Genomic DNA, 144,179 nt, shown 5'->3' with positions numbered 1-144,179 from the left:
GAAGTCAGGTCCTACACATCTGGGACGAATTCGCATGATACCACTTTCCATCGACCGCCTCTTAGTCTCAAGATAAAAGATTTCAGCCATGTTTCATTTCCCGTCACAGTTCTTATCCTCAATATTCTCGTACAGTGGAAATAGTTTGCTACACGGGCTCTTATTTCTTTATCTCATGCAGACCTAAAAGTAATATTATATAAATTTCACTTCCTCTTTGATTTTTTTTCTAGTCGTTTTACGTCGCACCGACACAGATAGGTCTTACGGCGACGATGGGACAGGAAAGGGCTAGGAGTGGGAAGGAAGCGGCCGTGGCCTTAATTAAGGTACAGCCCCAGCATTTGCCTGGTGTGAAAATGGGAAACCACGGAAAACCATTTTCAGGGCTGCCGACAGTGGGGTTCGAACCTACTATCTCCCGAATACTGGATACTGACCGCACTTAAGCGACTGCAGCTATCGAGCTCGGTCCTCTTTGTTTCCATTACATTGTAATCATATTTCGTAGACCAAACTTTCATTAAAAGAATTGAAATTTTTAGAACGTAAGGGTTCTGACATAGTTGAAGACTGAAATATACGTACTATCATCATTATGTGCCAGGATATTCAACAAATCGTAAATTGTAAATAATCTAAAAGAATTCGTCCTGGAAACGACGCACCAACATTTACGCAATAAAGTTAGGTAAAATACACTGACTGACAGAGCAAATGCAACACCAAGAAGGAGTGGTCAGAACTTTATGCCAATTGCAGGGTAGACTGACGTCACTGAGGTATCCTCATGATGTGAAATGCGTCGCTGTGCTGCGCACGTAGCGAACGATAAATGGGACACGGCGTTGGCGAATGGCCCACTTCGTACCGTGATTTCTCAGCCGACAGTCATTGTAGAACGTGTTGTCGTGTGCCACAGGACACGTGTATAGCTGAGTATGCCAGGCCGCCGTCAACGGAGGCATTTCCAGCAGACAGACGACTTTACGAGGGGTATGGTGATCGGGCTGAGAAGGGCAGGTTGGTCGCTTCGTCAAATCGCAGCCGATACCCATAGGGATGTGTCCACGGTGCAGCACCTGTGGCGAAGATGGTTGGCGCAGGGACATGTGGCACGTGCGAGGGGTCCAGGCGCAGCCCGAGTGACGTCAGCACGCGAGGATCGGCGCATCCGCCGCCAAGCGGTGGCAGCCCGCACGCCACGTCAACCGCCATTCTTCAGCATGTGCAAGACACCCTGGCTGTTCCAATATCGACCAGAACAATTTCCCGTCGATTGGTTGAAGGAGGCCTACACTCCCGGTGTCCGCTCAGAAGACTACCATTGACTCCACAGCATAGACGTGCACGCCTGGCATGGTGCCGGGCTAGAGCGACTTGGATGAGGGAATGGCGGAACGTCGTGTTCTCCGATGAGTCACGCTTCTGTTCTGTCAGTGATAGTCACCGCAGACGAGTGTGGCGTCGGCGTGGAGAAAGGTCAAATCCGGCAGTAACTGTGGAGCGCCCTACCGCTAGACAACGCGGCATCATGGTTTGGGGCGCTATTGCGTATGATTCCACGTCACCTCTAGTGCGTATTCAAGGCACGTTAAATGCCCACCGCTACGAGCAGCATGTGCTGCGGCCGGTGGCACTCCCGTACCTTCAGGGGCTGCCCAATGCTCTGTTTCAGCAGGATAATGCCCGCCCACACACTGCTCGCATCTCCGTGGCCAGCGTACTCTCCGGATCTCTCACCAATCGAACACGTGTGGGATCTCATTGGACGCCGTTTGCAAACTCTGCCCCAGCCTCGTACGGACGACCAACTGTGGCAAATGGTTGACAGAGAATGGAGAACCATCCCTCAGGACACCATCCGCACTCTTATTGACTCGGTACCTCGACGTGTTTCTGCGTGCATCGCCGCTCGCGGTGGTCCTACATCCTACTGAGTCGATGCCGTGCGCATTGTGTAACCTGCATATCGGTTTGAAATAAACATCAATTATTCGTCCGTGCCGTCTCTGTTTTTTCCCCAACTTTCATCCCTTTCGAACCACTCCTTCTTGGTGTTGCACTTGCTCTGTCAGTCAGTGTATTAAGGGCCAACACCTTGTCCTCAGTTTATCCAATACATTAGTAACAGCTAACTGACGGTAAATTTTTGAAGACATTGTCTTTTATTTCGATTCTAAACACCCTGAATTTTCTTAAGGCAAGCATAGGTTTCTTGTCACTATCTGCATTGCAGAGAACATTCAAAAAATCCCTCTGGGACGTGAGTATTGGGTCCGAAAGAGATATGAGCAGTTGTCGTAATTCTCGAAACTCACCCGGAGCAAACCCTTTTCAGCCATACTCTTTCAGTATTCTGCACAAACTTGTTTCCCGTACTTCCAGTTGGTGTGACATTACACTCAAATTCACAAGATTGTTGACCATTATCGTGGTTTAACGCGCTGTATATTACCAGGCATTTGTGCAGTGTGCGGTCTCCCACTGCGAAGAGAATCTTCAATTTTGATGTGCTTATAGCCACCCAATAGTCTCTGTGCTTAAGGACCGAGAAAGAATGCAAAGATTTTGGGCTGCAAAGAAGGCTTCCAGTAATGTATGGTTGTTGCTTAACGTGGTCTCAAATGGCCGTAAACGTGTATAATAATAATAATAATAATAATAATAATAATAATAATAATAATAATAATAATAATAATAATAATAATAATAATAATTTTTCATTGTAGTTTACCCTCCTGGTTCTGCCGACGTAGGCTACTCGAATTCAGCCACAGTCCGGCAATGTCCCATAGCTTGTTACACGCTGAACCTAGCTACAACTAGGAAGAAGGACTGGATCGCTCAGATCTACTACCGGTACTGTGTATTGAAGGCGGGACCTCCTTCATGGATGATAATTAGAACGATGATGGGATTTAGACTGAAGCGGCCGTGGCCTTTAGTTATTTATCATTCTGGTATTTGCCTGGAGCTGAATTGGAAAACCACGGAGGAACACTCTTAGGGAAATCAAGGATTGTGATCATGTTATAAGCTTTACGTCCCACTAACTACTTTTACGGTTATCGGAGACGCCGAGGTGCCGAAATTTAGTCCCGCAGGAGTTCTCTTACGTGCCAGTAAATCTACCGACACGAGGCTGACCTTCAAATACCACCAGACTGAGCAAGGATCGAACCTGCCAAGCTGGGGTGAGAAGTCCAGTGCCTCTACCGTCTGAGCCACACACGCCGGCGTCAAGGATTGGGATTTCAAACTACTTGTATTACGTTGATCTTACGAGGCGAGTGTACAGCTTTTTTTAAATCCGATTTGTAATCAGTTACACAGCCGAGAATCAAACTTTGGGCCTTTAGGATTGCAGTTTCAATACGAACTCTTGGATCAAAAAGATATTACTACTACTACTACTACTACTACTACTACTACTACTACTACTACTACTACTACTACTACTACAACTACTACTACTACTCAGTGTGTAGAGATGGGGATTTTATGCGTTTTGAAATCAGATATTTAGCATTTAGATTTGTACATTCATCATTTTGTAGTGTTGATACATTCGTAATTTAGTGTTTTGAAAACATCATGATAATAATGTTATTGGCTTTACATTTCACTATCTGCTTTTACGGTTTTCGGAGACGCCGTGGTGCCGGAAGTTAGTCCCACAGGAGTTCTTTTACGTACCATAAATCTACCGACACAAGGTTGACGTATCTGAGCACCTTCAAATACTACCGGACTGAGCCAGGATCGAACCTGCCAAGTTGGGGTCAGAAGGCCAGCGTCTCAACCGTCCGAGTCACTCAGCTCTGCTTTAGAAAACAGAATTTGGATTAATTCTCATAAATAGGAAATATATTTTGATACTTCTTCTACCGTTTTTCCCACACGTATAGTGTCGCGGGTGTGAACTGCGTCACACATGTGGATTTGGCCCTATTTTTGACCGGATGCCCTTCCATGTGGATTTGGCCCTATTTTTGACCGAATGCCCTTCCTGACGCCAGCCCTATATGGAGAAATGTAAGCACTATTGCGTGTTTCTGTGGTGGTTGATAGTGTAGTGTGTAGTCTAAATATGAAGAGAAAAGTGTTGGGACAAACTCAAACACCCAGTTCCCGAGCTAGAAGAATTAGTCAGATTTGATTAACATCCCCAAACCGGCTGGGAATCAAACCCTGAACATTGAAGCGAAGGCCTCAATGCTGACCATTCAGCCAAGGATTCGGATGTATTTTGTTACTATAAATGTGAAATTAAAACGCATTTGAATAAATTTCATCTATCTTTCTATCTGTCTATCTAACCCCAATTCTGCCTGTCTTTCACAGCGATGTTGAGGGAATGACAGCGTTTCAGCAGCTGAAATTCGCACCAGATATATGTTGTTACCTCTCCTTTACACGAAAAACACAACGAACCTCTCTGGTCCACGATGCTTGTACTTTTGAAAGAAAATACGTTTCTTTCAAAGAATTGATAGCGGCATATTCGCCAGGTTGACGAGTACAGTTCCATATATCGACATGCATTCACAATATGTCCTACTGTGAGTTCTGAGGGATTTTGAGAAATTATTGGTTGCTGAAGAACAGAATAAGCCGGCCCCGCGGTGTAGGAGTAGCATGCCTGCCTGTTACCCGGAGACCCCGGGTTCGATTCCCGGCCAGGTCAGGGATTTTTACCTGTACCTGAGGGCTGGTTGGAGGTCCACTCAGCCTACGTGATTAGAATTGAGGAGCTATCTGACGGTGAGATAGCGACGCCGGTCTATAAAGCTAAGAATAACGGCCGAGAGGATTCGTCGTGCTGACCACACGACACCTCGCAATCTGCAGGCCTTCGGGCTGAGTAGCGGTCGCTTGGGAGGCCAAGGCCGTTCAAGGGCTGTAGTGCCATGGGGTTTGGGGGGGGGGGAGGGAAGAAAATACATCTGGTTTCGAAACATGTATGATGTTAGGGTGTTGAAAACATCCTTGGGATATGAGCTACGAATTTTAGGCAAATAAAGTATGAGAATGTATACTTTAGTTGTTCCTAAAAATTGCCAGTATCCAGTATTCGGGAGATAGTAGGTTCGAACCTCACTGTCGGCAGCCCTGAAAATGGTTTTCCGTGGTTTCCCCATTTTCACACTAGGCAAATGCTGAGACTGTACCTTAATTAAGGCCACGGCCGCTTCCTTCCCTTTCCTAGCCCTTTCCCATCCCATCGTCGCCATAAGATCTATCTGTGTCGGTGCGACGTAAAGCAACTAGCAAAAAAAAAAAAAAAAAAAAAAAGTTCCTAAAAATTACAATCTTTTTCTTAATCATCGTTATGCGGTCGATTAGATGAGCAGTTTGCCTTTTTCTACCATTACGAGCGCTAATGTGAGTCAATGCAGAGTTTCACTTAAGTTCTTGTAACTACATTCGGTGTAGACATTTTTCAAAAAATGTAAAACCACCTGAGGGTAATGAACCAAGGACCTCATTACAAAAATAATTATGTAAAAAAATTGATGAATAAAGCTCAACATTTATAATGTTGGTAGGACTCCGAATAAATGGCAGGGCTTCATGGGCAGATTCAGGATATTTGAACTTGACAGCCAGTGGCATTTGTAGGCAGCCCAAGGGTGCACATTACTCCTCGGTAGAGGCATGGTGTTTACGCATTAACGTTAAAAGCGACAAAAACTAATTTGAAGCAATTTTGAAATATCTTAACGAATCATATGAATCTGGTTAAGAAAACTGTGATTTCGTTTTTAAGAAGTGCAGCTAATTAAAGCGATAAGGCCAGTTTAAAACGAAATTACTTATTTTGCGATATGTGCGAAAATGCAGTGAAATTCGAGAAATGAGCTTGAAATTGTGTTCCAATATTATGCGTATGAAGGGAAACGGAAGACAAAATAAGGATTTCTCAGTTCGACGTTCGATTTAATATACTAGGGAATCTTTTAATAGTAATTTCGTGTGGCTATTGCTAGCCTGGTGCAGCCCTTGTAAGGCACACCCTCCGATGAGGTTGGATGGCACCTGCCGTGTGTAGGAAACTGCGTCTAGTTGGGGTAAAATATAGTGTCGTGTATGGTTTATGAGTTGCAGGGATGTTGGGGACGGCAAAAACATCCATTCCCCGAGCCTGGAGAATTAACCATTTAAGGTTCAAATCACGGACCCGACCGAGAATCGAATCGGGACTCTCTGACCAGAACGCTACTACGCTGATCATTCAGTTTAGGGTCGGATAATAGCCATATAGGGTGAAAGCCATGGTCGTATGGGATGAAAGCGTAGTTTATTATGTAATCTTGATAAGCCTATACTAGAGCGAAACAACGCAAAAAATGGTTTCCTTTTCAAGAAAACGTATATATATTAATGCGAAGAAGTCATGCCACTACTCCTCGGGTTAAGTTTTTCAGAGGAAATAATCAATCGTTCATATTTATATCGCATTTTAATATCAATTTTGGACACATTACGCATTTCATGTCATTTTCAAAGTATAGTACTGACCTTTGCAAGCATTTCGCGTAATATTGCTATTGAGAAAAATGACCATCCCTATTAATATGCCACTAAATATACTGTTAAAATTCTCAAATATCTCTGCATCCTTAAATTGCAACCGACTGCGCTAGGATTCGATTCTGTATCTGTGAGCACAGAGAGCGAGAGACTACTTACCTGCACGGTTTGAGCCACGTAGCTATCAGCTTGCATTCGGGAGATAATGGGTTCAACCCCCCTCCCACCGTTGGCTGTGTCCGTGGTTTCTCATTTTCACACAAGGCAAATGCTGGGGCTGCACCTTAATTAGAGTCACTGTCATTTCTTTCGCACTCCTAGACGTTTTCTATCCTATCGTCGTAATAAGATCTATCTGTGACGGCGTGATGTAAAGCAAATTGTAGAAAGCCGGGCTGAGTGGCTCAGACGGTTGAGGCGCTGGCCTTCTGACCCCAACATGGCAGGTTCGATCCTGGCTCAGTCCGGTGGTATTTGAAGGTGCTCAAAAACGACAGCCTCGTGTCGGCAGATTTACTGGCACGTAAAAGAACTCCTGCGGGACTAAATTCCGGCACCTCGGCGTCTCCGAAAACCGTAAAAGTAGTTAGTGGGATGTAAAGCAAATAACATTATTATTAAAATTGCAAAAAAAAAAAAATAAAATAAAAGAACTGCTGTATTTACTTGGTCTTTCCAAGTCGTAAAAGTACGTTTACGGCAACATTTTAATCGAGATGGCTGCTTGGTACCGGCCACGTAGCTGTAAAATTGCATTCAGGAGATTCAGGAGATAATGGGTTCGAACTGAACCATCCGCGGCCCTGAAGATGGTTTTCCGTGGTTTCCCATTCTCACACCAGACAAACGCTGGGACTGTATCTTTATTAAGGCCATGGGCTCTTTCTTCACAGACTTAGCCCTTTCCTATCCCATCGTCGCTAAACTCGCGTCTCAGTTAGTGCGATGTTAAACCATTAGGAAAGAAACTACACTAATTATCAGTCCTGAAATAATTGTCATCATTCAGTGATCACCTGCCCACGAAGGCGTGCAAGTTGCCTCTTCTCTCTTCCGACCTATTATTGTTTTATTATTTCATCGGTTTAGCGTCCAGGATTTGTTTTTCTCTCGGACTCAGCGAGGGATCCCACCTCTACCGCCTCAAGGGCAGTGTGCTGGAGCACGAGACTTTTGGTCGTGGATAAAACTGGAGAGGAGGACCGATACCTCGGCCTGGCAACCTCACCTGCTATGCTGAACAGGGGCCTTGTTGGGATAGGAAGATTGGAAGGGGGCAGGCAAGGAAGAGGGAAGGAAACGGCCATGACCTTAAGTTAGGTACCATCCCGGCATTTGCCTGGAGAAGAAGTGTGAAACGACGGAAAACCACTTTGAGTATGGCTGAGGCGGGAATCGAACGCGCCCCCCTCCCTTCTCAGTTAATCTCCCGAGACTGAGTGGGCTCCGTTCCAGTTCTCATGCCACTATTCAAATTTTTTTGCAGAGCCGAGAATCGTTCCCGGTCCTCCAGGCGTGGCAGCTAATCACACTGACTACTACACCACAGAGTCGGGCTCGATCTAGTATTAACTTTTTTCTAACCTCCGTGACTGGTTTAGGTGGTTTTCCAGTTTTTCTTGTCATCGCAACCTTGGTTTTACCAAGAGGATGCGATTTTTGTGGTATTCCTTCCATCACAGCTTGGGCATTGCCTTTCTGTGCTTCCTTGCCAGAAAATCAGCCCATAGCTTGCGTCTGCTTCTCGAGGGGTGTGATCCAGTATCCTCCTTCACGAATGTAGATATCGTTTCGTTTGTTCTCTGGTCGAGTGGTATAATAATTGGCTTCTTACCAACACTGCTGTGATTCCTATCTCTAGCAACACACATGGGATTTTAGAAATTAGAAGTCATATCCCTGGAGTTCGGATTCGAGGCAACTCTGGGGTCCTGCGGCTATATTCACGATATCAAAAAGAATAGAGTAGGCTATATCGGTAGACGGCCGTAGGATTTTTTTTAACGTGAACGCATTGTGAGAATGGAGGGAGGTCAGATAGTACTCGTAGTTTATTCAAATATGTATACTTTCAATATTACTATACTATACTATACTATACTATACTATACTATACTATACTATAAATCAGCTCACGCAAAGAAAGTCGACATTGCCTTGAATGAAACCTGCAGGCTAATCACAGGCTGTTTAAAACGAACACCCACACAGAAGTTGTATTCACTTGCAGGTAGAGCCCCACCTGATATTAGACGTGAGGTGGCCGCTAATATAGAGAGACAAAAGGTTTGCAGCATCTCAGCCCATCCCCTTCATGAACATCAGCCACCACCAACTCTCCTGAAGTCCAGGAAGAGTTTTCTACAGTCTTCTGCTCCACTTGATTCTGACCCAAAAAAGGCCAGGGTTAAGCTATGGAAACAAAGGGGTACCTAGATCATCCGGAACGTGTTGAAATTGAAGAAATGTTGCCACCTGGTCACGAAGAGTTAAGGTCGATTCACACATCTCCGGGACGTGACGGCGCTCTCCGTTTCCGTATCCGTCCTTTCCGACATGAATATTTCACGTCTGTTCTCACACTTCAGTTCCGTGCAGTTGTAAGTCGGCAATCAAGTGTTCCATGATGAGTTTTCTTAGTGATGATGAACTGTTAATGATAGCTATAATCTTGGATGAAGAGGAGAAAGAGAGGAAGAAACAAGTGATTCCACAAACCAAGAGTTTGTCAATCCACAGCCCCAAAACTTACCCCCTCGTGGTGGGAATTTGACCAGAGAGGCTTTCTGCATAAGGGATAAGTTAAAAGATTATTTCTGCTCAGAAGCTGGTTCAGTACCGTGGCAAGAACACGTATGAAAGATGTCGATAACGTCACTTAGTGACTGGCTGAAGACCTTTCCGATATGCTAGTATATTAAGTTCTGAGAATGTCAATTTTTAGTAACATAATTAGTATATTATGATTATTATATTATTTTATATAGGCCTACTGTATATGATTATACTCGTATAATTGTTTATAATGTTATGTTTATAACTGTATTAAATTTGGATTAATATTCACATTGTCGCAGGTACATAGGCGTCGACTTGTTAAACATTTAGAAGGTGGGGGAGGGGGTTGTGCAATAAAGTGAGGTATTAGTAAATTATTTACTACAACTACTAGAGAAGAAGGTATTAATGGTATTAGTACACTACATTTGCTTTTAATTACTTGAAAAATTAAATAAATGAAATTGTTGATTAATTTTTAATGCCTCTGACTTTGTAGGTTGGGGGCAGAAAGTGCTTTGTCGCGGTAAAGTTGGTGCCTATGTACAGACAGACTGATTTTCTTAATCTTAAAAGCAGAAAAAATTGGTTACCTACCTTCAGCTTCCATTTTCTCGCCAATTTCCTCCCATACACGCTTCTTCAAACCACTATCCATATATTTCGAATCAGCTAAATTATATAGAAAAGAGTGTGCCTTCACTAATTCAATCAGCAGTTCGTCCTTCATTTTGGGAGATAAAGTTCAAACATACACAGATAACCTCAGTACTCTACGAAAGCAGAGAAGCAGGAAGGCGCGATGAGAGAAATCACGTCCGTGAAAGCAAGAAAATATCGTTGGCGAGCGAATACGTATTGCCGGCACGGATCACGGAGAAGCACTGAAGGTCACGGCGAATGACGTCAACGGAAGTGTATAAACTCATCCCTTCGTTTACATGGCGACGATATTTTATTTTCACGGAAGATGCCGTCACGTCACGGAAAGCGCCGTCACGTCCCGGAGATGTGTGAATCGACCTTTATGGTGTATATGGAAGTCGTTAAACAGACTGCGGACCGGCGTTGCAAGATCTAAGGACAATCTTATGAAATGGGGCATCGTGCATGGTGGGGACTCATTATACTAATGTGGAGAGGAACAGACTTCTACTACCTCTTGCAGTGTCGTCTATGCCCAGATTCATGTACAGGGTTGGAATTGGCACTGACTGGAAACAATGCCATCAATGTAGCCAAATACTGGTCACAACTTCTGTAAATAATGTATATATAGTGTAGATATTTCCATGTAATACTTCCTTTCTCCTTTTATTTTTTAATTTTACAATTAATTTGTTCATATGTCTTTCATTTTGAGTGATTAACATACTTCATATTTTTATTATTTAATTTTTGAATTGAATTTTGTATATATTGGTACCTCTGACACGAATAAATAAATAAATAAATAAATAAATAAATAAATAAATAAATAAATAAATAAATAAATAAATAAATAAATAAATAAATAAATAAATAATATTACTATAATGTTTTCCAGTTTTCATTTTGTATTTATTTATTTATTTATTCATTTATTGAGGTTTTTATTTATTTATTTATTTATTTATTTAACCAGCCTGGTGGTCATGATCGTTAAGAGGTCAATTCTGTCGATATTTTGATCATAGTCAGGCGAGCTCTATCTTTCAATGGAACCTGAATCACATGGGTGTGTTTGTTCATCTCAAGAACCGCACATGAATGAAACGTGTTTCGAACTTCGGCCACCTTGGTGAGAAAGCCGTGGTGATACCTGTACAGCTATCACTCTCCAATCATGATATCAACAGTCACGCAAAACTACAAGGTTGCTTGCTTTTGTTGTCTACTTTTGCTCCTACCCACCTTTGGCAGTCCCAACGATTCACATCATCACTCTCCGTTGGAAGTCATCGAGCTTTTCTTGGTTGGTCTTCCTGGATGTCCATTGTAAGGGCCCCCCGTTGTCCCTCTCACACTTCCACACACAATATATTTTTGACGTAGAATACGTCTTTCGTTTCGTTCGTGTACTCTGCCCACGTAGAATTTCAAGCGGCACATGGGAATGCATAGTAAATTCGGCTTCATAACTTTGCAACTGCAAATTATATCTAAATGTTCAATATATGGTTTAAAAAAGTGAAGGATGAAAATGTATTTTGATATTAGTGTCAATAATCACTGACGTCATGGCGACTGGCATGTCCACCATTTTTTGTTGAAATGGAGATTGTGCGTCACAGCACTGCCTTCGTGATGTACAGGCCGTACTGTACCTCCGATGACGTCACACAAAGAGGCGAACTGTTTCCTCCGTCCGACCCGTGTAATGCAAGGACGTGATGCGTCTGTACGTTTTGTAATTATGAAATATTTACAAATGTTGTATTAATATTACAGGTGAGATCACTAAAACCTATAATCGCATCGTAAGTCGTAAGTTAGGTCTATGTAATTTTAGGAGAAGTAGGTTTGAAGTGCGATCGACGCGGTCAAAGCTTCAGTGTTTTACTCGTCAATGTACCCAACAAATAATTATTATGCATTAATACAAATATGGAGACAACAAATATGCAATAATAAATTGTACTTCTATACCTCTAGATGGCCATAAATACAGTAGCTTTCTTGCCTTTTTTTTTTTTTTGAAATTGTGAACACTTCTATCAGTATCCTTCGAATACTTCCTTGAGGCCCTTTATTCAATACAAATATTTGTATCACTCTTTGTTTAGGAATAGCCCATGTTTTCCCAAATATTAATGCGCTGATCATCCAGATCTATTAGTTACTTCCCACATTCACGGAAACTGCCGAGGAATGGTTCTTACTCGCATTAATTTTGGGAAGAAGAGGCAGCGCGTACTCAACATTACGAACCCAAGAAATAACCGTATGAAGGTTCCATTGGTTACTGTCCACTTTTATACTTGTTCTGTACCGACAATAAAAAGCTCTGCTGTAAATCTGTGAAACAAGAAAGTCAAAAGCAGAACTCATCATCAGCTCTGGAAAATGAGTGAAACATACACCTTTATTCTTCGTAATAGGTATTTTCTCGGTTGAGATTTTCGTTTTTCATAAAGGTTACCTGCGTCCATACGAAGAAAATGAAAAATGTTATTGTCTATTTACTTGTATAGTTGTATTTTCGTCGTGGTACGCACAAGTTCTCAGCGTTGTGGCAAATGCGAACTTTCGCACACTGTATTTAAATTTGTACCAATTTATTTTACCACAAAAACGTGTTATACGATAACAATTACATGAATAAATGACACGAGAATTATTACGTCCCTTAAATTTACATTATCTACCACGTGAAGATACCATGCCTAACCTAAACTATGAGGACTTATTATCTTAATAACAGCTGTTTACGTAAATCCTGATGGGATTTAAAGATAAAAACATGCAATATAGTTAAATATAAATTTGTCTCTCTCAGCGGTCATAATTATCCTAAGAATGCCCCCAATCCTTATGGATTACATTCACAAGTACAACTTGTAACATTCACTTAGCTCGCCTCAATCGATCAGCTGATGGGCTTGGCGCGCTTTCTACAGTACGGCCTGTATATTACGAAGGCAGTGGTCACAGTAACATTAGTACAGCTCGTGACTCCGTGGTGCTAAAGTGTTGTAAGTGGTCTCGTTGCAGAACTCTACTATGCTAGCTACCATTGGATTGGTCAGTGTACCTTCCAATAACGTCGTGACTATGTAAATTGAAATGTTGAAAAGTATAAATATCTTCGACTTAAATGGACCAGAAGCTACCGTAAACTCGTTCAAGGTGATAAGAGGGAAATCTATAGAATCTGCAGCAGGACGTGCCAGAGCGGCCGACAACGCAAGAAAGTGGAGGCGTCCGCGTATCGGGACGTACAGCCCAGCACTTCCAGCGCGACAGTGGAGCCTGCTTCATTTCTGCCCAATAAACCTTACGGACATGCCTCCGAAACAGCCTGTCCGTGCTTTATTGTTTTTCATTCAAGCGCTTACTTACGAACGAACAAGAGTGTTTTTTGCGGCAGCAAGAACAAGGACACCAGCAGCAGCAACAGCGACGAAGATGATTTGAACTCATTTCTGCTATTGGAACAAAAATTCTCGGCCTAGCCAACCTGTCGGATAACCTTGTCCATATACAGGGTGGTCGGAAACAATGTAAACCGGGTATATGAGCATTAGAAGGTTGCTCATACTGACAAATAATTTGAAAGAAATAATTCGATATCTCACACAGTTGTCATTTTATCAACTGCTGGAGTTAGCCAATCAGATCGCTTCGCGGGCGAATTCAAATGGGCTTTGCGCGGCGATGTTGCACATGGCTTAACACGGGCTTGAGGGCCATGCCGAGAAATGAGCATCAAGCATGAACACACCGTTGAAATGAAATGTCGTATGGCTTTTAGTGCCGGGATATCCCAGGACGGGTTCGGCTCGCCAGGTGCAGGTCTTTCTATTTGACACCCGTAGGTGACCTGCGCATCGTGATGAGGATGAAATGATGATGAAGACAACACATACACCCAGCCCCCTTGCCATTGGAATTAACCAATTAAGGTTAAAATCCCCGTCCCGGCCGGGAATCGAACCCGGGACCCTCTGAACCGAAGGCCAGTACGCTGACCGTTCAGCCAACGAGTCGGACAACACACCGTTGATTTCAGCCAGTGTCACCGTAGCGTGCTTGCTTCGGCGCGATGCTGTCATCTCGGAGCTCTGTATTCAAACCCCTCCCTTGGCGAAGTTTTATTCTTCGACTGGTGCTGCCATGTTATCCGCGATGCACCCTGTAATTCTGTCGTAATTTCACATTCTTCTTTCTTCGTTTAGGTCCACCTAAGAACCACGCAAAGTATCTTAATGATCTGACTATTCCTTCCACTACGATGATGGTTGCCCAGCTGCACTTCTTAAAACAATAATTTCCACCACCCTCGACTTCTCCTTCTCCTTTTGCCAGTACTGGGACATTTTCTGTCCAGTAGCCTCCCTGCTTTCACCTGAGCAGTTCTTCTTTTCCTGGAAACATATAAAACTGACCATTGATTCCTTAAATAAGTCTCTGTTTATTACTGTGTCCTGATGTGTGTTCATTATATGAATGAAAACCTACAGCCTTTTGACCGGCTCAGGAGTGGAATAAATGAAGCCCCCATCTAGCGGCGAGGATATGAATTGTGCCGGCTGCCGGAGTCTGTCGCACTCCTTTGGGGCAATGATTGATGACTGACAGATGAAGTGAAATGATATCGGAGAGTGTTGCTGGAATGAAAGATGACAGGGAAAACCGGAGTACCCGGAGAAAAACCTTTCCCGTCTCCGCTTTGTCCTCCCCCTGTGGGTGGGGGTGGTAGAATAACACCCACGGTATCCTTTGTCTGTCGTCAGAGGCGACTAAAAGGGGCTCCAAGGGCTATCAACTTGGGAGAGTGGGTTAGCGACCACGGGGCCCTGAGCTGAGTCCTGGTATTGCTTCCACTTATTGTGCTAGGCTCCTTACTTTCACTTATCCTATTCGACCTCCCTTGGTAAACTCTTGTTCTTTTCTGACCCCGACGCTGTTAGAGTATTCAAGGGTTAGGGAGTCTATCATTTTCACTCCCTTTGTGGCCCTTCTCTTTCTTTGGCCGATATCTTCATTTTGGATATGTCGGAACCCTTCCAATTTTTCTCTCTGATTTGTGTTATATAGAGGATAGTTGCCTACTAGTACTTCCTCTTAAAACAATAATCACCACCACCACCTTCGCTTTGTCCAGCACAAATCTCACATAGCACCTGAACTACGGAGGCTCTGTTTTGTTCATTATATACAGTATAGTCCGCCTCTGTGGTGTAGTGGTTAGCGTGATTAGCTGCCACCCCCGGAGGCTCGGGTTCGATTCTCGGCTCTGCCACGAAATTTGAAAAATGGTACGAGGGCTGGAACGGGGTCCACTCAGCCTTGGGAGGTCAACTGAGTAGAGGTGGGTTCGATTCCCACTTCAGCCATCCTGGAAGTGGTTTTCCGTGGTTTCACACTTCTCCTCCAGGCAAATGCCGGGATGGTATCTAACTTAAGATCACGGCCGCTTCCTTCCCTCTTCCTTGCCTGTCCCTTCCAATCTTCCCATCCCCCCACCAACCCCCTGTTCAGCATAGCAGGTGAGGCCGCCTGGCCGAGGTAATGGTCATTTTCCCCAGTTGTACCCTCCGACCCAGAGTCTGAAGCTCCAGGACACTGCCCTTGAGGCGGTAGAGGTGGGATCCCTCACTTAGTCCGAGAAAAAAACCAACCCTCGAGGATAAACAGATTAATATAAGTAAGTAAGTAAGTATATATAGTATATCGTCATTAATACATAACTTCCATTGCCAAGTTTAATTCATCCATTAAAAACCATGTATTTGTCGCAGATATTTTAAGATTTTCTCGCTCCTAGCACCTTCCAGCGTGAGCGCTGGTACGGCTTCCCCTTCGTTTCCCTCCCCCGAGCCACCTACGCTTTCAGAGCCATAGAGTACAATGGGTAATGGTTTATCAGATTACACTCTTGTACATTTCAGTAGAGGGAAACGGCTAAATACAGGGAAACGCTACGGTTTCCAGGTTTAAAGACAGCTGTGATTACAACGGGGACCAGAATAAAGTTCATGTTCGTGACGACGTGGATCTCAAAATCGTTCGAGTCCAAAGTGCAGGATAATTGGTACTTGTAAGTCTAATTGGAGCTTGACTGTGTTGGAATCGCAGAAGTAAATGGATAGTCCATAGTTTAGCTGTCGGCATACCTAGCATTGAAAGGCACAGCTTTTAACAGCTGGCCAGATTGTACGTAATTAATATCCCATTTGCAGTTTGAGAGTACATTTGTTTCCGCGAAAAGTGAGATAATCACTCTTATTAGTGGCTTTCTGGACTCTAGCAGCACACCTACTTATCGTGAAGATCCGACTATATATTTATCAATCATGTACATATTTAATATAATGGTTGTAATTTTAATGTCTTAATATTGCTCTACTAATAGCGCTGTCGTAGCGATATCTTCATATCGGATGCTATGTAGTTCCTAAAGATGAGCGGTGGTGAGCGTTGACAGGTCATGAATAGATGGCTAAATGATTGATTTACTTTTACACGTGGTTTAACGTCGCACTAACTTCTTTTTTTTTTTTTTTTTTTTTGCAAGTTGCTTTACGTCGCACCGACACAGGTAGGTCTTATGGCGACGATGGGAGAGGAAAGTGCTGGGAGTGGGAAGAAAGCGGCCGTGGCCTTAATTAAGGTACAGCCCCAGCATTTGCCTGGTGTGAAAATGGGAAACCACGGAAAACCATCTTCAGGGCTACCGACAGTGGGGTTCGAACTTACTATTTCCCGATTACCGGATACTGGCCGCACTTAAGCGACTGCGGCTATCGATAGGATAGGATAGGATAGGATAGGATAGGATAGGATAGGATAGGATAGGATAGGATAGGATAGGATAGGTGTGGAGTAGAATTAAAATACAGCCCCAATATTTGCTTGTGAAAATGGGAACCCACTGAAAAGTATCTTCAGGGTTGCCGATGGTATGGTTCGAGCCCACCACCTCCCGAATGCGGCTTACAGCTACACGGTGTTACTGTTTGTTATACTGCAATATGATACGTAGTTATTTACTAGCACTGATGTATTGGCACTATTTACATGCTTAGCACATTCTTAACAGCATTACACTATCGTTATTTACATAGAGTATATTTCCATGGTTACTTGAACTCTCTCACCTAACGGTGATGGCATTAATCAGGTATTCCTCAACACGCGGCTCGTACCACGCAGCCAACTTGCTCGGTACCATCAGAATCATTTCCTTGCTTTCTATCAGGGAAACTTACTTAGCCTGTCTGGAGACGTGTAACGATCACTTTACACAAGCTGAGTCCAGCAGCTGTCTTATTCTACTTTCCTGTTCGGTACGGATCCATGGATGAATGGTCAGCGTCTTGGCCTTCGAACCTCGGGGCCCTTGATTAGATTTCCGGCTGTGTCGAGAGATTTTAATCTTGAATGGTTAATTCCCTTGGCTCAGAGACTGGGTATTTTTGCTGTCCCCAACATTCCTGCAGCTCATACAGAACACTATCCTCCACCACACAACCACGTAGGTTCCTGAACACGGCAGACGTCGCCTACCTAGATTCGATGCACCAGACAGCAATAATCACATGAAATTATTATAATACTATAGGATGGAGCTAATCATAGAATCTGCGCTGAATTCCTTCATAAGTGGGGTGAAATTACATCTCCCCAGTGCGAATGCAGTGCAGCCGTACAGATTATTCAGCACAATCTGTTCGAATGCATTTCAAGGAGATGTAAAGGGGACGTATAACTTTTTCTATAGGCAATACTTGCAGACTTAGAGAGACAATCATTTCCTTAGATCTGAGGCTATAAGCCCTCCTTGTCATTCGGCAATGCAAATATTTGTAAATCATACGTACAATTTACGTCCGTCTCCATGGCTGAATTGGCCAGCGAAGTGGCCTTCTGTTCATAAGACCCGGGCTCGATTCCCACCCGGGCGGGAGATTTTGGCCAAGATTGGTTAATTCCCCTACCTTGGAAGCTGGGTGCTCATGGATATCTTAATACACATCTTCATTAACATACAACACATCACACTGTCAACCATCACAGAAACACGCAATATTTAATACATCTCTCCACTTAGGGTTGGTGGCATACAGTCATTTAGCGGCTTGATTTGCTAATCAGGCCAACTAGATGGCCTGCAGATACTATAGCGCACGTGGTCAGCATACAATACCCTCAATGGTATAAAAGTACAACATCCCTTTTTCATTCCATATTTCTCTAAACTTCGTAGACATGAATAGATCATCTTACTAGCAGTGTGGGTCCGGAAGAACAGAGGTAATGAAATGTGAGAACCTTCTTTTATTATAATTCAATTTCTCAGAGAAGCTCTCAGACCCATTGTATTACGTACGATATTTGAATTCAACACTAAATTTCTGAGCAAAATTCTTCATGAAATGCAAAGCTGGTTTCTATAACAATATACAGGCCTGGAAGAAGTCAGATTTTCTCACATGATTGCAGTAATACTGCGGTAATTGTTACCTCTGACAAGAAGATAAAACGAAGCTGGAAACCCACCTTTCACTGCGTCCGGTTTCATTCCCATCCATCGTTGATAATGACCGGAAAGGGATCTCCACTTCACTTAATATACGTGAGCGAACCTCACAGATAATAAATACTATTCCTATAGGTTTGACATCATAATGGCACGGTACGAAGAATGTGATATATAAATTGCTTGCTGTGGCGAGTAACTTGAAACTCACTACCGCTATATCACATACACCTAACAAAAAGATTTAAGCATGTGTGTGTAAAACATGAAGAAAGAAAAGTTGCGGAGATGTCAACGGGAATCTCGACGAAACTTTGAGCTTACAACGACGATGGTTCCAGGCCAGTGTGGTTAAGGTATTAAGTTTCGCAACTGCCCGTAGCTCCTGATGTAGCGATAGAAAACTGGGGTAGGAGTAGGGCTATAATATATAAGATATATATAGACTATTTATATTGACAGTACCGATATACCTATGTCAGAGAACTCGAATATGACTTGTGTACACAAAAAATGCACACAATATAAAACCTGACCACTCGCGCGTGGCTGAACCAAGGCAGACCGACTGGCTGGCTGTCTGTCTGGCCCCACACCGGCGGTCCACCTGGCTGTCAGGCTCGCTTCCTGTCCTTCACTTCCAATAAAAATTACTACGCAAATTAGCATATCAAGTTCGGGTTTCAGTAATTTTTGTATACACGGCAACAACAATTTTTAAAACTTAAACCTTACAAACGCACACGTGTTCATAATTTAAAACCAACTGATCCCTCAGCACGCGTGTGTTATTGCGAGTGGTTTCTGTCACAAGTGACTGAAGGTTCAATCGACTCTCACCGTGTATTTTTTACAGACGAGGCGTCGTTCCACATAAATGGGCATATCAACATACGCTATTGGTGTTCTGAAAAGCCACATTGTATAGAGAAAATTCATCTTTATGATAGGAAAATCGGAGTTTCTTGTGCGATTAGTGCAACACGCATACGCGGTCTGATTTTTACGAAGGTATAGTAAATGGATAGCGGTACCGAAATGCCATTCTCACCCCGTTTTTTAAATCAGCTAACAACAAGATTCCGTAACTGCTTATACAGCAGAGGAGTCCATGGATACAATTACGAAAGTGTTTGAAGATAGAGTGATTAGTGCTTGCTCATGGCCCTCCCGTTGCCCACATCTAACAGTCTGTGATTTTTATTTGTTGGATACCCTTAACATAAAAGTGTACCAAAACAATCCATGCACATTGGAGAAACTTAGGGGAAAAATACTAACTGAAATAAGAAACATTACAGTTGCCGACCTAAACCGTGTCAATTTGTATGTGTTTACCCGGTAAAATGCCTTTTAAGCTGCGGAAGGAATACATTTCCAGCATTTGCTGTGAGGCAAGAGTTTAGTATGCAGATGCTGTATATGCAGATTTACAGATTTAAGAAGGGAATATAGAGTACAGGCTTGCTTTGGCCGGGAAGGCCGCGGGTGTAGGAGAAGACAGCCGGCCGGCTGGCCGCGTGCTAGCGGTCAGGTTTTATAAAGAAAACCCTGTAGCTATTAGTTTGTGTCCCTCTGATTTTTTCTGTCTCATGAAACGGAGAACCGGATAACGTGGTAACAGAAATAACAGACGAAATGAAAAAAAAATGGAAATGCTTCTTTAAAGATTTGCCAATTAATGTACATCTCTCTCTCTCTCTCTGTGTGCGTGTGTGTGTGCGCGTGTGTGAACAATAACTGTCGAAGACTAACATTACAGTTTCTACAGCGTTCCTAGAGGTTGGCTCTATCCGCGATGCGCAATTTGCAAACATGTTTGCGAAACGTAATATTTTGCACATGTTGCTTTGGACCGGTCACCGTCTGTCTTATACTGTCGGTTTTCTCGAGATTTGGCAACTTTCCCTTGCAAACATATTCTACATGCAGGAGATGTATAATGTAAATTTATCAAATCATCATTAACTAGCAGCATGTTCCCATCGCTGCTTAGTTATATTGCTTCTCTTTGAATGTAAAATGTAACTTACTGAATTTAAAATGAATTTTTTATCAACCAAACTCAAAAAAAGGTTTAACTTTCTAGCTGCTCGCATTAACATAATCTGTTAGAGTATCGGTATGCATAATGATGTCACTGTAAATCATTCCTTCTGAGTCGAAGTTGGGGAGTTCGATGTCAGCTCAGTCCGGTGGTATTTGAAAGTACTCAAATATACCAGGCTCATGTCGGGAGATTTACCAGGACAGATACGAACTTCTGCTGGGCAAATTCTGGCACCTCGGCCACTCTGAAGACCGTGAACGTAGTTCGTGTGACGTTAAACTAATTAGATTATTATTATTATTATTATTATTATTATTATTATTATTATTATTATTATTATTATTATTATTATTATTATTATTATTATTATTATTATTATTATTATTATTATTATAGTCCAATAAATATTAGCCTAAACTTATAGTATTAAGGTAATGGGAGATTTCCAGCGAGTTTCTGGAGCCTTAAAATAATATGCGAATATGGAATTCTTCTGTTGCTGTTTGCACTTAAGAAGCTTATTACTTTCATGTTGTCAGGCACTAAGAGATACAGTTGTTTTATGCATGCTTTAGCAATTACACGTTTTAATAGACCTCAGAGGTCATACCTATTGCTGTGAACAGGTTGCTCCCAAGAACAGGACCACCGTGAGGACAAGGTTATGATAATGAGACACAAGAACTGCGTACTATGCTAGGTACAGCATTCTAATTAATGTGTTCTTTGGACCTATGGATAATGTGATCATCAGCACCATGTATTTAGTGTCTTCAATTTAGTTAAGGGATTATTCTGGATTCCACTTACGCTGTAGGCTACGTACACTGCCTATCGGTAATATGGCTTTCAATTATAATGCATACAATAGCTTTCCAACAGACACATATGACGTAAAGTCTCCCAAAAGGAGAATGAGCGCACGAGACTGTATGTTCCTCACATTTATTATTTTGTCGGATTTAATTGTTATCAAAATATAATTCACCTCGTATGTAGATAAAATTTCTGTGGATATCCAAAACAGACATTATATTGTCTAAAAGTTCTATTTTTCTGAGTAAAGTTTTCATGTGAGGAACTTCTACAATCTCATGCATTCATTTTCTTGAACGACTGCACATTATCTACATTACATTACTTGAGCTCAAAAGAATGTCCGGCTTCATGGCTAAATGGTAACATGCTGAACTTTGGTCTCGGGGGATCCGGTTTCGATTCCCGTCCGGATCGGGGATTTTAATTTTTAATGGTTAATTTCGATGGCTCGAGGTGTGTATGCCGTATTCATCATTAGAATTCACCATAGGTAGTGTCCTATTCTCATAGGCGTGATACGGCATCAACTCGAAAGACCTGCACCAGGCCTCGCCGGAGGCCACACGCCATTAATAATAATTAAACTCAAAAGAATGACACCAAATTACAATACATTAAGCGGAGCAAAGTCGTCGCAAATCCCGCATGGCGCAACAGCCCCGAAGGACCATGACCTACCAAGCGACCACAGCTCAGCCTGAAGGCCTCCAGATTATGAAGTGTCGTGTGGTCAGCACAACGAATCCTCTCGGTCGTTATTCTTGGCTTTCTAGACGGGACCCGCCATCTCACCGTCAGATAGCTCCTCAATTGTAATCACGTAGGCTGAGTGAACTTGAACCAGCCCTCAGATCCAGGTAAAAATCTCTGATATGGCCGGGAATCGAACCCGGGGCCTCCGGGTGAGAGGCAGGCACGCTACCCCTCCAACGCAGGGCCGGCTAAAAGTTTTTGCAAAACATAAATAATTTCTGCTCTTCATTCTTTGACACATCAACATTTCAAATTGTTATCATATATATATATATACTAGCTGATGTACCTATGCTTCGCTACGGAATTCTACATTGTATACGGAATTCTAGTGTACACATTGTGAGCAAGATTGTATTCAATTTCATAGCTCTTAACGTTACCCTAGAAACGCGACAGGGAAGTCACCAAACATCTTTTCTCATATGAAGACTGAGTTAGGGAATTTTCACTGTAATGTTAGACCCGCTTGCATACCATCAGTCACAATCAGGTTGGGAAGTTTTCATTATAATGGTAGACACTCACTCTCCACTTGCCTATTTACATCCTCAGAAAGACTGTCTTACTGGTTTTCCCAACTGAAATGACCATACATTACAATGACGTCAGTAGGAATGGCGCGATTAAAAGCAATGCTTTCATGTGAAATACTCGATCGAATGAAACACCACATATTCCCTCACTTTTAACGGACAGGAATACACTGCCGATCCCACAGTCCAAAGTTCCAGAGCTGGAATGACCAAACCGCAGACAGACGTGATTCGTGAACACTCTTCGTCTTTTTTCGGCGGGGAGACGGTCGAATAGTGGAGACTCCCAGGGCAAAAATTATGCCATTTTACTAATCTGTTTCCTACGAGTACCTGATGAGTCAGAAAATATCAATTCACTACACTGGCGGCGAAAAAAATATATCTGACATGGAGGCAAATTTTTCCTCCAAACCAGAGTAGAAACCCCCTCTTCACCGATAATTTGGAATAAAATGAATATAGAATTTACTAAAAGTGAAGAGAAAGAAACTTTTCTTAAGAAATGGCTCTTTTCAGGGTTAAGTTTTGAGTTATTTAGTGAATTGTCGTGCTCTAATTTGGAATAGGCCTAAATTGATATTCTAGACCAGGCCATACTACTACTACTACTACTACTACTACTAAGTCAGCCTCTGCCTTAAGTATGCACACTACTCATTCAAACAGCGCGTCAGAGTGGGGATTGAATAACTGAAATACTATGAAGAATCAGTGTGTTACGTACCAGCTGTATCAGAAAATTTATGAACCAGAGGAATGGCATGCTAAAGAAGAAAGTTTTCTAACTCCCCGGCTATTTTCCGCTAATATTCAGTCAGGCTATTATACTCGGTACGCAGCAGTAATCCCATCTATCGGAGTTGAGAGGCAGGCAGGCAGCATAAGAGACAATTAACACAACAAACAATAGTCAATGTAATGTTATTGTTGACAGATGCGCTTTCGATATTGTAGGCCTTCACATTTAGTTTTCTTCCGACTCTGAAATACCACTCTCAATATAGTCGGTACGGTAAAACTGAACAAAACATAAACGATCGGAAATTGTACTCTCTGAACTTTTGTTATGTAGTACTTTTCGATAGGACCAAAAATATAGGTATGTAAAAATTAAATTTTAGGCGCCTTCCCCTAAACTGCAATTACACCTAGGGCGAATAAAATTGTTTATAGCTTAGACTGTAGTTTCGTATTCCCCGATTGTATATACCGATTTTCATTAAATTCGGTTAACCCATTTTCTCGTGGCTCGGCGGCGATATGGGCTTAGCAACAAAAATATAAATTCATGAATATCTGTGTTATCATAGCCGGTACAGTAAAAATGTATAAGACATACATGGTCGGAAATTTAATTCTATATAACTTTGGTTATGTAGTATTTATCGGCACGACCACTAATAATATAAATATTCGAGAATTAAATTTCAGGTCGTCCCCTAAACTACCATTTAATTCAGTGTGAATAAAATGATTTACAGGCTAGATTGTAGTGGCTCATTCTCCGACTTTGCATACCAGTTTAACATGTGATAGGACCACTAATGACGTAAATAATTAAGAATTAAATGTTCTGCCTTCCCCTTAACTACCATTTCACTCAGCGTGAATAAGAATATTTATAGCCCAGATTGTAACGACTTATTTCCCTACTTTGCATACCAATTTTTATTAAGATAGGACCGCTAATAACATAAATATTTGAAAATTAAATTTTAGGCCTTCCCCTAAACTACCATTTCTGTCAGCTGAATAAAATTATTTATGGCTTAAATTGTAGCAACTTGTTCCCCGACTTTGCATTCGATTTTCATTAAATTATCTTTAGCCGTTTTCTAGTGATGCGTGGACAGACAGACAGACAGACAGACAGACAGACAGACAGACAGACAGACAGACAGACAGACAGAAATTACGGAAAAGTAAAAAGTACATTTCCTTGTTACTGTGGACATGACCGATACAGAAATACAATTCTTTTCAAATTCTGAGCAACGTACAGACAAAACTCTTATTTTATATATATATATAGATATAGGCCTATAAATTATATTGCATGTGTTACACACCGTTAGATACCTTACTAACTAAATATCCAACTAATTAATTGCGCGGTTCGGGTCGGATAGCTGTGAGCTTGCAATCGGGATAATACCTCTGTCGGCAGCTCTGAATGTGGTTTTCCACGATTTTACATTTTCACTCCATTCAAATGCTGGGCCTGGACCCTAATTCTTTAAGTCACGACCGCTTCTTTCCCGTTACTAATCCTGTCCAATTCAACCCTCGCCATAAAACCTACCTGAGTCGGTGCGACGCAAAACAAGTAGCAAACAACAACTAGTTCTATACACAACTTATCACTGCGTACAATATTTTATATCATACTAATAAAGAATAGGCCTAATAATAATCGTATGGCCTCAGCTACCGTGAGCAGACATTTCAATATGACGCCATCTGGCTGCCTGCTCGTCAATTTCGACGTTCCGTTTTACTCTAGGTCCACTAGATGGCAGATTGAGTAAACACCAAATGTGTCACCAGAGACCTTTTACATGCCGACATTGTACGACATGAAGTGTCGAATGGAATTTTTTTCGCCCTTCAACAATCTGACTGCCTCTGCCGGGTTTGAACCCGCTATCTTGGGATCCGAAGGCCGACATTCTACCACTGATCCACAGATCATACTATGGTGAATTTACGTATAAATTGATTTAATTATAAATATTTTTATTTTTCGCAGTGCAAATCGTCCATGTTTGATCCATGCATTAGGGCTGCCTGGTCGAGGCGGTAAAGGCGTGCCCGGTTCATCCGGAAGTACGTGGGTTCGATTCCCCGTCAAGAAGTGGAAAAACTTCAGAAACGAGATTTCCACTTCCGAAGGTGCACATGACCCTGAAATTTACTCGGACCACACCAAAAATGAGTACCAGATTAATTCCTGGAAGCAAAGGCGGTTGGGCGTAGAGCTAACCACTCTACCCCAATAAGTGCCGAGGTTACGGATAATGGAAGCCTTTACCTTCCACCCCTCCAAGGGCCTTCATGACCTGTACGGAGTTGACTTCGCTTTTCTTGCTTGATCCATGCATTGACGTTTTTTGTTTGTTTTGTTGTTCGTGCCTTGCTATAAAAGATGTAAGACGTGTGTACATGGGGTTATGCTATAGTAAAATATAAAAATTAATGTTATTTGAGGCAGCGAACAGTCCACTAAGCCAGGCGTCATCCAGTAGTTGCTCTAGGGAGCAGGCGCTACTTGCTGCACTCGGGACGGCTGGCTGCCGCGTGAGAAGACAGCAGATTGCAGCAAGCTCACAGCTGCGCAACCCTAACCGTATAGCCAACTCGCTCGGTGTTGTGTGTAGTGAGTGTCATCCTAATGTTGGAGTATTGCTGGTTATTAATGTTGTTGTTATTTAGTGATATGTTTTGAACAGTCACGTTGGCTGTGAGTTCAGTGAGTTGACTGTGTTGAATGTGTGAATTACTGGCCTCATCTGGAGTCGAGCCAAGGAACAATCGTCGTGCAAAGTGATTGCTGGCAGACTTTGTTTTCATATCTGTGTGCGTGCAGCTACTGTGTGAAGTGACAAAGCATGCGGGATCAAGTGAATGGTGAACTGTCAATCAGGATTATCGCCGTTTCAGGTAATACCAGCGAGCCGAATTATCTGCTGTGTGAGGACTAGTGACTTTGTAAATAGCCACTAATTAGGAAAATTTTGTCATCATCAATTCTTGAATATAATTGTGTGTGTAGGATATTTGTGTGTGTACTAATTAGGCCACCCTAGAATAAATTACACCGATAAAACAGAGATTTATTCCCACTGTTACTACTACTAGCCGGTCCCGTGGTGTAGGGGTAGAGTGCCTGCCTCGCCCGGAGGCTCCGGGTTCGATTCCCGACCAGGTCAGGGATTTTTCTCTTGACCTGAGGGCTGGTTCGAGGTCCAATCAGCCTACGTAATTAGAATTGAGGAGCTATCTGACGGCGAGATAGCGGCCCCGGTCTCGAAAGCCCAGAATAACGGCCGAGAGGATGCGTCGTGCTGACCACACGGCCCCTCCTAATCTGCAGGCCTTCGGGCTGAGCAGCGGTCGCTGGGCTGGCCAGAGGCCTTTCAAGGGCGTTAAGTGCCGTGGGTTTTTTGCTACTACTACTACTACTACTACAATTTTCTTTACATCGCATCTACACAGTTAGGTCTTATGATGATGATGGGATAGGAAAGGGCTAGGAGTGGGAAGGAAGCGACCGTGATCTTAATTAAGATACAGCGCCAACTTTGTCTGGTGTGAAAACGGGAAACCACGGGAAACCACGGGAAACCTTCTTCAGGGCTGCCGACAGTGGGGCTCGAACCCATTATCTCTCAAATACAAGCTGACAGCTGCGTGACCCAAATAACACAGCCATTCGCTCGGTTGTTTTATTCGTAAAAGAGCTATAGTGAACCAGAGAATAAAGGAGGAAAATTAGGGGTTGTAGTGAGGATGAAAAGGAAAGTGTGTATAAGTCACTGGTAAGACCCCGATTAGAGTATGTTTTCAATGTATGGGATTCTCACCAGAAGTACTTCGTTCGAGAAATAGAAAAGATCCAAAGGAAAGCAATGCGATTTCTTCTGGATGATTTCCGACAACAGAGTAGTGTTACGAAAATGATGCAAACATTCGGCTGGGAAGACTTGGATGTAAAGCAACGAGCTAGAATAACATAAGAGGGGCTGTATGCCTGATAGCAGCGCTCCTTGCGGAGGCAAGTTCATAAAGGGCAGTCATGTTTTGAGTTGTCAAAACAAAGCGAGTTGGCGCGAGAACATATTATCAGGTGACAAGGAGATTGTGCGTGGCAATTGAACATCGTACATTTTAAGAAATGAAAAGCTAGATTCTCGCCTTCATGAATGCCATCCGTATGCTTAGTGTACGGCTGGACTAATAGGAGTATGGTGATTGATAATGTTCCCGTTTTTCCGACTTCTGATAAGTGATGATTTAACAAAATATAGTGGTACTTACGGGGATATTTTGCCCTTGACAATTCATTTTTTGCAGCCATCTGTTATTGGTGGGGTATAACTCACTGAAGTCTGATATTCAGATTCTTTTTCTTTGTCTTCTATAATGGTTCCGAAGGTTATGTGTCACACTCTGTGCCTTGTGCTTGGGCATTGGTTTGATGTAGGCCTATTTCAGTCAGACGTACACTAAGCATGGTAAATACAGTTTTTTCTTGCTGTTTGTGAAATTTATGAAGAGTTTATTGTAGATGTGAGTTGCATTAATATTTAAAATTAGGCTACATTTTATAATGGACAACTTTCAAGGTTTTTAAAATTTATTTTTAAATGCTAATTGTTCGGTGCGTCGACCTATAAAGATCTTTTGGCCCTACTTGTCGTATGATATGAACCTGCGTGTAATTGGAACCGCGGAATTGTAGAGTGTTGAATGTGAGGAAGAACTTTAAAGACGACACAAACACCCAGTCCCCAGGTCAGGGATATTAATCATTTACAATTAACAACCGCTGACCCGGCCGGGAATCGAACCCGGGGCCGCCGGGTGACAGGCGGACACGTTGCTCCCTACACCGCGGGGCCGGACAACTTTCAAGGTTACCTTTCAGATAGTAATTCCACTATGTTATACGGTATTAGAAAAAAAATATATGTCTCCCTCCCTACATTAAAAAAATATAGTGGTACTCATGGGGATAGCCCACCTGGTAGCCATGTTTGTTAAGGCATGAAGTATACATTATGACACCGTGGTTAGCCGGTTCGAGTCCCGTTGGTCGAAAAAAATGTTCACCATCAGAATATTGGCCGGCAGGGTAGGACAGGTGGTGATCTACAATTTATAATCACTAGATTGTGTACCAAAACCCTGGATTAAATTCCAAACCTCTCCGGTGTTCTCATGTGGAGTGATGGCATATGGCACTGTTGATGGTGATTCATCCGTCGGATGGAGACGTAAATCCTCGAGCAGACCCCATAGTGCTATTCGACAGGCTATGTGCCGGTACCGGGTTTCAATCTTCCTCTTATCATATATATATATATATATATCACGCCAGTCATCTCATCAACTCCTCGGATGAGGTTGACGTCAGGAAGAGCATCCGGTCGTAAAACCTTGCTACGAAGATTCATCTCACATCATACCCAACCCCATACAGCAACATGACAGGGGTTGGACTTACACGTACTCGTGTGGACGCAATATGTTTAACAACATGATCAGAAAGAGGTTGTTACCTGTCGTAGGTCCCTTTCGTTTCCAAGATTTCCGTCATAAATACTCATTTTTGTCCACGGTTTTCTTTGTAATTTATGCTTAAACCACAACAGCCAAACAGTTTAATGCTCTTATTCTGATTTCGTGGCCTGTTCGAATGTCACTGTATGACGATTCTCCTTATAGAGTTTCCAAACTACTTGATCCTTTTCCAATATCAGCACAGATATTCAAGAAAAGAATAAACAGCAACAGAGAAAAGAAATGAAATGTTGGATGGCATTCGACCTGTGCAGGTTATTGTAAATAAATAATTTTTGTGAATAAATTAATTTTATCTCCTGGTCTATGGAGACTGGAGGGCCGAAGTAGGGGACTGCCTGTAGGGGTGAAGTGCAGTGGGGACTTGGAGGGCCCTGGGACCGCTACCATAGCTCTGAAGGCCCTTGAGCAACTCTGAAAAGCGGGGGCAAAAGGGGCTCTGCTTAAGACACAGAAGATCGTTGTGCTTGTTAGGTTCCAAAATGGGTAAGAAAATAAAATTAAATGCAATGTAAATTTTATTATTATAGCAGTTGTATAGTATGAAGTAATTCCACATACTGTATATCGTCCCCTTCAAATTTGGCATAAAAACAATATTTTAATATCTATATGTGTAAGAATATTATTTCATCAGCAAGGGCGGAAATTTTCCCCAACTCCGTGTCACCGAGAGATGAGCTCGCTCGAAACCGGAATTTCCAAGCGAGGGGAGAACAGTGGATTTTTTTGTGTGTCAGACTGCCAGCTGCTTGCCACGTGACCTACAGGGAGACTCCAAGGCCGGCCGATCGATAGGACCAAGGTCGTTCTACACCTTACAGTATTCCAATAAAAATGCATCAGCCTATCAGGTGCAAGTCTTTGACCAATCACAGACGATTACGGCGACACACCCTCATCTTAAGACAATTATATAGCGGTGTTTCCCGAAGGAACTGCTTCTTTTTGATTTGAGCTTTTCTTTGGTCTGCACCTCCTTTTTCGATTTGAGCTATTTTTGACTGTCTTGAAAATTCAACGCCGACGTTCACATTGCAGACATTCTTGGGTTCGATCATTCGGCATTACAGACTCATTACATGTTCTAGATCTACGAATTTAGCAGATTGATGGAAGAAGATACGTATTATTCAGAAATACCATTCATCGTGTGTGTGTACTGGGCACATCTTAAAACTAATTTGTCAGTTTCAGCTCCTTCTGCTTGGGAAGAAAGAAGAGGAAGACTACGTGCGGATCGAGGCAAATTCAAGATGCCAATACAACAACAAGAGGAAGTCTACTACTATTCCACGTTCGTCCTCGCAACTGCAATGGTATTCTAAAATGTGAGGCAATTTCCGACATGGAGGTGACGGCGATCGACGGTGGGTGACCTACCCCATGTCAAGGGTCATCAGCCGAAATCCAGTTTCATCAATCACTTAAGTATAATATTATAATTTATATCTGTTCATCTTTGTAAACACAATGTAGACATAACGCTTCCTTATTCATTTGGCATAATTTTCTTCTGGTCTTACAGTAGTTTGCTATTTCATTTCTTCTTTCCACGGTGCAAGGTAGTTAGTTACTGTGTGTGAATGATTATTGGTTTCTATTAGTTAGTGTTGAGTGTCTTCGATATTTATTCTGACTGTCCCAATTCAACAGTATAGGAATGATTTAAAATAATTGACCTCTCCGATAATAATGATTTAATTTTGAAATAATTAGTAAATTTATTTGGAAGTCATGTGGGACAGATTATCGGCACGTTTCATTATGTCGAATTTCCCTAGACGTTATTACGATCTTTATGTGGATTTCAAGCGTGTTAGTGTCATCTGGTAACTTTATCGAACTTTAGCTTACGCGGATTTGTGATCTCGCACATTTAATAATAATAATTATTATTAAACTCCATCACGGGTTAAATATGGAAATAAGGATCAGGAGTGTAAACATTGTTTGTTCTTGTGTGAAATATTAATACGTGCTGTAATATAGTAAATGTGAGCCTGGAAGACGGCCGAATCTTAACGGATCATTTATTATATTTAATGTATTTATGGACTCGGGAATGGATCAGTTATGATGTGTTTGACTTGTGAATCCATTTACTGAGTTTCATGTGAAGAGAATATGTTGTTGAACATAATTTCTTCGAGTGGAGCACGTGTTAGTTGATAGCCATGATGATAATAATAATAATAGTGTCGTAACTCATGAACCGTAAACGCGCATTTTTATATTTGACCTGCGTTATGTGCGGTTCTGTATGCTAATTTTCCGATGATATCTATCACTGATATATTCATGAACATCGTTACTGAACCTAGTTTCTTTAATTTAGTGTTAATTTTATTGTCGCTAGTCCTTATATCTATCCCTGCCCTTAAAAATTTTGCAAAGCCAGAAAACGAACATTCTGCGACTGAGACTCTCGTTCTCCGGCTGAGTAGCCAGGTAAGAAGGGGGCAATATGAGTTTATTACGTTTGTAAGTACAGAAGATATGAGTAGAATTTTGTAAATAATATAAATTTATTACAGATGAGTTGTGAGTTTAATACAAAAATTGTTAGTATAAAATGTATAATACTGTATTTCAGAAAAAATGTCTTCTTACCTTGTTAATTGAAAATTTAGTGCTTGATAATAATGTATTTTTGTGTACCATTTCCCACCGAGGTCATTTGCAAATAAAGTAATTTTGGTTTATTTTGATGCGTATTTTCAACATTTTTCATCATTCGAGAGTTACGCCCCGTTGCTTATATGGCCACTGAAATCATGGCGGACGTTCGTTCAATTAGCTTCTGCCAGACAGCGTTCCCCCCTCTCTATCTTGTTTTAGCTCGTTGGAGTAAAGAGACGAACAGCTCCTACAAGCAGAGTGTTCTGAGCTGTCTGTAAAGAGATGTTGGTGGTGGTGGTGATTATTGTTTTAAGAGGAAGTACGACTAGGCAACCATCCACTATATAACACTAATCAGAGAGAAAAAATTGAAGGGATCCGACACTTCGAAAAAAGAAGGTATCGGCCAAAGAAAGGCAAGGGCCACGAAGGACATGAAAATGAAAGACTCCCTAGGCCTCGAGTGCTCTAATACCGTCAGGGTGTGAAAAGAACAAGAGTTGATCAAGAGAAGTCGGATAGGATAGATGAAAGTGACGAGCCTGGCACAAATAAGTGTAAACAATGCCAGGACTCAGTTAAGGACCCCATGGTCGCCAACCCACGCTCCCAAGTTGAGATCCCCTGGGGACCCTTTTAGTAGCCTCTTACCACAGACAAGGGATATCGTGTGTATTATTCTACCGACCCCCCCACAGGGGGACAGTAAAGAGATGGCATGGAATGATATTACTTTACGAATAAGCCCGAGATAAACTTTTAAAAGTAATAAAGATCACGCACCTCTGTGGTGTAGTGGTTTGTGTGATTAGCTGCCACCCCCGGAGCCCCGGGGCCACAACATTTGAAAGGTGGTACGAGGGCTTGAACGCAGTCCACTCAGCCTCGTGAGATCAACTGAGTAGGGGGGGTTCGATTCCCATCTCAGCCATCCTCGAAGTGGTTTTCCGTGATATCTAACTTAAGGTCACGGCCGCTTCGTTCCCTCTTCCTTGTCTATCCCTTCCGATCTTTCCGTCGCCTGTTCAGCATAGCAGGTGAAACCGCCTGGGCGAGGTACTGGTCCTACTTCCCAGTTACATCCACGATCCAAAGTCTCACGTTCCAGGACACTGCCCTTGAGGCGGTAGAGGTGGGATCCCTCGCTGAGTATGAGGAAAAAACCAAGCCTCCTAACAATATTTTAGAATTTTCAACAAAAGCAAATTTGAATAGTTCAAATAAAATGCAAGTTTTATATGTAGATGGCACTTTTAAAAAGTTCACCCAGATTGTTCCACCAGTAATTCACATTGCGTTGAGTGCATCAAAATTGCTACGTTTCTTATTTTTCTTCTTCCTTTCAAATAAATGTGCTCACACTTATACCGAAGCGTTTACACGGATGTGAATTACAGTTACTGTGCTCAGGTATATAGGCCTATATGGATTTTGCACTTACACTTCCGAACATAAGCATAAAGGGTTGTCGATTTCATCTCTGGCGGAGTTGGTACTGCAAATTTCAAACTTTAGGACTAAGTCGTGTGTACCAAAAAGGAGAGGATGGAAAATCTCTTAAATTATTTTTCGGCCTTCGTTTTCTGAAACCTGAAGTCATCGGAGAATCTTTATTAGAAATGATGGCATTGCAGCTTGACAATGCAGCCATAAGAGACTTCACTGTCTACAATCTGGATTATTATATTTTGGAGGACGCAATCCTTTCTACAGTGACGTGGGTTGAACATTCATCGTCAGTCGCTCCACAAACAATTGTGAATCGTTCCACAGGAAATTAAACAGCCATTTTAATGCCAGTCATCCCAATATTTACGATGTTCTTAAAGTTTTAAAACAATCACAGCGATACGTCTGTATCTCGAAGAACTCAAGGAAAAAGATATAAGGCTGGTTTGGACAAAGAACTGTTTTTAACAAATCAAATGCTTGCCCTTAGAGCCTCCGTGACCAAGCGACAGCGCGCCGGCTCTCCCCGCTGGGCTCCGTGGTTCAAATCGCAGTCACTCTGTGTGAGATTTGTGCTGGACAAAGCGGAAGCGGGACATGTTTTTCTTCGGGTACTCCGGTATTTTTCATTTAATCTGTCAGTCATTAATAATTGCCCCAGAGGAGTGCGACAGGCTTCGTCAGCCGGCACAGTTCCTATCCTCGCCACTAGATGGGGCCTTCAATTATTCCATTCCTGACCCGGTCGAATGGCTGAAAACAGGCTGTGGATTTTCATTTTTCAAATGCTTGCCCTCGAAAAACGGATTTCACTCCTTCAGTTTCTTTGAGTTTGAATATTGAATAGTATGACGTTTTTCACCGAATATAATTATTGAATCAATCAACATTTTTAACCATATCAGGAATATTTATATAGCATTTATATTCCTGACAGTCCTAAGTCTGCAAATGGAAAGGAAAATGTTGGTTAAAAATAATAATAGTAAGTAAACTTATGAATCGGAGGCGGATGCACGATGGCAACGAACGTTTTAAATCACTCGGAGGCAATATTTACGTAGGCCTACACCGAACGTGAATCCTGGGAGACATTTTACTGCAGCTGAACCAAGGGAGGATGGATAGGAAAGATGATGGTGAGGAGCCTGACGCGATTAAGTGGAAGATGAAATCCCCTGGGCAGGAGATACCGTGGATGTATTCTACCACCCCCCCCACCTACAGGGGATTGGGGGGAAGCGATGTGATAACTTTCTGAGAGCTCGTTTTCTTCTTTCAGATTACTGTTGACCTCAACTTAAGCTTACTGCATTGGCTTCGATTCGATTTCTGGTGAAGCGGAGTTTCTGCAATTTGCCTTGTCATCCGCGGCTTAAAAGAGCAAAAGGTATCATATTTGTTATTCTGGGCTGTGAAAGCACTAACCTAAACATTATTATTATTATTATTATTATTATTATTATTATTATTATTATTATTATTATTATTATTATTATTATATGATACATTAGTCCTAAAATCACACCAGATGACAAGTGCCAGGATGTAATATGAACTTAGGACAGAAGAAAAATTCAACAAAACCAAAACGAAGTAAATTCTCTCAGAGTTGCACTCGGTAATTACCTGCTAGATTTATAGTTCTGTATATGGGAGGAGCTGTCAGTAAACAACTTCTAATGTTTTGATACTCAGACCTTTAAGGAAAGGGATAACTACATAATTTTAATGCCATTGGTGTGTGACTGTAATGAACGTTAATAGACAGCAATCAAAGGATGATAGTGATTGATAGGTAGATCTGAATAATTATGACCTGTATCTGAAGTGATTTGAATTCAGTGACGTTCAGTGATTCAATAGTTCATGGTGACTAAGAATGACGTCCGGTTTCTAAAAATCTGTGTTAAATTTGACTTAAATGTTAATTGAAAACCTACAACCTGTTTTCCAGTCATTGACCGGGTCAGGGATGTAATGAATGAACCATATATAGGCTATTAGTACAATGGGGTCGCCACTTCCAAAGTGATATATTAATGACTGATAGATGCTATGAAATGAGAATGGAGAGTGTTGCTGGAATGAAAGATGACAGGGAAAACCGGAGTACCCGGAGAAAAACCTGTCCCGCCTCCGCTTTGTCCAGCACAAATCTCACATGGAGTGACCGGGATTTGAACCACGGTATCCATCCGTGAGAGGCCGACGCGCTGCCGTCTGAGCCACGGAGGCTCCTTAAATATTAATTAAGAATTGATATTAATTTAACACTTTGATTGACAGTTTCACGAATAAATTTCGAATTTTTTTTTTGCATACCAATTGTTGAAGACAGTGGCGTAGCCAGGTGGGGGTTACTGGGGGTTAGACACCCCATGGAATTTTTATAAAAAGAAAATAAACAGAAACTGACAATAAACTAAATAACTAAATAAACATTTAGAAACATAATTACTGTAGAACCAACAAATGTGTAGTTCACCTATGTCAGTGTCCTTATAATGACAAGTCCCAATGGCCATACGTGAGCTAAATTCTATGGTTTTAGCTGTCACATATGTATTGGAAAAGTAATGATCTGTTCGAAAACTCTGTCCAAAATTTGCCCTATTCAACGTTACTAACTCCATCTAACCCATAGAGGAGATACGAGAAAATGTCATGGGATCAGCCACTTAGACGCTAAATGTGACGTGCAATGTGCAATATTGTAAACTGCATATACTTTCGTATGTCGATCTATATATATTTTTGAAGTCTATTGTAGAGATCAAGAAAGGGGTTTTCTGCCATTATAATTAATACTTTACAAATCGATAGTGACTGTCAGTAGTAGGGGTCTGTTTTTGTAATCAATATTCCCAACATCGCCTTTGACTGGCAGTAGGAATGCGGCCCTTCTCCAACTCCTGTGCAACTGGCATTAGTAAGGAGGGTCTACCATTGTAATGAATAATTTCCTTCTACATATGACTGGCAGAAGGCAAGGGAGCATGCAATTTTGTTTAAAACTCCCCTACCCGATTGTGTCTGGCAGCAGGAAAGTGTGCCCACCAGTAACAAAGTGAAAAAAGAATAAAAAAAAGTACCGATCTAAAATTTGATTGGCATTTGGCAAAGTGCCTGCTATTATAATCGAAACTCACCAACTCGAGTGTGACTGCCAGTAAGCTGACTGTCATTAGGAAAATTGGGCCTGTCATTATAGTGGAAACTCCCCAACTCGATTGTGAATGACAGTAGACAAGTGAGCTTCACGTTATCATCACAACTCCGCAACTCGCACTTTACATTGGAAACAACGTCTCTCTGCTGTCTCTCGGATAACACTAAGCCACATGCAATTTAAAAATCTTATTCACTGCGTGTACAATAATTTACTTCGATATTCGTACACAATGTACAGTAGATTAATGTAGCGAAGCATGGGCACATTTGCTAGTAAATTATAAAGTGTAAATAATAATTTTCCAGTTGCAACGGTTACTCTTGGCTGCACTCATTATATAACCAAGAAAGGTTATGAAAGCATTGACATACTGTACATGTCTGCTTAACGTCATTCGTTGATTTCGCTCTTATGTTCACATTATTTATATTTCTTGTTATCGTACTTTGCCAACGGCCGTAGCCACGTTGAAACACCGGATCCCGTGAGATCTCCTAAGTTAAGCAACATTGGGCGTGGTCAGGAGTTGGTTGGGTTGCCACGCGCTGTTGGTGGGGGGTAAGGAAATGGAGGAGCGGAAAGGAACTGGCCACCATACGGCACGTAAACTCCGGCTCAGGCATACCTCTTCGGAGGTTCGGACCTGCTTTCGGGCAGAATAACCCTTACCTTACGTTATCGTACTTTCGTACAAGTTTCATGTTCTTCCCGCACATTGCTTGTAATTTGGTTTGAATAACCGTAATTTACGAAGCCTCGGACTTTTCTTTCCGAGACCTGTTAAACAGGATCGAATGTTTCCGTAAAATGTTTGCGAACGTTGTTGATGGGATATTTCCCATTGGTGGGAAGGATTGGAAGTGGGACCTCAGGAGTTGACGTTAAGTTGAAATATGAAATGTAAATTGACAATCGCGCACAAAACGAGCATCTACTCAATTCCAAACGATCCACATGGCGGTGCGCTTCAGTATCGACTACTGTAGGTCTAATAGGAAACTTTTTAGTCCTAAGAAAATGAGTAACTAATCTTTGATCTGAGAACATGCTTCTACTAGGAACTCATACTCATATTCTTGAGAGTAAGTACTTCAGTTTTATTCCCCCCTCCGTTAGAAAAGTGGCAAGCTTCGTTTAAGGTAATTTGTGTTGAATGTTACCATTTAATCTTGTTGTAAAAGTATAGCAGCATTGTGATGATCTTCCAGAAGGATTTAGTGTGACTAGAATGCTGCTACTTATGAACATTCCATTAACATGAATTTTTCTCACGGCTTTAGACTGCTATTTTCAGATAAATGCTACCAATATGGCAAGAGGCTAGTAATTTTTTACAATTCAAATAATGAACATATCACCTCTGGTGAATAAAATAGTTTTATTCTGCACTCACTTACAATGTTTATCTCGGTCTCAGAGTCCAGGGGTAGCAAGTCTGCCTTTACCGGAGGGCGCCGAGTTCTCGGCAGATCTGAGCTTTCACCTGGATCTGCTTTTTTTCTATTTGTTTTACGTCGCACCGACACAGATAGGTCTTATGGCGACGATGGGACAGGAAAGGCCTAGGAGTGGGAAGAAAGCGGCCGTGTCCTTAATCAAGGTGCAGCCCCAGCATTTGCCTGGTGTGAAAATGGGAAACCACGGAAAACCATATTCAGGGCTGCCGACAGTGGGGTTCGAACCAACTATCTCCCGAATGCGAGCTCACCTGGATCTGAGGGCTGGTTCGAGTTCCACTCAGTCTACATGAGAACAATTAAGGAGCTGCAGAGCTACAGGATTCTGAGACAGAGACTCCGGTCTAGAAAACCAACAGCGGTCGCCTGTGGGCCAAGGTTCGTCACGGCTGTTGCACCATAGGTTTGGTTTATAATTTCTTTATCATTTTAAATTTACTCGTTGTAATTATGAGTGTATTTTCCTCTCATCATGGGCCAAAATGTGTGACTTAAGTTATTAGATTGGTAAAGATCATTACCAGTAGAATATAGGACCTAGCGCATTTTTCTTTCCTATTTTCCTACTTTTCAATGTTCTTTAAGGCGCCTAGAACATACGTTTAAACTGTCTAGTTACAGAAAGTAATGAAGCTTCAGTGGTGAATGACATGAAGAGTTTTAATGCGCTTGTTACAGAAAATAATGAAACTTCATTGGTACAATTTCTTCGGGTATGAGAAAACTAGTTAATAATTCAGAGTCTGAATGATTACTTCATCTGTTTGGAATGTTTGCTTTACCAATCAGCAGTTCATAAACACTATTGGTAACTTGATTCTTATCTCCGACAGTTACATTTCACAATATTTACTGCAGATGAACCAATTAAAATGGTGCGCAGTTGGACAATAAATAACAGTAGAATTAGAAGTGACTGGTGTTTCTGCTACTCATTATCCAAGGAATAACAAGCGCATTAATACCCTTCAAGTCCTTCACGAATGAAACTTTCTATTTTCGCTAGAAGAGAAGAAAATCCTCTATGTTACCTTATTTAGTACTTGAAAATAGCTGACTTTTAATTATTCGACGCTATTCACAAATTTATTGTTTTGGCTGTTAGGTGCTTAATTAACTCTACTTACTAATAGAAGGTACAATAAATATAACTTTATTATTTCTCATTCTTTTGTACTCATGAAAATGCTACGTAGCTTGGCCTACGTATACAAATGCTTGCTATTAATGTTCCAGGTTGAGGAACCCCGGTACTTTCGATTGGTATTGAAGAATTCCTCAATGTGAGGGACGTGTGTCAGTAGGCCTACGATAAAGAACCTTACTTAAAGTTAAACACTTCTTCTTCTTCTTCTTCTTCTTCTTCTGGTTTTTTCCCACTTCCCTAGGGTCGGCACTTTGTATGTATTTAGCTCCAGTTTTACGTCGGAGCCCTTCTTAATGGCATGCCTATGTGGAGGGATGTATTCACATTTTTGCGTTTTTCTGTGGTGATTTGTAATGTGTTGTACGTAATAACTAAGACGAACATAAATACCGAACACGGAGCGAGTTAACTACGCGGTTTGGATCACGTAGCTGTGAGCCTGGATTCTGGAGATAGTGGGTTCAAATCGCACTGTCTGTAGCCTTGAAGATGGTTTCCTGTGGTTTCTTATTTTAACACCATACTGCACCTTAATTAAGGCCATGGTTGTTTCTTTCTATTCATAGCTCTGTCCTACCCCATCATCGCCATAAGACCTATCTGTGTCGCAAAGATGTAAAACAATGGCCTATAGAAAAATACCCAATCCCTGAGCTACAAGAATTTAACCAGACGCGGTTTAAATCCATAGCCCGGCCAGGAATCAAACCCATGGTCCTCTGAATCATAGGCCAGCATGGTGGAAATTCAGCAAAAGAGCCATACTTTTTTTTTGCTAGTTGCTTTACGTCGCACCGACACAGATAGGTCTTACGGCAACGATGGGACAGGGAAGGGCTAGGAGTGGTAAGGAAGCGGCCGTGGCCTTAATTAAGGTACAGCCCCAGCATTTGCCTGGTGTGAAGATGGGAAACCACGGAAAACCATCTTCACGGCTGCCGACAGTGGGGTTCGAACCTACTATCTCCCGAATACTGGATACTGGCCGCACTTAAGCGACTACAGCTATCGAGAAAGAGCCATACTAATATTTAGTATAAAATGTTAGGATTGTCGAACGATCATAACAATCTCGAAGGAGGCCAACACCATATGTATTGAGACAATGACTATCAAACAACTACTTCAATGAGCCGGGCATGTCATGCGCATACCTACCACACGCCTTCTAAAGCAAGCGATGTATTCTCAATTGAAGAGTACGCAACGCTAATAGGGAGAGCAGCAAAAGTTACAAAGACGTCCTCTTAAGCGGCCAATCCGGAGAATAATGTTGCTTCCAGTTTCCCACGATCGCGGTCGTGGAATATGTTGAACAGCAAAGTGAATAGTATGCTTTCGACGTTATGTTTTGAGGAAATGGGTTTCAGAAATAATTTACCGCCTTCAAAAATTCATTGAACATTGAGCACTAAAAGAAAAAGAAAAAGGCAAGCAAAACAAAAAAAAACAAACAAACCTTAGAGTTTACTTTAAGTAAATTCAGTATAGTTTTTAATACTATAGTTTAATGATATATACTAACTTCTTTCAAAAGGTTACTGTAATTAAAATATCATTGGATTGTGAAGTGAAAAATATACTTGATGGATCTATATTTCGTATCATGGCAGACAATCACGATAGTATATATTTTTCTTTGTATGAATAATTTTAATCATCATCATCATCATCATCTGTTTACCCTCCAGGTTCGGTTTTTCCCTCGGACTTAGCGAGGGATCCCACCTCTACCACCTCAAGAGCAGTGTCCTGGAGCTTCAGACTCTTGGTCGGGGGATACAACTGGGGAGTATGACCAGTACCTCGCCCAGGCGGCCGCACCTGCTATGCTGAACAGGGGCCTTGTGGAGGAATGGGAAGATTGGAAAGGATAGGCAAGGAAGAGGGAAGGAAGCGGCCGTGGCCTTAAGTTAGGTACCATCCCGGCATTCGCCTGGAGGAGAAGTGGGAAACCACGGAAAACCACTTCCAGGATGGCTGAGGTGGGAATCGAACCCACCTCTACTCAGTTGACCTCCCGAGGCTGAGTGGACCCCGTTCCAGCCCTCGTACCACTTTTCAAATTTCGTGGCAGAGCCGGGAATCGAACCCGGACCTCCGGGGGTGGCAGCTAATCACGCTAACCACTACACCACAGAGGCGGCTATGAATAATTTTAATACAGTAGATAACTGTAATATACCGTAACGATTTTTATGTTTCAAAGTATTTTTCTAAACACGATGAAATATCTTAAATTAAAGTACACGTTTGTCACAACAGATCTAAGTTGCTGGATAAACCCTTTATTTTAATATGGCTGATTTAACCAAGCATTTCGTTACCCGGCCCAGGGTTCGGCCACAAGAAGTTCCAAATTGATATGGACAACTGATAAAGTATAACAGGGGGTAGGCTACGGTGGTGACATATTGTCCACGAAGTTCCACTACATTTTGAAGAACAGCGAAGAAGGTACGAGTCCGATAAAAGAGATTGTACAAGAGAAACGACAAAAAAATCCACCAGGTTCTAAAGCAAGGAGCTTTCGTAGATTTGAAATGAGGCAGAGGTTGTTGTTCTAGAAGTTCTAGGACTGGTCTCTTCAAACAGCTAAGGGCATATCATGGGCAGAAAAGAATCAGTGACTGAATGCCTAAGATGGCTATCTGTTGGCAATAAAAATATATGTATGGTACAGCTGTCAAGCCGGCCCCGCGGTGTAGGGTGCCTGCCTCTTACTCGGAGGCCCCGGCTTCGATTCCCGGCCAGGTCAAGGATTTTTACCTGTATCTGAGGGCTGGTTCGATGTCCACTCAGCCTACGTGATTACAATTGAGGAGCCATCTGACGGTGAGATGGCGGTCGCGGTCTAGAAAGCCGAGAATAACGGCCGAGAGGACTCGTCGTGCTGACCACACGACACCTCATAATCTACAGGCCCTCGGGCTGAGCAGCGATCGCTTGGTAAGCCATGGCCCTTCGGGGCTCTTCTGTCATGTGGTTTGGTTTGGTTTACAGCTGTCAACGTCTGTCAACGTCCTGTTACTGTACATAAGGACACAAGGATATGATTTCCGTTTTTCTTTACGTCGCATGCGTGGCAAATGTTGGTAAATATTACGTACCCACTGTACATAGGTTAGCTTCAGACAAACAACCACGGCACTGGTGTACGTGTCCATGACACAAATCTAGTGTTTGTAAACATCAAGTGTGCTTCTTGTGATTCACTCTACTACTCAGACCTTCGTCCAGGTGTGTTGTATTTGTCACAACAGATCGCTTGCCCTTACAAATGAAGTGACTAACAGCATACTAAAGCAAGCCACTGTGCTGTGGCACGTCTTCTTACCTACTGTATTACCTTACGTAAAAGTATTGCTTATCACAAAATGTCATCACCGTACCTACAGTATGTCTAAAAACATGTACCTTGGAAATATCATTCTCTGCTATGCGGTGTGATCGCGGTATAACATTCCCTTTCATGCTCTATATGTGCATATCTTACTAACCGTACCAATATAATAAGATTGTACTGCAATGCCTAGCCGTAACGTTTGTTTTTGTCGCTGTTTGAAAGAGTTGACAGCGAACACTATGCTGAGACGATATCCGTCATTTTCAAAGATTTGTCTGTCTCTCATTCGGTTTGGATTGAATAAACGCCGTCAATGCTCATTTTTAGTTGCTAATAACAAAGTAGAGATATCCAGAATTTGCCTGCATTGGTTTTACCTAATTCTGTTAAATATGAACTGAGAAAATAACATTTTTGCCCTCGAGAATACTGAGGAAGAAACGAACAATGAGTAGCGACTTACCTTGTGAACCACCGATGATACGCCCAGATCCACAGTTGGGTTCTTGCTTGATATAGCGGATTTCTTACGTACTTTCTTGCCTTCTGCTCCCTGCGTAAAATCCAAAACCGTCTAAATTAGCTTTATCTGTTGTTTTGTGACTTCACTTTTAGTCGTGTACCATTTGGAGGCACTAGTACTACAGTTTATTCCCGATTGCGGTGTTTAAACCCTAATTCAAACTATTTTATATGGGTTGATACTTTTTCTAAACTTCTACTCTCTTATTTCTTGCTGGGCTGAGTTGCTCGGAAGGTAGATCACTGGCCTTTTGGCAGGGTCGATCCCGGCTCAGTCCTGTCGTAACCGAGCTCGATAGCTGCAGTCGCTTAAGTGCGGCCAATATCCAGTATTCGGGAGATAGTAGGTTCGAACCCCAGCATGGTGGAAATTCAGCAAAAGAGCCATACTTTTTTTTTGCTAGTTGCTTTACGTCGCACCGACACAGATAGGTCTTATGGTGACGATGGGATAGGAAAGGCCTAGGAGTTGGAAGGAAGCGGCCGTGGCCTTAATTAAGGTACAGCCCTGGTGTGAAAATGGGAAACAACGGAAAACCATCTTCAGGGCTGCCGACAGTGGGATTCGAACCCACTATCTCCCGGATGCAAGCGCACCTTTAACCGCACGGCCAACTCGCCAGGTTTTTAATTAAATAAAAAATATTAGTAGTAAGGGGGAATACTGAAGTTAAGCAGTTTTCAGCACTGTGCAGGAGGGGAATATATTCCTCTTGGGAACTATTTGTTATATTTGTAGAATAAGAAATATTTTGTCATTCTCTTACTCCTGAATTTAAATGGAGTATTGTGTTCTGAAGCGTAGTCGGAAATATAGATTCTTACCACGTCCTACGATCAATTAAATATTAATTTTGATGAAGTTAATCTGATGTAATCTTGTGTAAATATTTGCGAATCACGTAATTGGCAACACATTTGAATAACAAATTAATGCAAATATACATTTCTGTTCCAAGTGCCTAAGTAAAACATACACAAGAGGTTCATTACACCCGAGTTCTGTCCAGCTGTGATAATAACTATTTATGAATAAGTAATTTCGAGAAAATTAGCGTTAAACGGAAGAATTTATAAAATAAAAACTGTACATGTTTCTACTTGTGGCTTTCTAATACATCTTGTACTTCTCATATTCAATGCCGTGTAGCACTGATTGATGAAGACGATCATTGCCGCAGGTTGTAATAAAAACTAAGGTGATTATACGGTAAATAAAACATTATTATTTGTTTTCAATGAAGATTGATCTGTCAAGTAATTTTCCTAATGCAAACCTGTTTCACAGTATAAACGAGATTCTTAGTGTGATGATAACAGGAGATGTACTGCTAAAGAACGGCAAAAACTTCTGAGTAACTACAGGCTATGATCTTCTCGTGTGTCGACAGCATATTCAGTTTTATGTTTCTTTGCAGTGTGATCCTAAAGATTTTAAAAATAATTTTCTCTGGAACATCTACACTCCAGTAAATGACATCACCATACGTACAATACAGTACACTATATTTTCGTCATATCTAGATTTGTTTAAAACCACTGCTAAACCTTGGCATGACATATTTATTACGCGAAGACGTTATTGCTACCAAATGATCCATTCCTTCGTAGAAATTCTGTTGGATCCCATTAAAAAAATATATATATATTTAGCCTATGATGCAAATGCAACTGACGAAACAGGATATAGAGGAAGTAAGGTTAACTAAGAACTAACGACTGTATAAACGGGACAATATTAACAACTAATTTCTCTCTCTAATCATTTTCACAATACTGAGGATTGTGATCGCCATTGAGATTATTGTGTACTGTATATTGATCTACCGTTTCCAGTCCTGAGCCAGACGCTAGAGCTCTTTACTTGCCATACTTGATTGAAGAATATTATATCCCCTCCCTCCTCCCCCGGAAAAAGGGACGAAGATAGATGTGATCCAATTAGCTGGCCGTTTTCCACTGTTCGAAATTTTAGTGATGTGCGCGAATGACGCCAGGAATAGCGAGAATCGGTTCCTACGACTCCGAGGCCGAACTCAATGTCGCATGCGAACGTGCAATATTTACTATTTCTTTTGTATACAGTATAATATGATATAACACCGATTTAAATTAAATGTCTTATTGGTTGTTATGAATGGATTATGCCATGTAATGATGAAATAACAGTTTATCCTGGTAGTCTGGAAATAACATGACACTTTTCGACAACAGATATAGTAATCGACGTTGTTATTTATGCTTATACTGAGTTTGCTTCCGATGTGGTTTTCAAATATCGCTAGTATAAACGTATGCAGTCTTTGGAATTAACTCACGCTGAAAAGTACCGGGAAAGGAAAGGGAAGGGACGTTAAGGGCTTGATAATGAAAGACTCCTTCGCTCTCACAATCCTAATTCCGTCGGGTTTGGAAGAAACTATTTGTTGTCCAAGGGAAGTCGGATAAAAATCTGTAGCTCATACAACCCATGTTTGGGCCTCGGCCAGTCAAGGTGACTGTTGCCCAGCCAGATGACTTTCCGATCTTGAAGTTCCACGGGGTCAGCGTGACGACACCTTGAAAAGTCTATTGCTTTGCTTTCCTGACCAGGTCCACTGACTCTCATATCAGCCAGCGCCTCAGTTAACCTCACGAGGCTGAGTGAACCCCGTTCCACTCCTAAGTCTAGAATTAAAATCCTGAAACTAGCCAGAAATCGAACCCATGACCTCCAATTAAGAGGCATGTACGCTATCCCTATACCAAGAGAGTGGCTGTGAAGTAGAATTGGAAAGTTGAGAATGAGGAGCCTGTCAAAGTAGAAGTGATGAAAGATTCAGCTATGTCACTGCACTCTCTGTTGTCCGTCTCGGTCAGCACTATCAGGTGCGTAGTCTCGCAGGGTTCTATTCCCGGTGCTACCAGATATTTTAGGGGCTGCCTGGCCGAGGCGGTAAAGGCGTGCTCGGTTCGCCCGGAAAGACGTGGGTTCGAATCCCTGTCAGGAAGTCGTAAAATTTAAGAAACGAGATTTCCACTTCCGGAGGTGCATATGGCCGTGAGGTTCACTCAGCCTACACCAAAAATGAGTACCAGGTTAATTCCTGGGGGCAAAGGCGGCCGGGCGTAGAGCTACCCACTCTACCCCATCACGTGCCGCGGTTAACAATGGTGGAAGCCTTTACCTTCCACTCCTCCAAGGGCCTTTGTGACTTTGCTTTGCCAGATATTTTATTTTAAATTTATTTTATAGGTTGTTTTACGTCGCATGGACGCAGATAGGTCTTATGGCACAGGTAGAAGCTTTCCTTTTTCTTCAACTAAAGCCTAGCTTTTGTAAGCGACAAATGCAAGATGGATTCTTCAATTTTAAACAAATTCTTTATAGTTTTCAAACAAGCACTCATGCGGGAACTTAGCTGCCTGTTCAGAAAACATCCTCATGTTTTTCACACAAAATATCACTGTTGTGTAGAATAGAATAGAGTACTCCCAACCCCTAGTCCCGGATCGCCTAAAACTAGGGAAAGAGCAATCTTTTATTGTAATTCATTAAATTTCGATACATGCATTACATCTTCCCCTTATCATTATATGACTATTGCTACACTAAATATAATTTATTTTGTTCTGGACGTTGACAATGGTATATTGTCTGGGACAATATGTATCTTCCCTTTCCTTAGCTGATTGAATGCTTACCTTTGTGTGACAAGTCTTTTGGAGTATCCTACCATTAACAACACGCCTTTTTTTAATGGCTGAATTATGAATAGAAGATAAAAACACGACAATACAATAATTTATATATTATTACATTTGTTATTATATATACTGTAATAAACTTCTTCTTCTTCTTCTTCTTCTTCTTCTTCTTGCTTTCATCATGGTGCCTCTAAATATTAGTTCCTAATTAGCGTCGACCTCTAAGATCTTTTGCTACCATGTTTACCCTTCATTCCCACCTAGATATACCTGCTCCCCTCACAAAGCTGCAGGTTGTTCTTATTGGGTCTTCTTGGATTTTTTCTTTCTCTTCACCTGGTAGTCCTAGATGGAGAGTCTGATTCTACCCAGCGCCTCACATTCGAAAAGTATGCGTTCAGCTGATTCCTCTGCTTCATTGCATTTCCTACATGTGTTGTCTCTTAATACTCCAATTCTATGTAGGTGTTTTTTCAGATGGCAGTGTCCTGTCAACAGTCCTACTACCCATCTTATATTTTCTCTGCTGAGTTTCAACAGTTCTTTAGTAAGTTATTCTTCTTGTTTAGTCCTTTTATCAGTTCCTTTGCTAGCCTGCATCCTGGAGTATTTTCCAGTTTTCCATTTGTTTCTTTTGTACCCATTTTCCTATGTAGTATCGGGCTTGTCCATACGAAATCCCGCATACAGATTCTGGGCCTACAAAATGTGTTTCTGCCCCTTTCCTGGTCAGTTTATCTGCCTTTTCACTTCTTTCTATACCTGTATGCAGTGGTACCCATATCATTTTGACAATGTTGTACTTTGAGAGCTTCAGAAGAAGTGAGTGACAATACCAGACAGTTCTGGATATTATCCGGATTGCCTCCAGTTCCTTAATGGCCGCTTGGCTCTCCGTAAAAATGAAAATGTTCTTATTCCTATAGTTCATTTTCAGATTTTCTTAAAGACATGTTGTGATAGCTATCATTTCAGCTTGAAAGACTGTAGTGTGTCTGCCCAGGCTCATCTGGATTGATCTCTCAGGTCTTCCCCCGTTGATCCCTGCTCCTGTGCCATCACCAGTCTTTGAGCCATCAGTCCACCACACTATATCTTCTTTTTCAGTGTTCCATTTGCTGATATCCCAGTCTTCTTTTTTTATTATTATCTGGGTCTCAAATGGTTTTTCAAAGTTGTACTTTGGTATCATAGGATCAGAAGGCATGTGTAGAACTTCCTCTGTTATTACTCTGTTAATTTTACAGTGTCCTAGATTGGGTCTTTGTGCATTCCAGTACTCTGACTGTGCAAATCTATATGAACTCATTCCGGCCTGTCCACTGTAATAGGAATTATATTCATTATTCTAGGACACGCAGGCCTCTTATCCGTCTTATCCTTATCCTTCATTATTCCCGTTTTTATTTGTTTCGATTTCTTAATTTCCCTTTTCCAAATACTTTTTAAAATACAAAAACAAAAGAAAATTGTTATTCTTCCCGGTGTAAAAAAGCGAAGTCGTCTCCGTACAGGCCGTGAAGGCACTTGGAGGGGTGGAAGGTAAAGGCTTCCACTATCCGTAACCTCGGCACTTGATCGGGTAGAGTGGTTAGCTCTACGCCATGCCGCCTTTACCCCCAGGAATTGACCTGGTACTCATTTTTGGTGTAGGCTGAGATAACCTCAGGGCCATGTGCACCTCCGGAAGTGTCCTCCCGGTGTAATTCACTCCTTACATAATAGTTTAGCAATTGTGTAGAATTATCTCTTTCTATTTTTATTTTATATTCACTTCCCAGATATTTTACTCTCAGTGTTTCGATTGCCCTACAGACTCTTAATAGATGCGCTTTTTCCATTTCTTCTCCACAGAGCAGACACCGATTTTCATTATTACTCTCTCTCACTGAACTTTAATTTTATGAACTCCCGTTAGCTACCATTCCTCTCACTTCTCTGTTAGCAACCATTTTTCTCCTTATTGTCATATTTTGTTTAATTTTACGAAATTCCAGCAGTGTCCTTTTAGTTCCACATTCTACCATAATCGTCTGTTTCTCAATATCCTTCACTTTGACTATCACTTTCTTACCGAATTCCTTATCTGTATAGCCCCAGTAGCTTCCCATTCCTATTCTGTCGAGTCTCCTTTTCTCTTTCGTTAGCCAGTAATCATTCTTTAAGTGTTCCATCTGTTATTTGTAGGCTAAATTCAGTATTTACCTTTCTCCCCTCCTTAATCTTAACCAGTATTTTATTACCCTCCTGGCTATAACTGCTTGAATGATTATATTCTCACATAGCCTTATAACTCCACAATTGGCCGTGCATCTGGAAGCTCCATAATTATTTTGCAGAAATTATTGTTTATTACATCTAATATTTTCCTCTCTACTTCAATGCCCCATATTTCTTCCCCATACAGTGCTCTTGAAATCACTAGCGAATTTAAAATATTTTTACATAAATTGTATTCAGTATTGGGCACCGTCCTCTCTAAACACCTTGTACTGGATAAAGCGGCAAATCCTTTCATTTGAGCACGTCTTATTTGCTCATTCCACTTCCCATTCGATGTCACAATAATTTCTAGATATTCTATTTTATTGACAACTTCTAGTTGTCTTTCATTTTTCTTTGTATTTTTTTTTTACATATTATTACTTTTGTTTTCTTAATATTTATTCCATATTCTGCAATATTCAGCAGTTTTATTAAGATTGTTTTGCATACCGCCTGATGTTAGAGCAGAAGGATGTCGTCCGCGAGAACTAGGCCAGGAATTTCCTTATTATCCATAGTGTGGATACATTTAATAAGATTTATATCGCGTTCTTGCAAAAATAATAATGAAATGGGCAGAAGATTATTCTATACTCTGAGCATGCCAGTTGGGATTCAGGAAAGGAGTGAGAACCACAGATAATATATTCATAATTAAAACAATAATAGACAAGTATTTGGAGAGAAAAGGTGGAAAATTATATATTGCAGCGATAGATCTCTAAAAAGCTTTCGATTCAGTGAGCAGGCGGGCTATCGTCGCGAAGCCGGCTAGAATAGGGTTGTCAAATAAAATGATCAGGGCCATAGAAGAACTATACTCAAAGGTGATATACGCGATTAAAGCAAAGAAAGACTTGGTTGTAGGAGAGACACACTCAAATATTGGGCTTAAACACGGATGTCAATTATCACCAATATTGTTCATACTTTTCTTTAATGATGTATTAGACAATCAAGAGAAGGAGGTCCGACTCGTTGGCTGAATGGTCAGCGTACTGGCCTTCGGTTCAGAGGGTCCCGGGTTCGATTCCTGACCGGATCGAGGATTTTAACCTTAATTGGTTAATTCCAATCATCCTAGGTAGGGCCCTCATCTTCACAGACATGCAGGTGGCCTAATAGGCCGTCTACTAGAAAAACATCTGCACCGGACCTCTCCGAAGGCCATACGCCATTACAGGCCCATGTATGAATAATAAATAAATTCCTGGCCTAGTTTTCGCGGAATTCAACGACAAAATTTCCAAGTCAGTGAACTTTCTGTTGGGAGTGTATTTCTACCATTCATCCAGTGTAATCATGGCGATTGTACTTCCTTTGGGAGATGGAAATCACTCAAATTACACCTGACGTTGAAAGGACTAAATTACACCATTGCAGAGTTCAGTCCCATTAAACTGAAGACGCGTCTCTTCTTAAGTGGCTGCAGTTGTTTGGAGTGAGTAAAAAGACGAGACTTCCTGCTCGAGAGGTAATGACCCAATCAATCTGAAGCCAGCACCGCTCATGCAAAACTTAACAATACCAGCCACTTCCTGCCTTCCTCGTTTCTCCGTTGTCGCTTCTCTCGGGGGCCATTGTTCAAGTTTATCGGTTACATACTGTCAACTTTGAGTAACAACTTAGGGACATCCCTTCGTTTTCAGACTGATTTAATAACGTACATAATGTGCATAAAAGATTGCATTCGGGAGTCAGTCTTCCGCCCTATTTCCTATTTTCACACCGGACGGATGCTGGAGCTGTGCCTTAGTTAGGGCATGGTCGTTTCCTTCCCATTCCTAGCCTTGTTCTATCCCAGAGGTGCTCACGCTGAGCATTCCAACCCGCGGGCGCCCAGCGCTGTAAGTGGGCGGACTGGCAGGCGATGAGCGTGTGCACTGCCTTGGTGATATACAGGCCGTAGTGTAGCTCAGATGAGGTCACGCAAAGAGGCGAACAGTTTCCCCTGTCCGACCCGCGCAATGCAACACATGATACGTCTGTGCCTCGTAGTTAAGAAATATTCACAATGTTGTATTAAAAGAACAGGTGAGATCATTAACACGTCTAATAGTATGATATCGCGTATGTTAGGTGTAGGTAATTTAGGAGAAGTAGACTTAAAATGTAATGAAAGTGGTCAAATCATAACGATTGTATCTTACTCGTCATGTACCCAAAAAATCATAATTATTGTGCATTAATAAAAATATGGAGACAACGAATGTACACAAATAATAATTATTATAAGGCGTTGCCACCATACCTCTAGATGATGATAAATACAGTGCAGCTTTCGTGGGTTTATTTCTTGGAATTTCTGGCACTAACTACCCTTCAATGAATTAAGTTGCATTGTTGTATTGTCTACTAGCAATAGTTTAATTTACACTATTTAAAGTGTATGTATAACAATGCCAAAATCGTTTAACAGAAGGTTGGGTGTTATAAACTGCATTTACAGCAGTTCCACATTTTGGACTCGATTCCACTTTTATTGCACGTTTTCAATATTAGGCCTATCTAACCCAAGAAATAACACAAATGTAGGCTCACTTGGTTACTGATCATCTATGTTACTATTAGGATTGTACTTTATCAATAATACAACGTACTGCCATAAATATACATAACAAGAAGAAAGTCAAAAGCAGAACTTACCCTCATCTCGGAAAAATGAGTGAAGCATACTCCTGTATTCTTCGTAATAGTAACATTTTCGGTTAGGATTTTTGTCTTACATAAGTTTCTCCTGCCGTTATTCGAAAGAAATGTGAATATTGGTGTATAGTGTGTATGGTCATTTGTATATTTGTGTATTCGTCTTGATGCGCACAACCTTTTGCCATTGTGGCAATTTATTTAAATTATTAACATTTTATTTCTAGAAAAAATGTGCTATATGATAACGATTCAATGAACGAATTCTACGAGAATTATTACGTTCCTCGAATTTACATTACTCGCCACATGAAAACACCATACCGGTACCTAACCTAAACTATGAGGTTTCATTATCTCGGTAAGAGCTGTTTATATAAATCCTGACGTGATAAATTTGGAGAATAAGCATAGTTAATGAATAATAGGAATTTTACTTATGTTTAAATGGAAATACTGTCATTGCCGTCCAAGGAATTTTAAATCGCAGCTTGTACGCTTAAACCTTGTATCTTTGTAGATTGTAACCCGAAAATTATAACGTGTCAGTTTTCTTCGAATGAATTAATATAAGAAAATAAAACTGACTGTTTATATCGAGTGCAGTGTAAATAAAATCGAAATATCTTAAAAAGGTTAATTTTTTTGCGATTATAGCGTTTTATTTTAAATAATGCACCTCAATCGGCATTTCGCTGAGTAGTGGCTTTGGGTCACGAAGCTGTCAGTTTGCAGTCGGGAGTTCATGAGTTCGAACTCTACTGTCGACAGCCCTGATGATGATTTGCATGGTTTCCCATTTTCAAACCGAGAAAATGCTGGGGCTGTATCTTAATTAAGGCTCGGCTACTTCCTTCCCATTCCCAGCCCTTTTCCATCCAAATGTCTTCATAAGACCTTTCTGTGTCCGTGCGACGTGAAACAAAAACAAAACAATCAATATTCGAAATTTTAGGGATGATTTTTTTTAACAAGTTACGAAAATCCAGCAGTGACAGCCGAATTAATCAGATGCAATTAAATTCCCCGACCCAGGTGGGGATCAAACCCGGTACTCCCTGAATTGAAGGTCTCTACGCTGACCATTCAGCTATCCCAATTATTTCTGGGGTTACTGGAGCCCCCAGGCTCATTTTGTTTTTTGCCCGGAGTTTAAGAACGGATGCCCTTCCTGACGCCATGTGATTTTTGAGAGGAAAATCTCAACCCAGAATCGACCGGAATTCGAACCTCAGCCTTTCGGGTGGGAAGCCAGTATGTAAACCACTGAGCTAATCACGTCTCCACTTTTATTTTGCTACTTATTAGGTCATACAATCTTCACAGGAGTAAAACATATTTTTTTTTTCTGTTGAACATATTTTATTGTGCATTTACCAAGTGAGTTGGCAGCGCGATTCTACCTGTTAGCTTGTATTCAGAATATGCTGGTTTCGAACTCAACCATCAGTAGCCCTGAAAATGGTTTCCTGTGGTTTTCCGTTTTCAAAATAAACAAGTAATGGGGCCTTAAATTAAGGCGACAGTTGTTTCCTTTCCCTTTCCTAACCCCATCGTCACCGAACATCATTTTTTTGTGTGATGTTAAAACAATAGCCAAAAATATTGTGTGTTCATAAGGTAACAGGATCTTCATACCAGTCAACTGTTGAGAACGAACCTTACGACTGCTATCTTCCCTGTCCTCAGATTTTAACCATTTCAGCGCAATCAGGAAAAAGTGTTTTGCATTGGTACAACTTTGAAACCATTAGCAAAAGAAAATGTTACATCAGAATATTCAATGAATTTTTGGAACAGCGTGCTGGCATGAAACTAGTATAAGGAAAATTCCATCACAGAGTGATATCTGGACCTTTGTGGTACATAAACGTTCGATATTACCAACCCTTACTTCTTTCTGAGCCTTTCGTAATAAACCTAGAATTACACAAGATCTGGGAAACAATACCGTTAGAGAAATCAGAAATATTGGTTGTAGGATTCTGGGTCGTTATAAGAGGATCTTGATGGGTTGCTTCTGGAAGTGCATAGCGGTCATTTCAGGACTCTCTATGTCTGGAACTTGTCTTGTAAGAACCAAGGTAAAACTTCTTAAACATCATTGTTTTGTTAATTATTTACAAAACGTTAGGTTCCACTCTGTAAGAAAAGCTAATTTAACAGTTGAACACTGGGAATTCATGCTACGGCCGCGTATGTTTATGTCGCCAAAAACCTTTAATGTGTTATTGGAATGTTAAACCACTAGCAAGAAAGTCAGCCACGAGGCCGGTTGGAATGTCTGATAGTTTCAGAAGAAAGCCATTATTAAGTGGAGACAAGTTAGTCTAAAGACAGCAATCATACGTCCAGCTAATCATTACACATCATTTGGTTTGTAGGAGGGAGAGATGGCATGTTCTCTCGTGGTAATGATTTCCTCTGCAGGATCTGCTGTAATGCTATTGGTTAAAATGTCTTCATTACACGGCTAGCTGTCAAGTAACTTTCGGGCTTCGTGCTTCATCAGTCAAATCGGCATCAAATAAGGAAGTTCAAACATTCGAATCATTCTCCAAAGTATTATATTCGGACAAGGATTCCGTTTTTATTAGTCTGCTACTGTAGTCAAATTGGGAACCCACCCCACTTCGAGTCGGTAATGCAAAATGTTTTTGATATCGGTGAAGACTCCATACAACATCTAATTCGCATGCGAAGAATTAACTGCTAATGAAACAGGATGGAAATTTTATATTAAACTAGCTGATGTACCCGTGCTTCGCTACGGGATTCTCAGAAAGACTGACTTTGTGCTTTTCCTAACCTGAAATCAACATAGGTCATTACAAAAACGTAAGTATGAATGTAGCGATTAAAAGCAATGCTATCATATACAATACTCGATCAAATGGAAAGCCGCACGTTTTATCACTTTTAACGAACAGTGCTGCGGTTAGATTGCGGTGCCAATCTAATAGTCCAAAGTTCCAGAGCTGGGATGACCAGGCCGCAGATTGCCATGAACACTCATCTGCCAGTATTCCGCTAAATATGCACACTGTTCATTCCAATCAGTGCCTCAGAGTAGGGATTGAATAGCCCGAATGCTATGATGATCCAGTGTGTTACGTACCAGTAGTATCAGAAAATTTATAAACCAGGGGAATGGCATGCTAAAGAAGAAAGTTATCTAACTCCTCAGCTACTTCCCATCAATATTCAGACAGGCTGTTACACTCTGTACGACTGGGCGAGTTGACCGTGTGGTTAGCGGTGCGCAGCTGTGAGCTTGCATCCGAGAGATAGTGGATTCGAACCCCATTGTCGGCAGCGCTGAAGATGCTATTCCGTGGTTTCCCCACTTTCACACCAGTCAAATGCTGGGCCTGTACCTTAATTAAGGCCTAAGGCACTCCTAGCCCTTTCCTATCCCATCGTCGCCATAAAACCTATCTATGTCGGTGCAACGTAAATCAAATAAAAATACTCTGTACGCAGCAGTAATCCTATTTACCGGAGATGAGGGGCAACAGAAGACACAAAGCACATCACGACAAACAATGGTCAATGTAATGTTATTGTTGATCAATGTTATGAGCTTTTTATATTGTAGGCCTTCACATTTAGTTTTCTTTCGACTCTGTGATTTGTACAATATTTTATACCATAAACTGCAGTTTCTTATTCTCCGACTTTACATACCGATTTTCATTAAATACTGTTTACCCATTTTCTCGTTACTCGGCGCTGATATGGACTTAGTAACAAAAATCCAAATTCATGAATATCTTTGTGATCATAGCCAGTACGGTAACAATGTATAAGACATGAATAATAGGAAATTTGATACTATATAACCTTAGTTATGTAGCATTCATCGATTACACCTCTAATAAGAAATATTTGAGAATTACATTTTAGGCCTTCCCCTAAACTACCATTTCACTCAGCGTGAATAAAATAATTTACAGCCTAGACTATAGTGACTTATTTCCTGACTTTGCATACCGATTTTCATCAAGATAGGACTACTAATAATATTTAAGAATTAAATTTTAGGCCTTCCCCTAAACTACCATTTTTCTCAGCGTGAATACAATTATTGATTGCTTAGATTGTAGCAACGTATTCCCCAACTTTGCATACCCATTTTCTTTAAAATACGACCACTAATAACATAAATAGTTGAGAATTCAATTTTATGCCTTCCCCTAAACTACCATTTTACTCAGCGTGAGTAAAATGATTTATAGCCTAGATTGTAGAGGCTCATCCCCCGACTTCACATACCGATTTTCATTAGACCACTAATAACATAAATAGTTGAGAATTCAATTTTAGGCCTTCCCCTAAACTACCATTTCACTCAGCGTGAGCAAAATGATTTATAGCCTAGATTGTAGAGGATCATCCCCCGACTTCACATACCGATTTTCATTAAATTCTCTTCAACCGTTTTCTCGTGATGCGTGTACAGACAGACAGACAAACAGACAGACAGACAGACAGACAGACAGACAGACAGACAGACAGACAGACAGACAGACAGACAGACAGACAGACAGACAGACAGACAGACAGAAATTACGGAAAAGTAAAAAATGCATTTTCTTGTTACTATGGACATGACCGATACAGAAATACCATTATTTTCAAATTCTGAGCAATGTACAGACAAAACTCTTATTTTATATATATAGATGGTGTGAAAATAAACTGTCTCTGAATAGGAAGATGACCTATAGCAGCATTAAAAGTCACTCCCGTGTGCTTCAGATTATGCGTAAAACAGGAGGTTTCGAGGCAGTCATGACAACTTCAAGCTTACTATAACAATAGGGGAAATGAGTTCGAAACTTATCCAAACTCACTAAATATCAGATATTTAAATTGTATATCTTTTTCTTGAGGATTAGCTCCCTGTTGGTGGCGGAGGTAGAATAACACCCACGGTATCCCTGCCTGTCGTAAGAGGTTAGTAAAAGGGGTCCCAGAGCTCTCAACTTACGAGCGTGGGCTGGTGAACACGGGGCCCTAGCTGATTCTTGGCATTGCTTCCACTTACTTGTGCCAGGTTGCTCACTTGCATCTATCCTATCCGACCTCCCTTGGTCAACTCTTGTTCTTTTCCGACTCCTAGGGAGTCTTTCATTTTCACGCCCTTCGTGGTCCCTGTCGTTCTTTGGCCGATACCTTCATTTTTCGAAGTGTCGGATCCCTTCCATTTTTTTTTCTCTCTGATTAGTGTTACGTAGAAGATGGTTTCCCAATTGTACTTCCTCATAGTAACACTCTTGAGGATTACTCCTGTACCATACCCCTCCATACTGTCCATGCAAGAAAGCTTTATTGCACCATGACGAGACTTGGTTCCGGTGCATATTTGAGAAAATACAATAAAGTAAAAATGGTAGGTCTGTGCATGAAAAGATCTAGGATCTAGTTATTATATGATATAAAAGGTCGTATGAAAATGTCTTCGAAATAGCTCTATAGTGCGCCAACAGATGGCAGGACAGGGTATTGCTAGCAGCTATAGTGAGTGGTCTTCAGCTTTGATAAGACAGTATACCATGATACATCGCTGTGTTAACATCGGGAGTTGGTATAGTGATATTATTTTATGAACACACGTGTGTAGTAGTCTGCGATTACATCATGGACAAAACGGTGGAACAACGAGTTATCGTGACGTAAAACAGGGCAAATCGCTCACAGAAGCACTGAACATGCCTCGGCAAGCATACGGCGATGAGTCAATGAGTCGTACGCAATGTTTCGAGAGGCACAGGTGCTTCACAGGTGGAAGAACGTCCCTTGAAGACGAGGAACGATCTGGAAGGCATTCCACGAGCATCAACCCCGAAAGTGTGGGTCGATTTCGGGAACTTGTCCGTGAGAATCGATGAAGGAATTGAACATGCGGCGTGGCCTCTCCCAGATTGTCGCCCGATTGCTGACCCCTCAACAGAACGAACATCGCGTTGCAGTGTGTCAAGATCTTCTTGAGCGTGCCGCAGATGATCCATCCTTCACGTTCAGGATCATCACAGGTAACGAGTGTTTGATCTACGGGTACTATCTTGAGACAAAGCGGCAGTCGTCACAGTGGAAGAGCCTCATCATCTGTACGATCGGAGAAGGCGAGAATGAGCCGCAGCTCAACAAATACCATGCTCATTGTGTTTTCAACATTCGTGGCATTTTTTCTCGCCAATTCATCCCCCCAGGACTAGATCGTCAACAGAACCTTTTACTGCGACGTTCTGCGGCGCATGAGGGAGAACGTCCGGTGAAATTGGTGTGTGAAGAATTAGATACTTTTCGTCGGAGAGTTTCTCGTCGAACGCAACAAGTTTTATCTTTCGTACACACCGTAATCGCTAGATTTAGCTCCTGCCGACTTCTTTCCTTTTACCGAAAATGAAGAGAAAGGCCGCCGTTTTCACACAATGGACGAGATCCAGCGAGAATCGCAAAATGTTCTGGACTCGCTGACGCAAAATGACTTCCAGGCCACATTTCAACAGTGGCAGAATCAATGGGACCGGTGCATTGCCGCGCAAGGTGACACTTTCAAAATTCAACTTTAGGTACGTAATGACATTTTTCGTCAACAGAGATGGTCGAGGAACTTTCTGATCTGAGCTTGTATGCTATATTTTACTTTTTCAGTTTTAACGTGGGTCTACGGTTCAGAGGGATCTAGAAGGGGTGCGGATTTTAGCTGCGTCTGGATAATTTCTCTGGTTTGGAGATGAGGAGCTGGTGTTTGTCTTTTCAAACGTATCTTTTGCACTATACGTTTTCTTTACCGTTAGCTACGCAATTTCTAACCAGCTGTGTACTTACGACAATGTAAAGCAAGCATTATTTCAAGAATGCTGTTTTCCTTCACAGCAGAAGAAACAGACAAGTAAATTAGCCGCCATAAGTTATACTACCAATTATACTTCAGCAACAGTAAATAAAACTCTTGTATTCCATTTTAACTACTCGAACAATAATGTACAAAGATGCTCGTAATGTGGTAGGATGGTTGCCGAGGAAGTATCTACCGAGAATCATTATCGTACATACGAGTTAGAAGCTCATACAAAGGTATATGGAACTGGTGGTAATTCAAGAATATTATGAACATAAGAAGCAGCTAGGTAAAGTACTTAGCCGGAAAGGAAGAAGAAATAAAAGGAAAGGAATGCGAAATATGTTGTTTGCACCTTCTTCATCGTCGTTGTCATCATCATCATCATCGTCGTCGTCACCAGGGTTAGGGTTTTTAGGTGCGCACCTTTCTTGTTAAGGTAAAGTAAAGCTGTTCGGAAAGATATTACACTGTGAAATTTTGTTTCTAGTTGCGAAAAGGGGCACTTTTCACGCACCTATATCCCTTTTTCCTCCAAACCTGCCCATAATCCCCTTTCTCCCATTTTTTCTTTTAATTCCAATTTATTCTATAAGATTTCTAATCAACATAAAATATTTAACTTACAGTTAACGTCTCCTCAGCTTGCTGTGTACGGTACGTGCGAATAGTAAGCCTACCTCTTTCAGTAAACACCACACGGAAGTTGAAAGCACACCTGCAACAATGGAAAATAATTGTGTTTTCGAAAAATCCTCTTTCTCTCGCTTTACAGCTACAATGTAGCCAGCATTAATGGAATTGACAATGAATAATTCTATCCCACCATAATCAGTAGCCTGCTGTTCGTGAATGTGTGTTTGTTACTGTGAGATGTCATCTGTTCGCATGTAGGCGGAGGCTGGTGACGCAGAGATGTAGTTCCGAGAACTGAGACTGGGTTCTGCTCGAAAGTACTAGAAATCCCTGAGACACCAGTTCCAGCATGAATGAGAACATTCTGGTAACTGTCGCGGTGTTATAAGAGCGTATGGACAGCAAGTGAACTGGTGTTAACACTTGGTTACATTACTAAACGAGTGTACAACTAAATTTTACCATGCCAAAGGTGTCCAGTACTCGATTTATTGCTCTGGCTCAGGAATTCAAACAGGATTTCATAGACACTGATGGAACTGTTATGCGATGTACTAGGGGCCTATCTGTGATTCAAGAATTTTCTTGGATGAAAAACACCAGCGAGATCGCATCAAACAACACATTTCCAGCTCTAAGCATCAAATGAATAATACCCTTCAAGCAAACAAATCACGGCAACCTCTATTACGAAATGCGTTTCAACAGAATTCTTCAAAAAAAAAAAATGAAGAAATTAAACATTGATTTGCGTGCAGCTCTTACACAAGCAGGAATTCCACTCCATAAGGTGAACCATTCAGTCTTCAAGGGATTTCTTGAAAAATACACAAATATGTCAATGCCCGATGGGAATACTTTAAGAAAAAACTACATGGAGCCTGTTTACCAAGAAACCATACAAAGAATAAAGGTGAAAGTGTCCGATTGCGATGTGGGAATCATTGTAGATGAAACCATAGACTCAATGGAACGATATGTTTTGAACATTTTAGTTTTTCCCTTAGCAGGGGAGAACATTAAGCACATGTTGTTAAAAATGTATGAGCTGCAGAAAGCCACTACCAGTACAGTAATGCAATTAATTATGGACTTCTGCCAAAAACTCTGGCATACTGGTATCGAGTTCGAAAAACTTCTTCTTGTGGCTACGGACCAAGCTCTATACATGGTTTCAGTTGTTAACCAATTGAAACTTTTATTTCTTAAGTTGAAGCATGTGAAATGCTTATTTCATAGCCCTTCACAGAGTTTGTGAATCCAGAAGGAACAAATACGACATCGCAAATCAATTCATCTCTGCCCTGAAGAAGATTCTACTGAAAGCTCCGAGTCGTGTTATTGCCTACAGGGAAACCACTGGCCTGCCTCTTTCAAATTTCCCGGTCATTACTCGCTGGAGATCTTGGATTGTGCTGCTATGGTGTGTGAGAATTTTGACTAAAAAATAAAATTTGTGCTTTCATTGGATCCAGCCGACGCAGGTGCAATTTCCAAGGCACAGCAACTTCTGGTACCGGAGAAAATACATAATTTGCAGACATAATTATATTGTGTCCATAGTTACGAGTACCTAACTGCAGTTATTAAACGATTAGAAGAACAAGGTCTGGAAAATGAAAAAACAGTGGGATGTTTTTACTTCCGTGAGGGAGCGGTTAGATGACTTTGCCAAAGACAAACTTGAATCCAGTCTTCAGAAGAATCCAGACATTGAGGAATTCGCCACATCTGTAGAGTTGACATTCCGAGTGAATACAAGATTTGCACCACTGGTTTCTGTGGATGTCGAACGAAGCTTTAGCATCTACAAAGACATTCTGTCTCCTAATAGAAACAGACTTACTTTTAAAAAATATAGAGATGCTTAATGTCTTGAAGTACAACAGCTTCATGTTTTTCTTTCCTTTTTTAAAGAGCGATAATTTGATGTACTTGTTTGTAATTCAATAAACTAGAATAGAGGAAAGAGAAATCGTTGAATTAGTTGAAAAAACCAGCACTTTTTTGTCCCTTTTTACCTTATTTGAGCACCTTTTCCTTCCTTTTTTCATCTGAAATTTGCACCTAAAAATCCTTACCCTGACCATCACAATCTTCTTATTCTTCTTCTTTCATGTAAGGTTACTAGTTTGAATTTATGTTTGTCGTTTTTAATTGTGTAGAAGACTTGTGGCATTCATCATCATCATCATTAACTTGACAGCTCCTTGTGGGCCTCGGCCTTCTTCAAACATTTTCACCATTCTTCCCTATTTAAAGCCAGGCTCCTCTAATTGTGTTTCAAACTCCAAGGGTCTCTGTGTCTTCTCTCGTACATTATTCCCACCTCAGCTTAGGTTTTCCTACTTTCCTAGCTTCTTCTGGCATGGTATTGAAAACCTTCTTGGTCAATCTGTTGTCTTTCACACGCAGTAAGTGCCCAATGTATCCCAGCATCCTGACTTACGGCTGCAACGATGTCTGATCCAAGGTACATAACGCTATGTGCGACCTCATATCTATATGAACCAATTTCTGTATGCCTAGATAAATTCATAACTTTCTGGTTACGGGAATTTACTTTGTTTGAGCATCCTTTTCACTGCCTTTCCTAACTGAAAAAAGGTATCTTTCGTGATATTGTATTGGTATCATATCGCATATACTAAAACCTGAACAGACGTATTCTGCATATCTTTGATGTGAACGCCATCATCTTTAAATAATATTCTCTTCGACAATGTTGAAGAGAAGGCAAGCCAAGCAATCCCCATTTCTGGTTGTTATGGGACTTGAAAACATATATTGAATCTTAATTTGACACCTGGTATTTTCCATGGTATCGCTTACCATTGTGATCAGTTTTCTGGAACTCTAGCTCTTTCATTGCTGCGTAGAAGCTACTTCCTTCTATCCTGTCAAAGAGCCGTAGAAAATCAAGAAAAGGTGATGTGTCTCTATTCCGAATTCGCTACAGTTTTCAAGTACCTGATGTTTGGTAATGGCATTCAGTGTATTGACAATCCTTTCTCTTAACTAGGTAAATTAGTACCGAGCATTTAGTATTTGGTTATGGTTTCTGTACTGTTACGTATACTTATCATGAATAGGATCTAGGATTGGGAAGGGTGAGGGTTTCAGTATTCACCTGGAGATGAAATGGAGGAACTACGGAGAACTACTTTAGGACGGCCGATGGTAGAACTATAACTCAGTGTCCTTCCCAATTGCGTTATTAAAGCTGTTTCAGTCCTATTATAGACACTGAAATGTCTCGTTTGAACTCAGTCAACAAGGTAGTATGTCAATCCTTAGACCACACTGTCGGCGTTCCTCTGCTCAGATGTATGCGACCCAATTGCGCTTGTCAGTAACTTCTCCCTTAGGATAACCTTAAGTCATATAATATAAATTTACTGAGTGAGCTGGCTACGCGGTTTGAGTCACACAGCTGTGAACTTGTATTTGAGAGATAGTGAGTTTGAACCCCATTGTCGACAGCCCTAAGATGGCTTTTCATATTTTATCATTTTTACATTCGGGAAATGCTGGAGCAGTACCTTAACCAAGGTCACGGGCGCTTCCTTACAGTCCTAAACCTGTCCTATCCCATCGAATCCGTAACACCTATCTGTATCAGTGCAACGCAAATGAATTAATTTCGAGGTTATAATTTGATTGAGATCTAAGCAGGAACATGACACATGAAACTGATTCAAAAATTACTGACTGCCTTGGGAGATAACGAAATTTCGAAGCTATTCCATTTAGTGTGTAAGATGTGTAAGATGTGTAAGATATAGAAGTGCAATCCGATTTTTAAAATGAAGAATATGTTATTAACCCTATTCCTAAGAAAGTAGGTACTGACAAGTATGAAAACTACTTGACCATTCGCTAATTATCTCTCGCTTGCAAAATTTTAAAACGTACTATTTTCACAAGAATGGAGAGTCAAGATGACGCCGGCGGGTGCAGAGAAGGGATAGCCACGTCTGGTCCGTGGCTCTACAACTTTGCATTTGGGAGATGGAGAGGAGTTGATCTCCACCGTCGGCTGTCCTGGTAATGGTTTTCCGTGGTTTTCCATCTCCAGTGCTAAGGCGAATGCCGGTAAAGTTCCTAGTATAAGCCACAGCCTCACCTACCTCACTCTTCTCCAAATCACAAATCACCGTACAATATCTCCTGGCCTGAGAGAGCCTAGAGGGGTGGAATGAAAACTTTGAGTAGTATTGTAGTAGCAGTCGGGATGAATGGCTCAGACGGCTGGCTTTCTGACCCCAATATGACAGGTTCGATCCTGGCTCTGTCCGGTGGTATTTGAAAATGATCGAATACGTCAGCCTTGTGCCGGTAGATATACTGGCACGTAAAAGAAGTACTGCGGGGGAAAATTTCGGTACCTCGGCGTCTACAATACCCGCAAAAGTAGTTAGTGGGTCGTAAAGCAAATAACATTATTATTACTATTATTATTATTATTATTATTATTATTATTATTATTATTATTATTATTATTATTATTATTATTATTATTATTATTATTATTATTATTATTATTATTTAGTAGTAAAATCTAAAATCGAGTTGAGAGGAGATCAGTGTCGCCTTCTCAGGAATTATAGGAACATTCTACATCTGATCTTAGATGATCTAATTAAGAAGGGCAAGCCCACGTACAAGTACATGGTATTTGGAGATACAAAATATGCATTTAATACGATTACTTTGATTGGACCAGGTTGCTCGATTCACTGAAGCATAGAATTATAATAAATGGAAGTCATTCCCTTTGGCTATGACTAGCCTGGTACAGACCTTGTAAAGCAAAGCCGACGAGGGTGGGCAGTGTCTGTTGTGAATAGTAAAGTTAGTGTGACGGAGGATGGCGTTGTTTGTAGTGTGTGAGTTGCGGGAATGTTGGGGTCAGCATAAACACCCAGTCAGAGCCAAGGGAAATAATCGTTCACTATTAAAATCTCACGATCCGACCCAGGGATAGAACCCGGGACCTTGAGAACATTAGACTGAAAACCTAATAAGTCAGCCACAGAGTCGGACGTGATACGGTACATGAAAAATAACTAGTGCAGATATTTTTTTTTAAAATGTACTTTTGACAGGCGTTGTTTAAGAAGAACGCCGAAGATGAAATGGAATCGATGGTGAGGAGATACTGAATCAAGCTGATGGGAGGAGAATGATTTGGTGAAATTGGACCAGAAAAAGAGGCAGATTTATAGGACATTTTTGAGTCATTCGAGGATAAGAACGATGGGGATACACCAAGGCATGACTAAAACAAACATATTAGAGTACAGCAGTTGTATAGGATGTAGTAGTTAAGTAGACATGAAGAAGGTTACTACAGGATAGAATGGCACGGATCACTGCGCCGGACTAGTCTATGGATCGGTGACCCCAACAACAAGAACAAGAACAAGAACAACAGCAGCAAAAAATGTAGGTGCAGTCTCACTAGGTTCATTCCACCGTACTTTCTGAGTGATATCTGGGCCCGAGTCTCACACATAAATTGGTAGCCTACCGAGCTCGATAGCTGCAGTCGCTTAAGTGCGGCCAGTGTCCAGTATGCGGGGGATAGTGGGTTCGAACCCCACTGTCGGTAGCCCTGAAGATGGTTTTCCGTGGTTTCCCATTTTCACACCAGGCAAATGCTGGGGCTGTACCTTAATTAAGGCCACGGTCGCTTCCTTCCCACTCCTAGCCCTTCCCTGTCCCATTGTCGCCATAAGACCTATCTGTGTCGGTGCGACGTAAATACACTAGCAAAAAAATAAATGGTAGCCTTGTGTTTGTTTTTAATTTTTTATCGTAGAATATATTTCTAACGCCGGGACCGTACTTATCCCAGTGAGCGTGACAAAAATATTGACGTTTTAAAATATTTTATTAAAATTTGCCTTACGTCGCACCGATACAGATAGGTCTTACGGCGACGATGGGATAGGGAAGACCTACTAGGATTGGGAAGGAGGCGGCCGTGGCCTTAATTGAGGTACAGCCCCAGCATTTGCCTGGTGTGAAAATGGGAAACCACGGAAAACTATCCTCAGGGCTGCCAACAGTGGGGTTCGAACCCACTAGCTCCCGGATGCAAGCTCACAGCAGCGCGCCTTTAACCGCACGGCCAACTCGCGCGGTCGTTTTAAAATGCAAATAATTTATAGACACCACGTGTGACGACAGTGTTTAAGAAGAAGAACCAGTGTATCTAGCAAAGAGGCTCTCACATCGGTATGACGCCATAGGGTGATGAAATAGTGCAGCCATGTTGAGGTATTAAGATCGCCGTGCCGCGCGGCTAACATTTTAAGTAGATCTTGACTACGGCATCGTAGCCCGTCGTGTGAGGTGTCACTTATTCGTCTCAGTGGATTTTACACGTATGCGACAAAAAATTCAAATAGTGAATAATTGTGAGAACTGTGGTGCGAAAATGTGCACAAAAATATTTCGTAAAATTTCGCGGCCTGTGGACGATAAATGGCTTCAAATGTATCAAAAATACTTTCGAGAGAATAGAGTGGCTTTTCAGTATTCCAAAATGTCTAAAATCACCATTGTCAAACGTTGAAAAGCTTGTCGGGAATGTCTCAAAGTTAATGTGGCCGAGGCTCGCGAGGCGAATTCCACTCCGCAGGAGCCCCAGCCGAGTACATCTACTGCCTCATGGGCGGGAAATGATGTAGAGTTCATGTACCTGGAGGTATGTAAATTTGTTTAGAATTGAATGTTTACGTATCCACAAAGACGCACAGGAGATGCTGTCAGTTGGTACAATTATTTTATTAACAATTTATTTATTTACATATAGCCTTAATCACTGCTGTCACCACAAAACACTCACATTAGAAACCGCCATTTAAAGACAACTGCCAATCGCTGCACATCGAGGTGACAACCTTGAAACACATTTGAAGAACAACCAATAACTTCCAATCAATAACTCACTTCCAACAACGAACTTCCAATAACTAACTTCACCGTCAAGATCGTCTCTTTATATACGGTAGGTATCCTGGCCAGGCTTCCAGAAAGATACATTACAAGCAATACCTTCTCGAAAACTCGAGAGTGCATAATACATAGATTATAATGTATGGAATATTCTCAATCGTTCTCGTGCCTATTGCCATTCTGGAAATTACAGTGTTTTTCACAATTATGGATTACAATTTATATATATAAACTAAACCCCATGGCACTACAGCCCTCCAAGGGCCTTGGCCTACCAAGCGACCGCTGCTCAGACCGAAGGCCTGCAGATTACGAGGTGTCGTGTGGTCATCACGACGAATCCTCTCGGCCGTTATTCTTGGCTTTCTAGACTGGGAATTTATATATACAGTTAAGAATAAATATAATATTAATTTACTGGTATTTACATTAACTGAACTGATATGAATATTTATTTATAGTACATGTTTCATGACATAACCTCACAAAGAGCGCGATCATATCGTATGTACATATGATATAATATTAAAAATACTAATACTAAATAGATGTAACACTTCATAGCTACACATACGAGCAATATTAATAATAACAATAATCGTAAAATAATAATAATAATAATAATAATAATAATAATAATAATAATAATAATAATAATTCGAGCGTCGATACTTGTATTAGTTACCCATGGGGGAGAGAATATTGTTTTCAAGTTATACCTGTTATCGCACTTACGTCACTGTCAACAATAAAATTTCAAACCCTTGACTAGTTATTTTATTTCAGCAATACCTATTGTTGTTGTTGTTGTTGTTTGGGTCACCAGCCCATAGACTGGTTTGATACAGCTCTATATGCCACCCTATCCTGTGCTAATCTTTTCATTTCTATGTAACTACTACATCCTACATCTGCTCTAATCTGCTTGTCATATTCATACCTTGTTCTACCCCTACCGTTCTTACCACCTACACTTCCCTCTAAACCAACTGAACAGGTCCTGGGTGTCTTAAGATGTGACCGAGCAAGGGGATTGTGTGGTTGTGTCACGTAGCTCTCAGCTTGCATTCGGCAGATAGTGGGTTCGAACCCACTGACGGCAGCTCTGAAAATGGTTTTCCATTGTTTCTCATTTTCACACCAAGCAAATGTGGATTTGTACCTTAATTCAGGCCACGGTCGCTTCCTTCCCACGCCCAGCCCTTTGATATCCCATCGTCGCCGTAAGACCTATCTGTGTCGATGCGACGTAAAGTAAAGAAATTTCTTAAGATGTGTACTATCATTCCTTCTCTTCTTCTCGTCAAATTTAGCCAAATTCATCTCCTCTCACTATTTCGATTCAGCATCTCTTCATTCGTGATTCGATCTACCTGTCACTCCATCAGCATTCTTCTGTAACACCACATTTCAAAAGCTTCTATTCTCTATCTTTCTGAGCTAGTTACCTATCTCATCTCCGTACTTGCGGCCGTGACCCTGACATAGCCCTGTTTGAAATGTTCTTATATATTGATGCGGGGATCAATTCTAGCCGGGCTGAGTGTCTCAGACGGTTTCGGTGCTGACCTGAGCCCAACTTGGCAGGTTCGATCCTGGCTCAGTCCGGTGGTATTTGAAGATGCTCAAATACGTCAGCGTCGTGTCGGTAGATTGACTGGCACGTAAAAGAACTCCTACGGGACTACATTCCGGCACCTCGGTGCCTACGAAAACCGTAAAAGTAGTTAGTGGGACGTTATTATTATTATTAATATTATCAATTCTAAATCCTTTCGGGTGAACCATGCACGTCCCAGCGGGACAGCCCCTCAGACAGTATTCAATGAATTACAAACCAGCAGCTTACATGACCCCTTCTAACCCCACTTGACCTACCACATCTCCTCTACGGCCTCTCAAACACAGTTCATTAACTCCGCAAAAATCTGAGTGGCATAGGTCATTGCGTGTGGTCAGGAGCGACACAAAGAAACTTCACAATTTTTCGTGCAATCTGTTGAAGTATCTTTTATTAACATATCCTGGAGTGAGGCTATTTTATGTGCGGTAATTTATTTTTCTTACTTAACCTCTCAGTACCCAGAAAGCTGGGAGTCCGTTATCCTGTTTGCGCAATCTTTACAGAGAGAACAAGGAGTATACTCTTCTTGTTAGTGAAGAAAGTGGGGAGGACGACATCCAGAGATCATCCACCATGATGCAAGGTAGAAGATCTATTTCAGAGCAGTAGGCAACTCCCTAGAAGGAGAAAAATGTAGAGAGGAGCAGCTTCAGGATCGTGCACTTATCCGGATGCAGCTCCGTTGATTTCAGGATCAGTGGTGGTTTAACGTCACATTAACTGAGACGGATTTTTCGGATTAGAGTCGGAGACACCCCTCTGAAGTTTCGAACTCACCAAGATTGTTTCTAAAATAAAATTATAACCCATCAGCAGTAGTTACTTTTGCCACACTGACGGGAGGTATACAGGGTGGTCGGAAATAACATGAACGGAGTATATGAGCGTTACAGCGTTAGCCATACTGGTAAGTAACTTGAAAAAATTACGTCGATATCTCGCGCCATTTTCATTTTATCACCTGTTGAAGTTAGCCAATCAGATCGCTTCGCGGGCGAATTCAAATGGGCTGTACGACACGGTGTTGCTAAATCTGCACGTGGCTTGGTCGGGTTTGAGACCCATGTCGAGAAATGAGCATCAAACACTAACACACCGTGAATTTCAGCCAATGCCACCGTAGCGTGCTTGCTGTGGGCCGAGCCTATCAGCAGGGAGGTCCTTGTTCAAGTCCCTCTCCTGGAGAAGTTCATTTCTTCTATTGGTGCTCCCAAGCCTTCTATGAGCACCATTAGGTCAGTCCAGTGGCCATCGCAGTAGGAAATCCAAAGGGAGATCATAATATCACTTGGTGACAAGGTCGTAACGGCTTAAAGTCTATGTGATCTGACACAGTAGTTAGCCGGTTCGAGCCCTGTTGGATAAAACATTTTCACTATCAGAATGCTGTCCGGCAGGGGAGGAGAGGTGGTTGTATTCAATGTCTAATCACTAGATTGCGTGCCAAAATCCTGGATCCCAGTTCCAAACCTCTCTTCAGTGCTCCTATGGAGTGAGAGCATATGACGCTGTTGATGGCGATTTCCGTCGGATGGAGACATTAAGCTTCAGCAGACCCCTTGGTGTTATTTGACAGGAGTAGGCTATGTGTCAACATCGGATGCCACCATCTCCCTACCTCATTGTCATCATAGTACATCTACACCCGTAGTCACCCATGGATGTTAAGTGAAGGGTCCAGGGGATGTAGGGGGGAATGTCGCTCAAAATGTAACATCGAGATACCAGTGCGATCACTGCACATTGTTATGAGGGTATTTAGGGGTTGTAGTAAGGATGTAAAGGAGAGAGCATATTTGTCTCTGGTTAGACCCCAACTAGAGTACGGTTGCAGTGTATGGGACCCTCACCAGGATTACTTGATTCAGGAACTGGAAAAAATCCAAAGAAAAGCAGCCCGATTTGTTCTGGATGATTTCCGACAAAAGAGTAGCGTTACAAAAATGTTGCAGAGTTTGCGCTGGGAAGACTTGGGAGAAAGGAGACGAGCTGCTCGACTAAGTGGTATGTTCACAGCTGTCAGTGGAGAGATGGCGTGAGAGGACATCAGTAGACGAATAAGTTTGAGTGGTGTCTTTAAAAGTAGGAAAGATCACAATATGAAGATAAAGTTGGAATTCAAGTGGAAAAATTGGGGCAAATATTCGTTTATAGGAAGGGGAGTTAGGGATTGAAATAACGTACCAAGGGAGATGTTCAATAAATTTCCAACCATCTTCAGGGCTGCCGGCAGTGGGGCTCGAACCCACTATCTCCCGATTACTGGATAATGGCCGCACTTAAGCGACTGCAGCTACCGAGCTCGGTGGTTTCCCATTTTCACACCAGGCGAATGCTGGGACTGTACCTTAATTAAGGCCAAGGCCGCTTCCTTCCAATTCCTAGGCCTTTCCTATCCCATTGTCGCCATAAGACCTATTGATGTCGGTGCAACGTAAAGCAAATAGCAAAAAAAATGTAAGACAGAGAAAACCAGCAAGAAGAGGAAACGAACAGGCAGCATGACAGATGTAAGTAAGAAATTAAAGATCTTTTTAAAAATTGTTTTCATTCCCCGCCCGAAGGGCGGGGCGGGTCCCCTCGAGCGTAACGCGCTCTTTCGGGCCGGAAGAGGTGAAGAAAAGATTGAGGTGTGGTGGAGGAGAATGGTGGGGAAAACGAAGTAAATTAATTAAGGGAGATGTGAGGGAGGGTGTGTAGTTTAGACAAGAGTGCCAGGGTGAAACTGAGGGTTGAGGAGTTATAGGGCGGCGACGATATGACATAGTGAAGTTGTAAGGAGTCTGTAGAGATCTGTATGCGGAGGTGTGTGGAAGAAGGAACGAATTGGGTTATGGGTGGACGAACGTGGTAAAGAGGTTGATAAGGAGGATGAGCTGGCCGGGTGCGACGACGTGTAGCGGCGGGGTGATTTCTAGGGAAAGGTTGAGGAGGGGAGCGAGAATGTTCCACTTTGTGATGGCGTCTGTAGATGTGTGCTCTACTGGAGATGAGGCGATGTACTGCGTCTTCCGTCGGTAGATGGAAGCGTACTAATGAGGTTGCACCAGAGGAGTTCATAATGCGGAACGCTCGCCGTGCTGGAACGCCTTCTGCGTGAAGTTCACGTAGGACTCCGCGTTCAGTGATGGTCGTGGCAACGCCGCGAATGACGCAACTAAACATTGAGGGATGAGACGATGGCGGCAGTTGTGACGATGGTGGTGGTGCGACGGCTTCTGTAGTTCGAGCAGGTGCGTCGTCGATTTGTTGGCGATTGAAGTAGCGGGGTGGAATATGTAGAAGACTAGGATGTTCAGAGGTGGGTTGCGTAGGGATGGATAAGGACATTACTGGTGAAGGATGGGAGTATACGAGCGTAGTGAAAGAATTGTAGGGGAGTGTGAGGGTAAAAGTCGTGGTGGTAGTAGTGGTGGTGAAGGTGGTCATGATAGGAGTGGAGGGTATATCGGGGAGGCTGACTTTCAAGTGTTGGTGTCGGCCGCTTGCTTTATTGATATAGTCTGGGAGCTGGTAGTACAGCTGATGTGCCACCCGGCCGATCAAAAAATAGGAGGAGAATCTGGAGTTCGGAGAGGTCCAATACAGTGGGGTCGATTTGGACTTGTGCAATGTGTAACGTGAATTAAACATTACTTACTTACTTTAATGCTTTCATTCCCCACCCTGAAGGGGTGGGGCGGGCCACCTAAAGGGTAACGCCTTTTCTCTGGCCAGAAGATTAGAAGGGGTTTGGAAGAAGTGAGAGAAGAGGGAGATGGGTAATATGCGGTATGAATAAGTAAAGAAGGGGAGAATAAAGGACGTGGAGGTTATTTAGTGCTTTGGGAACAGATTTGCAAATACAGACGGGCTATGCGCGAGGTGTGGAGATTAGAGTGGTGTACTTGGGTGGAGATGAAAGATTAGAAGTTGGAGGATAGCAGTGAGATTGCAAAGGGAGGTAGTGAGGAGACGAAGGAGTTCTAACGCCGGAAGGGGTGGAGAGAAGAAACTTGTCGGTGGAAGGGGGCGAACAGACTGGTTGACGAGGTTCGAAGGGTGGAGGGGCTGGCCGGGGGCGACGAGACATGTTTGGAGGGGAATGGCGAGGGGATAGGGGTGGTGAACGAGAGGGTTCCACTTTATACCGATGGCGGTAGATAGTTGCTCCGTTTTGAATAAGCTGTTGTACATCGTTGGCAGTTGGAAGGTGTAGTCGGACCAGATGTGTAGGACCGGAGGCATTCTGGATCCTGGACGCACGGCGGGCGGGGACGCCAGCTGCATGAAGTTCCCGGAGTATTTCCCGTGCTGAGATTGTAGGGTCGATGCCGCGAAGTACACAGCTAGGCATATACGTTCGTAAGGGGTTGCTGGGGGATAGGTTGTGCGGGAAGTGAAGTAAGAGGGAGGGATGATAGCATTATGGACGAAGGATGGCAGGTTGTTACAGTAGTGGGGGGAATATGGGAAGGGGTAGAAACTGAAGCCGTGGTGGTGGTGGTGGTGGTAGTCGTTGGGGAAGTGGGGAAAGGGGGCGATGATTGTTGTTGCGACGTCCCGGGTGGAGAATCAACTTCGGCGAGCAGGGTAGCAGGATCTACGTTGAGTTGGGCGGTGATGTTCGGAGGAGTAGGCTCCGCTTGGTACAAGCGTTGGTAGGTAGTAACGCCGGTGTCGAGGAGACGGGCCACATCGTCCACTCTAGGGATATACAGAAGAACCTGAGATGACCGTAGTCCAGTAGTGCCGTCCAACAGCCTACAGACATCGTAGATGGGGGCGCCGGTTGAGCGGAGTTCGTGATAGAGGGCAGTATCGGTGAGAGCGGGATCAACACCTCTGATAAGACAGGTATGCATGGTGATGTTGGGAAGGCTGACCTCCAACTAGGTGCCAGCCTAAATGTTTATCTTGAGGTCGGTGGGGTAGCGAGTATATAGATGAAGGCCACGCGGCCGAGCAAAAGATTTGAAGGTGCTCCGACGGAGTATACGTCCGCTAGCGAAGTCGAAGAAGCTGTCCTGTGAATTAAACATTCAAAGTCACGCACCTGGATCTGACTGCAATTGTAAAAGGCTGAAGTGTTTTAATTGTGTCCCACACACAGCTAGGGATAAAATATATTGAGGGAATTCAGTTTAATGTCTTCTGTAGATGAACAAAATTTCTACCTGCGCGGGTTGATTTCATGAACATGAATACAGCAGCGTCGTCCTCGACAAAATGAGGCTGTTGTCAAATTTCATGAAATGTAAGCATACAGGGTAATCGTCAACAGCGATTGCAGCGGGTCCTCTAGAAACCATTTTCACTTTCATACTACGATCCTAGAAATGGACGAACAATCGTTTTCATTGGTCAGCTTTGAATGACGCCCTTTCGACGTCGTAGGCGTGAATTTATTCGCTGTTGATGATTAAGATGCCAGATACCATACCACCTGGACCACATTTACGAAATAAAAAACATTCGCCCCGACCCAGGATCGACCACTCGACTTCCTGCATGCTAACCCAAAACTCTATCCACTGCACCAACTGTACAATACGACTTACATGTGATGACAGAGGTAGTTACCCTACATGTGGTTACAGTGTTGCCAGATTGCCACTTTTCAACGTCCTTTTTCTGCCGGATATACTCGCAGGACGAACTTTTGTGAGAGACATTTTTTTATTGCTGGCATGTGAGGAGTCGCGCTGTGACGCCCGAGTGCTCGAATTTCGGTTCATTCTGTATAATGAAACTTTAAAAATCGTTTCCTGAACATTTTTCATTTCATGACATTCCCCCTTCTTCCCCTGGACCTTTCAAGTAGAAAGACCTACACCAGGAAGCCGAACATGTTCTTGGACACTCCTGGCAATAAATATAACTACTGCCGATAGAAGTCAGTTTCACAATCCATTCGTCGCCATAAAACCTATCTGTGTCGGTGCGACGTTAAGCCAATTGTAAAACAAAGAAACAAAAAAAAAATCACAATTCAGATTGTCTCGATATTACTGAATGGGGAATTTCAAACTAATTTAATTTTTTTTTTTGCAAGCGGTCGCACTAACTGGCGTGGTCGTAATTTAGGTACAGCCCAAGAATTTACCTGGTGTGGAAACCACATAACCACATAAATCCGTCTTCGGGGCTGCCAGTGGTGGTGTACGAACCCAATTCCTAAATGGGGCCGATGATCTTCGATGTTACACCCCTTAAAACAACAAGCAATTCCTGATTACAAGCTTTACAGCCACGTGGTTCGTACCGCGCAACAACCTTGATCGGTATTTCAGTCTAACTTTAGGTGCGATGAGCAAACGTTCTTTGAGGAATTTTATCATCATCATCATCATCATCATCATCTGTTTACCCTCCAGGTTCGGTTTTTCCCTCGGACTTAGCGAGGGATCCCACCTCTACCGCCTCAAGGGCAGTGTCCTGGAGCTTCAGACTCTTGGTCGGGGGATACAACTGGGGAGTATGACCAGTACCTCGCCCAGGCGGCCTCACCTGCTATGCTGAACAGGGACCTTGTGAAGGGATGGGAAGATTGGAAGGGATAGGCAAGGAAGAGGGAAGGAAGCGGCCGTGGCCTTAAGTTAGGTACCATCCCGGCATTCGCCTGGAGGAGAAGTGGGAAACCACGGAAAACCACTTCGAGGATGGCTGAGGTGGGAATCGAACCCACCTCTACTCAGTTGACCTCCCGAGGCTGAGTGGACCCCGTTCCAGCCCTCGTACCACTTTTCAAATTTCGTGGCAGAGCCGGGAATCGAACCCGGGCCTCCGGGGGTGGCAGCTAATCACGCTAACCATTACACCACAGAGGCGGACGAGGAATTTTATAATGGGTTAAATATTTTTTACAGTTAAATTCAGATTTCTCTTCGAGATGTTGAAAGTAAAGGGAGATTGCCATCCCAAGAATGATCAAATCAAATCAAATCAAATCAAATCAAATCAAATCAAATCAAATCAAATCAAATCAAATCAAATCAAATCAAATCAAATCAAATCAAATCAAATCAAATCAAATCAAATCAAATCAAATCAAATCAAATCAAATCAAATCAAATCAAATCAAATCAAATCAAATCAAATCAAATCAAATCAAATCAAATCAAATCAAATCAAATCAAATCAAAATCAACTTTATTTGCAAATGAGGTGTCTACCTCGGTGATAAATGATCCACAAAAATACATTATCAAAGACTAAATTTTAAATTAAGAAGATAATGGAGACATTTTCCTAAAATACAGTATTATAAAATTTACATTAACAACTTTTCTTTTAAACACACAGCTCATCCTTAATAAATTTATATTATTTACAAAATTCTACTCATACTATCTTCTGTACTTACACACAATCAACTCATATACTGATACAATTTGTGGAATTACTTCATAATACTATACAACTGCTATAAGATTTAAATTTGCATTGTATTTTCTAAACCCATTTTGGTACCCAACATGCATAACGACCTGCTGCGTCCTAACCAGAGCCCCATTTGCCACTGCTTTTCAGAGTTCCTCAACGGCCTTCACAACTACCGTAGCGGTCCCAGGGCCCTCGAAGTCCACTGTACTTTACCCATACAGGCAGTCCCCTACTTCGGCTGTCCAACCTCCGTAGACAAGGGGATGGAATTCATTTATTCACAAAATATATTTACAATAACCTGCACAGGTCGAATTCCCTCTAACATTTCCTTTCTCTGTTGCTGTTTCTTATTTTCTTGAATATCTGTACAGATTTTGGAAAAGAATAGAACACTTCCCCTGCTAAACTGTTCCACTCATTCACGCCCTTCCCAAGGAATGAAAATGCACCCCAATCGCTTTTGCTAAAATCCTGTCTAATTTTATATTTGCGGTCAGTCCTGCCGATATAATTATTTTCCAACTGAAGCCTCTCACGGACAGCCCCCACCACTCCATGCTTCCTTTTTTGTATATGTTCTATATAATCCTGTAAGTCTATTTTTCTCCCTTCTCTTACTTAAAGTTTCCCACCCAAGTTTCTCTAACATTTCTGATACACTACATTTTCTCCTGAAATAATGGTACGTCTCGTGTCATATTATATCTAAAACCGTAAAAACTATTTGTTTTCATTTGTTCGGGAGATTAATTTCCCTCCCAGAATACAAACGATGTACTTTTTTAATTACAAGCAAGAGAAAACAGTAGGGCCTGTTTGGTAATTCAGCACTCTTCATTTATCACTCTGTGACGTATATGTTAGGTGTGGTGCGGATGTACTGTTATAGCTAAACTCAACCCACGAGAGCATATCTTGTTTGAGATTAACTGAGTTCATGTTGCAAGAAGACGCACCCTACGAGCGTGGGAGACGACTCTCGTAGGATGTAGTATACTCGCAACACTGCTTCATGTGGGCTAAATTCAGTCAATAGCTGTTTTCCACGTGTAGGCTGAAGGTGATATACAAATTATACCTCTTCTTATACAGTGCATAATCACGGAAGTGTTAACAGCTGACGAACAAAGACATATTTAAGGTCAGGTTGGCAGTTTGTCCGTGGCTTTGAGAAAGAATATGCCTCGAATCAACTATGAAATGATTTGTGAAAGATAGAGAATTACTCTGAGTTGAAGCAATCAAGGATGCCTGGAATGAATGTTTGCAGTGCTTTTCAGAAGATTTCTTTTCATTCCAATTTTTCTATATAATTGCAGAATGGTAGATTAAATATAACAGTAAATATAATACTCTGCTTTGACCAGTTCGTGAACTCCAACAAAGGGCCGTTTGTGAAAGGTAGCGCCTACTGTGTTCGAAAATCGCCGTCCACTTCTAGCAATATATTCGGTTAAGAGCTGTCTCTCTAAGTTTATTTATTTAATTAATTAATTAATTAATTAATTTATTTATTTATTTATTTATTTATTTATTTATTTATTTATTTATGCCTTTACAAGTTAGGGTTCTCGGCCTTAGCTTACACTTAATCACATCACTGATTACTGGTTGATGAAAATGAATAAGGTGAAGATGACGATGATAGTAGAGAAGAGGTTTTAAGATTCACTCTGTAGTGAGGCCAAGAACTATGGTAACTCACCGTCTAAACTAGATTTTTGTGGATAGCAGGGGTGATTAGCTCGGATGGTAGAGCGCTGGCCTTCAAAGTGGATATCATTTAAAGGTGCTCATATACGTCAGCCTATCGTCGCTAGATTTACTGGAGCATAAAAGAACTCCTGCGGGTCAAAATTCCGGCCCTCGAGGTCTCCGAAAACCGTAGAAACTGTTAGTGGGACGTATAAACCATTCTTCTTATTCTTATTGATAATATAGGTGACATTAAACGTAGACTAATAAAAACAACGTATAACTTAACATGCACCAATGTGTGGTAGCACATGGAAGAGGCCTATATCCAGTAGTGGATTGAAATAGGCTAGAAAAGAAGAAGAAGAAGAAGAAGAAGAATGTGTGGTAGACCGATGATCTACACGGCTTATTGCAGCGTGTTAACAATTGTATAATTAATGGAAATAATTAAGTACTACGTGACTCACCCAAGCGTACATACTAGCTGACTACGCACTTAGGAGGAAATCCTCCTTGTGGGAGGTATTATCTGCGCACTTTTTAGAGATAGATTTCTGTACGGGTCTGAGGAGTAAGAAGGGAGCGCTTCCGGTTCCGTAAGTACCACCAACTGAATGGAAATGAAATCTAGTATGAATCGATAATATGATCGGTCGATATGAATTTTCTAAATCTTTGTTATTTTAAGCCAATAACTGTGTCACACACACATTATATAACATTTCTCGTTGCGAATCTTATTCCTAGAGTGAATTCTATAGTTTGGCTTTGCTGTGTAAATAACAACAGTACTAGTACGTAAAGTGTACGCCAGACGTCGCACAGCGATGCATAAGCGATTCATAGTTTGTGTTTCAAAGATTGCCAGAAGTCGACCGCTTCAGCTCTAGGATGTAAATCTATCGCTAAAAAGTGCGCAGATAGTAAGAGACACGAGAAATGATCGGTTGTATTCTGATGTGGTGGTATCAGTTCACACAGAATTAAGAGATGGACGATTACTATAAAGATGCAGAAATCGATAGAGCAGCAGAGGAATTTGTCAGCCAAAGGGCGATCTATTAATAACCTTTCATCAATTTATAACACAGACCAGAGCGGATTTGAGAGTGTAATGAGGTCTAAGCGGATTGTATTTTTTGTTGGTGAAAAACACACACATACTGCGTAGCACAATCCATTAGTGTACTAACTCACTCCTATACTATAATGCCTACAATCCGCATGAACGGATACCTGTTGCCAAAATTATTTATCGTATTGTTGGAGCCTGCAGGCAGCTGCTGCCTAATAGTTCTGACAAAAATATATTACTGTCACGACTATAAATTGGGGGGGGGGGGGGGTGAGAAAGGGAGAAATAAGACAGTGGATTAAAACAACCTTCTTCCTGTGTTCAGATGGCAGTTGTGTTCTGATTCTTGACTCCTAGACCACGCTGATACAGCTTGTCTTCAGGACATTCCACCAGGAAAATTAAAGAGTGAATTCAAATTTCTCCCTGTACCATTGGAAAAGTCCAACCCCTCGACAAGTTCTTCTGACAATGAAAAGCTTTATACCGCAGATTATCACTGCTTGTGATGTCTCAAGACATTAGTGTTTAACTTTACCATAGAGACGTTATTTCTAAATTACAGTCTTTCATACACTTTCAGTTCTAATCTCCAAGATTCCTGGTTTGCTAGGAAATAATATGTAACAGAGCGATCTGCCGAGTTTGTGGTGGCCGTTAAATACTGCCTGGAGATGAAGAATAAAATATGCGAGGAACACTGTGGCAATGACGTGCTATTTTTTTTTTTTTTTGCTAGTTGCTTTACGTCGCACCGACACAGATAGGTCTTATGGCGACGATGGGATTGGAAAGGCCTAGGAGTTGGAAGGAAGCGGCCGTGGCCTTAATTAAGGTACAGTCCCAGCATTTGCCTGGTGTGAAAATGGGAAACCACGGAAAACCATCTTCAGGGCTGCCGGCAGTGGGGCTCGAACCCACGATCTCCCGGATGCAAGCTCACAGCCACGCGCCTCTACGCGCACGGCCAACTCGCCCGGTGGCAATGACGTGCTTATTCGCTTTGCATGGTGTCAAAAAGACTTGCATTTCAGGCATTCCATAATTACCAGTCTTTTTGCTTTACTTTCATCCCTCAAAAGCAGTAATCTTTAAAAACACGCTGAAAAAGACTCGGCCTCTCCGCCTCAGCTGATCGCAGTGTACCTCCTCTACGCGTGGCTCTGCCGCAGGGATATCCAGCCGCACTACATTACTTACGCGACATCAAAGATTCCAACTTCGATTTTGGAATATTGCAGTGGAAAAGAGCATATTTTTTTTTCATTTTTGCATGTGGTCTTCTTACAGAATATGGAATTAACTATTAAGTTTCGATACATTAGAATATTGATCGATCGTCAAAGGGGTCCGTGTCATTACCATGTAAAACGGTGTATTCTACCTCAAGGGATATCTGAATAATCATCTAGGGCTATTCAAGTCCTAAGAGAGGAACTTGGGTAACGCAAGGAAACACATCATTCTAATATAAGAAGAAGAAAAAAATACAACACATAATTCAATGCAGAGAGTATGTTGTTACATTTTCTATCAACAGTGTCTCAAAACCTCTGCTTAAATTAATTACGATACGTAAAGCACATTTTTTCTACCGAACTGATGGCACTGCTATTGGTCTTCCCAGTGCAGATGTGGAATTTTAATGAAGTGATCAAAGCAAAGTGGAAGAGAACAATGTGACCAACTCACTAAAGCCACAATTTTACATTCAACATCACTTTCACATTCAGGCAATCCAAGCAGCGCCAATTATATTTTCAATTAACTTATATTGGAAAAATGTAGGTTATTACATTGACGGACCCACATCATGTGGTTTTATCAATGGGTGGGAAATTAGCTAACAAGCTGTATATTATTTATATGATGTGGGTATGTCAATGTAACAATCTGCTTTTTTTCCAAGAATATTTGCAATATAGACTCGTAGAAGTTTGAATCGCTGTGGTAGGTTAGAGAATCTGAAAAGGGAGATGGATAGGCTAAAGTTAGATGTAGTTGGTATAAGTGAAGTTCGTTGGCAGGAAGAACAAGATTTTTGGTCAGGCGACTACCGAATTATCAACACAAAATCAAACAGGGGAAATACAGGAGTTGGTTTAATAATGAATAAGAAAATAGGACAACGGGTAAGCTACTACGACCAGCATAGTGAAAGAATTATTGTCGTCAAGATAGACACTAAACCAATGCCCACCACAATAGTGCATGTCTATATGCCTACTAGTTCAGCGGATGATGAAGAAATCGAAAGAATATATGAGGAAATAGCAGATTTAATACAATATGTAAAAGGTGACGAGAATCTAATTGTGATGGGAGACTGGAATGCAGCGGTAGGCCAAGGAAGTAGTGATTCATTTGATTCCGTTCACGTTAGTGAATCGATACAGTGATCCAATTCACGGCTCATTGGTCACCGCTCCTACTGCATCTGTGTAGTATGTGCTGGTAAGACAGCAGCAACAGCATTCAGTGCTCGCAGCTGCCATCTGGTCTTCGTTCTATGAACTCCTTTCTTAGAAAAAAATGCTAGTTACTCTAATACATCGAAGGTTTCCGGCGACGCAGGGTGGGAAAGGTTAGGACTAGGAAGGTAGCAGCCATGGCCTGAATTAAGGTACAGTCCCAGCATTTCCTGGTGTGAAAATGGGGAAACTACGGAAAACCATCTTAACGGCTGCTGACGGTGGGATTCGAACCCACCATCCCCCGAATGCAAGCGCATAGCCACGCGATATTAACCGCACGACAACTCGCTCAGTCATTTTTGAAAATATGCATTTTTCTATCAGCTGAGGATTTTTTAATCGTCATATTTTGTATAGGCTACCCGAGATGTACAGTAGCCCGCTGTTTTTCTGATTCATCATACTGTTATTGCGTCTGTCCACATATGATTGAAGTCTTGTGCAACGATGTGACATATGAACTGAGAGAATACTGAGCCGTTCTTCCCAATATAAAACGGGTACTTTTGAAAGGTCTTGAGCATGACTCTTAGTCATAGGACAGGCTAGAGTCGAGTTTAATTGTCAAATGTCAACTAAGTTATAATACTAAGATTCATTAAACTAATAAATAGTATAACCTAATAGCCTACCTACTTACTAGCTACTTCAGAATTATGTTGTGACTACCTTTTTAACACTGCAAATAAATCCATCTATTATTTAAACCTCCCTGTAAGAAGAGGACAGTGAATGCAAATTGGTATTATTTTCAAATGAGCTCAGCTCGAGAGTCCATTATAGCATACGATTCTTTCAGTGTAGCATGGCTCACTGTATGTCTCGCTGCAGTGAGCCGATAAGGAGCCGTGTGTATCATGTGTCTCACTGAGCCGCGCTCGTTCACGATTCTTTCGATGTGCCATGATTCACTGTCTCGTTGCAGCGGAAGCTCGGCTCTCCGCGTGTCCAGTGAGCCGATAAGGAGCCGTGTGTACCTTGTGTCTCACTGAGCCGCACTCGTTCACGATTCTTTCGATGTGCCATGATTCACTGTCTCTCTGCAGCGGAAACTCGGCTCCCCGTCAACGTCCAGTGAGTGGGCCACTCAGCACTGTCCGCTGGGAGTCAGCTGAATCGTGTGCCGTGAACTCGCCGTTCCTGTGAATCGATTCACTCGGACACTTCAATGAATCGATACACAGCTTCGAATCATGCATTCAGTAGCCAACACTACAAGGAAGAGAAGGTAGTACAGTAGGATAATTTGGATTGGGACAAAGGAACGAAAGAGGAAGTCGGCTGGTCGAATTCTGCACTGATCATAGTTTAGTCCTTGCCAATACTTGGTTCAAACACCACAAACGACGGCTGTATACGTGGGCGAGACCTGGAGACACTAGAAGGTACCAAATAGACTTCATTATGATTAGGCAGAGATTCAGAAACCAGGTGTTGGATTGCAAAACTTTCCCAGGAGCAGACGTGGACTCTGACCACAACTTGTTGGTCATGAAATGCCATCTGAAGTTGAAAAAATTGAAGAAAGGAAAGAATGTAAGAATATGGGATCTAGACAAGTTGAAAGAAAAGAGTGTGAGGGATTGTTTCAAGGAACATGTTGCACAAGGGCTAAATGAAAAGGCTGAAGGAAACACAATGGAGGAAGAGTGGATAGTCATGAAAAATGAAGTCAGTAGGGCTGCTGAAGAAATATTAGGAAGGAAGAAAAGATCAAGTAAGAATCAGTGGATAACTGAGGAAATACAAGACCTGATTGATGAACGACGAAAATACAAGAATGCTAGAAGTGAAGAGGGCAGAAAAGAATACAGGCGATTAAAGAATCAAGTGGATAGAAAGTGCAAGGTAGCTAGGGAAGAATGGCTGAAGGAGAAGTGCAAGGATGTCGAAGGCTGTATGGTCCTGGGAAAGGTAGATGCTGCATACAGGAAAATCAAGGAAACCTTTGGAGAAAGGAAATCTAGGTGTATGAATATTAAGAGCTCAGATGGAAAGCCACTTCTAGGGAAAGAAGACAAAGCAGAAAGATGGCAGGAGCATATCCAACAGTTGTATGAAGGTAAAGGTGTAGATAATTTTGTTCTGGAACATGAAGAGGCTGTTGATGCTGATGAAATGGTCGACCCAATTTTGAGGCCAGAGTTTGACAGAGCTGTGAGTGACCTAAATAGGAACAAGGCACCTGGAATTGATGACATTCCCTCTGAATTACTGACTGCCTTAGGAGAAACCAGCATGGCAAGGTTATTTCATTTAGTGTGCAAGATGTATGAGACAGGAGAAGTCCCATCCGATTTTCGGCAGAATGTTGTTATACCTATTCCAAAGAAAGCCGGTGCTGACAGGTGTGAAAACTACCGCACCATTAGTTTAGTATCTCATGATTGCAAAATGTTAACACGTATTATTTACAGAAGAATGGAAAAACAAGTTAAGCTGAGTTGGGAGAAGATCAGTTTGGCTTCAGAAGAAAGGTAGGAACACGTGAAGCAATCCTGACTTTACGTCTGATCTTAGAGGATCTAATCAAGAAGGACAAGCCCACGTACATGGCATTCGTAGATCTAGAAAGGGCATTTGAAAATGTTGATTGGACCAAGCTATTTATGATTCAGAAGATGATAGGGATCAGATACCGTGAACGAAGAATCATCTACAATCTGCATAAAAATCAGTCGGCACTGATAAGAATCGAGGGCTTTGAAAAAGAAGCAGCAATCCAGAAAGGAGTGAGGCAAGGTTGCAGTTTGTCTCCTCTCCTTTTCAATATTTACATAGAACAGGCAGTAAAGGAAATCAAAGAGAAATTTGGAAAGGGAATCACAGTCCAAGGAGAGGAAATCAAAACCTTGAGATTTGCCGATGATATTGTTATTTTATCTGAGACTGCAAAAGATCTCAAGAAGTTGCTGAATGGTATGGATGAAGTCTTGGGTAAGGAGTACAAGATGAAAATAAATAAGTCAAAAACAAAAGTAATGGAGTGCAGTCGAACGAAGGCAGGTGATGTAGGAAATATTAGATTAGGAAATGAAGTCTTAAAGGAAGTAGATGAATATTATTACTTGGGTAGTAAAATAATTAACGATGGCAGAAGTAAGGAGGACATAAAATGCAGACTAGCACAAGCAAGGAAGAGCTTTCTTAAGAAAAGAAATGTTCTCACTTCAAACATTGATACCGGAATTAGGAAAATGTTTTTGAAGACTTTCGTGTGGAGCGTGGCATTGTATGGAAGTGAAACATGGGCGATAACTAGCTCAGAAAGAAAGAGAATAGAAGCTTTTGAAATGTGGTGTTACAGAAGAATGCTGAAGGTGAGATGCATAGATCGAATCACGAATGAAGAGATACTGAATCGAATTGGTGAGAGGAGATCGATTTGGCTAAATTTGACGAGACGAAGAGATAGAATGATAGGACACATCTTGAGACACCCAGGACTTGTTTAGATGGTTTTTGAAGGAAGTGTAGGTGGTAAGAACGGTAGGGGTAGACCAAGGTATGAATATGACAAGCAGATTAGAGCAGATGTAGGATGCAATAGTTACATAGAAATGAAAAGGTTAGCACAGGATAGGGTAGCATGGAGAGCTGCATCAAACCAGTCTATGGACTGATGACTCAAACAACAGACTCGTAGGCCTACTTTGTACAGAAAATTCTTTGTGTATCACAAAGTAGTGTTATTGGATTATTATTATTATTATTATTATTATTATTATTATTATTATTATTATTATTATTATTATTATTATTATTATTATTATTATTATTATTATTATTGGAATTTCGTGTTTTCTTATGTATATAATATAAGTAAAGATCTGGAATCACAGATAAGGCTCTTTGTGGATGGTGTTATACTGTAGAGAGTAGTAAACGAGTTGCAGAATTGTGATCAACTGCAGGGGGACTTAAATAATGTAGTGAGATGGACAGCAGACAATGGTATGAATGTAAATGGGATGAAAAGTCCAGTTGTAAGTTTCACCAAGAGGATAAGTCCACTGTTTTAATTATCATATTTATGGGGTGATAGTATCTCATGGGATGGGGCCGATGACCTCGATGTTAGGCCCGTTTAAACAACAAGGAAAAAAAAAGTATCTCATGGGGTACAATGTAAGTGCCTGGGTGTTAATATAAGGAATGATCTTCATTGGGGTTATCATATAACGTGGTAGTTACGAAAGGTTACAGATCTCTTCACGTGGTTATGAGAGTATTTAGGGATTGTAGTAAGAATGTAAATGAGAGGGCGTATAAGTCTCTGGTAAGACCGCAGTTAGAGTATGGCTCCAGTGTATAGGAACCTAACCGGGCCTACTTGATACGAGAACTGGAAAAAAAATCAAAGGAAAGCAGCACGGTTTGTTCTGGATGATTTCCGACAAAGGAGTAGTGTTACTACAATGTTGCAAACTTTGGGCTGAGAAGACTTGGGAGTAAAGAGACGGGATGCTCGACTATGCGGTATGTTTCGAGCTGTCAATGGTGAGTTGGCGTGGAATGACACAAATGAAAGAATTAGCGTGAGTGGAGCTTTCCTATATATATCGTCGCTCGACCGGTAAAAGATTGTAATCCACAAAGCTCTTCCTATCAATTATTCTCCTTAAGACTGGTCACGCCTCCCAGCCACGTATGGATATGCAGTCCATCAGAACAAATTTTGTTGTGTCCATTTTCCTATGCCCATGTGCAAAGGAAAATAAGCCTTACAGTACCGTACTGTAGGAATGCACGTTTGCATTACGTATTTACGCACTCCTAGTGTACAATGCATGTAAGGTTCATTTTCGTTTAATCGTCGACATAGGAAAACGAACACAACGGACATTGTTCTGATGGACTGCGTATCCATATGTGGCTGGGAGGCGTGACCAGTCTTAAGGAGAATAATGGATAGGAAGAGTATTGTGGGATACAACGTTTTACCGGTGAAGCGACGATATAAAACTAGCAAGATACCCGTGCTTCGCTACGGCTTTAAAATGAAAGTTATTATTCAAAGTTTTACATTTTGGAGAGTCTGCTGTCAGCTGAGTCTGTAAAATATGTCATCAGTGTGTACGTCAAACGGTCTTGCGGGAATGATTATTTATTTTATAATCTACCACTTACTTGAACCTCGTACGGAAGAATTTTAATGTTTTAAGCCATATCTGATTTAACATCTAGGACGTAAGAGCGACCAACCTGTGAAATTTTGATTTTGTACGTCGAACAGTTAATGGAGGAATGAATACTTTTCTAAGGGGTGAATGTTTTGAAATATTTATTAATATCTAGGGTATAGAAGATCACCCTCCACTTAGAAAAGGTTATGTTCGTGCCTGAAGCGGTTTCGGAAGAATGGATATTGTGTTTTTGAGAGTCAACAACCAACTAAACCTCTTGTGGGAGAAATGCTTTGAAGTACGGCATACGTTATTTTACACCTTGGACATAAAAGAAGACCCTTCTCGTAAAATTACAACTTAGTACGCCAAACGGTTTTGGAGGGATGATTAATTAAGTTTACGGAGCTAAGCTCATTTGACACTTTAACGGTGAAACGTTAAACATTTTTCCTATGTCACACCTATGATTTAAAATATATACATCTATTTGGAATTTTGTCTTCCTACATTAAACCGTTTCTTTTTGTTAAGAATGAAGCCATGTTTTCCAGTGTTGACTTATTTATTTAATCTCCAAAGTGCTGTGAACCCTATTTTACCATAAGGTATGTTAGGGTTGTAGTTTATACAAAATATACAATTTCTCTGATAAAATTCAAAATACATAAACAGCAAAATAGACATGAACAGAAATGGAAAATAAAAGTATGATATATGCAATCCTTAATACTAAGAGTACCGTACTAATATTTAAAAATACCAGACATACAATATATATACAATATATATCTATACAATATATACAATAGATATGTTAAGCAGCTAATAAGCAGACAGTATCAAATTATATAATGTTTAAATAAATAGTCAATAAATTCTGAAAACTGAGAATTGCAGCATTTTTTTTATATAAAATATGAAATTTAGTGGTTTTTCAAAATAGCAACTGCAAGTTAACAAATGCATCTTAAGTTCAAAACGTGCTCTCTCAAAAGCAGGACAGTTGAATAGAATGTGTTCTATAGTTTGAATGTCTTCAGTGCAGAAGCACAGTGAGCCATTTTGTGTTGGAATTTTGAATCGCTCGAAGTAAGCATTGAATTTATCATGGCCTGATAGCACTTGAGTTAAATGAAAGTTGCACACTATATATTTACATCCCAGCCTACTATATACATTTGGAAAAAACAGGTCTTTGGTTACTGAGCCATTTTTACTTGCTAACCACAGTTCATTCCAGTGAGAGAGCATTTCATCCTTTACGGTTCTTTTGACAAAAAATAAATAAATAAATAAATAAATAAATAAATAAATGGGCATTTAGTATAACTCTCTGACAAGTTAGAATTACAAGCTTCTTTGGCCAGTTGGTCAGCTCTTTCATTCCCTTTTATGGCGGAATGACCTCGCACCCAACCGAAACATATATGTTTATTGTACTTTGATATATTTTCTCTTACATGTACTGCCAAATTATGTAAGTAGTTAAATGTAACAAAGGCTTTTCAGTCTGTCAAACACACAGCAAATACAATGTAAATTATAACACTATAAACATACCTGTAAAATACACACTAACATACAAAGAATGACATGTTTCGTTCTACAAGAACATCCTCAGATTCTATCAAATCACTTAAAAACAAGCTTATATACAATGGCTCAAAAAAGGATTGGTCTGCTCATAGCCATGGTATGAACGGAACAGTGTAGTACAAATAATGGTACATATAATGGAATTACACGTATGTAGATATGTAGGACAGTCAAGTACACCAGTAGTTGAATATGGAGCCAAGGAAATTCACGCTGTTTGCAAACGGACCAATAATACAATGGCGTGCGTCATTACACGCTAAACAAGTATTGGTCTAGTAAACAATATCAGCGCGACATCGTGCTGTCTGCCGCAACTCGGGCTCATTATGTCCGTGCTCACACGTTGGAAGGTAATATTCAGCATTTTTGCCGCGTTGAGCTAGCAATGGGTAGGAAAATGAAAGAAACAACCGTGGAAGAAAGGAGGATTGTAGTGCGACTATTTCAAAAAGGTAAATCTTTCAAGGTCATAAGTGAAATTATTGGAAGAGCTGTTACAACTGTTAAAAATATAATTTACATGTACAAAAGAACAAAGACAATAGAAAAAAGACCAAGACGTGGCCAAACCTCGAAGTTATCAGTACAAGACAAACGGCAAATTGTGCGTGAAGTGGCCAAGTGCGCCGAAGATAGCAACTGCATTAAAAGAAGATGTAGAAATGCAAACGTCATCAGAAACCATCCGAAATGTGCTACGTGAAAAAGGATATGCGGGCAAAACAGCCCTTTTCACCCCGTTAGCAACGGAATATCCAAAAGTCCTCCCTTAGTGAGCACCTATATTGTAATATGAATGCATCCCCAAAATTTCCTTCCTGTATGTCCAGTAGTTATGGCTCGGCGATGATGAATCTGTCAGTCAGTCAGTCAGTCAGTCAGTCAGGACATGTTATTTTATATATATAGATAAAAGTTTTGTCTGTACATTGATCAGAATTTAAAAAGAATTTTGTTTCTGTATCGGACGAGTCCACAGTGACATGGAAATGCAATTTTTAATTTTCCGCCATTTCTGTCTGTCTGTCAGTATGTATGTATGTATGTATGTATGTATGTATGTATGTATGTATGTATGTATGTATGTATGTATGTATGTATGTATGTATGTATGTATGTATGTATGTATGTATTGCCCCCATCATGCCGGGCTCAGCTCGCCGGAGAGCGAGGGTCTCAGTGGTGGACCGTTCGCTATCGGCTGTGCAGAAATTTTAAAGGCAGGGATAGATGAAGGACTAGCGACAAATGAAAGGAGACTAAAATAGGTTTACACATTTATTAAAACTGACACTCTTTTAAATAAAACAATTAAATTCACAAAATCTGGGTTTGATTCTTGATATATCTTCTCCTCGTGCTATCATTTATGAGGGATCTCGCTCAAATTAAAGTTCAACGACTGTTCGTTTCTGTAATAATAAATATAGGGATCATTAATTTACTGAAAAATTGATTGAAAAACAAAATAATGTCTGATATCATTCTCCTATAATGATAATCAAATTGTTTAAATTAAAATATCCCATCTGGATTTTGCTTATTTTTACAAGAAAATGATTATTTTCTCCTCCTTATTTAAATTATTGAAAATTATTTAATTCATCAATTTATGATTAGCAAGTCTTCCTTAGACTTTCCCTTTAACAATTACTTCATTTTTATAATTATTAATTGAATAAACGTCTTGTAATAAATTTTTACTTGAACTTATATCAACCTAAATTTTACTCAATTTTATGCAGAAAGTGATTGTACAATAACTAATAATTAAATCTCGTGACATCAGTCCACGGACGTTGCCTTCTCTTATTCACTTTAACTTAGTGAATTAGGCCCTAGTCTACCTTAAATTACAACAAAATCTTCTAAAGATTCAAAATTGATCCAATTACGGACACGCGAAATAATACAAGTCGATCAAAAATTTGACGCACATAATGGAGAATATCGTCACAAAATCATACAAGAATTATTTATAAAATACAGAATAGGATCAAATCACACATCACACATTCACACATGGGTACACGGCATTATTATAATACTATTTACACGAACACTAACCCATTATTATTAAATTCAGGATTTACTGCAAATTAGGGAAATCATTCTCTAGATGACACTATCATGCACCTCCCAGGTATCAATTTAGAATGTGATGGAATTAAGGTTATCACTTATACGTAGAAATTAAACTATACAACGATGTTCAAGGAATATTTTAAACAGAAATCATCCCAATTAAGCAAGTAGAATAACTACAACACAGGTCAAAATATTAGAATACGCGCTTACGGTTCATGAGTTGCGGCATTTATTTTTATTCACCTATAATGTCGTGGCTCTCGATTACTCTGCACTGAAGTTCGAAGAAATCATGTCCAGTGACACATCTCTTCCCAAAATTGACTCTAATGGATGCATAAATTATTACTCAAAATATAATGCCCATCTGCAAGTCATACTCAAATTAATAGCGCAGAAAACATACATATAATTCGTCATTACTCCGTCCGGAGAATTGCCATATCCCAGGCTTACTTTACATAAAGTGAGCACACGATAATACTTTCCAAAAATAACTAACATTAAACCCATGACCTTATTAAATCATTTTAGCCCGTAATTAGGTTTAATTATTTTTACTCATTATTATTATTATTATTATTATTATTATTATTATTATTATTATTATTATTATATTCCTGACCGTGCATAATCTCACTCGCAAAGCTGTCGTACGAAGTTATTCGGATGACTCTAAACAAACTCGAACTCACAAACATGTCGTACAATTGTAGAATGAAATCCTACACTAAGAAAACACTAGAACACTGTCCTAATTTGTCTCAATTAATTTTCAAATTATTTCAAAACCAATCAAAATTAACGCGGGGTTCATTTTTTTTTATCTCTCCTGCCTTCTAAATTCTTAGGAAAGTTGAGGTCTCTCTCGATGACATACACTCATTTCTAACTAATAGAACAAACACACACTCATTCCAGGGCACTAACTACCTCTCACCAAAGAAAGAAGAATGAAAAGTCTAACTACTGCAAAACTAACAGAAATCTAAATGAATAAGGTAAGGCTACGTTTACAAACATTTTACAAAGATAGAAAGAAATTGAATTCTTAAAGAATACTCATGTGGCTGGTGTGAACTGGATTTTGGCTGATGACCTAGCACGTGGTCACATCACCTTCCATCGAACAAAGTCTCGCCCATGTCCGACGCCTTACATGCTTAGTGACTCATGGAGGAGCTGAAGATACACAGGAACTTGTAGTATTCTTCGCGGAACTGGATAACCATCTTGCAGTGAACTCGAACCAAGGACCTTCCTTCTTCCAAGTTCTCGTAGAAAGCTGAAACTAACAAAAGTCTTAGCAATAGCCCAGGATACACACACGATGCTTTATAATTTGGATGTAGACACTTATCTTAGGACAACCCTAAATAAAATCGTAGCTAAATTTTCCGAGTGTCTGAATTGCTGTTTATACGGTCCTCGCTGCCTTCTCTAATGTAAAGTCTTCCAGTGAAGCAAATGACGTCCAGTCTCTTCCGTAGCTGCAGTCAGAGTAATGCTCAAATTTAGCGTCCAGAAGTACAAAACCCTCTATAAAATTTTCCTCTGGAATTACCATTAATTTCCTATCCTAAGACGTAGGTGCGCCCCTTAATTACATCTAATTGGTGGATTTATTGCATTCCTGTGAAGATTGTCATTTTTATTGGCTGCTCCAGTTTCACGTCACTTGACTTTCCATTTATTGATCGATTGAGATCAGGCTGCTCGCCGGGTCACGTGGTACGCACACATGTGTTTGAAGGCCACATAACAGGAATTCCACCCTGCTTCCTCGTTCTCTTGGTAGGTCGGGAAAAACCGGTTCGCAAGTGGCTGGCTCGCACTAGCACGGAAATACAGAATCTCACCCTCTTGGCGATTAAATAATATTCCAACACGCTGATGAAATAAATCATTTCCTTTTACTAAATTATTGCCACTTTTGAAGGGGACAGTATGTACACGCATCACAAGAAAACGGCTGAAGAGAATTTAATAAAAATCGGTATGTAAAGTCAGGGAATGAACCACTACAATCTAGGCTATAAATAATATTATTTACGCTGAGTAAAATGGTAGTTTAGGGGAAGGCCTAAAACTTAATTATCAAATATTTGTTATTAGTGGTCCTATCGATAAATACTGCGTAACTAAAGTTATATAGAATTAAATTTCCGATCTTTTATGTCTTATACTGAGATAACAGAGATATTCATGAATTTGTATTTTTTTGCTAAGTCCATATCGATATTGACGCCGAGCCACGAGCAAATGGGGAAACAGAATTTAATGAAAATCGGTATGTAGAGTCGGGGAGTAATAAACTACAGTCCAGGTTATAATTTTATTCACTCTGGACAAAATGGTAGTTTAGTGGAAGGCGCCTAAAATTTAATTTTTAAATACCTGTACTATTGGTCGTATCGAAAAGTACTACATAAGAAAAGTTATAGAGAATACAGTTTCCGATCACTTAGTTTTTTATTCAGTTTTGCAGTACCGACTGTGGTAAGAGTGGTACTTCAGAGTCGGAAGAAAACTAAATCTGAAGGCCTACAATTTCGAAAGCTCATAAAATTGATCAACAATAACATTACATTGATTATTGTTTGTTGTGATGTTCTTTGTCTCTTACGCTGCCACTCTTCTCCGATAGGTGGGATTACTGCTGCGTATCGAATATAACAGCCTGCCAGAATAATGGCGGGAAATAGCCGGGGAGTTAGATAACTTTCTTGTCTAGCATGCTTTTCCTCTGGTTCATACATTTTCTGATACTGCTGGTATGTAACACAGTGGTTCATCATAGTACCGTATTCCAACAATTCGATCCCTACGCTGACGACTGATTTGAATGAGCAGTATCCAAACTTAAAGGAATACGGCAGAGGAGTGTTCACAGCTGTCTGCAGCCTGGTCATTCTAGCTCTGAAACTCTGGACTGTTAGATCGGCAGCACAGTACTGTTCTGTTCGTTAAAAGTGAGGAAATGTGCGCTTTTTCAATTGGTCGAGTATTTCATATGATAGCATTGCCTTTAAGCGCGACATTACTACTGACGTCATTATAATGACCTATGTTAATTTCAGTTGGGAAAACCACTAAGGTAGTCTTCCTGAGGATGTAAAAAGGCAGATGGACAGTGAGTGTCTGCCATTAGAATGAAAATTCTCCAACTTGATTGTAACTGATGTTAGGCAAGAGGGCCTACCATTACAATGAAAATTCCCTAACCCAGTCTTTACATGAGAAAAGACGTTTGGTGACTTCCACATCGCGTTTCTGGGGGTAACGGTAAGAGCTATGCAATTTAATACAATCTAACCCACAACCTGTACACTACTTACTCTAGGATTCTGTATACAATGTAGAATTCCGTAGCGAAGCACGGCTACATCAGCTGGTATGAAGATAAAGCTGGAATTCAAGAGGAGAGATAGGGACAAATAAACATTTATAGGACGAGGAGTAAGGGACCGGAATAACATACCAAGGGAAACGTTCGATAAATTTCCAAGTTCGTTGAAAATATTTAAGAAGCTAGATAAACAATTATAAATAAATGTAAATATGAGACAAACAGTTGATAGGGAATCTGCCACCTTGGCGACCGCCCTAACGACAGATCATTGATGATTGATTGATTGATTGATTGACTGATCGATCGATTGATTGATTGATTGATTGATTGATTGATTGATTGAGAGTGAATTCTAATGGTGAACTGCCGATCATGTAATTCAATCTGTGGAATTCCACATTACAGTCTTACAAAATCACCAGTCTCATATAAAGCTTGTAGTTTCGAAAGAAGTACACATCAAGAGGTTGGCAATATTTTGTTGTTTTCGGTGGCAATAAGCATAACATTTTTGTTTGGAAAACTTGCATTTAAAAAGGTTACGATCATTATGTCTTGACCAGGAATCACACAGGAATAGTCTCTTTTCAATTACATGTTCGCTGAGGACTGACATTAGAAAACGCTTCATATGCTCTTTCATCATTTTTCCACATGAATTTTACGTGGAAGTGTTCCTTCAAGTTTCTTTGAAACATTTATGCAGAAAGAGCCGTGTGACTTGAAAAATATACAGCTTGTTAGCTAATCTCCCACTCACTGATAAAGCCACAGCAGTTGTATAGCATCCCCTGTGGATGGGGGTGGTAGAATAACATCCACGTTATTCCCTGCCTGTCGTAAAAGTGTGACCAAGGAATCTCATTTTGGGAGCGTTGGTTCGCGATCAAGGTTTCCCTAGCTGAGTCTGGCATTGAATTCACTTACCTGTGTCAGACTCCTCGCTGCACTGGAACTTTACTCTAATTGGGCTCTCACCAGAGAAATACGCCCTCTCCTTTACGTCCTTACTATAACACTAAATATCCTCACAACCATATGAGGTCTGTAACCTTTACTTACAGCCTCATTGATTTGATTACCCCAATGAAGATTATTCCTTATATTAACATCTGGGTACTTACAGCAATCCCCGTGAGGTACTTTCACCCCATCAACACAGTAATTAAAACTGATGAAACTCGCAACCTGATTTTCATCTCAGTTACCGTCATACCACTGTCTGCCGTCCATCTCACAACATTGTCGAGGTCTATTTGTTGTCACACACAATCCTGTAACTTATTTACTCCTGTATACAGAATAACATCAACCACCAAGGAACTGAGGAGTGTATTACAAACATTAAGCAGTAAATTCCCAACTTCAAGACCTAAAAAGCTGCAAATTTGCATGCCATGAAAAAATTCAAGATAACACCACACATAATAAAATATAAAAGTCCAATAATACGAGGGGGGATCAAATTTAAACAGGATTTTATTGTTTGTTTAAATTCATTTATTGAAAAACACAAGGCAATTACAATTTATTTTTCCACATAGTTTCCTGCTTTGGAAATGCATTTGTCCCAGCGTATGGACAGCTTTTTGATGCCCTCGTCGTAAAAGGAATAGGGTCGTTTCACTACTCCGTTGCGCACGAAGCCTTCCACACTCTCGTCATCTTCAAGTCGTTGCCCTCCTAGAGTTTCTTTAAGCGGTCCGAACAAATGGAAATCACAGAAGGATAAGTCCGGGCTGTAAGGAGGATCATCAAGTGTAATCCAGTGCATTTCCTTTAGCTTGGATACAGTTAGAGCTGCAGTACGGGGCCGCGCATTGTCGTGGAGGAGGATGACTTGTTAAATAGGTTCGTCTCGTCTTTTGCGGCGATATGCAACCCCCGCCTTCTTCAACAGGTCGCAGTAGTAAGCAGCATTGATTGTGTGTCGCTGGTGCTAAAAATTAAGCAGCAAAATGCCTCGCCGATCGGAAAAAACGGTTGCAAGAATCTTGCCCGCTGACAGTCGAGTCTTGGCTTTCACTGGTGCTGTCTCCTCTTTCCTCCGACACTCCTTACTGGCTTGTTTGGATTTGGGAGTGTAGTGGTGGACCCATGTTGCGTCGCAGGTGACGATCCGACTCAAAAATGCATCACCTTCTACCGCAAACCTTGCTGTAAGCCTCTGACAGACCTCCAAACGTCTCAACTTCAGATTTTCGATCAAAAGGCAAGGGACCCATCTGGAATACACTTTACGGAACTATAGGTCGTTTGTGATGATTGCGTGACAGCTCCCATAACTGATTCCGACTTGTTCTGCAATTTCTGATACTCTCGCCCGTTTATCGTCGTCAATAATGTATTTAAACCGCACGAATGTTTTCGTCTGTAATGCTGGTCCAAGGACGGCGATCGTGTTGCTCATTTTCCACACGTTCTCGTCCTTCCTTGAACTTTTATTGCCAGGCAAACACACACTTCCTTGACAATGCTTGATCACCAAACTGTGCAGTCAATCTCCAGCAAATTTCCGCCGCTGTAACCCCCTCACGAGCAAGACATTTTATAATTATGCGTTGCGAAGTGGAGGGATGCACCTGTTGCTCCGACATCGTGAGCGTCACTGACGAAACGGCTGGGAATATCTAACAGCACGCTATCCCCAGTCCTAACGTGCTAAACGACACTGTAGTGCCGTGAACTGCTATGTTTCAGAACGTTATAGCGTTCAATGCGAAAAAAAAAAGAAGACAAAAATGGTTATTGGCAGAGAACCTAATGAAATAAGTATCGTGAAATAATACAAGAAGTATAATTCAAACGTCATTGACGTCTTGAGAATGACAGTGATGTGCTTCATTATTAAAACAAATAACGTCTCCTAAGTTCCTTGTCCTTGTTTACTACAAAGCTAAATTCATACAATCCGATAATTAATTTTGTGCTGATTCTATATTTCACTCTTCCTGTAAATAAATCCGAATTATTTCCTGGGAAAAATATTAAGGGGAGTTATGACTGCATTTTGAAACTTCTTCGGTTTTGATTCTAGTTAGTGAGTTTTGCCAGGCTATGTGGCTCAGACAGTTGAGGAGCTGGCCTTCTGAACCCAGCTTGGCAGGTTCGATCCTGGCTCAGTTCGGTGGTATTTGAAGGTGCCCAAAACACGTCAGCCTAGTGTCGGTTGATTTACCAGCACGCAAAAGAACTCCCGCGGGACAAATTTCCGACACCTCGGCGCCTCCGATAACCATAAAAGTAGTTAGTGGGCGTAAATCCAATAACATTATTACTATTATTATTATTAAAAACATTTTGAAGTAAATCAAATTTGATACCTAGGACATAAAACAATAACCTTATTGTAAAATTACAACTTCATACGTCAAACGGTTTAAAACGAATGAATAATTTCGTTCCCGGTGACAACCTCATTTAATGTTTTAGGGGTGGAATGTTTAAAAATATTTCCTATTTTACGTCTAGGATTTAAAAATATATAGCACCATATGGAATTTCGTCTTCGTACGTAAACAGTTTCGGAGGAATGAATATTTTTCTTTTCGGGTCTTAGCCCCCATTTAACACCTGAAAGGATTAATATTTTTTTTTCTCATTTTTTAAAAAGTTTCTTTACGTCGCCTCTACACAGAGAGGTTCTATGGCTACGATGGGACAGGAAAGGGCTATTGGAAGGAAGCGGCCGTGGCCTTAATTAAGGAACAGGCCCAGCTTTTGCCTTGTGTGGAAATGGGAAACCACGGAAAACCATCTTCAGGACTGCTGACAGTGGGATTCGAACTGAGTATATACCGAATTAGATACCGGCAGCACTTGAGCGACTGCAGCTATCGAGCTCGGTAAACTTTTCTAAATAATAATAATAATAATAATAATAATAATAATAATAATAATAATAATAATAATAATAATAATAATGTTATTGGCTTTACGTCCCACTAGCTACTTTTACGATTTTCGGGGATGCGGAGGTGCCGGAATTTAGTCCCGTTGGAATTTTTTACGTGCCAGTAAATTTACCAAAACGGACCTGATGTATTTGATCACCTTCAAACACCGCCGGACTGAGCCAGGATCGAACCTGGCGAGTTGGGGTCAGAAGGCCAGTGCCTCAACCGTCTGAGCCACTCAGCCCAACTAATCTTTTTTAACACCAGGTAAATGTTGGGGCTGGTTCGAAGACTGGATATTCGGGTTTGTCCCAACACTTTCCTCTTCATATTCATGCAACACAACACACCACGCAAACAACCACCACAGAAACACGCAATAATGATTACATCCTTCCACATAGGGTTGGCGTCAGGAAGGGCATTCGGCCATAAAATTCCACATGTGCGACACAATTTGCACCCGCGACCCCACACGTACGCGACAAACAGTAAAGAAGAAGAAGTATGCCCCTGTGGTGTAGTGGCTAGTGTGATTAACTGCCTTCTCCGGAGGCCCGCGTTCGATTCTCGGCTCTGCTACGAAATTTGAAACGTGGTAGGAGGACTGGAACGGGGTCAACTCAGCCTCGGGAGATCAACTGATTGAATGGGTTTCGATTCCTACCTCAGCCATCCTTGAAGTGGTTTTACCGTGCTTTCCCACTTCTAAAACAAACAAAACAAACCCCATGGCACTACAGCCCTTGAAGGACCTTGGCCTACCAACCGACCGCTGCTCAGCCCGAAGGCCTGCAGATTACGACGTGTCGTGTGGTCAGCACGACGAATCCTCTACGCCGTTATTCTTGGCTTTCGAGACCGTGGCCGCTATCTCACCGTCAGATAGCTCCTCAATTCTAATCACGTAGGCTGAGTGGACCTCGAACCAGCCCTCAGGTCCAAGTAAAAATCCCTGACCGGGGCGGGAACCGAACCCGGGGCCTCCGGGTAAGTAAGAGGCAGGCATGCTACCCCTACACCACGGGGCCGGTACGCTTTCCCACTTCTCCTCCAGGCAGATGCCAGAATGGCATCTAACTTAAGGCCACGATCGCTGCCTTCCCTCTTCCTTGCCTATCCCTTACAATAGCCCCATCCTCCCACAAGGCCCACAGTCAGAATAGCAGGTGAGGCCGCCTGGGCGAGTTACTGGTCCTCCTTCCCAGCTGTATACCCGACCCAAAGTCTCACGCTCCACGACACTGCCCTTGAGGCGGTTCCGGTGGGATCTCTCGCTGAATCCGAGGGAAAAACCAACCCTGGAGGGTAAACGCATTAAGAAAGAAAAGAAACAGAGAAATAATAATAATAATAATAATAATAATAATAATAAGATAGATAGATAGATAGATAGATAGATAGATAGTTCTCTTTGGAATGGTGCTACCAACCTTAAAACAGCTCTTGAACAGTGTTTAAAGTACACATACTGCATGGTTCTCTCTGGCATAAAACTTCCGTTCAGTGTCATCAACTCCGTTTTCATTCATGTTCTTGTTCACTGTTCATCCAATTATGATTTGCAGGGCTAATAATCAACAAGACTTATCGAACTCAACAATGTTGGTCATAAATTTGTTGGCATGAAACTCTACCAGCCGGAAACACGTTTCTGTCCGTGCTGTGAGGTTCGTGAGTTGCCTTATGGTATTGTCTTACCGTCATGACTAATACGTATGAACGGGAAGTTCTCCAAGGCGTATCCCAACACGTTTTACTGCGGTGAGGTATTATAGCCAACGTTTATTCTTTGGTTCGTTCGACTCTAATGAACATAAGACATCACTGCTCCAAGTCTCCTATGAGTTATGAACGTGTTCAACACTCTGAAGCATAACTAATTTGATCTTTCTTAATGCTCCGAGGCTGCTACAGCTGGGCTGAGTAGTTCAGATAGTAGAGCGCTGCCCTTCTGAGCCCAGCTTGGCAGGTTCGATCCTGGCTGAGTCCGGTGTTATTTTTGGATGCTCACATACGTCGAGCTCGTGTTGATGGATGTACTGGCACGTAAAAGAACTTCTGTGGGACAAAATTCCGGCGTCACCGAAAACCATAAAATGTAGTTAATGGAATGTAAAACCAATAACATATTTAAAAAAATGATCGTAAGGAGCAAACTGCACTTCAATGGACTATTTTCGAAAAAATTTGTAAATGTTTTTTTCATATCTTAGTGTACAGACTTGTTCCTCACCATCTTGAATCTAAATTTCTAATTTCCTTCCAACTTCGTTCTGATCAGTGCAAAGAGTGCCTCTGCGCTTTAATGATGGCAATTAAAAGCAGGTAAAATGCCGTCTATTGAGCGAGAAACGTTAGTCAGTGTGGCAGTGTAAAGCTTTTTTTTTTTTTTTTTTTTTTTTTTTTGTAATTTCTAATTTAAGCGGAAAACTTTTTTTTTGGTAATCCTCGAGGGAATTTTCGGTCACCAAATATTCCCATACAGGGCGAGTTGGCCGTGCGCGTAGAGGCGCACGGCTGTAAGCTTGCATCCGGGAGATAGTAGGTTCGAATCCCACTATCGGCAGCCCTGAAAAATGGTTTTCCGTGGTTTCCCATTTTCACACCAGGCAAATGATGGGGCTGTACCTTAATTAAGGCCACGGCCACTTCCTTCCAACTCCTAGGCCTTTCCCATCCCATCGTCGCCATAAGACCTATCTGTGTCGATGCGACGTCTATCCTCCTTTCATGACCGTGACACGCGATCTGGGTCAACAATTGCAATACCTCCACATCATACATCTGCCTTCAGTAATTCTTTCCTTGTGTCGGGCGCTATAATATGGAATGCTTTACCCCCTGAAATTAGAAATTGTTCTTCATTAATTACCTTCAAAAGACAGTCTAAAGATTTCCTCTTGAATACGTAGGCTATATCATGTAGTTATGTGTGAATGTGTGAGTGAATGTCTGGAGTAAATAGTTCCCAAAAGTTTACATAAATTACTGTTATTTTTTTATGAATTCCACCTAGAGTAGTTAATATTGAATTTATTTATTATTTTTCTAATTTTAGACTTAGGATGTAATCTTTTAGTATTAGACTATATTAAGTTATATTAATATTATATTATATACACTGTGTTAAGTTAGAATGTAAAGTTTGGATTCAGTATTAAGCCGCATAATGTGGTTAAGTGTAAGAGAGGGCCAAGAGCCCTAACTTCGCCACAAATAAAGACATCAATAAATAAATAAATAAATATATGGAGGGATGTGGTCACTATTGTGTGTTTCTGTGGTGGTTGATAGTGCAGAGTGTTATCTGAATATGAAAAGGAATGTGTTGGGACAAACACCGAGTCCCCGAGCCAGAAGAATTAATCAGACGCGATTAGAAATCCCCAACTTGGCTGGGAATCGAACCCAGGATCCTGTGATCCAAAGGTCTCAACGCTGATCATTCAGTCAATGAGTCGGAATATCTATCTATACATACAAAATAATAATTTTGTCTACATACTTAAATTATTTTCGCTTTTATCTCGATTTAGGTATATAAAAGTCGCTTCAGTTCAATTTTTATCCGTTTGTTTCTTATGAAATCATGCAAAAACCACTTAACAGAATCTCTTGAAACTCGTCATTAAGGTTCAAGTATAGGCGGGTTGTGCTCTAAGCTATATATGATTTGATTAGTTTACCGGGCGTGGCTATGTTAAATGAGGAAAAACAGGAAATTTCACATTGCACTGTTAATATTAACTCTATCGAAAAAACAGTATGGAAATTAAAGCTGTGTAAAATTAATTTTCTGATCTTTTATGTTCCATGTGATTTCACTGAACGAATAATAATAACGGAAATACTTGCGATTATTACATTTTTGCAAACTTCTAAATATCTCCGCATATATATTACTATAGGGGCTGCCTGGCCGAGGCGCTAAAGGCGTGCTTGGTTCGCCCGGAAGGACGTGGGTTCGAATCCACGTCAGGAAGTCGTAAAATTTAAGAAACGAGATTTCCACTCTCGGAGGTGCACATGGCCCTGCGGTTCACTCAGCCTACACCAACAATTAGTAGAAGGTTAATTCCTGGGGGCAAAGTGGCCGGGCGTAGAGCTAACCACTTTACACCATCAGGTGCCGAGGTTACGGATAGTGGAAGGCTTTACCTTCCACCCCTCCAAGGGCCTTCATGGCCTGTACGGAGACGACTTGACTTTGTATTGCTTTGCTATATACACTGACTGACAGAGCAAATGCAACACCAAGAAGGAGTGGTCAGAACTTTATGCCAATTGCAGGGTAGACTGACCTGAGGCATGCTCATGATGTGAAATGCGCCGCTGTGCTGCGCACGTAGCGAACGATAAATGGGACACGGCGTTGGCGAATGGCCCACTTCGTACCGTGATTTCTCAGCCGACAGTCATTGTAGAACTTGTTGTCGTGTGCCACAGGACACGTGTATAGCTAAGAATGCCAGGCCGCCGTCAACGAAGGCATTTCCAGCAGACAGACGACTTTACGAGGGGTATGGTGATCGGGCTGAGAAGGGCAGGTTGGTCGCTTCGTCAAATCGCAGCCGATACCCATAGGGATGTGTCCACGGTGCAGCGCCTGTGGCGAAGATGGTTGGCGCAGGGACATGTGGCACGTGCGAGGGGTCCAGGCGCAGCCCGAGTGACGTCAGCACGCGAGGATCGGCGCATCCGCCGCCAAGCGGTGGCAGCCCCGCACGCCACGTCAACCGCCATTCTTCAGCATGTGCAAGACACCCTGGCTGTTCCAATATCGACCAGAACAATTTCCCGTCGATTGGTTGAAGGAGGCCTGCACTCCCGGCGTCCGCACAGAAGACTACCATTGACTCCACAGCATAGACGTTCACGCCTGGCATGGTGCCGGGCTAGAGCGACTTGGATGAGGGAATGGCGGAACGTCGTGTTCTCCGATGAGTCACGCTTCTGTTCTGTCAGTGATAGTCACCGCAGACGAGTGTGGCGTCGGCGTGGAGAAAGGTCAAATCCGGCAGAAACTGTGGAGCGCCCTACCGCTAGACAACGCGGCATCATGGTTTGGGGCGCTATTGCGTATGATTCCACGTCACCTCTAGTGCGTATTCAAGGCACGTTAAATGCCCACCGCTACGTGCAGCATGTGCTGCGGCCGGTGGCACTCCCGTACCTTCAGGGGCTGCCCAATGCTCTGTTTCAGCAGGATAATGCCCGCCCACACACTGCTCGCATCTCCCAACAGGCTCTACGAGGTGTACAGATGCTTCCGTGGCCAGCGTACTCTCCGGATCTCTCACCAATCGAACACGTGTGGGATCTCATTGGACGCCGTTTGCAAACTCTGCCCCAGCCTCGTACGGAAGACCAACTGTGGCAAATGGTTGACAGAGAATGGAGAACCATCCCTCAGGACACCATCCGCACTCTTATTGACTCTGTACCTCGACGTGTTTCTGCGTGCATCGCCGCTCGCGGTGGTCCTACATCCTACTGAGTCGATGCCGTGCGCATTGCGTAACCTGCATATCGGTTTGAAATAAACATCAATTATTCGTCCGTGCCGTCTCTGTTTTTCCCCCAACTTTCATCCCTTTCGAACCACTCCTCCTTGGTGTTGCATTTGCTCTGTCAGTCAGTGTATTAGTATTAGTTCCATCTAAAACGGAAACGCTTGAAAACGGAATTATTTTCTTCTTCTTCTTAATCTTGTTTTCCCTCCAGGGTCGGTTTTTCCCTCGGACTCAGCGAGGGATCCCACCTCTACCGCCTCAAGGGCAGTGCCCTGGAGCATGAGACATTGGGTCGGGGGATACAACTGGGGAGAATGACCAGTATCTCGCCCAGGCGGCCTCACCTGCTATGCTGAACAGGGGCCTTGTGGGGGGATGGGAAGATCGGAACGGATAGACAAGGAAGAGGGAAGGAATTGGCCGTGGTCTTAAGTTAGGTACCATCCTGGCATTTGCCTGGAGGAGAAGTGGGAAACCACGGAAAACCACTTCCAGGATGGTTGAGGTGGTAATCGAACCCACCTCTACTCATTTGACCTCCCGAGGCTGAGTGGACCCCGTTCCAGCCCTCGTACCACTTTTCAAATTTCGTGGCAGAGCCGGGAATCGAACCCGGACCTCCGGGGGTTGCAGCTAATCACACTAACCACTACACCACAGTGACGGACGAAAACGCAATTTACCAATCTTTTATACCTGATACAGTTTTTTTAACACTCTGCTTTACATCGCACCGACACAGATAGGTCTTATGGTGACGATGGGATAGGAAAGGGCTAGGAGTGGAATGGAAGTGCCTGTGGCTTTAATTAAAATACAATCCTAGCATTTGCCTAGTGTGAAAGTGGAAAACCATAGAAAACCATCTTCAGGATTCGAACCTACTCTCTCCCGAATGCAAGCTGACCCAAACAACGCAGCCGCTCACTCGGTGTTATAGTTTTACAGTACGGGCTATAATAATGTGGATATACAAGAGCTAAAATTTGTATTGCTAAGTGCATCACGAGTTCGGGTTTCGTAAAACTATATCAATGCGCCATGCTATTGGCTGTCAACGCTGTCTTGGAGAAAGAATGCTGGGCGTAGCGAAGAACCTGTCAGTGTGCTTTGTTGATTATGAGACCACAGTCGATAAGGTAAACTGGCAAAAGTTGTTTCCTCTCCTGGAGCAAATAGGTTTCCCACAACGAATAATCAGTTTAATGCTGACCAATACCAAAATCAGAACGCTGTTGTCAGGCTCGGAAATAAACAGAACGTACGATGATTTGTAAAGCAGTGAGAAAAGGTTGCTTGATCTCACCAGGACTGTTCAATGCCTTCGCCGGCCTTGGTCCACAAAGAAAACCAATATGGACGTGAACTTTGTAGGAAGAATTATTTGCCGACGATCTGGCTTTGCTGACAGGGCGTTGCAACACTATATTAAAAATAGTGCAAAGTCACAGTCACTTATATAGACGAAATTTCTGATTGTAAGTATTCCACTGCAGGCACTTCATATTACCATAAAGAGTGAATATATTTAACAAGTGAAACAGTTCAGGTACCTTGGACAATTATTGGTCGAAGATCTTCGGCGTGAAACTAAACTCAGGAGTTGTATAGCTTAAATAGGATTTCGCGAGAAACGATTTCTGATATTATGTCAGCGCGCACCATGTGCCTCAGCTTAAAGAAACTTATGAGGGCCTACCTCTGGCCGATTGCGATATACTGTAGCGAGACCCGGACTGTGAACAAAGGTGACGTTAAGGAATTGGAAGCCTTTGAGATGTCGTGCTTAGTGTCGTTTGGGGAATATCAACTGAGCACAGAAGATGTCCAATACATATGTTTTAGATGGAGCTCGTGAGGAATGACTGCTGATCAACGAGATTCAAAGTAGGAGGTCGTTGTGGCTGGAGGGTGGACTGGTGATCGATGTCCTGGAGGGTAAAATACCTGTAAAACGCCCTCGCGGAAGACAAAGAAACATGCTTACAAAAACTTTCTTCCCTGGCACATGCTTCAATAACTACGGAGATGTTAAAAGGACAGATCGGGATAGATTCATATGGGCGAGGCTCATTTTAGGAACAAACCAGTCGTGAGACTGAAAACGGATGACGATGAAGTGGCGCGGAAATAATGTCCATTCGTCATGGTAACGAACTAACTGTCGATGGCGATGTTTGATGTCATGACTGTCCTTATGGGTTGAAAAGCCACGTGGTCATTAGCCCCTGTTGATTTGGAAGATAAAGACGATGACTATAGACATGAGTGGAAATACGGGAAGGAATGATCACTCTAAAAACAATGGAAAAAGGAATCATGAGGGCGGAGAGTGATTAAAAGTCTAGGCCTCGAATGAGTTACTATCGGTGAGCTGGAAGGGAACTAAATATAATGATATATAATGTTTCTACCTCTAATACGTAGGCTATGCCCTGTGGGTGGGGGCAATAGAATAGCACCCACGGTACACCCTGCCTGTCGTAAGAGACGACTAAAAGGGGCTCAGGGGCTCTCGACTTGGTAGCGTGGATTGGTAACCACGGGGCCTTTAGCTGAGTCCTAGCATCGCTTCCACTTACTTGTACCAGAGTTCTCACTTTCATCTATGCCATCGGATCTCCCTTTGCAAACTCTTATCCTTTTCCGATCCGGACGGTATTACGTTTCCGAGGCCTATAGAGCCTTTCAATTTTATGCCCTTCGTGGCCCTTGTCTTCCTTTGGCCGGTATCTTTATTTTTCGAAGTATTGGACACCTTCCATTTTTTCTCTCTGATCAGTGTTAATAGAGGATGGTTGTCCAGTTGTACTTCCTCTTAAAACAATAACTACCCCATTGCATTACTCTATTTGACTATTGATGTTAGTTGTGGTGTAATTTATTTCTTCTACTGCCACTCATCTCCGCTAGATGGCATTACTCCTACAATTAAAAAGATTACCTACTAATAACAAATGTTTTTATTCCTCGCCTGAAGGGGGAGGAGGGCCTCTTAGACGGTGACGCCGTCTCTCAGGCCAGGAGATTGTTACCGTGAAGGAGAAGCTCGGAGAAGGTGAGGGGTTTGGCGGCCGTGGCTTGTAATAAGTACTGTACCGGCATTCGTCTTAGTGCAGGAAAATGGAAAATCACGAAATATCAATCTAAGGACAGTCGATGGTGGGAACCAACCCCTCTCCGTCTCTCGAATACAGAGGCGTAGAGCCACGGTAGAGCCGTGGCCACGGTTGGTCGGTTGGAGTACAGAGCTGTCGGACCACGGGCCAGTCGTGGTCACTTGTAGGCCGAGGTCTACTTTGCAACCACCGACCTACAAAGACTAATACCTACAGTAAACGACTGTACACGACAGTAGTTACTGAGATGAATGCATTATTATTGCTGTTCCAATGTTTCTCACGTGACCCGCAGCAATGAAACTGTATTCGTGAGAAACATTCACTAGAAACCTTTCAGGAGAGAACTGTGGAATGTGGAGAAGTCTAAGGTAATTGATGTGTGTACTCGTGTAATAACACTCCATAATTAACTCACATAGACACTATGTTTAAACACATGGTATCCACAACAGTCTGGCGGCAGACGCCCACCATTGTGCATCACTGGTCACGTCTGAAAGTCGGCTGTAATTTAAATTCTCAGGAAAGGCGAGAATGGAACAATTGAAGAGAGTGTTGTGAATCATACGAGAATTATCGTAAAGATAGAATAATTGTATGCTTTCTGTATGGTTAGAGATAAAAAATTACCTCGTACGTAAATATAGTGATCACATCGTGGCGATAGTGGCCTGTTGGGCTCTTTATCTGCCGACCGACGGCTGCCTCGTTTCGAACAAGAATGTGTGTTGTGCGGTGATTCTTTTTTGCTGATTGTTAAATGTCGCACTAACACATGGAAAATGTTGGCGTCACAAGGGTAAGAAAGGGCTCGGATTTGCAAAGAGGCGCCTGTGGCCTATGATGCTGTGTGTTGTGTGCAAATGAAGAGATGTGTACCGAGACAAACACAAGAATCTAGTTCCCGAACAATAAGAATTAAACAGATGCGGATAAAATCCACGACGTGTCCAACAGTAGAACCAGATACCCTCTAAACCAAAGTCCACGACGCTCTCCATTCAGCTAAGGAGCTGGAATTATTATTATTATTATTATTATTATTATTATTACTTCTTTAACGCCGCACTGACACATCGCAGGTTTTTAGTGACGGAAGGATAAGAAAGGGCTACGATTGGGAGGGCAGTGGCCGTGGCCATAATTAAGGTGCAGCCCCAGCATTTACCTGATGTGAAAACGGGAAACCACTGAAAACCATCTTCAGGGCTGCCGACGATGGGATTCGAACCCACTATCTCCCGAACGCAAGCTCACAGCTGTGCACCCCTAACCGCGCGGCCAATCCACTCGGTATTATTATTATTATTATTATTATTATTATTATTATTTAACGTGCCGGAAACCAATGACACGTAGCTGCCACCTCAAAACACCCTCAAATGCTATCGACCTCTGTGGGGTTTGAACCTGCTCTCCTGGGAAAGAATGGACAAGGATAAACTTACTGCGTTATATAGGTCAACTATGCTAAGTTAAATCGAATACCAAGCCTAAACTTCTGGTCGAACAAATTCATTTACTACCCACATGCACATATGTAAAAGAAGTTGTATCATCTTACTTAACAAGTACAAGAAGGTGATACTGTGCCAACTTCTATGGTTATTGATAAGATAATATTTTTCTCATCTAATGTACTGGGAACCTTGGGTAAGAAGCGAACGGGTTGCCATGTACGACTAGGCTCATCACCGTGTCTAATGTCCCGTGTGCTTTACTGGACTCACAGTTAACAGTTAGTTCAAACTAAGCTGTAACTTCATCATCATCATCATCATCTGTTTACCCTCCAGGTTCGGTTTTTCCCTCGGACTTAGCGAGGGATCCCACCTCTACCGCCTCAAGGGCAGTGTCCTGGAGCTTCAGACTCTTGGTCGGGGGATACAACTGGGGAGTATGACCAGTACGTCGCCCAGGCGGCCTCACCTGCTATGCTGAACAGGGGCCTTGTGAAGGGATGGGAAGATTGGAAGGGATAGGCAAGGAAGAGAGAAGGAAGCGGCCGTGGCCTTAAGTTAGGTACCATCCCGGCATTCGCCTGGAGGAGAAGTGGGAAACCACGGAAAACCACTTCCAGGATGGCTGAGGTGGGAATCGAACCCACCTCTACTCAGTTGACCTCCCGAGGCTGAGTGGACCCCGTTCCAGCCCTCGTACCACTTTTCAAATTTCGTGGCAGAGCCGGGAATCGAACCCGGACCTCCGGGGGTGGCAGCTAATCACGCTAACCACTACACCACAGAGGCGGACAAGCTGTAACTTACCGTGTCATTATCATCGCTAGTCACGAGACGAGGGGACAAACCGTTCACCAGCTGACGGGGCAAGCTTCGCTGTCATCGCAGCCAGCGAAGTTTAACGGCCTTTCTCTTTCTTAGACTTAGAAATTCACATGTTCTCAGGAGAGGCCATGAAGTCATTTGTTAAGTATAATAATTAGTTTTGATAATTAAAATGTAATAACCATTTCGAAATTTTCACAGACCAGCCAGAAGACGTTGATAGGGAAAAGACGTCGACCTATGAACCGACCATAAATTATCATAAACATACATTTGGAGTGAAGAACATTAAAGTGATGGGATTAATGGTAGGAGCTCGAGGGACTATTCATTTATTCACTGTGAAATTTTGGAAGCAGTTTAATTTAGACGTTCCAGGACTGCAAACTATTTTTTGTTAGGTTTACAAGGTTCCATTTCATTGCTCAGACATCATTGCTACATGCTATAACTCTTGTAATTTAAGGACATTATAAGAATAATGTAATCAGTAAAATTATTGTAAGCCGAAATCATACATTTCATTGTATCGCAATGTTTTGTCCATTGCGTCAGCCTTCAACTGAGGGAAGTTTAGTAAATAAAAATAAATGAAAAATGAAAACCTACAACCAGTTTTCCAGTCATTGACCGGGTCAGGAATGGAATGAATGAAACAGATATAGGCTATTAGTACGATGGGGTCGCCACTCCCAAAGTGATTTTATTAATGAGTGATAAATGCTATGAAATGAGAATGGCGAGTGTTGCTGGAATGAAAGATGACAGGGAAAACCGGAGGACCCGGAGAAAAACCTGTCCCGCCTCCGCTTTGTCCAGCACAAACCTCACATGGAGTGACCGAGATTTGAACCACGGTATCCAGCGGTGAGAGGCCGACGCGCTGCCGTCTGAGCCACGGAGGCTCCAAATAAAAATACATAACGGCTTTTAAGTTTTAAGGAGCAACGGAGTCTCTTATTTTCCTGCGTTTCGTAGCCTCTTCTTTCCCATTTATTATAATTTTATTCATGAGGGGAAGGGTTACGTCTCAAAACTCACGAGTCTCAAAACTCACGTTCTATAATTAGTAACAAATAGTATCAAAACTCACGACTACAAACTGGTAGCAAAAGTAAACATTCTAATGAGTCTCAAAATTCACGAATCCGGACAGCAGGTGCTTGTGATGACTGCAGGAGGGATGAGGTAACTCACGCTTCCCTTCAACCCATATTTTCCACCGAATTTGGGCAGTCAGCCAGGTAGCAGATTGCCTATAAGTTGTTTATCTATTTTCTTTAATAATTTACGAGCACCTGGGGCCCCTTTTTAGTCGCTTCTTACGACAGACAGGGGATACTATGAATGTTATTCTGCCACCCCAACCGACGGTGGAAAAATAATGGTTAGTGAATGAAAGAGACCGAGGTGTATTATTATCATTATTTTAAAAATATTTTGCTGTTGTCTTATAGTTAATATAATGCATTTTTCCCCTTCACATAAATTTATAATAATAATGACGTGTGGCCTCCGGGGAGGTCTGGTGCAGGTCTTTAGACTTGACGCCGTATAGGCGACCTGCACGTCTGTGAGGATGAGGCCCTACCTAAGATGAAGTCTAATCCTGAAGATGGCACGAACACCCAGTCCCCGAGCCATAGGAATTAACTAATGAAAGTTAAAATCTCCCACCCGACCGGAAATCGAACCCGGGAACCCCGGACCATTTGGAACAAAGGCTAGCATTCTAACCATTTATGCAAGCAGCTGGATGACATAAAATTAAAGTACCGGTAGGTATATTGCCCGCTGCTAGTTAAAAGAAACTGTCAGTTGTTAGTACTGGGGCTTAGTTCCATAATGCGGCCAGAAGGCGGCATTTACTTTAATAAGGAATTTTATTTAGAGATATTAGAGATCAAGACAGTTAATTCACTCATTTAGTTTCAACATTTGGAAGTTCATTTGGAAAAAGGCGTATTTCTAATTTTCGTAAGTGTTCATCTATTCGTTTACTTCAATCGGTTATCTACCAGACACATTTCAACCAGAAAAAAATATATCCATGACGCATCCTATTATTCCGCGCGATATAACTGAATGATATTTGAAACTCATTCGATTATTTGATTTGATCATTCATTCGATTATTTAAATAATCCGATGGAAATTATTTGATTATTAAAAGTATTCGAACCGGGCGGGTTGGCCGTGCGGTTAGGAGCGTGCAGTTGTGATCTTGCATCCGGGAGATAGTGGGTTCGAACCCCACTGTTGGCAGCCCTGAAGATGTTTTTCCGTGGTTTCCCATTTTCACACCAGGCAAATGCTGGGGCTGTACCACGATTTGATAGCAGAATACCATATAGAAGCTGAGTAACTAGGTTAAGGATGCCTGTATTAGGGAATTCTGATGAGGTAAGTGATGGTTGAGAAGAGGTGCCAGGCAAGGGACTTGCACTACGGGGTGCGATTAAGTGCGGCTGAGGTGGGTAAGGTTTTGGGTCCACTGTCCCCCCACTGACTTCATGGGGATGGTAAAATACCTGCGAGTGGGGGATAGATGCTCTGGGTAACACGGGAGGAGGTCGCCGATGAACGAATAAAACTCAATCTGTTTCATTACTCTAATTTTCATTACTCTAATCTATTAATGCACACACACACGCACACGCACACACACACATATTTAAACACACACAATTGTAACCAGTTATGAAAGGCCACATTTACTAATTACAAGTCTATTAACAAGTCCTTCTTCCTTATGGCACCGCAGGTGGTCCGGCCTGTTGCTACCTGGGGACAGCTAATCCTTACTTTCATTTCCCCAAGTCCAGTCAAATCATACAGCAGCTGTGTGTAGACCGTTGGATCTAAACACACTGCCACTGGCTACATAACACACGATGACAGTTCGTTGGTTCGACTCCACAGATAGTCCAGTAATTCACAGAGTCACATGCAGTGAACAACTAAACAGCTCAACTATTCAACACCAGGACGATACTCACAACAGCGGTGATCTTCGATATGTCTGCTACCCATGTGTGGATTTCAGCGGCTATTCGTTGGAAGGAGCACTTCAAGGTGTTTTTCCTAGCATGTTGCATGCCTCTTTTTTGTGTGTCCTTTATTACTTAAACATGAAGCGAGCTGCGCACTTAAGTTGCTTTACCGTTGGTTAATTCCACTAAACACGTTCTGTAGAGGAGTGAGCTGTATCGAGCAACCTTCTCCGGCCAGTGCTTGGACAGAACTGACATATTAGATTCCACGAGATCCAATTAAAAACGAAGCCTTGAGTGTGTTCGTAACCTTCGTGGCGTGCAGTCGCTTATGTGTTCGTTCAGTGTGATTTACGCTCACTTATCGTACGGCAGTACGGACTTAGTGGTTGTGTGGACATTTAATTCGTGCCTTTCAGTGACTTCGCCTGCCCAGTGTGCAGCTTAATGACGTACCTCGCAATTTAATTAGCAGTTGGTGCTATGTAAGCGGGCCTATATGGGAAGGGCGGTCCTCCCCATCATATCACTGTCTAATGTGCTCACACAGAACGTTATACAACAGGTGTCTCATAGCTTTGCGAGTGCTCTGGCGGTGCTAAAATCCCTTCCTACCTACGACTGTAATATGGAGGCGAGTTTTCCATCTGTTGTGCTGGAAAACAAGCGAACATTAGAAGAACCTTCAGGTAACATCGATAAGAAACAAGCATTTACACCAGAGAACGCTACAGGAAATGTTTCAAAACAAACGTACTCTCACAGTGATTCAGTGTCTAGCTCAGCTTCTAGTCAAGACGTTATTACATCTATGTGGAAGCGAAAGAAGGAAACTAGGTAAACTACATCCGATGGCGTTTGGTAAAATGATTTATCGGGAGTGTCCATCTCAACGTCTGAATATCAAAGATGTTTCTTCCATCGGGAAAATCGTCTTAAAATGGAATTTCATTCAGCACAAGCAGCAAACTGGTTCGTTAGTTCTACCTTTTCTTCACATCAATTAGAAGGTTACATTCCTTCTCACGTCATCACTCGACAGGGTGTCATTCGAGATGTGCATACGGAAATAGAGGAAGAACTATTACAAGTGATAGATTCTTCTGTTAAAATCAGACGAGTCCGTCGTATTGAGCCGTATCCTGACGGCCCATAAGAGACAATCAGATATATATTTCCCATATTAAATAATTATTTCAAGTTGGATTTTAGTCAGGCAATGGAAAAGTAGCAGATGGCAGAACATTTGAGACCGGAAGTCCATGGAGACATAAAGTCGCTGTATGTTGCGCGATGCTTGCTTGCGACCGTGGGAAAGGTTCAGCGTTACCAGAAGTTAGCACATCTCGGCACGTGTAGAATACGTTGGCCATGAGGAGCGTTCAGCCAATTAGGAAGCGAGGGTGTGGCCAATATGAATTCTGGACCGCGCGGAATTAAAATCCCAGGTTGACCAACATGGATATCTGCATGAAGAATACATCGATATAGAAAGTCATTGTGGATAGCAAGCACGCTGATTGGTTGATCATTTGAACATATGGGAATCCCCTAGCCACAACGGCGTTGGCTAAGTTTCTTAAGCGTCCCAATCATCGGAAGCGTTGTGTGAGTTGCCGTGGTGTGAACATCGTTCTATACTGCTCTTTATCTGTGCCCGAATGTTGCCACGTGGGTAGACATCTAACAGTATGCGGTCCTTTCGACCAAGAACAGTGCATTTATTTGTGAAGAGTGCTAAGTAAAGTAGTGCAGTAATAAATTGCCAACTGCACTATGTCGCAAAGTTTTACTCTAAAGTGATAGACGGTAATGTCAGCCGCAGATTAGTGATTGAAGGAGAGACGCTCATCAGCATTGTATTTTCGGGTCAGTCGTGTATCGCGAAGGACTTGCGAATCGAACCGCGAGCCGCTCTAAATAACTGTATTTAAACCCTAACATTTGTATAGTGAATCTTACGTGTGTTCGTTTTGTTAGATTAATGTTGACTTAATTCATAGCTGACAAGAGTTTTTTCGGCACGTACACATAGAGCGGTAAAGAGGTATTTACTTGTAGTCTTCTGTGTTACAGTGTACAGGAACTTTCATCAAGAAGATGGCACCGCCCTCAGAAGAAAGAAGATTGTTTCCATGTGTTAAATACGTGTTGACAATGGACTAAAAATACCGGAGCGGGGATGTGAGCCGCTGCCGATGTCCAGGGAGTTGCCAAAGATAAGACGCATGTTTTTAAATTAAGTGGCATGTTATATGCATTATGGTTAATACTAGTGAGGCTTAGTATAGGGATTTTCTTTGATGTAATTTTTGCCGGACGCCATGTATTTATTTTACCTTTGTGATGCTGTAAAGACGGATAGGAGGGGACTGCATGATTTCTCTGCTTTTCTTCTACTTTATGATTAGTTAGATGAGATATGGAGGGAGATGTTAGGATTTATATTTGTTTCTGTGTCATTATGCATGTTACTTAGTTTAGGGTTATTCCGATACTTTCTGTGTGTTAGAGATAGGAGGATTAGATTGCCAGGATCATCCACATTCCGAGTTAAACACTTGCGGCGTTGAGAGTAAATTCTATTTTTTTCCATTTAGAAAGATTAGTAACAGATAGGTTGCATGACGCATGTTATTTCAGAAGCTGTGACACGTGTGGAGCTGTATATGCGACGTTGACTAGAAAAGGATTCTTCCAATGTGGATTGGAAACTGTTTCGTACAATGACTTAAGAGGGAATCGAACCCCGATTTATAATGAGAAAGGCTGATGAGACTGTAAGATATACAAGAGAATTTAATGCATGCTGATCTATGAAGTTAGTTATGGAGACCGATTGCATGCCTGATGATGTGATAAGATTTGTGTGCAGCGAATATAGGCCTGTGATTGTATTCTGAGAGATTATTGAGAATCAGAATTGACGGGAAATTAATGTCAGGCCAGTGAATATGATGTGTGTGCAGAATTATTATAGCATGCTAGCAAGAAGTATGACTGTGTATGTGAATTTTCGAGCAGTTGTGGAAATACGAGCTCACCTTACAAGTTTACTTATCAGCCGTGTTTATATAGACAGTGCGAAATGAGATATCGTTTCCGTAATACAATCTTGTCGAACAGTGACCAAGCCCTCAGAGAAGTATTGAGTTTTAACATTTCTTTTCAGCCCACGGCAAAGCAGGAAATATGTGACAGGTGAAGGCACTTTCCGGTGCGCAAATGTAGCAGAGGAACGCAATGTTGCCCATTGCATTCCACGTGTTTATTAAAGTATATTATTTGTTTTCTCTTACAGGATGGTGTTTTGTGTATTTTCATGTTGTTTTTGATATGTTGTCTTGTTGTTTAACGGGGAACAGCCCGAGTGCTGAGTGAATGTTTGTGGTCAATCTAGTTCTTACTAGATCCTTTGGTGAACCGCGTTTCACGTCGAGTCAGTGTAGTATATAAGTTCTCCCCTTCCTAATCCAATGTAAATATTTGAGATATTTTAATTATGCTGTGATTATTGTAAACATATCGTAGGGAAATGCTACTAGTATTTTTCGTAGATCATATCATGTCCCATTGCGTCTTAATTTTCGTTTAATGGTAACTTTTGCGACAACTTCCCTGAATTTCAATCCGTATTATGGTGATACTTAAAATCGTGCTATTCCATACGAATACGAATATGAACATGAACATTGGACAATAATGTGAAGTCATTTTGAAGTTCACAGATATTTAATGTTGTGTTTGAACTTTCATTTTTTGCATTTATTTGATTGCGTAAGTAACGTTTTGTTGTCCATTTTCTTTTCAATTTTATCTCTGTGATAATTTTATAATCATTTTATTATTTGAATTTCACTTGTGATAGTATGATTCGGGGAATAAACTCATCTTATCCCATATTAGTGTTTCTGATTCGAGATAAACCTCCATTATTCCTGTCATATACTTATAGTTGAGTGATAAACTTCGACATTTAGACTTACCCTTCGACAATAAACCCACTTCTCTACCCAAACCTGAGTTAGTCGGATGTTTAATCAGGAATGAAGGCATCGTCCTAGAGGGTTATTACCTCTGGGTACGGTACAGTATGTATAGGCACACAGTTAAGGACAAAGTTTTAACTGCTGTTCCAGTACGGACTTGTGTGGTTACCTTTGACTCTCAGACTCTTCCAGACAGTGTGTCGATATATGGGGCACGTTGTGAGGTTTCTTCATATGTGGCGCCAGTGCGTATTTGTTGTACCACTGCTTGCACTTCGGACACATTAGTAAACACTGTCGCTCTCAGGGTAGATGCAATAACTGTGGTGTGTCACACGCTCCAAACCCCTGCTCACTGCCTCAGACTCAGTGCGTACATTGTGAAGATCAACACAATGCCCTCAGTAAAGAGTGAACCGAGTATAACAAACGATTGGAGATAAACAAGGTTTCGGCCAAATATAACATACCATTCAAGGAAGGTAAGGAAGCTGTTATGAAAAAATCATATGCTGAAGTGGTTCAGTCATTACCTCTCACACATGAGCAAGTTTTTCCTCCCTTACCAGGAAAACAAAATCACAAAATTGCCATTTTGCAACATCACTACAGGCCAATGTCACGTTTAGAAAATATTCGCACTGTGACAGGCGAACAACCAGCCATAAGCACGCCAGTAGTTACAGGAATAACAGTACGATGCAGAGTATCCGCCCCTTACACACGAGTATAGAACCTACAACACAAGCCGCGCTTCTCAACTTAGACTTCACCCAGGCATTTGGTAGAGTTTCACATAAATACTTGTGGTCAGTACTCCATAAGTTCGCCTTTCACAGCAAACTAACAACAGCACTGCAAAGTCTGTATCAAGGAGCTACTTCTAGAATACAAGTAAATGGTTACTTATCCAAACCGATACAAATTAAGAAGTTGATACGACAAGGGTGTTGGCTGTCAACCATTTTATTTGGCCTAACCATCGAATCCTTTATAAGACAACTTGTGGATCAACTTCTAGGAATACAGCTAGGACAGTCAAAGATCAGTGCAGAAGTGTATGCAGATGATGTCTCTGTTATACTAAGTAACGCATCGCAAATCGACACACTAAAAACATCATCCATACTTATAAAGTACACTCTAGTGCCCAATTAAATGTACGAAAATCGGCACTGCTGCCATTTGCCGCCTGGCCACGAGTAATAATATGGATACCCACAGTCGACAGGATTAAAATACTAGGCATCACTTTTTGCAACAACTTCCAAGCCATGATCGCGGAGAATTGGAGCAGACAGCTACACATAGTGCGGAAAGCAATCAGTGCATACCATCTTCGAAATCTAAATGTAATACAAAAGGTATGGGTTATTAACACCTTCATAGTCAATAAATTGTGGTACCTCGCTCAAATTCCTCCAGCACCCACAGTCATTTTGAAGAAAATGACGTTGAGCATGGAGTACTATTTGTGGAAAGGACAACCCCACAGAATGCTTGCTTGCTTGTTGTTTTAAGGAGCCTAACATCGAAGGTTATCGCCCCCCCCCCCCTTATAGAATAGCAAGAACGCAACTATACCGAGAAACCTTGCAAAGTGGACTAGGTCTAGTCTGCATCGAATCCAAATGAACTGCCTTATTGGCACGCAACTTAATTCTATGCAAGACATCACCTAACAATAACTTCGCAAAATCAGTCTTGAATTTGATCTTAAGTGATAATGACAGTTTCCCGCATGCCGTTCAAACAATGGCACCTCTCAGACGAATTATCGCCTTCATTTAAGGACTTCCTCAAAACATCCATCAGGCTCGCAAGGCAGAAACAACAACGAGAGAATTATACGCACACATAATGACCTAACACCCAAGTTAACCTGCAATACAGGTTAATTACCCCTTGTCTGTCTGTTAGGTCATTAGCCCAGAGGCTGGTTGGATCCTCAGATAGCACCACCAAAGGCTATGCAGTTATAGGAAAACCACAAAAACCGATGGCAGAGCCCAAATGAGGCGTACTAGGTAAGATGAGGAGTGAGGTAGTTTGCCATTGCTTTCCTCACTGGACCAGAAGGTGCCACTGCAGCACGACTGATCCTATGAGCAAAACCTTTCATAACACTCAGACACTAGTTGTGCCCCAAATGTCATTACTCAACACTACCACACCCCAGCAGCTTCAATATTGTCACAGCCATGGATGAGACTGGGACTTCGGTGGAAGCTACACTTTGCTCTGACCTGTGCCAAGAGACGGATACAAAAATACTGCATTCATCAAGAAATGGCAACAGGCACGGTGATGGAATATGGTATGGCGTAACGTGTATAGCAGGTAGCTACCCTTGAAGTGGAAGGAGATACTATATTTCTTAGTTAATGAAATACATCATACTCAGGACAAACTATATCGACACGGGTGAGCCGACACCAACGTCTGCGAATACTGCACACAAACGGACACCACCTTCTATCACCGCATCACATCCTGCACAAGAGCCGCAGATGTATGGAGATGGACTTTTTCAGGGATATGTCGTCTGTTAGAAACCACACAGCAGCCTTTTTTTTTTTTGCTAGCGGCTTTACGTCGCACTGACACAGATAGGTCTTGTGGCGACGATGGGATAGGAAAGGCCTAGGAGTTGGAAGGAAGCGGCCGTGCCTTAATTAAGGTACAGCCCCAGCATTTGCCTGGTGTGAAAATGGGAAACCACTGAAAACCATCTTCAGGACTGCCGATAGTGGGGCTCGAACCTACTATCACCCGGATGCAAGCTCACAGCCGCGCGCCTCTACACTCACGGCCAACTCGCCCGGTGCAACCAACCTTACAAGAACGGATCCTGACGTTGGAAGTTTCCTTTATCCCCAGTACCATAAACAGCCCCATAGTGTGGATGGCAGCAGCGAGTGTATACTACATCTTACATCAAAGGAACCAGCCCAAAGAGACAACAGTCACCGGATTCCCCTCTTAGATCTGGCGGGAACGCTGGTCCTTGATACAAAGTAAATATTTAATCCCGGCTTTCGATAAGTGTCTAAATCAGTTCTGAAAAACGCATTAGTGTTGCTAAGGATATCCCATACAGTGAGTGTGTGCGAGTGATACTGAAGGTTGGGATAATGAAACTATATTAACTTACAACACAGAGAGTTACCTCAACTTAAGTTCTATACATTTACAATATTTCTCCATTTATTGAACTGAATTACGTTCTGTAAAATAATTCTGAGTTTGTAAACAAATGTGTTTGTCTGTAACTAATTTACTTTAGCGAGTTTGTAAACAAATGTGTTTGTCTGTAACTAATTTACTTTAACGAGTTTGTAAACAAATGTGTTTGTCTGTAACTAATTTACTTTACTGAGTTTGTAAACAAATGTGTTTGTCTGTAACTAATTTACTTTACCGAGTTTGTAAACAAATGTGTTTGTCTGTAACTAATTTACTTTACCGCGTTTGTAAACAAATGTGTTTGTCTGTAACTAATTTACTTTAGCGAGTTTGTAAACAAATGTGTTTGTCTGTAACTAATTTACTTTAACGAGTTTGTAAACAAATGTGTTTGTCTGTAACTAATTTACTTTACTGAGTTTGTAAACAAATGTGTTTGTCTGTAACTAATTTACTTTACTGAGTTTGTAAACAAATGTGTTTGTCTGTAACTAATTTACTTTACCGAGTTTGTAAACAAATGTGTTTGTCTGTAACTAATTTACTTTACCGCGTTTGTAAACAAATGTTTTTTTTTGCTATCTTGCTTTACGTCGCACCGACACAGATAGGTCTTATGGCGACGATGGGACAGGAAAGAGCTAGGAGTGGGAAGGAAGCGGCCGTGGCCTTAATGAAGGTGCCTGGTGTGAAAATGGGAAACCACGGAAAACCATTTTCAGGGCTGCCGACAGTGGGGTTCGAACCTACTATCTCCCGAATACTTGTAAACAAGTGTGTCAGTATTTCATTTAATTTGCAGAGTTTGTAAATAGTCCACCTTTGTGGTGTAGTGGTCCCCAGAGGTCCGGGTTCGATTCCCGGCTCTGCCACGAAATTTAAAAAGTGGTACGAGGGCTGGAACGCGGTCCACTCAGCCTCGTTAGGTCAACTGAATAGAGGGGATTCGACTCCCTCCTCAGCCATCCTCGAAGTGGTTTTCCGTGGTTTCCCACTTCTCCTCCAGGCAAATGCCGGGATGGTACCTAACTTAAGGCCACGGCCGCTTGCTTCCCTCTTCCTTGTCTATCTCTTCCAACATTCCCATCCCCCACCAAGACCCCTGTTCAGCATAGCAGGTGAGGTCGCCCGGGCGAGGTACTGGTCCTCCTCCCCAGTTGTATCCCCAGACCCAACGTCTCATGCTCCAGAACACTGCCCTTGAGGTGGTAGAGGTGGGATCCCTCGCTGAGTCCGAGGGAAAAACCAACCCTGGAGGGTAAACAGATTAAGAAAGAAGAAAGAGTTTGTAAATAAAAACTTAAAACAATTATGAATGGTATTTTTAATGTTTAGCTCCAGATAACAATAATAAATAGTGCGTTAGTGACGGTGTCAGAGTTGTTGCATAATATAGGGCTTAATAAGAACTCATGTCGGACCTCCACTCTTACCTTGAAGGATTCGTTCAATGTATTAGCGACCTCTAACTCACCGTCGCTGTTTTCTTCAACAGGAATACCGGTTAAGTTTACCAAACAAAATTGTCTTCTCACTTCAGTGAGTATCACTCTCATCTTCTGTTACTTTTGAGAGTCAAACGCTTTCTTGTGATCAATTAATGTGACGAGTGATTTGCATTGAATTAGGTACATTCTCCTTTAATGAATTTGTTGTTCTGATCTTCATTTTCTTTTTTAAAACGAGTTTCATTTTCGTAAGGTAAATTGATTTTAAAACCATTATAGGTCACTTATATATAGTAGCATTTATTTTTCGCAGGCAATATAGTTTTGGGAATTTTAAATTATTCTATTTAACACAAATTCGATGTAAAACCCAGCCGGACAACCACGCATCATGTTCATAATAACTACAGCAATGTCTTTTGATCAGAAAAAAATAATTAAGTAATATATAATAATAAGTCGTGCCCTCATACCGAGGTGATGCACACCCCCAATGGAGGTGAGCTGCATGTTCCATTTCAACCACATACTAGCCCTCCCGCCATTTTTAAATTCCTGGCAGTACCAGGAAACGAACCCGGACCCCTAAGGACGGCAGCTATAATACTTACCGTTGCACTACGGAGGCGGACATTAAGTTATGATGTCACCTCAGACATGTAACAACTCTTTCCAAAGCTGTAACGGCATTTCGAAAATTGGTGTTTTGACGATTAATAAAAGGCTTAATCATGTGGAAGAGTTCTTCAAATTTTTCTTTGGACATTCTCAAATACTTTACAAATTTATTTCTGTACCTGAAGGGTGGATCCATAGGGCTGACACAAGTACTTCATACTGATCGAGCTGGCCATGCGGTTCTGGTCGCGTAGCTGCGAGATTGCATTTCTGAGATGGTGGGTTCGAATCCCACCGTTGACAGCCCTGAAGATGGTTTTCTATGGTTTCCTATTTTCACACCAGGCAATCCTAGCCCTTTCCCATCCTTATGTCGCCGAAAACCTTAAATGTGTTAGTGCGCCGCTAAGCCACTGGCACAAAAAGGACTTCATCCTCGTCAGAATCCTTATCAGACATACTGCTCGCAGTACAGTAGAATTCGCACTAAAGGCGCGCATGAAACGATGCTTGAAACGACCACGCCTTGTCTTACCTTGCCACGTTAAGTGGGCGGACATACGCTGTTCTGCTCTGCAGCTTGCTATGCCTGACCAACCTTTGCCCCCTGGTGGGCGTGATGATTCTCGAGTGCACAATCAACGCCACGTGGATTATTCTAGGTGTAATCCGTATTTTTCGAACGCCTTGCATACAAATGTTTTTTAGACAGTCGAGTTATAGCAGTTATTTCAGACTTTATTACAGTAGTGACTTTTCTACTGAAAATTGGTTGCTATGGACGTTTTGACATAAGTATGCCTTATGGTTGGGGATCATATGAAAATATGTGTCATGAAATCAGCGATACAAAATCAGTGACGAGATGTTACCAAGCACCTGTCCGGCAGCATGGCTAAATGGTTAGCGTGCTAACCTTTGGTCTAGAGCAGGGATTTCCAATCAGAAAGGGCTCGACGGCCACATTGGAAACCTTAGGCATGTTCGCGGGCCACACTTTAATAATAGGCCAATTTGAGTAAAATTCCGGAAATAGAACAAAAGTACCAATATGCATAGTTCAGTTGAAATAAAAGTTTAATAATTTTAATTACTTAAAAAACGATTTTACAATTGTAGAATAGAGTGAAATTAAAAATAAACACTATTACACACAAAACAAAACTTAAAGAAGGACAATTTAGTGGGAGTAGTGTGAAGAGAACAATGATATACAGTTGTAAGAGCCTAAATCCCAGTAATGTACTTCCAGGAGTACTTCCCTGAAACTTTCATCGAGTGTGAAGCATTGTGTGCCAATGAGAGAAACAACGAAGAATAGAAACCGTTTCTTACATCAATGGAAATTGAAGCATTTCTTCGTATTCATTGCATAAGATGTTAGGCAGCGAGGTTCGCATGGAGTTCAAAAATTAGAATGTATCCCACAGCCATTTTTATAATGGTTAAAATCCAGCACTGTCATTTGTGAGGACTCATTTTCAGCGGGAGTTTGGATTTTATTTTTAAAAATCAAAAACAATGTATTCAGACCAAGTGGATTCTTAAAACAGGAAATAATATTAAAGAATGAAATAGTTCTGACTTAGGTCTATAAAGAGTATAAAAATGAATAAATTTTTGAACGAGTTGTGAAATATTTTTATAACATTTCTTCATATTTCTGAAAATATTTTTAAACGCCCTCGCGGGCCACAAAATAGTGCTTCGTGGGCCTCACGTGGCCCACGGGCCGCCATTTGCATATCCATGGTCTATAGGGTCCCGGGTTCGAATCCCGGCTGGGTCGGGGATTTTAACCTTTATTGGTTAATTCCGATGGGTCGGGGGCTGGGTGTGTGTGCTGTCCTCGTCATTAGAATTCATCATAATTGTATAGGGCTCCATCCTCATAGACGCGCAGGTCCCCTACACGGCATCAACATAAAAGACCTTCACTAGGCTTCTTCGGAAGCCACACGCCATTATTACCTGGCAACTATGCAAACTGTGATGTGAAGTATTGACTGAGAGACATATAGATGGCTCTTGTATCAAAGAGGCCTCATTACACTTTAGATAACTGATTATTTCATAGGTCCTGAGTCTGTTGCCCCCTTTCGATGCATCGAATCCTTGCCAACTCAAATTTCCATACAGTTGTCTCTCGAAAACGATTCGTTAAATGCAAATGAATTAATCGTTACCAATTTGAGTTTCATTCATAGAAAGACATATTTATGATCATTAGGCTTTTACAAGACCGCTTCTGTGGTGAAGTGGTTAGTGTGATTAGCTGCCACCCCTGGAGGCCTAGGTTCAATTCCCGGCTCTGCGACAAAATTTGAAAAGTGGTACAAGGGCTGGAACGGGGTCCACTCAGCCTCGGGAGGTCAACTGAGTAGACTCCAGTAGCTCCAGGACACTGCCCTTGAGGCGGTAGAGGTGGGATCCCTTGCTGAGTTCGAGGGAAAAACCGAACCTGGAGGGTAAACAGATAAAGAAGAAGAAGAAGAAGAAGAAGAAGAAAAAGAAAAAGAAGGTTTTTACAAAGGAAAATTTGACACCATTTTAAAAATTCGATTGTTGAGCTCAACGCCATTGCTATTAAACACGTGACCGGTTTTCATAATATTAATCTTGCAGCAAGAGAAAGTTACGAACATTTTGTTGAAAAATGAGCGAATATGAAAATTCTGCTGCATATTTCTAATGTTAAGCAAGAGTGCGTCTATGTTTTAGTGCTCAAAACCAAAATTTGTATCGAAAGTAACTCTTATAATCCGACTGTCTAAAAACAGCAAACGACACAAACTGCCAAGAAAATTACTTGCAGCGATTTCTACACAAATTTAGTAAATATTAACTTGAAGATTCTTTCTAAGAAGATAAAGCCATGACAAATGGTAAAGACCCAGTACAGTCTAAACTGTTCGCCGATAATCAGATAACAGAACAAATATTTGAAGTAAAATACTGTAACAACATTGGGAATAGGAAAATAAATTCGAAAGGTATTAATGAAGAAAGAGAATAGTTTAACTACCACCCGACGCCTTGGCTGAATGGTCAGCGTTGAAGCCTTTAGTTCAGAGGGTCCCGGACACAATTCCCGACCGGGCGATTCGGTGTTTGTCGTTTACACATTCTCCTTCATATACCCAGAGTACACTACACTAACAACTACCACAGGTACACGCAATAGTAAGCACTGTCCTCCACATAGGGTTGGCGTCATGAAGGGAATGTGGTCGTAAAACAAGGCCAAGTCCATATATGTGAGAAAAGCGGCGGAAGAAGAGAATATCTCAACTACTTCAGTCAACTTAGTAGCTTTCGGTTCACAACGCCCCGGCGTCAATTTCCAGCTGGCAGTGGATTTTAATCATATGCGCTTAGTTCTTCTTGCTCGGGCCTAGGTATTTTCGTTCGTCTTAAAGTCCATCTTCACTTAAATACCGCACTGCACACTCCAAACCACTACAGGAAACGAAGTAGTAATACATACATACATACATTTATTGAACATAACAGGCGACTTCGCCCCTATACATGTTCACATGCAGAGTAAAATAAATAATAAAGAATAATAATAATAATAATAATAATAAGGATAATAATAATAAGAATAATATCTAGCAGTCATTAGCTGTAGCAGTCACTCACTCAATGTTCAAACATATTCATCCAGTGTCCTTATTGTGTTCTGTACTTGCGTCACATTATTGTTCCTGACCTACACCTAACCAATAAATCAAACAACAACACTCAGCATTTCAGCACTTGCATTCCAGCTAACTTTAAAACAAACAGACCATGCAATCCTGTATCATTACCCAACTTCACATAACTAAGTACTCTATCCCTATATTCCCTAATCGATTAGAATTTTATCATACTATCCCCTTCCCTTATATACATAACTATTCCACCCCCCTATTCCCCCGCCTACCCTCTAACTCACTCTCCTTCATTTTACTCTCGCATGCCTTTTTTGTCGCACATAAATACCTGTTCAATTCACCCCCGTTGTCCCATTGTTTAATAATCCATCTCAGGATTGCGTTCTCATCCCCTCTCCCCAATATTTCCCGATGCTCGGCACTCAATAACCCATGTCTTAACCCCCTCGTTACCTCACAGTCTCTTAGCAAGTGAAAATCATCATTCACATCTCCGCAAAGTACACATCTTGTCTTATCCCTCCCCTGTATCCACCCTGTATTCCTTTGCAAACCTAAAAGCCACCACATCATCCCATACCGTTTTGACCTATCGACGTATCTAATATTCAACCCTGCTATCTCCTCTATTTTCGTCAAAACCGTCAGCGAATTTCTTAGTCTGCTTTCCCCCAATAATTTCTGCCTATGGATATCTCTAATTCTCCTTTCCAGTATATTCATCCCTCTCACTTCTGTCTTCGACCAAACCTCCCCCCACAGGTGTCCTAATCCTATCCTCTCCAAATATCCCTTTATTTTTTCTAACCATACACCCTTATACATGCTCTTAAATTGCTGTGCATACGCTGCCTGTAATACCCTCCCACCTTCCTGTCTTTTTAAATTCATCCAGTATCTAACTATTCTTTTCACACCCTCTGATTCCAAATCCTCCCCACACATTAATTCCGCCCCTACATTTGCTGTACACCTCGGTACGCCCATTACTAACTTAGCAAAACTACTAACAATCCTTCTTAGTTCCTCTCTTTTCTCATCCAGCCCCCAAACTTCTGAGCCGTATAATACCCTCCCAACGATTACCGACCTGAACACAAGTCTCAGTGTTTTATAACTGATCCCCGGTTATTTGACTAGCAAATTTCTGACTGAGGCTAAGGCTGCTAATCCTCTATATTTCACCCTTTTGATCTGGTCACTCCAAGTTCCTTTATCATTAAAAATAACTCCTAGATATTCTAACTTCCTTACCTGTTCCAATCTTTCTCCCTGAATTACCCAATTACCTTCTATCTTTCTTCTTTTGTCCACCTGTACTACTAATATTTTAGACTTATTTCTATTAATTCTCAATCCCCATTCCCTCGCAAATAGCGTCACTGAATTTAAGGCCCTATTCATCGCCCCTGAGGTTAGCGTCATCAATAACACATCATCCGCAAATATCAGTCCTGGTACTTCAAAACCATTAATTACTGGTACAGCCCAATTTTCTGCCCCAAACCCCTCTAAAATATCGTTGATAAATAAAATAAACAGTATTGGCGATAACTTGCATCCTTGTTTTAAACCCATCTTGGACTCTAATGGTCCACTCAGTCTCCCTTCTCCCAATTTTACACAAAACCTGACAACCCTATTTATTCCTTCCACTGCCCTTAACATCTTCTCCGAAATCCCTAGCCTGCCTAATTTCTCTAATAGGGCCTCTCTATTCACCTTGTCAAAAGCTTTCTCAAAATCTATTGCTGCTACATAAACCGTACTTCTAGCCATATTCTTATACTTTTCTAAAATAGTCTTTACTATCATTATATTATCCACTGTTCTTTCCTTTTCCTAAATCCCCCTTGGTAATCTGTCAAAATTTCATTTTCTTCCGCCCACCCGCTTATTCTGTTCGCTAACACACCAGTATATATTTTACTCAAAGAATCCAACAGAGATATACCTCTATAACTGTTCACATTGTTCCTACTACCCTTCCCCTTGTATATAGGGCATATAATTCCTGTTTCCCATTCCTTTGGGTAATTACCTCCCTCAGATATTCTATTGAATAGTTTAACCATGCCCTCTATCATTATCTCATTTTTACTCATTTCCTTCCAAAACTTGTTATTTATACCATTACACCCCCCGGCCGACTTCGCTCTGGCTCTGCTTATCACTCTCAGGATTTCCTCTCTTGTGATTTCTTTATCTAGGTCATAAATTGCCACTCTCATATTCCTCCAAATTACTTCTTCTCCCGAACCTCTCCATCTTTCATCCCCCTTTTTCCCTAGTAATTCATCAAAGTGCCTGACCCATTGCACTTCCTCAAAACTCGTTCTCTCTATATTCCTTCCACCCTTAATAATTTTATTAATCTTATCCCAAACTCTCTCAAAATTATTTGTCTTGCAGTCATTATTTATAGCTTCCATTTGTTCCTCTAACCACGTCTTTTTTGTCTCACAAATTTTCTTTTTATACTCCTTGCTCAATCTACAGAAAAACTCCCTTTCTTGGCTCCCACCTTTCCTTCTATATTCTCCTAACGCGTCCATCACCTTCCTCCGCATTCCTTCACACTCCCTATTAAACCATTCTTCTCCCTCTTTCTTATTTCCCTTTCTAGCTTTCGCCTTCTGCGCTATCATCTTTATTGGATGTAGCAACAATTCCAAGGCTTTATCAGTATTATTCTCTTCTAACGCCCCTTCCCACCCATACTTCAGAAGATGTAACTCCTCTTTTACTACCCTATTCCAATCCCGGCCCACCTTCTCTGTCCATTTATACTTATTATAACCACTCCCTCGTTTATCATTTGTCTCATCTTCCTTCATTGTACACTTCTCTTCCTCCCTTTTCAGCATAGCCCTCACCGGGAAATGGTGTGATTCAATCCAGTCTCTTATTTCCATTCTTACAACTTCCTCAATCATCCCTTCCGAACTTAAAACCATATCTATCACACTACCACCATTCTCAGTAACATATGTCAATTTCCCCGTCCTGTCACCCTCTATTCACCCATTCAGACTATACAAATTTCCCACAGCACACATCTCTAGGAGCTTCTCTCCATAATTACTTGTAATTTTGTCCTCACTCCTTCTACTTTCCAACAAACACATTCCATCCTCCCTACTATAAACTGGGCTCTGTTCCCCTATTCTCGCGTTCCAATCCCCGAATAACAACATATCCTCCTCACCTGGATACATTCCCCTTATCCTACCAATATCCACCAATAACTCTTCAAAAAAATATTTATTTGCATATGCTGAATTACTAGGGTGGCAGTAAACAAAAGCTAGATTTATTTTCTTCCTCTTTCCCTCACCCCCTCCCAAATTCAATCTCAGCCATATGGTTTCCATCATATCGGTCTCTATATCCTCTACTCTTTCACTAATTTCTTCCCTAATTAGAACTATCATCCCTCCTGGTGCTCGTCCCTTATTCCTCTCTTTTCTTCTATATTTATATTTTATCTCAAACCCCTTCCATGAAATCTCCCTCCCTGTTTCCAACCACGTCTCCAAGAGTGCCACAACATCAAAACTTTCAATTACTTCCCGAACTTTCTTGTTTCCTAATTTGTTCCTTAGTCCCTCAATATTCACACATCCTATTTTCCAATATAGTTATAACTTTCCCTCCCTCCCTTCTAGGTCTCCCCCTCTATTCTTACTTCTAGTAGTTATCGACCTCTCGTCCTCTGTATCCTCCATCCCTTTACGTACTTTTCCCCATATGTCTTTTAAGCTCTTACTTCAGACTTTACTCATAATTTTTTTACCTTCCTGTCGATCTGTCTCCTCTTGACCTTTCTTGTTCACTACACCACTGCACCCTGCTCTAACCGCTTCTTGCTGCTCACCCCCACTCACCCCCTCACTATTTTGGATTTCTGAATCCACCTTCCCTTGTCCTTTCTTGCTCACTGCAACGCTACACTCTACTCTCCCAGTTTCTTGCTGCTCACTCTCACCGTCCACTTCACTATCTTGATCTTCTGTCTCCCGGCTGCACTGCCCATTCTCTTCTGAGATGCTCTCCTCTCCTGCCACGTCCCTCCTCCTCTTCTTTTCTTCTTTCTTCTTCCCATCTTGCCTTGTCCTCTCACCACCCTCAACCCTCTCGTTTTCGTCCATCTCCTTTAGCTTCGTCACTGAATATACTCTAACCCATCGCCCGTTTGTCACCTCCAACCTCAGACCTCTTATTCGGGCCTTTAGCCCCTGGTTCCTCGCTCTCCATAGGTGCCTATTCAAGATTCATATTTTCATTTCCTTCTCTTCCCATGTCTATTTTCACCCTTATTTTCTGTCCCTGTAAATTCTTACTGTTACCTACCACAATTTCTGCCATTAGGGTAGATAAAATTTCTACCCTAATTGGCCTCCGACCTTTAGTCTTACCAATTCTCTCTACATCGTCTATGTCTATCTGACTAAAGTTTATCTTCATTGAATCACGTATAACTTCCACCACCTTAGATATCAGTTCAATCTTGCTCTCCCTCGCCCCTTCCTCAACTCCATATATAAATATGGCTTTCTCCAATCTCTCCTGCCTGTACCCCTCCGCTTCTTTCTTCATCTTCATCACCTCCTCTTTCAGATGTTTCACTTCCCCTCTCAATAACTCGATTTCTTTCTCATCATTGTCCACTCTCCTGCTCGATTCCTCTGTCTTCGTTTCAAGCCATTTCTTCATGTTCCCTATCTCCTTTCTCTGCTCCTCCATCATGTCCTTTATTTCCTGCACCTTATCCCATTGACACTTTTCCTGCATAACTTCACTTACAACCACCCTGAGTGCGGCCAAATCCTCCGTACTATATTTTCCACTGGTATTTGGGCCTGGGTTTACTTCCACCCCCCCCAATAACCAGTAGCACCGCTATCACTGTCGCTACCAGCACCGCTTCACTCATTTTTAGTCCGTCCGTACTTATCACCAATCCATTCCTGGTCTCCTTCTTCTGCCTTGCCTGCCATTTCCCAATAGCGGCCCGGTACTGTTCAATGCCGACCATGTTTACAGCACGCACTTCACTACGCAACCTCTCTCCTCGACCGCTCGAGCTAGACTCGGTAGTAGTAATACATGCCACAACTTAGGGTTAGCTTAAAAGAATAAGCATCCGGACGATAAAATGGGCTTAATTCGCACATAGCGCCAACCCGAAGTAAGTGGGAAGAGCCAATGAGGAAGAAGAAGAGAATAGCTCAGCTACTCATTATGTTAAAATAAATATCTATTGCAGGAGAAAGAAGAAGTGAAACAAAACACAAAGCAACCAAGAATGGCTGGAAGACCCAGGTGCAAATGAGAGCATATGCTGTAAATTCTTCAGGAAAAAGCAGGCCTATATTTTAGAAGAAGGAGAAGAAGAATAACTTATTCCTGGCCGAATGAGTTGGTTACCCGGTTTGGTTCACGTAGCTGTGAGCTTGCTTTCGGGATATAGTGGGTTCGAACCACACTGTCAGCAAATCTGAAGACGGGTATCCATGGTTTCTTATTTTTACACCATTTTCACGCGTATCCCAATGATGTCACAAGATCTAAGTCGGTGCGACGTAAAACAGATGAAAATAACTTCTTCCCTGCTAGTCTATAGTTGTCACTGTATCTGTGAACTGCATTTTCTTTTTTCTTCGATTTTGACCATCGTAAAATAACTTACCGAATGATTTGGACTTGCGGTTAGGGGCGCGCTGCTGTGAGCTTGCATTCGGAAGATAATGGGTTCGAACACCACTGTCGGCAGCCCTGAAGATAGTTTTCCGTGGTTTCCCATTTTCATACCAGGCAAATGCTGGGGCTATACCTTAATTAAGCCCACGGCCAATTCCTTACCACTTCTAGTCCTTTTGTATCTCATCGTTGCCATATGACCTATCTGTGTCGGTGCGAAGAAAAGCCAATTGTAAAATTGTGTAAAATAACTCACTTAGTTCCTTTCTTAATTTTCGGTCTCTCTAGAATTTCTTCGTCTTTTCACTGTCTTCTTTTCTTCTTTCATCAGTTCAGAAAGTCACATGCTATCTGTCCTTTTCCTGAAAACCCCGACTTTCTGGCCCTGTTTCGAAATGTAAGCCTGTTTAAAATTTCCGATCTCGTAATCCTCATTTCCGCTTCGGTGAACCAACTTAATAGTGTTTTGTGATTCTTGACAAAATGGTCAAATACTTTTTGTCAGTCTTTCCGGCTTCATAAGGACGAAGTGACCATAAAAACAAATTCCTTCCTTCCCGAGGACATCTCGTATATATTCAGTTTGGCTATAAATTGAATCCATTATTTAATCAATTTTCTCCTGTCATTTTACAGCTGTGCTGTAATGATCGCATCCTTCCAAGCCATCCTCTATAGATATAAGCCATAAAGTGGAATACAGTGCTTAGAGATAAGTATGCTTTATGGCACTGACGTATATGGCATGCACTATTCAGAAGTTGTCTTGTCGTATTCGAGAGAAATATGGTTCTGAAAAGTGTACTGTTCTGTGAAATGAAGGTTATCTGTTGCAAATTCCAGCAAAATGCTATCTCATGTGACAGTTACTATTTCATGTTCTCGGGTAAATGGAGTCATATATCTCAGTTATAATAATAGTTAGACAATGGTCAGGATTACATTATTATCCATAACCATTCCCGACAACGGCCAGTATTTGACTTCACTCCCAACAAACTGTCCTCAGAGATGATACAACAACAAAGACAAAGACACCTCCGTACAGGCCATGAAGGCCCTTGGAATAGTGGAAGGTAAAGGCTTCCACCATTGTTAACCGCGGCACGTGATGGGATAGAGTGCTTAGCTCTATGCCCGGCCACCTCTGCCCCCAGGAATTATCCTGGTACTCATTTTTGGTGTAGGCTGAGTGAACCTCAGGGCCACATGCACCTCCGGAAGTGGAAATCTCGTTTCTAAAATTTTACGACTTCATGACGGGGATTCGAACCCACGTCCTTCCGGGAGAACCGAACACGCCTTTACCGCCTCGGCCAGGCAGCCCCTACCTCGGAGATGATAACGTCTGGAAATTCATCACCGACAAGAATTTTCAAGCATTACTGGCAGCCACTCGGTTTACAAACAGCGTATCTTGTGCTTGAATATCAGTGAATTCGAGTGGAATATCCAGAAAAAGCAACTCATAGGAACAAGAAGGGCATCCAATCTTAAACTCCCTGCTGTCATAATCTGGGCTTTGTTACACCCGCGATCTCCCGTAAACGTAGAAGGGTAACGCAGGTAATGTGGCATAGTAAAGAAAAGACTGCTAATGCTAGTTACGTCTTATTTCTGAAATGAATATACAGGATGTTCTCAAACATGTGAGAAGTAACGGGGTTATGCAGAGTACTGAGCACAACAACACAAAAAGTACTCATGAACATACTTCTCTACAATCGTTAGTTTACAATCTAAGCCTCTTGTACAGTACCGTGGGGTTTATTTTTTACCATTTGATTTTAAGTCGCACCGACGCAGATAGGTCTAGAAAATGGCTAGGACTAGTAAGGAAGCGTCCGTGACCTTGATTAAGGGAAAACATTTTCCTTGTGTGAACACGGGAAACCATAGAAAACCATCTTCAAGTTTGCCGACAGTGCGGTTCGAACTTTTACAATAGTTATGAGCTAGAGTGGTGAGGAGATTTCGTATTTAGGACTAAGTTTGGAGTCAGGCATGCTGTTACGGACATTGCAGTACTTCTCCAGCATGTGGAACAAGGTTGTCACCGAATACGTGCAATGCGTTGAGTTCGAACGTGTCCGACAATCAGCAACATTCAGCGGTATAGTCAGACTCGTCGGTTACATTCTGATCACTTCTTGACCGGCTTGAAAGCGCTAATCGAAGAAAAACAAATTAGCCAGGGGATAGATTTTTTTGCTAGGTGTTTTACGTCGCACCGACACAGGTAGGTCTTATGGTGACGATGGGATAGGAAAGGCCTAGGAGTTGGAAGGAAGCGGCAGTGGCCTTAATTAAGGTACATCCCCAGCATTTGACTGGTGTGAAAATGGGAAACGCCTGGCTGAGTGGCTCAGACGGTTAAGGCGCTGGCCTTCTAACCCCAACTTGGCAGGTTCAATCCTGGCTCAGTCCGGTGGTATTTGAAGGTGCTCAAATACGACAGCCCCGTGACGGTAAATTTACTGGCGCGTAAAAGAACTCCTGTGGGACTACATTCCGGCGCCTCGGCGTCTCCGAAAACCTTAAAAAGTAGTTAGTGGGACGTAAAGCAAATAACATTATTATTAAAATGGGTAACCATCTTCAGGGCTGCCGGCAGTGGGATTCGAACCCACTATCTCCCGGATGCAAGCTCACAGTCGCGCGCCTCTATGCGCACGGCCAACTCGCCCGGTGGGGTAGATTTTAACATGGACCTCCGAGTTGACAGGATCACACTACAGAAGGTACGCTGCGACAACACCGGCTGAAACCTACGGAGTGTTGGATGCTGATTTCTCGGCATGGCCCACAAGTCGGTCTTAAGCCAACACCGCCTCGCAAAGCCCATTCAAGCGTGAAGCGATCTGATTGGCTAACTTCAGCAGCTGATAAAATGACAATGACGCGCGATATCGATTTTTTTTTTCAAATTACAACCTGTGACAATAAAGTTCGGTGAATAGTCCTGTACTATCAACATAGATGAACAATGCACGACAGTGACCTTACTGTCCTTCGAAATAGTCCCCTCCCATAACTATGCACTGCTGAGATCCTTTGTGATGGTGTCCAAAAACCTCGTCACGTTTCGTTGGATGTCAGGAATATCGTCAAATCTCCCTCCTTTCAAACCGAGTTTGATGCGTGACTTTTCGGCTCTGACCTTTTTCCGACGATGGGATCCTGAAGAACGCCATTTCATGCTTCGCCGTTTCGTTTCAGGGTCGTACCTGAGACACCAGGTTTCATCCTCATCGATTTGTCGCACGGATTCACGGTTAATCTGCAGTTCATCCGCTATCATGCGCACAGTTAATCGCCGATCGTTCGTGATTATTGTCCTCACCTTCTCAATGTTGTCTTCACTGACGGCGGTCGCCGGTCTTCCGCTACGGGGCTTGTCAGAAACACTTTCCCGGCCTCCTCCAAAACGGGTGAACCACTCGTACACACACTTCAAGGACAGTGCTTGATCTTCATAAACACGTACCAGCATCGCATGCGTTTCTTTCGGTGTCTTGCCAAGCTTAAAACAAAACTGTACATTGATCTTTTGGTCGTTCATGTTCCTCTTCGCAGTTCAGAACCAACGCACTAAACATGCACTGTGTCAAAACAGGTCTTACACGATACACACACGATGCTCAACTGAACAACGTTGGAAGCAGGTGGTCAAAACCTGCTGCTACGCAGGTGCAGCCTTGCGTGTCCCCAGTGTTGCCGGATCGACCGTTCTGACTTCATTCACTGAACTTTATTGTCACAGGTTGTATATATAACAAGCAGAATATGCAGTGTATGAATACTTGTTTTACCCACTGTATAGATTATGATCTTTCCTACTCTTCAGAACTCCACTCTGACTTATTCGTCTAATAATGTCATCCCACGCCATCGCGCCACATATTTAGATTGCTAAGGATTTAATGTTGATTGTTCGATCCCTTCTCTTATTTTTCACGCATGTACTGTATCTCACCGTTTTGATTTTGAAGCACAATATTCTGTCCGAACGGCACGAACTCACATCTAAGGGTGCGTTCGCATTGCCAGCAGAGTGGAGCCGACCCGCACCGGTGGTATTAGCCAACAAGTGTAGATGGCGCTGTTGGTACGGGGATACCAAATGTGCGCGTTGTGGTCAGTATGCGAATCCAAGATCTACAATAACATTCAAGGTACCGTATAACGAGTTGCGTGTAAATAGGAGGAAATTGTACCGTACTCATGAATTGCTCGAAGTGGTTTCAAATACTGAATATAAACTGAAGTAATTCCTTTTTCCCACTCACTTTGAGTAACAATTTATGCATACAGGTACTTAGAGCTTCTGGCTGAAGACTACCAAATTCGTGTTTAATGTGAATTCTCAAGAAAATTGTGGGGTAAATAAGTTGCTATCTTTGTTACATCCATGAATTCCCAAATAATCAATTTGAAAAAAAAACCGCTTGATGTGATAGGCGCACATTCTTAGGTATTGAACTCGGGTTATGTTTTCATGTTTGTAGTCACTTCATGCTTGTGTCAAAATGCTTATACACATAAATGTATCTTGCAGCCATCTGAAAATTTGCGTCATAAAATTAGCGATGCAAAATACGTGACGCGATATTACCTAGCAACCGTACAGACTGCGATGTGAAGTATTGATGGATGACCATAATTGAGAGACTTATAAAAGGCTCTTTTATCAAAGAGGCATCACCTCATTATACTCTAGAGAAATAATTTCATTCGTGGCAGTTTCACAGGCCCTGAATCAGTTTCCCTCTTTTGATGCAGTGCATCCTACACTTGTCGATTCCAAACTCCATACATATATCTCTCTCGAAAACGATTCATTAGTTACAAATAAATCAATAGTTATCAATCTGAATTTAATGTAGTGAAATACATTTTGTATTAGCTGTAGTACCCGTCAATGACGGATTAGCTATTCGGATAATTGCAGCAATAATGCCACCTAGCGGACAACAGACGGGCCTACGGCCGACTGGATCCCTCGCTGAGCTAGCTAGAGCGACGTATCAAATCGGCCGTGACGGAGCTAACCTCATCTAAGAGCAATAGTAAGCGTGATGTTATTATTGATAAGTTTTAGGGACTCACGACATTGAAGCATTGATGGTCTAGGCTTCCAACTCCCTCTTTTATGATTCCGTTCATCCTCATTCTTCGATTACTTAATCGTTCTTTCACGTTCTGCCACTCATGTAAAGGAGAGGGCATATACGTCTCAGGTAAGACCCCAACTAGAGTATGGTTCCAGTGTATGGGACCGTCACTAGGATTACATGATTCAAGAACTGGAAAAAATCCAAAGAAAAGAAGCCCGATTTGTTCTGGGTGATTTCCGACAAAAGAGTAGCGTTACAAAAATGTCGGAAAGTTTGGGTTGGGAAGAATTGGGAGAAAGAAGACGAGCTGCTAGACTAAGTGGTATGTTCCGAGCTGTCAGGGGAGAGATGGCGTGGAATGACATTAGAAGACGAATAAGTTTGAGTGGCGTTTATAAAAGTAGGAAAGATCACAATATGAAGATAAAGTTGGAATTCGAGAAGACAAACTGGGGCAAATATTCATTTATAGGAAGGGGAGTTAGGGATTGGAATAACTTACCAAGGGAGATGTTCAATAAATTTCCAATTTCTTTGAAATAATTTAGGAAAAGGCTAGGAAAACAACAGATAGGGAATCTGCCACCTGGGCAACTGCCCTAAATGCAGATCAGTATTGATTGATTGATCACTTCGATAGCCTTCTTTAGTATCTTAATATCAATGACCACGCGGTTGTTCTGCTTATAAAAATCACAACGAGCAGAACCATCGCCAGCAGGTTCGTTACTATGACGTCTGGACAATACTTTTGCGTCAACCATGCTCGCCGTTGGTGGACTTGGTAAAAATATTCTAAATTCGTGATTATCTCTATTATTAGAGCTCTACGGTAAAACTATACCCTACCAGACGTACAGTACTGAAACACAGATTTTCTACAAATATTGTTATGTTTTGCTAGAACTAATTTTTCAGAAAATATTTGCAAGTCGCGATTGTTTCTATTATTATTATTATTATTATTATTATTATTATTATTATTATTATTATTATTATTATTATACATCTTCATTATAGACTGGTATGCCTTTCAGTATTCCGTTGGCAAGCCTCCGTGAATTTACAAACTGCCGCCACAATCCTCTCATTTAGTTCTATATCTCTTATCTTTAAATCGTTGGAAACTGAGCCTAATCATGCCGTCTTGGTCTCCCTCTACTTCTCTCACCCTCCATAACAGAGTCCAATATTCTCCTAGGTAAACATATCCTCCTCCATTCTTGTCACATGACTCCACCGCCGAAGCTGGTTTATGAGTACAGCCTCATTCATTGATTTCATTCCTAACGTATCCTTTATCTCGTCATTCCGAATACTCTCCTGCCATTCTTCCCAACTGTTTGTACCAGCAATCATTCTTGCTACTTTCATGTCTTATGTAATTCTGAAAATGATATCCTGAGTTTGCCCAGCTTTCACTCCCGTGAAGCAAAGTTGGTCTGAAAACCGATCGACGTAAAACTTTTCGTCCGGGAGATGACTTCCTTCTTAGAGAATACTGTTGATCGCAACTGCGAGTTCACTGTATTGTCTTTACTGCACTTTGTTTCTATCTCATTACTATACTACCGTCCTGGAAGAACACATATCCTATATACTTGAAATTATTTACCTATATTATTATTATTATTATTATTATTTGGAAGGAAAAATCAGGAACTATATTTTACAAAATTTTTGTAATGTGCAGTTTTCCGATACAGCTAATATTAACGGAGAAATTTGATATTTCCTCCCCAGGTCCTCTTAATATAGCTACACCACTGTATACTAATCAAATAATACAACCTGTGACAGTAAAGTTCGGTGAATGAAGTCAGAATGGTCGATCTGGCAACACTGGCGACACACAACGCTGCACCTCCGTAGCAGCAGATTTTGACCACCTGCTCCCAACGTTGTTCAGTTGAGCATCGTGTGTGTGCCATGTAAGACCTGTTTGACACAGTGCGTGTTTTGTGCGTTGGTTCTGAACTGGCATTATTTACAAGGAATTTCTACCTGAGGAAACGACGTTGAATGCTGCACGGTACATTGAAATTTTGACCTTTTCATGAAACGTCTACGCAGGGTACGACCCCAGTACGCACAGCACGGTTCATGGTTTTCTGTCCATTACAACGCTCGCCCACACACAGCCAATATCGTCAAACAGTTCATGGCAAAAAAGGGGTTGGTGCAACTTGAATATCCCCCATACTCGCCAGATCTCAATCCTCCAGACTTCTTTCTATTCCCACTACTCAAGCTCGCTTTGAAAGGCAAGAGATTTGACGATATTCCTGACATCGAATGAAACGTGACGAGGCTTTTGAACACCATCCCAAAGGAAGCCTTTTTGCAAAGTTTCCAGGACATGTATCCCCGATCTCAGCAGTGCATAGTTATGGGAGGGGACTATCTCGAAGGACAGTAAGGTCACTGGCGTGCATTATTCATCTATGCTGATAGTACAGGACTATACATCGAACTTTATTGTCACAGGTTGTATATAGCATACAGTGCTCTCCGGATATCTCTGAACTTAAACACCGAGTTTCATGAAGCCGTTTTTTCGTGATGTTCGGACAAACATCCAGAGAGAGACAGACAAAACTTGAACTGAACTAACTTTCAAATTCTGCATAACAAATTCGATACAAAAACAAAATATGAGGTAAACATGTGAAGAGTACAGACAAAATTGTAATTTTATTTTTACGAATATTTCTCCATGATGAATTTCTTTTCGGATGAAATCCTCCAAATTTCAGCAGTGGTTCACCCAGCTCATCGGTAAACTGGAAGGTTTTGTACGTTTTTACTGTGCAACGCCACCTCACTGATGATTTGGTTGAATAATATTTTATAAATTTGTCCTTCGTATATGTTCCGGGGTAACCCGTAGAGCAAAAAGAGGTTAAAGAAGGTGCTGGGGTGAATGGGTCTAACTACAATATCAAGTATTGAATTCAAACTTTAACAAATTTTATATTTCTTTAGAATTTCAAACAACATGACAGGTACAATTAGCAATCTTGAAACAAGACTTGGAAAAATCCAAAATTCAGAACTTTAACTATTTTGGGCGTCAAGCCCCTAATTTTACAATTTCTGAGCTACCAGCTCAAGTTTACAATTCAAAAAGCGGAATAATTTATTCAAGGTCAGAAATCCCTTAATTCAAGAGCACTTGCTCCCTAAATTACAAAGTCAAGCCTTCCAGAGGCACCCTTCACTATTACAAAACTTCGAAAAGAGCTAACAACCTCTCAGTTTCTTCCAGCCTACTCAGGCAACATCAAAATCTTACAATCTCTGGCCTCCCCAGGCCCAACTTACAAATTGAAACAGGGGTATCTGGTACCCAACTATAGGGCCTTTGCGAAAAAGAACAGGTTAAATAAACGGACCGAACACAAACTGAATGGAGGCGTACACTGCGCTCCCAGATAATGAAAACTTGAAAACCTACAGGGCTCTCGGCCGATAAAACAGGGGGCTATTCCCAAACTACTGAGGTGGCTCGCATGGAAATAACTGTAATACATTACAGGAAGAAAACAATTACGAAAACGTAGTTACCTCAAACCAAGATGAGGGGAGCTCGAGAGGGTAACTCTCCCTCTATCCCCGATTTACAGTTAAAACTTTATGAATTTTTTACATTCGCCGAAAGGAGATTTACATTTTAGAAAAGTTTCTTACATAGTTAAAGATTCGGACCGTCCCCTCGGATAAAGCTGCGGAGGTAGCTACAGAAAAGAGAATTCATGTGGCCATTACCTTGTAGATGTTCTGCCGGCCTAAGAAAGAGGCGCCCCGCCTCCTGCCTTAACACACACACTTAGAAATACGGCGATCAATTGACAAGGTAGCCAAGAAAGCAGCAGTTTATATACCCTCAGGGAAGCTTCGAGAGGATACTGGACTAATCCGGATACACCCTCTCAATTTTAATGGTTGAACTCAAAAGTTACACTCAAAATCGAACAAGAAGCCTGTGACAGGCTGAAAATTAATTACAGAAAATTTTCATTGGCCAGATTCAAAACTGGCGGACTGGAACAGAAGTGTTGCAAACCTAGAATTATATAAAAAACAAATGAAGGTTGGGGAAACCTCTAAACACAAAATTTCTTTCAATAACAACTTCCTTTACCTTGCACCAGAGTGCATGATCATAATTTTTTGGTAGTGACATCTGTGGAAAAATGTTCAAACTTCTTGATGTATAGCAAAACAAAACGAGGAGAAATTCAATGTTTAGGAAACTTCACAATAACACAGTTACTTAATATTTCAGTAGTGACATCTTCTGATTAAAGTTCCAACTTCATGTGGTATCTGTTTCACCTTTTGATCGATAAAGCGCTTATTTTGAATGTGGGGCGTTGAGGTGTACCTCCCGGTACAATATAGTTCAAGATATGTACCTTTTTCACTGGACGTGGAAAATAGGACTAAATAGCCTCCTATAATCACTGGCAAGGTGACGATTGGAAAGAAGGATGGGAGGCATCTGCTCATAAACGATAGTGGTACCAACTTCAACCTCACATGCACAGTGCTGACACCTTGCACAACTGAAAACTCCTTGTGGGTGATGAAGGTTGCCCAGCTGTACTTCCTCCTAAAACAGTAATCATCACCGCCACCCTTGTGGGTGGGGGCGGTAGATAACACCCACGGTATCCCATGCTTGTCATAAGAGGGGACTAAAAGCGGCCCCAGTGGCTCTCAACTTGGGGGGGGGGGGTTGGCGACCATGGAGTCCTTAGATGAGTCCTGGCATTGCTTGTACTTGCGCCGAGCTCCTCACTGTCATCTATCCTATCCAACCTCCTTTGGCCAACTATTGTTCTTTTCTGATCGCGATGGTAAATGAAATGGCGTATGGCTTTTAGTGCCGGGAGTGTCCGAAGACATGTTCGGCTCGCCAGGTGCAGGTCTTTCGAGTTGACTCCGTAGGCGACCTGCGCATCGTGATGAGGATGAAATGATGATGATGAAGACAACACATACACCCAGCCCCCGTGCCATTGGAATTAACCAATTAAGGTTAAAATCCCCGACCCGGCCGTGAATCGAACCCGGGACCCTCTGAACCGAAGGCCAGTACGCTGGCCGTTCAGCCAACGAGTCGGACATCGCGATGGTGTTAGGTGCCGATGCCTAGGAAGCCTTTTATATACACGTCCTTCGTGGCTCTAGTCTTTCTTCGGCCGATACCTACATTTTTCGAACTGTCGGATCCCTTCCGATTAGTGTTAATAGACGATGGTTGCCTAGTTATTTTTCCTCTTAAAACAATAATCACCACCACCACACAATTGAAAGAAGCGTGTTATCTTGTAATGGTACCAATAAATGAATGAATAGTAACTTACGGGCAGTACCTCCAAAAGTCAGTAAGTAATAGACCCATCGATACGTAGTATAAAACTCTCGAAAACAAAAAAAAAAAAAAAAACAGAAAAAATGGAGTAAAAATATAATGTACATGCAATTTGTACCTACCCTTGGAGGATTTGCAGGCAACTCACGTATGAAAAAAACAATCAAACTTTACCGTTCGTGTAACTCGAATAGCTCAGTCCATCTTGCCTGGCGGATTGAGCTGTAGAGAGTAGAGTTATCCAAGGTTCAAACAAGGATGTGTTTTCCGCTCCAACACACTTGAAGTATGATCGAGTTTCAGTTCATTTATGGAGGATTTTTAAATGGACGCAGAAATGCTCTCTTCCTCCTCTTCTGCAGCATTAATCTTCGAGTGAAGACACTTTCCGAAAGTAGTGACCACAGTTAGCGTCTCCGTGGGTTCGCTTCGATTCTTCGGGAAGCTTCGGTTTGCTTCGACAGTGTCATTGAAAGCAGGAGCTAGGGACCACCGTAGATTGCTAAGGACGGGAATATACTTGCACATGGTTTCTGTTCATGGTATCTACATTACAATAGTCATCAACCAGCTGACTGAGCTAATTATACGAACAAAACAAATCACACAATGAGAACGCTTGGACGATATTATTAACAATAAACAAAGCCATTTCGGTACGGGGGGGGGGGGGGGGAGTAGAAAGAAACCTCGGTAATAGGGCCTAAGCCAGATAGAGTGGTTAGCTCTCCGCCCAACCACCTCTGCCCCCAGGAATTAACCTGCTACTAACTTTTTTTGTGTGTGTGTGTAGGCTGGGTGAACTTGAGGACTATGTGCCGCCTCAGAAATGGAAATCTTGTTTCTTGAATGTTTAGACTTTCTGACGGGGAATTGAACCCACGTAATTCCAGGTGAACCGAGTACACCTTTACCGCCTCGGCTAGGCAACCCTGAAACTGGTTATCAACAATTTTTAAAATTACCGTATGTATTGTGACTATCGTAAAACTTAATGTCGTATACTGCATTGTACCAGTGCCAAGATTACCCTGTCTCCATAATTATTGAACAGGTTGGCATCCGTGGTTGACGTTTGACGACGTTTTGATTTGGAGCCACTTAGGCTGCCAGCGTACCATTTTCAACGTTTTGTATTTGTTTTCCATCGCCAGATGGCAAAAAGACTTAAAATCATTTTATGAGTTCTAATTCGTTTGTTTAAAAAACTTGCTTTACGTCGTATCGACACAGGTAGGTGGTTTTTATTTTGCTAGTTGCTTTACGTCGCACCGACACAGATAGATCTTATGGCGACGATGGGACAGGAAAGGGCTAGGAGTGGAAAGGAAGCGGCCGTGGCCTTAAATAAGGTACAGCCCCAGCATTTGCCTGGTGTGAAAATGGGAAACCACGGAAAACCATTTTCAGGGCTGCCGACAGTGGTGTTCGAACCTACCATCTCCCGAATACTGGATACTGGCCGCACTTAAGTGACTGCAGCTATCGAGCTCGGTCAGTTAGGTTTTATGTCGACGATGGAATAGGAAAGGGCTAAGAGTAGAAAGGAAGCGGCCGTGGCCTTAATTAAGGTACAGCCCCAGCATTTGCTTGGTATGAAAGTGGGAAACCAGGGAAAACCATCTTCAGGGCTGCCCACAGTGGGGTTCGAGCCCACTACCTTCCGAATGCAAGTTCACAGCCGCGCGCACGTCCAACTCGCTCGGTAAATTAATTTGTCATATTGCACATTTCATATTAGAATACATATTCAAAATATTATTGCAGTTCATCGAAGTGGCGCTAGTGTTTATTTCACCTGGTAGGTGATAGCGGGATGGGAAAGTGAGTGGACCAAATACGGTCATTATACGACTCACGCATTACCGCTACGACAAGATGAATTCTAGAGAAGAAATTTCGAGTGCTATATATGAAAGAAACAATAGGATGAATTCAGAATGAAATGCGTGTTGATCGTTCACGGGCTAGCGATTTAATGCGAAAGAAACCACTGTATTACAAGGAATGATCGACTGAGCAGTTATAGATTTAACGCGCTACTTACCTGACGACAGAGCTGGATGACAGAGCACCGGAGCACCGGAAAGCAGCAGTTCCTGGCATGGCCAAGTGCTATAATATTTTGAACACGTAATACCTGCGGGAATCGTCCTTGGAAAATAGATCAGATGTTCCCCATTCTTTCCAAGAGAAGTCTGCAGGTTGAGAATTTCTAAAACATTTCTGGCTGGGGATGAAGTGTAAAAGGATCGAAGATAATTTTAATTGCTAGTGGCTCCGATGATGCCAGATGACATTGTCCTCTTAGATCTGTCGTCGTTACGGTAAGATATGCGTACCGTTACCCGGGATTCTGCTTCGACAACACTTCAAGGCAATTAACACAATCTTTCAAGGAGTGACAGCACGGCTAACATCCAGCATGTAACTCATTACCACATGACAGTTACACTGTCGACTGAAGACAAACCGGGGTATCCATCTTAAACAAGCGGCAATTTATAAGAGATGAAGTCATCTCCAAGGCATTGTCAGCACACCACAGGGTAGATGCAATCGTTTCTCGCCAGGAATAGAATGGAAATATTATATGAATCCGAACATAATAATAATAATAATAATAATAATAATAATAATAATAATAATAATAATAATAATAATAATGTTGTTGTAGTTGTTCGAGAATGTCATATTTCGGTCATTTGTTAAGCGGAGAAAAATATCAGTTACTGCAAATCATTCTTCAAGGTCGATAGGCTGAACACCATGGACCTGGGAAGATGAGGATATTTTGGCCGGGAAATTTTGAGGACTGGACAGGAGTTCGATCAGCAAAACGGATTTTAGAACAGGTGTACAAAAATGTGAAACTACCAGATTGTTATCCACCATCATGGGGGCCTAATACGGTGCATATAATAATAATCTCGGTGGAAGAACGAGCAAGAAGAAGTCAAAGACTCAAGAATCTTTGGCGAGAGTGTACAGAGAAGGGTATCAGTCTGCGTGACAGGAGGAAGATTGTATAAACGTGGCCCACAGGTGGCCGTATCGATTAATAATAATAATAATAATAATAATAATAATAATAATAATAATAATAATAATAATAATAGCAAAAATCCCAAATGACTGGATAGCAGTCCTTATTCATTCCCTTCATAAGAAAGGCGACAAAGCAGATGTAAACCTCTATTATTATTATTATTATTATTATTATTATTATTATTATTATTATTATTATTATTATGAATAGCCAATACAAATGAACCCTATTTTACAAAGTATTTTAGGATTATAGTTGAAACATACAATTATAATTTAAACACAATGATGGTGATTTACAGAACCAGTTTACGAAAGATGTGGTGAATGAAAATTAGGAAATGTTTGTAAGAGCATTTCTGTATGATAATATGGTATAATGGTTGTGAAAGCTGAATATTACAACAGTTCAAATGAGAGTTCAAATCAAATCTTGCTCCTGTGAACATAGGACAATCAAATATTAAATGATCAACTGTTTGAGTAGACCCACAAAATCGAGAATAGTCCCCTGTCAGAATAATTTTCAAACGTTCAAAATATGATTTGAAATTTCCATGGCTTGTGTTAACTCGAAATTTGGCACCAAAAGTTTACAGTGAAGTCGGTTATACACTGTGGGAAAATATATTCTTCTAGTATAACGGATCCAGGACACTGCCCTTGAGGCGGTAGAGGTGGGATCCCTCGCTGAGTCCGAGGGAAAAACCGAACCTGGAGGGTAAACAGATGATGATGATGATGATAACGGATCCATTTGAAGCAGAGGCCCAGAGGAGGTTCCATTGATTCAAGATATGTTCTTTGATTTGTCTTCTTGCATAACATTAGGGAGGACTGTCGTACATGACTTGCCGATTTGATTGACCAGCAGCTTTTGCTAGTTAATCAGCTCTCTCAATTCCGATGGATCCAGTATGTCCGCGAATCCAGATATGACGGTTTTGTTGAGCTATAGTTCTTATAGCAATTGCTGACGGGTTCATTCTATATTTGTTGTCTATAGACTTCAACGCAGCTTTCGAGTCACTGAGTATTTGGACCCTTTTGTTGTTGTCATGACACCACTGTACTGCACATTTAATGGCTAGTAGTTCTGCCTGAAAGACCGAACAGCAGGAGGATAGTTTATACTGCGCTGTAAAACCTTCACTTCGTTTTCATATACTACAAAGGCACACCCAACAAAGTCCTTACCGTCGTTGCTTGATGTACGAGAGCCATCAGTATAAAATAATGCAGTCATGAGTGTCTATGCATTTGTTACGGAGAATCTTCTTGGACGATCTTGGATGACCAGACTGTAAAAAGTGGTATTGTTGTTCTATAATAGCATTGATGATAGGCTGAGGTGTAGGCGTATTTTTCTTAAGTAATGTCAGTTCGGCTAGTCCAATTGCAGGGAAAAGAGCGGCTCAATTCCAGAAATAATAAGTGCTGAAACGGTAGAAGTTGTCTGGTAAGCTCGGGAGATCCGGAGTGCAAAGCCTCTGAATTTGCAATAATTTATTCCGGGCCCATTTATTTCCCAGTGTGTTTCGGAAAGAAGAGGCACAGTTTAGAATCAGTGGGACAAATGCCGTATAATAAATTATTTTAAGTACTTCTAAATTCAGTCCCCACGACGGTCTGCATACAACAGTTAGTCCATGTAAACATTTACTGGCTTTAATTTTTAAGTTGTTGAAATGAGTTATGAATGTGAGTTGTTTGTCCAGGGTAATGCCCAAAAATGGTAATTGATCCTCAATTTTTATCTGATATACATTCATAATTATTCTTGGTTTCTTCTGTTTTATTCTCCTCGTGAGAAACATAGCTTTGGTCTTCATTGCATTAAATTTCGGTTTGTTGGTTTCATCTCAATTAAAAACACTACACAAGGCAGAATTTGTTCAAACGGTGAGATCTCTCATATTTTCAGCTTCAGTTAGAAGAAGAGCATCATCGGCGTAGGCAATGACCCGACATCCCGTTGGAAGAATTAGGTGTAATAGGTCGTCATAAAGGATATTACAGAAACCAATCCTACATCACGATCCTTGGAAACATATTTTGTGGAGACTGCTGTTCAAATC

The sequence above is a fragment of the Anabrus simplex genome, chromosome 6 (assembly GCF_040414725.1).
Source record: "Anabrus simplex isolate iqAnaSimp1 chromosome 6, ASM4041472v1, whole genome shotgun sequence".
Lineage (NCBI taxonomy): Eukaryota > Metazoa > Arthropoda > Insecta > Orthoptera > Tettigoniidae > Anabrus > Anabrus simplex.
This window is presented reverse-complemented; position numbering follows the sequence as displayed.